At 47.5% G+C, this 139186-nt stretch overlaps 4 protein-coding genes and 2 pseudogenes across 18 annotated transcripts; 3 read left to right on the top strand and 3 right to left on the bottom strand.

Annotated features, from left to right (window-relative positions):
* Positions 1-20215: 20215 nt before the first annotated feature.
* Positions 20216-40986, bottom strand: CYP4F2 (cytochrome P450 family 4 subfamily F member 2). 5 transcript variants are annotated; one of them, XM_065534691.2, is made up of 13 exons: positions 40548-40986; positions 39460-39658; positions 37700-37844; positions 34714-34767; positions 34495-34622; positions 32516-32637; positions 31619-31889; positions 29101-29167; positions 28770-28899; positions 21961-22094; positions 21801-21865; positions 21536-21618; positions 20216-21128 (listed from the first exon to the last, which is right to left on the bottom strand). In XM_065534691.2, the coding sequence occupies exons 2-13, from the start codon at positions 39655-39657 to the stop codon at positions 20963-20965; spliced, it is 1563 nt and encodes a 520-aa protein (XP_065390763.1). In that variant the 5' UTR covers position 39658; positions 40548-40986; the 3' UTR covers positions 20216-20962. The 5 variants fall into 5 exon arrangements, with proteins under 5 accessions (XP_065390763.1, XP_015296299.3, XP_065390762.1 ...); XM_015440813.4 differs by lacking the exon at positions 40548-40986 and adding an exon at positions 40074-40122; XM_065534690.2 differs by lacking the exon at positions 40548-40986 and adding an exon at positions 39958-40122.
* A 9761-nt stretch (positions 40987-50747) lies between these two features.
* On the bottom strand, positions 50748-52301 carry LOC102134667 (inositol polyphosphate multikinase pseudogene; annotated as a pseudogene).
* A 1454-nt stretch (positions 52302-53755) lies between these two features.
* Positions 53756-83149, bottom strand: CYP4F11 (cytochrome P450 family 4 subfamily F member 11). 11 transcript variants are annotated; one of them, XM_065534754.1, is made up of 13 exons: positions 83124-83149; positions 82541-82739; positions 70179-70323; positions 68163-68216; positions 67944-68071; positions 65488-65609; positions 64460-64730; positions 62804-62870; positions 62477-62606; positions 54867-55000; positions 54708-54772; positions 54411-54493; positions 53756-53989 (listed from the first exon to the last, which is right to left on the bottom strand). In XM_065534754.1, the coding sequence occupies exons 2-13, from the start codon at positions 82736-82738 to the stop codon at positions 53812-53814; spliced, it is 1575 nt and encodes a 524-aa protein (XP_065390826.1). In that variant the 5' UTR covers position 82739; positions 83124-83149; the 3' UTR covers positions 53756-53811. The 11 variants fall into 11 exon arrangements, with proteins under 11 accessions (XP_065390826.1, XP_065390825.1, XP_005588363.3 ...); XM_065534753.1 differs by having other exon boundaries at positions 83079-83149; XM_005588306.4 differs by lacking the exons at positions 82541-82739; positions 83124-83149 and adding exons at positions 74469-74667; positions 75052-75077.
* Positions 83150-88078: 4929 nt separating this feature from the next.
* On the top strand, positions 88079-89819 carry LOC102135904 (olfactory receptor 10H3). The gene has a single exon (XM_015440224.3). The coding sequence runs from the start codon at positions 88090-88092 to the stop codon at positions 89038-89040; it is 951 nt and encodes a 316-aa protein (XP_015295710.3). The 5' UTR covers positions 88079-88089; the 3' UTR covers positions 89041-89819.
* A 10410-nt stretch (positions 89820-100229) lies between these two features.
* LOC102121338 (uncharacterized) lies at positions 100230-103040 on the top strand (annotated as a pseudogene).
* A 14315-nt stretch (positions 103041-117355) lies between these two features.
* LOC102121729 (uncharacterized) lies at positions 117356-119165 on the top strand. The gene is made up of 5 exons (XM_065536243.1): positions 117356-117431; positions 117518-117602; positions 117957-118263; positions 118724-118975; positions 119121-119165. Exons 1-5 carry the CDS (start codon positions 117356-117358, stop codon positions 119163-119165), a joined length of 765 nt encoding a protein of 254 aa, XP_065392315.1.
* The last annotated feature ends 20021 nt before the right edge of the window (positions 119166-139186 follow it).

Genomic DNA, 139186 nt, shown 5'->3' on the forward strand with positions numbered 1-139186 from the left:
TGCACCTTGTGACCCTTCCTCTGCTGACAATAGATAACCACCTTTAACTGTAACTTTCCACGGCCTACCCCAGCACTATACAGCTGCCCCTCTCCTATCTCCCTTCGCTGACTCTGTTTTCGGACTCAGCCCACTCGCACCCAAGTGAATAAACAGCCTTGTTGTTCACACAAAGCCTGATTAGGTGGTCTTCTATACGGACACGCGGGACAGGAACCTCAACGCAAAGGCAGTCTGATGAGGTGTCTAAGAAAAAAGGAGCGGCACTAAGGCTTTTTTAAGCAGAGGCGTTTCATGTGGTTTTCCTCTCCTTTCCTTGTATGTGAAAAGGTCGCAGATAGAAAACAAATCTTCCTAAAAGAATCAGCCACTGCTCTGTGGAAAAAACGATCATTTAAATGCCAAGGTGGTTTGAAACGCACAACAAAGGGACTAACAGTTGAGAAGCATGTGGATTGCAGTGGAGGCGCTGGCGTTAGGGAATGTGGGGAGGGAAACGTTTCTTACAAGATTTACCGCCAGCCCAAGGGGGAGCGAGGCTGGGGGACCGGGTCGCTGAGACCCGGCTTTGCACACCTTTTGGAAGACTCGGGGAGAAGCGGGGGCCGCCTACGGGAGAAAGGCGGGACTGGGGAGCCCACAGGCCACGGCTCCTCCCACAAGAATCCCACGCCAGAGGCGGGATCCCCTCATGACCCTCCCGTGGTCTCCGCGCAATCTGGGGAGACACGGGGCTGCGGGCGCGGGGCTGCCCAGAGAGGGCTCCGGGGCGACAGTCACCGCGCAGGGACGGAACAGGACGCCCGGAGTCCCAGCTGCCCGCCCAGCCCTACCCTGCGGCCGAGGAGACCGAGGGCCGAGCTGCTCCAGGGGGACTCGGGTCCCAGACCCCGGAGTCACAGCGGACAGGTCCGGGTCCCGCCACAGCCAGATCCGGCGGGTTCCACCAGCCCCTCCTCAGGTCTCGGGACGTCCGGCCCCCGCACACTCAGCATTTCCGGCTTCCGGGTGTCCCGGCGTCCTCCCCCGGGGCTGCTCTCTTCACAGAGGGGCGGCGACGGGGATTGCCGGGGGGCCTGTGCGAGCAGCAAAGACGCCAAACCCAGCGTGGCGGGAGCGAAAAAACAAAGAAACCGCCAGAAGCTGAAGCACCCACCGCCCGCCACGTCCCCCGCCGGCTACGGCTAGGCTCCTGATTGTACAGTTAGCACGGCCCCCCCAGTGCCCCTGATTGGATACCGCATCGGGTCCCCCTCCCGCGCCCCCGGGGTTAGAATGACAGGAGACAGGAGAAAACACTTGGCTGCGCGGAGCCCAAATGGGCGGTTCTTGGTCCCTGGGCCTGTGCCTTCCTCGTGTCCGGATGTAAAAAGAAAAGTAGAGGTTCTTCTTCAAAGACTTCCTTCTTCATCTAATTAAGAATAAATAGTGTTTGAAATGCTTGTTTTCTGGTGCCCTAAAGAAATAGCAACTTGAACAATTTATTTAGCAAGGCCATTTTTACTTCCTGCAGAAAGGGTACGCTCGCCAGCAGTTTTGCCACGAGAGTATACCGAACAAAGGAGACGGTCATTTATAACCTGAGGCGTCCACCCTACTACTGTGTCCAGTTTCCACAGGCAGGCAGATCACTTGAGGCCAGGAGCTCAAGATCAGCCTGGGCACCATGGCGAAACCCCATCTCTACTAAAAATACAAAACTTAGGCAGGCATGGTGGTGCACGCCTCCCAGCTACTTGGGAGGCTTAGGCACGAGAATCGCTTGCGTCCAGGAGGCTGAGGTTGCAATGAGCCAAGATCACGCCACTGCACTCCAGCCTGGGTGACAGAGCAAGACTCTGTCTCTAAATGAATGAATGAATGAATGAATGAATGAATGAATGAATGAATGAATGAATGAATAAATAAATAAATAAAATATCCACGTGGCTAGCCAGTTAACCCAGTGCCATTTATCGAATATGCCAACTTAAAAAAGAGTATCTGCCAGATTTCATGTGTTTGGGATCAGATACATGAAATAAGTGTATTTTATTGGAAATAAATATATATATTTATTTATTTGTACATATTTATGCTGCACATCACAGCATTTGGATATATGTATACATAGTGGAATGGCTCCATCAAGCCAGTTAATATATGCATACCTCACACATTTATCATTTCTTTTTGTGATGAGAATGCTTAAAATCTACTCTCAATAATTTTCAAATATACAATAGATTGTTATAACTATAGTCACCATGATGTACAGTAGATCTCTTGGTCCTCGTGCCTAACTGAATTTGTGTGTACTTGGATCAACATCAAAAAGATGAAAGATAACAAGTGTTGGCAAAGTGAAGAGATCATGTTAAAACCCTCAACAAATAAGGCATTAAAGGAATATACCTGGAAATAATAAGAGCCATCTATGGTCAACCCACAGCCAACATCATACTGAATGAGCAAAAGCTGGAAGTATTCCCTTTGAGAACCAGAATAAGACAAGGAAACCCACTCTTATCACTCCTATTCAACATAGTACTAAAAGTCATAGCCAGAGGAATCAGGCAAGAAAAAGAAATGAAAGACATCCAAATAGGAAGAGAGGAAGTCAAACTATCTCTGTTTGCAGATGATATGATTTTATACTTAGAAAACTCCATAGTCTTTGCCCAAAAGCTCCTCAATCTGATAAACAACTTCAGCAGAGTTTCAGAATAAAAACCAATGTGCAAAAAATCAATAGGATTTCTACACACCAACAATATCCGAGCTGAGTGCCAAATCAAGAACACCATCTCATTCACAATAGCCACACAAAAATAAAATACCGAGAAACACAGCTAACAAGGAAGGTGAAATATCTGCCTGTTGTCCCAGCTACTTGGGAGGCTGAGGCAGGAGGATCACTTGAGCTTGGGAAGTCAAGGCTGCAATAAGCTGTGATTGTGCCACCGCACTCCAGGCTGGGAACGGACTGAGAGCTTGTCTCTAATCTTTTCTTTTTTTGAGATGGAGTTTCTCTCTTGTTGCCCAGGCTGGAGTACAATGGCTCAATCTCGATTCACTGCAACCCCCACCTCCCGAGTTCAAGTGATTCTCCTGCCTCAGCCTCTCAAGTAGCTGGGATTACAGTCGCACATGACCATGCCCGGCTAATTTTTTGTATTTTTAGTAGAAACGGAGTCTCACCATGTTGGCCAGGCTGGTCTCGAACTCCTGACCTCAGGTGATACACCCGCTTCAGCCTCCCAAAGTGCTAGGATTACAGGCATAAGGCATGAGCCATTGTGCCCGGCCTCTAAATTTTTTTTTTTAAGTTATAAAAAGTCCTGGCATGGCGGTTCACACCCATAATCCCAGCACTTTGAGAGGCCAAGATGGGAGGATTACTTAAGTTCAGGAGTTCGAGACCCACCTGGGCAACATGATGAGACCTCATCTTTACAAAAATTTTTTTTCAATTAAAAAAATGAAAACATCTTGCTCAAGAGGTCTACTCTTTCTGAGATAAACGGCTGCTTGACAGTAAATAGAGGCAGGAAACCTCATGTTTGATCTGCTGCTTGATAACAAGAAGACATCAAAACCACCACACTAGCTGCTTAAGATGATAAAAATGACCATCCTCAGTACATAAAGACTGTGTATGAGGTAACTTATCTCTAGGTCAGAGGAAGTTCAGCCCCAGCTACCACACATGTAACAGATCTGCCCAGAACATCTGAGCTCATCACCAAGCCAGGAGCTGGGGTGACTGCAGTGGCCAGGGCAGACATGATGCCTGCTCTTGTGAATTTTACAGTGGAGGGAGAAGGCAGAGGATGAATTATTGGCTGAGTTTTAGAAAAGAGCATGAGGAGTGTGAGGAAGAGATGGCAGTGGCTATGGGAGCTGAACAATCTCATCCTTAGAAACCAGGACAGGTGGTTGGGGCTTCACGGAGGAGGTGGCATTTCAGCCAAGACATTCTGCTCCAGGAGCAGAAGGAGAGGAAAGGGTGCACCAGGCAAAAGGAAGAGCATATTCCAAGGACCCGAGGTGGGAAGATGATTGCCCATCCAAGGAAAAGAAGAAAGACAATAAGGGCTGGGTGTGATGACTCATGCCTGTAATCCCAGCACTTTGGGAGGCTGAAGTGGGTGGATCACTTGAGGTCAGGAGTTCGAGACCAGCCTGACCAACATGGTGAAACTCTGTCTCTACTAAAAATAGGAAAATTAGCTAGGCATGGTGATGCACGCATATAATCCCAGCTACTCAGGAGGCTGAGGCAGGATAATTGCTTAAACCCAGGAGGCAGAGGTTGCAGTGAGCTGAGATTGTGTCACTGCACTCCAGGCTGGGTGAGAGAGTGAGACTCCATCTCAAGAAGAAGAGGGAGAAGGAGAGGCAGAGGCAGAAGGAAAAGAAGAGGAAGAAGAAGAAGAAGGGAGAAAGAGGAGGAGGAAGAGAAGAAGGAGAAAGAGAAGAAAGCCAATATGGGCCAGGTATGGTGGCTCACACCTGTAATCCCAGCACTTTGGGAGGCTGAGGCGGGTGGAACACTTGAGGCCAGGAGTTCGAGACCAGCCTAGCCAACATGGTGAAACTCTGTCTCCACTAAAAGTAGGAATATTAGCCGAGCATGGTGATGTGTGCCTATAATCCCAGCTACTCAGGAGGCTGAGGCAAGAGAATCACTTGAACCCAGGAGGTGGAGTTTGCAGTGAGCTGAGATCATGCCACTGCACTCCAGCCTGGGTGACAGAGCAAGACTCCATCTCAAAAAAAAACAAAAAAGAGAAGAAGAAGAAGAAGAAGAAGAAGAAGAAGAAGAAGAAGAAGAAGAAGAAGAAGAAGAAGAAGAAGAAGAAGAAGGAGAAGGAGAAGGAGAAGGAGAAGGAGAAGGAAGAAAGAAGAAAGAAGAAAGAAGAAAGAAGAAAGAAGGAAGAAGGAAGAAGGAGAAGAAGGAAGAAGGAAGAAGGAGAAGAAGAAGAAGAAGAACAAGAAGAAGAAGAAGAAGAAGAAGAAGAAGAGGAAGAGGAAGAGGAAGAAGAAGAAGGAGGAGGACAATATGACAGGGACCTTGGGCAGCAAGGAGTGTGGAGTGGCTCACGGAGCCAAAAAGACAGTCAGGAGTCTGATTTCAAGGAGTCCCAACAGCACCAAGATTATATTCATCTACATGGGCGATACTGTCTGTCTATGATAAACACAGAAGGAACAGTGGGTCCAAATGAGGTCAATCACACCTGGAAAATGAATTTCAGATAAACTCAGGAATAGCCATTCACATGTCAGAAGGATTTTGCAACTCACACACTCTCCATAGCGCTGGAATGAGACAGTCATTTGCTTTTTTCTCAGCAAGTATTTGTTGAGCACCTATTAGGTGCTGGGTGGTGGGACACAATGATGAGTGAGTCCAAAGTGGTCCTACCTTCTCAGGCGGCCAGTCTAGTGGAAGGAACAAGGGATATGTCTATTAAGCAACTTATATGACATAGTGCAGTTAGCATTACAATAGAAGTAGAAGCCTCGGCCCCTCTCAGAGCTCTGGAGACCTTCCCCTCCATTTACTCCAGCAGCATGGAAAGTCCACAGGGCCACACTTGGCACCAAGTGTTTTCTACGCTTTGCTTCTGAGGGCCAGGATGCCGTGGTGCTTTCTGTAGCATTTAACTGCGTGAAGCTCTGGGACTCTTGTGTCTTGGGGGAAGAAAGGGTCACCTTTTTTTTTTCTTTTTGAGGCAGAGTCTTGCTCTGTCTTGCCTAGGCTGGAGTGCAGTGGCACGATCTCGGCTCACTGCACCCTCCACCTCGCAGCCTCCACCTCCCAGGTGCAAGTGATTCTCCTGCCTCAGCCTCCTGAGTAGCTGGGATTACAGGCACCCACCACCACACCCAACTAATTTTTGTATTTTTAGTAGAGATGGGATTTCACCATGTTGGCCAGGCTGGTCTCGAACTCCTGACTTCAGGTGATCCACCCGCCTCGGCCTCCCAGTGTGCTGGGATTTCAGGCGTGAGCCACCGGGCCCGGCCGAAGGACCACTTCTAATTCCTACCTATGTCTCTTGCTGCTAATTAAACATCTAAGTTTAGGGGATAATGGGGATACTATCTGGGGACCATTCCTCCGGACTGGAGTGAGCCTGTGTGTCTGCCTTCACCTTAGCCCCGAGCTATAGATCAAACCTCATCTGCCTGCAGCTCTGTGGTTGATAATGAGGGACTCCTTATTTGCCCAAGTGAAGTGCAGATAGGAATTGTGTGTCAACTTTTAATGAGCCCCCAAGGGTCATTGAAAAATCCCATGGCTTGTTCACTGATGAAACTTAGAACTGGCTTCCCGGGGATTGTTAAGACAGTAGAGTTTGGTGGATTCTGCCAGCAGGTGTTTCACTGGGCTGTTTGATGCCAGTCAAGGCTCTAACGGAGCGCATCTCTGATGTATCCTCTAGAAGGGATGTCCCGGGGCTTTGACAGATGAGCATGGGGAGTTTTGGAGGAGGGCTGGAGGTGGCGGGTTCAGGTGAATTCTACTAATTGCTTGGTATGTGGACCCCATGACATCACTTCAACTGAATTCTCTGGGAGTTCGTTGTTTTCTTTTTTTGAGATGGAGTCTCGCTCTGTTGCCCAGGCTGGAATGCAGTAGCACAATCTCGGTTCACCACAACCACTGCCTCCAGGGTTCAAGCGATTCTCCTGCCTCAGCCTCCCAAATAGCTGGGATTACAGGTGCCTGACAACACACCCAGCTAATTTTTGTGTTTTTAGTAGAGATGGGGTTTCGCCATGTTGGCCAGGCTGGTCTTGAATTCCTGAACTCAAGTGATCCTCCCACCTCAGCCTCCCAAAGTGCTGGGATTTCAGGCATGAGCCACCACGCCCAGCTGTTGTTTTCTTTGTTTAAGCAGAGATCCAATGGCAGTGTGAATTGTTGATTTCTCTTTGGGTTCTTAAACACAGATTAACAGGCAGAAGGAGACTTGTATAATAGCCTAAGTGGCTTCATGCCTCAAGACTCTGGCTCACATCGGATAAACTTGACTCACGTCCTGGTCCACCCATTTCCTGGCTGTGTGACCTCAGTGAAGTGAATTGACCTCTCTGGACCTCTGTCTGCAAATGGGGAGGCCAATAATAATAGCACCTGACCCACAGCATGGTGCCTGTAAATGTATTGGTATTTCATAAATGCTCAATACGTGCTAGATAGTATGATTGTGTCACTCAGTAGAGTCCTGTAGGGATCTGGGTACAATCAATGGAGCCAGCTCATGACTTTACTTACTTCACCCCCATGCCTTCAAAACTCATCTATTCAATGCCTGTATTAAGCATTTATTGAACACTTTTTGTGTTCCAGGCTCTAGGAACCAAACCTCGTCTGCCTGCAGCTCAAACAAGAGAGCAAGCAAGATTAGATCCTCTGACCTCCTGGTGTTTTTCACATTCTCGTGGGAAGAAAATGGATGAGAATGTGGGTTAATGCGTCAGACATATAAAATAATAATTTCAAGAAAATGGATCTGTGATTGTAAATATTGGATCAAATTTAACACCAGAGTAAACGAATAAATGGATATTTTATCACAATCAGAGTGGACTGTAATTAAATGACTTTCTAGGGTGTGGCCGCATCCTCATGAAGCTCAGACCCCATTGTTGTCTTTTTATTTTATTTATTTATTTGTTTGTTTATTTATTTATTTATTTATTTATTTTTGAGACACAGCCTGTTGCCCAGGCTGGAGTGCAATGGCGTGATCTCGGCTCACTGCAGCCTCTGCCTCCTGGGTTCAAGTGATTCTCCTGCCTCAGCCTCCTAAGTAGCTGGGATTACAGGTGCCTGCCACCACGCCTGGCTAATTTTTTGTATGTTTAGTAGAGATGGGGTTTTGCCGTGTTGGTCAGGCTGGTCTCAAACTCTTGGCCTCAGCCTCCCAAAGAGATGGGATTACAGGTGTGAGCCGCCACGCCTAGCCTGGTCTTGATTTCTTTTCTTATAAGGACACTAGCCCCATTGGAGGACCCTACTTTCATGGCTTAATCTTCACCTAATTACATTCCGAAGGCCCCACTTCCAAGTATTATCATATGGGGGGTTAGGGCTTCAACATACGAATTTTCGGGGAGACATACATTCAGCTCATAACCCTGATCTGAAGCTAAGTTTCTGAACCAGGAGCAAGAAACTGCTCTTAGTTTGCTGATAGCTTGTCTCCATGACCCTGGAAGAAAAATCAAACATTATGCTTCTCTTCTCTGCAGCAAGGATGCAGGCATCTACCTCATTCCCATGCAGTTCCAGGTCCTAAAGTTCAGGGCAGTGAGAACAAGAAACAGACCAGGTTCCTATTTGACCTAATTCCTCTTTATTAATCATCAGAGAAATGCAAGTCAGAACCACAGTAAGATACCTGTAATCCCACCCTCCAGGAACATTTATTGAACAGGGAAGCAGCCAACAAACAAATGAAAAAATGTTCCTGTAATCCCAGCACTTTGGGAGGCCAAGGTGGACAGATCACAAGGTCAGGAGATCGAGACCATACTGGCCAACATGGTGAAACCCCATCTCTACTAAAAATACAAAAATCAGCTGAGTGTGATGGTGGGCGCCTGGAATCCCAGCTACTCGGGAGGCTGGGGCAGGAGAATTGCTTGAACCTGGGAGGCAGAGATTGCAGTGAGCCGAGATCGCGCCACTGCATTCCAGCCTGGTGACAGAGCAAGACTCCACCCTCTCCCCTCAAAAAAAGAATCAGCAATGAAGAGTATGAGATAGGTACATAGGTATGAAGGTAGATAGATAGATAGATAGATAGATAGATAGATAGATAGATACCTCAATAATACAAATGTGGCAGAGCGTTAGAAAAGAGTGAATCTAGTTGAAGGACGTATGTACGATTTCATAGGTCTCAATTTTTTTTATAGTTTCAACCTTTATTTTAGATTCAGGAGGTACAAGTGCAGGTTTGGGGTATGGATGCCATCACTCAGGGAGTTAGCATAATACTCAATAGGTAGTTTTTCGAGCTATGTCCCTCCTCTCCCTCCCTGCTTTAGTAGTCCCCAGGGTCTACTGTTCCCATCTTTATGTCCATGTGTACCCAATGTTTAGGTCCCACTTTTAGGTAAGAACATGTGGTATTTGGTTTTCTGTTCCTGCATTAATTTGCTTAGGATAATGGTTTCCAGCTCCATCTACATTGCTGCAAAGGACATAATTTCATTCCTTTTCATGGCTGCATAGTATTCCATGATGTATATGTACCACATTTAAACAAGTGGCATGCACCTGTAGTCCCAGCTACTCAGGAGGCTGAGACAGGAGAATCGTTTGAACCCGGGAGGCAGAGGTTGCAGTGAGCCAAAATCGCACCATTGTACTCTAGCCTGGGTGACAGAGCCAGACTCCATCTCGAAAAAAAAAAAAAAAAATTCCAATCCACTGTTGGGCACCTAGACTGATTCCGTGTCTTTGCTATTGTGAATAGTGCTGCAATAAACATACAAGTGCATGTGTCTATCTAGTAGAGCAACATATTTTCTTTTGGGTAGATACCCAGTAATGGAATTGCTGGGTCAAATGGTAGCTCTGTTTTAAGTTCTTTGAGAAATCTCCAAACTGCTTTCCACGGTGGCTGGACCAATCTACATTCCCACCAGCAGTGTTCCCTTTTCTCTGCAGTTTTACCAGTATCTTTTTTTTTTTTTTTTTTACTTTTTAGTAACAGCCATTCTGACGGGTGTGAGATGGTATCTTACTGTGGTTCTGACTTGCATTTCTCTGATGATTAATAAAGAGGAACATTTTTTCATTTGTTTGTTGGCTGCTTCCCTGTTCAATAAATGTTCCTGGGAACAGAAAAAAGAAAGAGGAAAAAAGAGAAAGACAGAAAGATGAAAGTGAGAAAGAGAAAGAAAAAGAGAGAGGGAGGGAGGGAGGGAGGGAAGGAAGGAAGGAAGGAAGGAAGGAAGGAAGGAAGGAAGGAAGGAAGGAAGGAAGGAAGGAAGGAAGGAAGGAAGGAAGGAAGGAAGGAAGGAAGGAAGGAAGGGCAAAAACAAAAAGAGGGGAGGGGAGGGGGATCACGCCACTGCACTCCAACCTGAAGACAAAAAAAAAAAAAAAATACTCTTTTATATTTTATTTTTTGAGACAGTCTCACTCTGTTGTCAGGCTGGAGTGTAGTGGTGCAATCTTGGCTCACTGCAACCTCCACTACCCAGGTTCAAGTGATTGTCCTGCCTCAGCCTCCCAAGTAGCTGAGACTACAGGTGCCTGTCACCACGCCTGGCTACATGTTTTTATTTTTATTAGCGACGGGGTTTCACCCATGTTGACCAGGCTGGCCTGGAACTCATGGCCTCAAGTGATCCACCTGCCTCGGCTTCCCAAAGTGCTGGGATTACAGGTGTGAGCTACTGCGTGCAGCCTAAAAATGCTGTTTTAAACACTGGGAAGCACAGGAAAAGATGCTCAATATTATTGGTCATGGGGGGGCGGGGAAGGGAAGGGGAAATGTTTACTGAATTATGTCTAGGCTGTGTTCGAGCAGGCGTCTTAGACGGGTCACCAGAAGCAGATTAAGATAAAGAGCCTGGTGTTGGGCCTATTGTAAGTGTGAACCTTAAACAGAGATTAAAGTGTGAGCAGTGCACTGGGGTCCTCTAGAGGACAATGTAGGAAATGCACTGAGTTATTCCAGGAAAAGGGCTGGGGGTTGGGGGGTTGAAGGATTCATCTGCCAGTTCCCATCAGTCCTTGGTTAAGAACCAATCTATGAGAGGTTAATTTCCCAACACTTTCAGGCTTATCTGAAAGGCAGAGTGAGATCCAGCTACAGGAAGCCCTGCAGCAAAGAGACTTTGGCAGTTGGAAGGATAGTAAATATTGCAACAGCAATATGCAAAGAGTTACAGGCAGAGCTCTAATATAATCTACTGTAATTGAATAAACAGCACAAGAACAGACAGGAAAAAACAGATCTCTGCCTTATGGAGCTTGCAGCTCAATGAAGAGGACAAACCAAAAAGGATTGCAAACCTTATCTGCTTTCAATAAACTAGGAAACAAACACGATCTCAGAGCAATAAAATGCTACGACAAAAAGGGATCATGGGATAAAAATTATCTGGGATGGGGGGCTGTTTAGACAGAGGAGGAAGAGCCTGGATGAGAAGGTGCCATTTCAGCCAATCCTGGAATCAGATGAGACTCAGTCACGAAAGAGCTGGGAGAAAAGCATTCCAAGCACAGGGAACTGCAAATCCAAAGACTCTGGGACAAGAACAGACTGAGTCTATTAGGGAATCAGAATTGAGCCCAGGGTGGCCAAGTGCAGCGAGGGAGGGAGAGTAGCTGGGAAGGAGGTTTGAGGGATCTGCAGGGATCAGTGGTGCCGAGTCCCTTACGCTATGAAAAGAGATAAATGTTTGTGGCAGGATCTTATTGGGAGACATTAACTGAGGTTTCCTTCATTTCCCACCCCCTTGAATGTCCAGGTGCCCCCATTGCTCTCAGAAAAAAAAAGTGCCTGCTATATGCATGGCAGAGAGGGCAGGCAGAGCTCATTCAAATAGCACACATGTTAGAATCCTTGGCCAGGCGCAGTGGCTCTCTGCTGTAATCCCAGGACTTCCGGAGCCCAAGGCAGGCAGATCATGAGGTCAGAAGTTCGAAACCAGCCTGACCAATATGGTGAAACCCCGTCTCTACTAAAAATACAAAAATCATTCAGGCGTGGTGGTGCGTGCCCGTAATCCCAGCTACTCTGGAGGCTAAGGCAGGAGAATCGCTTGAACCCGGGAGGTGGAGGTTGCAGTGAGCCAAGATTGCACCACTGCACTCCAGCCTAGATGACAAAGTGAGACTCCGTCTCAAAAAATAAAAAAAAATTTTAAAAAGTAGAATTCTTGCCGGACTGGTGCAGTGTCTCATGCCTGTAATCCCAACACTTTGGGATGCTAAGGCAGGCAGATCACTTGAGGCCAGGAGGTCAAGACCAGCCTGGCCAACACAGTGAAACCCCACCTCTACTGAAAATACACAAATCAGCCATGCGTGGTGGCGTGCACCTGTAATCTCAACTACTCGGGAGGCTGAGGCGGGAGGCTGAGGCAGGTGACTCGTTTGAACCTGGGAGGCGGAGGTCGCAGGGAACCGAGGTCACACCACTGCTCTCTAGCCTGGCAGACAGAGTGAGACTCTGTCTTAAAAAATAAAATAAAATACTTGCCATTGAATTCCAGGTGACACAAATAACAGTCTCAAAAGACCTGCTTTTGCTCTGCAAGAGCCAGGCTTTCTGAGGCAGGAAGTAATAATGGCCACATTTAGAGTGCATTTTCTATAAAGTGGCACAGCTCTGAGCCCCTTATATTTAGTCCCTGGGATGAGTCTGATGTAGGTGTTGTCTCCATTATATGGTTGGGAAACTGAAGCACAGAGAAGGGAATTAACTTTCCCAAGTCACAGAGCAGAGCTGAGGCTTGTGTCCTAGCAGTCCGGCTCCAGATCCCGTGCCTTTGGTTGGTGTTTGCATCCAGTGATCTGGCTTTGACTCTCGAGAGCCAAAAGGGATGACCCTGACCCTGACCCCACCCCAAAATGGGCCAGGGAGGCCTGTGCTGGGAATGGAGGAGGAACTTAGAGGTGAAAGGATAGGGATGCACCTTCCCCCCGGACACTCTTATGAGAGCACCTGGCACACAGTTGGGAGGGAGAGGGGCTCAGGTAGCATCTGTTGGCCAGGCTGCCTGGGCAGCATCAGGGACCCAGAAGACAAAGGGAGGGGGCTCCCTGAAGGTAAGAGAAGGGGTTCACAGAGGGAACCAACTGGCAGGGTGTTCCACTGCTATTTAGTGGAACATTGGCAAGGAGGGGAATGAAGAATTCCACAGAACCAGCCAGGATCCACGCTGCACCCCTCTTTCCCTATGTTCTGGGCTGGCCAAGGGCCTTGGTCCTGCAGGCCAAGAGGAAGGGATCTGCCTCTATGGATTCATCTCTCTGACTCAGAGCCTCAGTATTGCCCCTTAAATCCATCCTAAAGCCCGGTCCCTCTCCTGCTCAAACACCTCCCATAGCTCCCTATTGCCCACACGATAAAGTCCATAGTTGGGCTCTGAACCTGTGATCCACGTGGTCAGCCAGAGAGGCAGTCAGGGTCTTGGCCTCAGAGACACTGCCCTGCTTCCACCCACCCACACCCTGGATCCTTGCAGTCCCCAAGCAGCCCCTGCTGGCTTTAGATGAGACTCAGGCAGAGGTGACAAACATTTTATTCCTGGGAATCTGCAAGGTTGGGTGGGTGGGGTTAGGGTGGATCCCTGCAGGCCTCAGCTCAATGGCTCCACCAGCAGCTAAAGTCGGCCCTCCGCGCCCATGATCAGCTGTCACTTTCTGCTGGGCTCCATGTGGTCCTGCAGGAAGCGGAAGAAGCCCAGCAGCGTGAGCACCAGGACCACCTTCATCTCGGCCATGGCGAACACCAGCCCAATACAGATCCTGCGGGCAGATGAGAGGACTCTGACTGTGCCCAAGACCCGCATCCTGGCCCCATCCTGGCACCATCCTCCGAACCGGGCACAGCTCTGAGAGGATTACTGGCTGCAAAATAGAAAAGCAGTGTTACAAAATGAAATAAATATACATTAGATATATAGCCTAAGTTATGTCACATTTGTTTCTCTTTGCCTTTAGAGTTCATATTTAAATCTTTTATTCCAAAACGATGAATATTCCCATAAAAAATAAAAGCAAAAGTAAGAAATGGAAGTTATCCACAATCCTATGTCAAAATAATCACTGGAAATATTCTCTCACATGTCCAGGTTTTTTTATTTATATGTAATCTTTTTATCTGGGAAAATGTTTATTAATATCTAAATGTATTACATTTACATGCAATATTTTTGTTTAAAAGTGCTATTTTAGTCCTGGTGTGGTGACTCATGCCTGTAATCCCAGCACTTTGGGAGGCCAAGGCAGGTGGATCACGAGGTCAAGAGATGGAGACCATCCTGGTCAACATGGTGAAACCCTGACTCTACTAAAAATACAAAAATTAGCTGGGTGGGGTGGCGCATGCCTGTAGTCCCAGCTACTCGGAAGGCTGAGGCAGGAGAATCGCTTGCACCCAGGAGGCAGAGGTTGCAGTGAGCTGAGATCACGCCAGTGTACTCCAGCCTGGTGACACAGCAAGACTCCATCTAAAACAAAAATTGTTATTTTATATTTTATTTTATTGTTTGAGACAGTCTCACTCTGTTGTCCAGGCTAGAGTGCAGTGACACAATCTTGGCTCACTGCAACCTCCACCACCCAGGTTGAAGTGATTCTCCTGCCTCAGCCTCCCATGTAGCTGAGACTACAGGCATGCACCACCACGCCAGGCTACATGTTTTGTATTTTTAGTAGAGACGGGGGTTTCGCCATGTTGGCCAGGCTGGTCTCGAACTCGTGGCCTCAAGTGATCCACCTGCCTCAGCTTCCCAAAGTGCTGGGATTACAGGTGTGAGCCACTGCATTCAGCCTAAAAATGCTGTTTTAAACACTGGGAAGCACAGGAAAAGATGCTCAACATTTTTGGTTATTAGAGAGAAGCAAATCAAAACCACAATGTGATGCCTCTTCACAGCCCCTAGGATGGCTGGAATCTAAACATGGGAAAATAGCAAACATCAGCTAGTATGAAAGTGAGGCTAAGAGAAGAACTGTTTTAAGACTGAGGAAATATAGCATTATATGTATTCCAACAGGAATGATCAAATGGAGTGCAGAATACACGGTCAACAAACAAAACTCAGTTATATTTCTACATCCCACGTATTTACACTGTTACATATAAGAACTCTTTGATCGGGCACAGTGGCTCATGCCTGTAATCCCAGCACTTTGGGAAGCCGAGGCTGGCAGATCACTTGAGCCCAGGAGTTCAAGACCAGCCTGGCCAACATGATGAAACCCTGTCTCTACTAAAAACACAAAAATTAGCTGGGCAAGGTGGCACACTCCTATAATCCCAGCTACTCTGGAGGCTGAGGCATGGGAATCGCTTGAACCTGGGAGGTAGAGGTTGCAGTGAGCTGAGATTGCACCACTGCACTCCACCCTGGGTGACAGAGTGAGAATCTGTCTAAAACAAAACAAAACAAACAAAACAAAACAAAACAAAACAAACAAACAAACAAAAAACCTCTTTGCCTAACCCCTATATCCCAGGGATATAGCAATATTTCAACCCTTGGGACATAGGAATTAGGCAAATAGTTCTTATATATAATGGTGTAAAAGTAATCATGAAAATCAAACTTGATAAAGGGTACTTCATAAACATTAAAACTTTTTGCTCTATAAAAGAAACTTTAGGGCTGGGCTTGGTGGCTCACACCTGTAATCCCAGCACTTTGGGAGACTGAGGCAAGTGTGTTAGATAGAAGTTCTAAATTTCTTTTCAAAGAATCAATATGCCAGGATGTTCAACTCTTTGCCTTCTACTTTTAAACTTAACTTCCTCATAAAGCAATCTTTTCAGATTACCTGCTCCACCCTTACTCATTCCGATTACCTGCTCCCTCTTGACTCATTCCGATTACCTGCTCCACCGTGACTCATTCCGATTACCGGCTCTGTCATAACCATCTTTCCCGCCAAACCACTCATCCCGCCACTCTCTTTAAGTTAGCCAATTGGAATTAGTTTAGCCTGTGCAGTCTAACCCCAGCCAATAGGGGAACGACACAGCAGCAGGGGCCACGTGCATTAGCGATAAGAACCGCTTCCCCTCCCTTGTTTGGGTGTATGCTCACCATTGCTCCATCTGTAAGAGTGCACCCTTTTATAGAAGTACCTTTCCTTGCTGAGAATTAATTTTCTATAAAAAGAAAATTTTATATTCGAGTGCTATTTCTTTTGTGGCACTGAAACTTTACTTATAACAGGTGGATCACCTGAGGTCAGGAGTTCGAGACCAACCTGGTCAATAAGGTGAAACCCTGTCTCTACTAAAAATACAAAAATTAGCCGGGTGTGGTGGCAGGTGCCTGTAGTCCTAAGGCTGAGACAGGAGGATTGCTTGAACCCAGGAGGCGGAGGTTGCAGTGAGCCAAGATGGTGCCGCTGCACGCCAACTGGGGTGACAGAGTGAGATTCGGTCTCAAAAAGAAAAAAAAAATGAAACTTCAGATAATGAAAAGGCCAGCTGCAGACTAGGGGAAGATACTTGCAAATCACACATCTGACGAAAGACTTGTCTGCAAAATATAATCTGTAAAGAACTCTCAAAATCCAACAATAAGAAAGCAAACCACCCAAGAAAAGTTAATGGACAAAAGATTAGAACAGACACTTTACCAAAGAAAATACAGGAGTGGGCCAGTAGGCAAATGAAAAGATGGAGAAATGCAGATTAAAAGCTCTGTGACCTGTAATTCCAGCACTTTGGGAGGCGGAGACGGGCAGATCATGAGGTCAGGAGATCGAGACCATCCTGGCTAACATGGTGAAACCCTATCTCTACTAAAAAAATACAGAAAAACTAGCCAGGTGAGGTAGCGGGTGCCTGTAGTCCCAGCTACTCGGGAGGCTGAGGTAAGAGAATGGCGTGAACCCGGGAGGCAGAGCTTGCAGTGAGCCAAGATTTGGCCACTGCACTCCAGCCTGGGCAACAGAGCGAGACTCTGTCTCAAGAAAAAAAAAAAAAAATACCCACAAGGAAGACTGAAAAAAAAAAAAAAACTGACATCATCATGTTCTGGTGAATATTTGGAGGAACTAGAATTCTCATACTGATACAGGAACTAGAAAGAAATTATTTTGGCAGATAGTGAGGTTAAGAGAGTTATCAGGAAGGTTTCCTTTTCATAAAAAGCAGCCCCCAAGTCATTTCTTTTCTAACAAAAAGCAGCCTGAAAAATCAAGCTGCAAGCATAGATTAGCAAGCTGGAAGTTTGCATGGGTAAATGCTGGCAACTGTGCCAATAGAAAAGGGATATCTGGAAGCCAGGTGTATTCAACATGGAGGTCCCCTCTTCCCTTTTCTTTGTTGCCATGTGTGCAGTGAAAAAGCAGGCAACATGGCACCGGCCAGGTAGAGACCCTATCTGCATAATAAAAGATTAGGGTGGGATGGCCAACTTCTTCCCACACTATGCAAACAGCACAGCAAGTCTGACCGATCTTTCATGCCCTCTGTAAAGCAGGCACTGCCTCCTCAAGCTTGTCTATAAAACCCTGTGCATTTCACCACAAAACCAGAAGACCCACTCAGGAGCTCCTCTTTCTCTGTAGGAGAGAGAGCTTTTCTCTTTTTCTCTCGCCTATTAAACCTCTACTTTTTTTTTTTTTTTTTTTTTTGAGACAGAATTTTGCTCTTGTTGCCCAGGCTAGAGTGCAATGGCACGATCTCAGCTCACTGCAACATTTGCCTCCTGGGTTCAAGCGATTCTCCTGCCTCAGCCTCCCAAGTAGCTGGGACTACAGGTGTGCACCACCACACCTGGCTAATTTTTTGTATTTTTAATGGAGACAGTGTTTCACTATCTTGGTCAGGCTGGTCTCAAACTCCTGACCTCAGGTAATCCACCTGCCCCAGCCTCCCAAAGTGCTGGATTACAGGCGTGAGCCACTGTGCCCAGCCTAAACCTCAACTCTTAAACTTACTTCTTGTGTGTCTGTGTCCTTGATTTCCTTGATGTGAGATGATGAACCTTGGGTATTTACCCCAGACAATGATGCCACTTCAATACATTCCTGATAGGAATTAAAAATGACATGGACCTTTTGGAAACAGTTTGATAGTTTCTCATCATGGTAAACATACACTGATACTATGACTCAGTCATCCCATTCTAACAGCAATGGGAACTTAGTTTCCCCCAAGAACATGTATGCAAATATCCATAGCAATTTTATTCATAATATCCAAAAACCAGAAACAATCCATTTGTCTTTTAGCCAACAAAAAAAGAGTGTCCCATCCATGTCCGGAAATTCTACCCGGCCATAAGAGGAAACAGGGTCTCGATACAGACAACATGGGAGACCCTCAGATCCTTTACACTAAGCGATAGCAGCGAGACTCCAAGGCTCCCTATGGTATAACCCCATTCACACAACAGGAAGAAAGCAATTCTATAGAAAGACAGAAGACAGCAGTGGTTTTCAGGGGTCAGGGTGGAAGGAGGTTTTTGACTACCAAGGGTGGCTATGGTAGTGGTAGTTACATGACTCTAGCCATTTGTCAAAACTCTGAACTATCTCATGCCTGTAATCCCAGCACTTTGGGAGGCTGAGACGGGCAGATCACATGAGGTGAGGAGTTTGAGACCAGCCTGGTCAACATGGTGAAACCCTGTCTCTGCTAAAGATACAAAAATTAGCCAGGTGTGGGGGCTGAGGAAGGAGAACTGCTTGAACCCAGGAGGTGGAGGTTGCAGTGAGCCGAGATTGCACCACTGCACTCCAGCCTGGGTGACAGAGTGAGACTCCATCTCAAAAACCAAACTGAACTATGCACCAAAGAGAACAAATTCTGAAAATTTAATGTGATTTTAAGATGAGCCATGAAAATATAGGAGTGGGCCAGGCGTGGTGGCTCAAGCCTGTAATCCCAGCACTTTGGGAGGCCGAGACGGGCGGATCACGAGGTCAGGAGATCGAGACCATCCTGGCTAACACGGTGAAACCCCGTCTCTACTAAAAACTACAAAAAACTAGCCGGGCGAGGTGGCGGGCGCCTGTAGTCCCAGCTACTTGGGAGGCTGAGGCAGGAGAATGGCGTGAACCCGGGAGGCGGAGCTTGCAGTGAGCTGAGATCCAGCCACTGCACTCCAGCCTGGGCGACAGAGTGAGACTCCGTCTCAAAAAAAAAAAAAAAAAAAGAAAATATAGGAGTAGCAAGTAAGCACACTCATTGTAGTGTAGGCATACTAATATGTAATTAGGGTGACTAATTATATATAGTTTGGCTAAATATACTATGAAAGGATGGACAAGGTATGAAAGTATTTATCTTTATACACGTGAAGAAACTGGGCAGAGGAAGAGCATAGGTAGCACCATCATTTCTCACTGGGCAACTGGGCATTTTATTTTTTACATGAATGAACGTATTTCTGGTCAACAACATTATATTTAAAAACTTGGGGCTGGGCGCAGTGGCTCACGCCTGTAACCCCAACACTTTGGGAGGCCGGGGCGGGTGGATCATCTGAGGTCAGGAGTTCAAGACCAGCCTGGCCAACGTGGCGAAACCCCGTCTCTACTAAAAACACAAAAAAATTAGCTGGGTGTGGTAGTGCATGCCTGTAATTTCAACTACTCAGGAGGCTGAGGCAGGAGAATCGCTGGAACCCGGCAGGCAGAGGTTTCAGTGCGCCAAGATGGCACCACTGCACTCCAGGCTTGGCGACATAGTGAGAATCCGTCTCAAAAAAAAAAAAAAAAAAAAAAAGGGACTGGGAGGAGTGGCTCACACCTTTAATGCCAACACTTTGGCCAGGAGTTTGAGGTTGCAGTGAGCTATGGTTGTACCGCTGCACTCCAGCCTGAGAGACTGAGGGAGACTCTGTCTCAAAAAGACAAAATGAATTCACAACAACAACAAAAAGAAACAAAAAGCAAAACAAACCAAATGTAGGCACCACCTGTGAAAGAGTCTCATCTACTCAGTCTGGAATCTGTAGGGGTTCCCAGGTGATCTGATGGGCCTAGGGCTGAGACCCACTTTGAAAATCATGTCCTTGATACGATAAGGCATGACCTCTGGTGCCAAACTGCTCAGATTCACCCCCAACTCCACCCTTCAGTGGTTGACCTTGAACAAGCGAGTTCATCTACAACCCGTAAGATCAGTGTGAGGATGAAATCAGCATCTACCTGAGGGAGCTGAAAAGTCACCTTCTCCCTTCTCAGTGATCTACTTCTGTTAATACGACCAAAACATTCAGTGTCTGTGTAATTTCCAAACCATACCAGTTCTATGAAAGGTGTCTAACCACACCTGTATCTTACATGAATATTTGTGCATCTGTTGCTATGAAAATGAGATCTCTACCCTAAATGTTACTTGATGAAGAATAATTCAATTTGTTACTAACAGTCAATGTGTAGAAGATAATTCTTACAAAGTGAGACAAAACACTTTTATTTTCTAACATAATGTCTTTTTTTTAAATTAAGACTGATTTGAACACTTAACACACACATGTTGAAGACCACAAAATGTTTCGTAAGATGATTTAATGTCATGGAAAGATGCTCACAGCATATTATTATATGAACAATCGCACAGAAAAAAAATATTATGTGTGAGATAAAATAGCATTTTTTTTTTTATTGAAGTAGAATTCACCTACCACAAAATTCACCCATTCAAAGTGTCCAATTCAATAGCGTTTAGTGCACTCACAATGTCGTGCTACCTTCGTCACTATCTAGGTCCAGAACATTTTCACCATCCCAGGAGGAAATCCCATCTGGATTAGCAGTCGCTCCTCAGTCCCACCTCCCCACAGCTGCTGAAAGCCACCAATCTGTTATACATCTCTTCAGATTGGCCTGTTCTGGAAATTTCATATAAAAGGACCGCACACTGTGTGACCTTTTGCATCTGATGTCTTTCATTCAGTATCATGTATTCAAGGTTCATCCACAGTGTAGTAGGGATCACTGCTTCATTCCTTTTTGTGGCTGTGTAATATTCCATTGTATGGATGGACCACATTTTGTTTTATCCTTTCATCTGGTAATATACACCTTGGGGTTGTTTTCATTGTTTGGCCACTGTGAATAGGGCTGCCATGAACATTCATGCACAAGCGTCTTTTTGTTTGAACACCTGTCTCAATTATTTTGAGTAGGTATCTAGGATGCAATACAGGAGTGTGGAATAGGGTCATAGGGTAATTCTGTGCTTCACTTTTGATGAATCAGGGGTCATTTTAATGGGGTCAGAGTGGGTCTCTGCAGAACTCAGCTCAGGGGCTCCACCCGCAGCCAAAGTCCGCCCTCTGCGCGCAGGACCAGCTCCGGCTTCCTGCGGGGCTCGGTGTGGTCCGGCAGGACGCGGAAGCGCAGCAGCGTGAGCGCCAGGACCACCTTCATCTCGGCCATCGCGAAGGTCTGCCCAATGCAGTTCCTGGGGGACGGGGGTGGGAACTCTGACTGCAACCAAGAACCCCATCCTGGCCCCCTCAAGCCGGGAACCTGGCCTGGGACAGCCAACCCCACCTAGAGTAGCTTGAGGATAGAGAAGGGGGTATCTGTGCCTGGATCCCCATGTGGGCTTGCATATCCTGCAAGCCTAGCCCAGCTCCAGCCCCCAGCCTAGACCAAGGTGGGGTGGGAGGGGGCTCTGAGCACACCACAGACCCTTTTGGACCAACCCAACCCTACTTTATGGACCTTTTCCCATAAACTCCAGAGGAGGTGAGGGAAGGAGAGCTGGAACTTGGACCATCTACAATGTCCCCTTTTACCCCACTGTCATGCCCAGACCCCTGCACCCATCAACCCGTCCCCAACTCAGACACAGGCCCCCCTTACCTGGGCCCTGCGGAGAAGGGAATAAAAGCCAGAGGTGACCTCTCCTTGATGTTCTCTGGGTCAAAGCGAAAGGGGTCATAGACCTGGAGGTGAGACCAAGAAGCGTTACTGGGTAGGATCTCCCAGGTCTACCAGCCTTGGAGAAACAGACAGTTGTGTGTGTCTTGGAGGGAAGTGATGTTGGATTCTCCTGATCAAAACCCTGCCCCCTCCTCTAGGAGCCTTGGAATGGACAAAAGAAGAGGGAGGGAGGGGGGCCCCGCACCTCAGGGTCTGGCCACACAGTTGGGTTGTGATGAGTTCCAAAAACACTGAGGAGGCAGGTAATGCCTGTGGGAGAGAAGGGGGCAGTCAGGAGAAGACCTCCTTCCCTGAGGGGACCCTCTTCCTACCCAGGAGGCTCCTTCCCGTGAGACTGTGAGCACCTTTGGGGATGACCCGGCCGTCTGGGAGCACAATGTCCTGGGTGACACGGCGGGAGATGACCGGGACTGGGGGATGCAGCCGCAGGCTCTCCTTAATGCACATGGTCAGGAAGGGCAGCTGGGCCAAGTCGTCCCTAAGGAAACACCCAGCCCCAATCATTATCAAGGGAGCAAAGACATAACTATCAGCTTCTCTGTTTGCAAGTGAGACCTTTTCTTCCTATAAGGAAATAAACTTTTAAAAAGAATTGTTACAAAGTTGCAGTAATAAAAACAGTGTGGCACTGTGGCAAAAACAAGAAAACAGACCCATGGAGAAGAACAGAGAGCTCAGAAAAAGACATAAGTGAAAACTTCACATTTGATAAAGAGAGCCCCTGTCCAAAACAAAATCCGGGGAAACTGATGGATTTTACAGTTATGAAAGAAAAATGTGGACCAATTTAACTTCACAGAAGTTGAATATGCTCAAGGTAGTAGTTTTTGCAAGTAAAGGATATTAATCAAAAGTACCCTCCAAAAGTTAAAAGGCAATATTTTGCAACCCAAGACAGAAAAAAAAAAAAATCAATTTTGACCGGGTGTGGTGGCTCATGGCTGTAATCCCAGCACTCTGGGAGGCTAAGGTGGGTGGATCACAAGGTCAGGAGATCAAGACCATCCTGGCTAACATGGTGAAACCCCGTCTCTAGTAAAAATACAAAAACTTAGCCGGGAGAGGTGGTGCACGCCTGTAATCCCAGCTACTCGGGAGGCTGAGGCAGGAGAATCGCTTGAACCCGGGAGGTGGAGGTTGCAGTGAGCTGAGATCGCACCACTGCACTCCAGCCTGGGCAACAGAGATTCTGTCTCAAAAAAAAAAATCAATTTTAATACACATTCTTAAAAGTAAATATTTTTGAAGAATCCAAAGAAAAAGAGTAAAAAAGTAAAGGACCAATTTCCACAAAAAGAAAACGTCCAAGAGATGTTTAACCTCACTCTTATTTAAAACAACGTCCATCAAAAGAAGAAAGGTGAAGATTGGCATAGATTTTAACATTTAATAATACATTAGTAGTATTGGTAAAGTTATGGGAAAGCTTGTGCCATCAAACTCAGCTAATAGGAAAGGATTTGCAATAATTAAAATTGTACCATGCAAATGTTCTTTGATTCAGCAATTGCACTTGAGGAAATTTGTCCTGCAGACATGCTTATACGTGTAAGGAATGGTCAGTGTGCACACATGCTGACTGCCTCATGTCCACTTTTAGCAAAAGGTTAGGAACAAGCCACATATACATTGATGGGAAGATGTTTAGATAAATAGCCATACAAGAGAATACTATACAGCTACCCAAAAGGAGGAAATAGGGATCACTAGTCTCATCACATACTATAGGCTAGAAGGTAAATCAGTACAGACAATCTGGAAGGCAAACTGGAAATATCTACTATCATTGAAAATGTTTATGTGTCTTCAACATAGGAATGAGATTAATAAATAAGGAATAAAATATTTACCACTCAGAAAAAAATAGCATTAAGACACACTGTCTAATGAAAAAGTTACAAATATATACATATATGCATGTAAAAAGGGCAAAAAGTATATGAATATATATTTATGGAAATGAATGATTCAGAGGTAGGTGATAGATTGATAGATGATGATAGATAATAGATAGATGACAGATATAGAAAGATAGATAATAGATACATACATAGATGATAGAAACAGAGACACATAGATGATAGATAATAGGTAGATAGATACATAGATGATAGATAATAGAGATAAATAGATGATAGATAGATAATACAGATAGATAGATGATAGATAATAGAGATAGGTGATAGATAGATAGATAGATAGATAGATAATGGAGATATAGATAGATAGATAGATAGATAGATAGATAGATAGATAGATGAGATAGAGAGATGATAGATAGATAGATGAGATAGATGATAGATAGCTAGATAGATAATAGAGATAGATAGGTGATAGATAGGTAATATAGATAGATGATAGATAGATAGATGATAGATAGATAGATGAGATAGAGAGATGATAGATAGCTAGATAGATAATAGAGATAGATAGGTGATAGATAGATAGGTAATATAGATAGATGACAGATAGATAGATAGATGATAGATAGATGGATAGATAGATAGATAGATAGATAGATAGATAGATAGATAACAAATCTACAGCTCTGGAGACACCTTTAGAGAATGAGAAAGGATTAGGTGGGGTGGCAGAATTGTCAAGGAAAACCCTAGTCTTATCTGTAATATCTCATTTGGTGCAAGAAGAACCTGTCCTTCTCATTGGTTTTGTAATTTAATGCTCATTTTCAATGTATATTTTCCATATACAACGGAACACCATTCAGCCTTAAAAAAAAAAAAAAAAAAAAAAAAAAAACTTATCTCATTTGCTACAACATGGAAGAACCTGGAGGAACTTATGCTAAGTGAAGTAAGCCAGGTGCAGAAACACAAACACACATGATCTTACTTATCCTGGGACCTGAAATAGTCAAGCTCATAGAAATAGGAGTGGAGGCCGGGCGTGGTGGTTCACGCCTGTAATCCCAGCACTTTGGGAGGCCAAGGGGAGCAGATCACAAGGTCAGGAGTTCAAGACCAGCCTGGCCAATATGGTGAAACCCCATCTGTAATAAAAATACAAAAAAAAATTAACTGGCCGTGGTGGCAGGAGCCTGTAATCCCAGTTACTCAGGAGGCTGAGGCAGGAGAATCGCTTGAACCTGGGAGGCAGAGGTCGCAGTGAGTTGAGATCGTGCCACTGCACTCCAGCCTGGGTGACAGAGCAAGACTCTGTCTCAAAAAACAACAACAACAAAAAAGAAATAGAAGTAGAATGATGGTTACCAGAGGCCAGGGCTGAGGGAGGGACAGAGAAGGATGAGATGTTGGTCAAAGGATAGAAGCTTCAGTTATGCAAGAGGAATAAGTTTTTGAGATCTACTGCACAGCATGGTGATTTAGTGAACAATGTATTAATTGAAATTGCTAAGAGAGTACATTTCAAATGTTCTCAACACAAAAATGATAAATACATGAAGTGCTGGATTTGTTCATCACCTTGATTTAATAATTTCAGGTTGTACACCTACGTCATAACATCACATTGTACCTCTAATATGTATAATTAAAATTTATCAATGAAATAACAAATTTAAAAACAAACTCATTTTTGAAAACTCATATTTTGAGAAAAATATAAGATCTCAGAGATAAAGTGCAGAACTGTGTCTATTTTTATAGTTTTATTTACAAAGAAAAAAACAGTACATGTTCATGTAAATAAAAATCACAGCAGGAGTTCATATAAACGTGGGCATTGGGATAGCCATTTTCTGGAAAAATACACAGAAAACTGCTGACCGTAGTCACTGCTAAGGTGGAGCTTAATAAGGAAGCTCATCTTTATCATAAATTGTTTGGACCCTTTCTTTTAACCACATGCACAATTTTTGCTTGAATCTGGATTTTATACTCCAGGACGTGGGTCTGGGCAAAGATTCTCTGCGTAAGACCTCAAAAGCACAGGCAATAGACCAATGAGATTACAACAAGGTAAAAAGCTTCTGCACAGCAAAGGAAACAATCAACAAAGTGAAGAATCAATCCACAGAATGGCAGAACATATTTGCAAACTACCCACCTGACAAGTGATTAGTAACCAGAATATATCATATAAGGAGCTCAAACAACTCAATAGGAAAAAAAAAAAAAATCAAATCATCTTATTTAACACTGGTCAAAAGCTCTGAATAGACATTTCTTAAAAGAAGACATACAGATGGCCAATAGGTAGATGGAAAAATGCTCAATGTCACTAATCGTCAGAGAAATGCAAATCAAAACCACAATGAGATATCGTCTCATCCCAGTTAAAATGGCTTTTATCAAAAAGACAGGCAACGATAGATGCTGGTGAGGACATGGAGAAAGGGGAACTCTCACACACTGTGGGTGGGAATATAAATTAGTGTAGCCACTGCAGAGAACAGCACAGAGATTCCTCAAGAAACTAAAACTAGAACTACCGTATAACCCAGAAATTCCACTACTGAAAAGAAAGACAAGAAATTTCTATCCCAAAGAAAGGAAATAAATCTGTTGAAGAGATACCTATACTTCCGTGTTTATTGCAGCACTATTCACAACAGCCAAAATATGGATTCAACCTAAGTGCCCATCAACTGAATGGATAAAGAAAATGTGGCTGCCGGGCGTGGTGGCTCACGCCTGTAATCCCAGCACTTTGGGAGGCCGAGGCAGGCAGATCATGAGGTCAGGAGTTCGAGACTAGCCTGGCCAATATGGTGAAACCCCATCCCTATTAAAAATACAAATATTAGCCAGGCGTGGTTGGTGCACACCTGTAGTCCCAACTACTTGGGAGGCTGAGGCAGAAGAATAGCTTGAACCCAGGAGGCAGAGGTTGCAGTGAGCCAAGATCGTGCCACTGCACTCCAGCCTGGGCGACAGAGCGAGACTCTGTCTCAAAAAAAGAAAGAAGGAAAGAAAGAGAGACAGAGAGAGGGAGGGAGGAAGGAAAGGGAGAAAGAGAGAGAGGAAGGAAAGGAGGGAGGGAGGAAGGCAGGAAGAAAGGAAGTCAGGAAGGGAGGAAGGAAGGAAGGAAGGAAGGAAGGAAGGAAGGAAGGAAGAAGGAAGGAAGGAAGAAAGGAAATGTGGCGTGTATACACAATGGAATACTATGCCACCATTAAAAAGACTGGAATTTTGTCATTTGCGGCAACATGGATGGAACTGGAGGTCACTGTGGTAAGTAAATAAACCCAGCACAGAAAGACACATATTACATACTCTCACTCACATGTGGGAACTGAAAAAGCAGATCTCGTGAAAATAGAAGGTAGATTGGTAGAAGGGAGGGAGGGGTGAGGAGAAGTTGATTAACGGGCACAAATGAGAGGTTTGATAGGAGAAATAAAACCTAGCACTCGATAGATCAGTGGGCTCACTGCAGTTTACGATGTGTACTGTATATACCAAAATAGTTAGCTTATGTTAGTTATGTTTCTAGCATAAAGAAAAGACAAATATTTCAGGCGACAGATATCCCAGGTACACTGATTTGATCTTTGCCAATTATATGAATGTATCAGATTATCACGTGCATTTCAAATCTATGTGCATCTATTATGCAGCAATAAAAAATTGTTTGTTAAAAATGCAGAAAAGGTATTGGGTTTTTTTTTGTTTTTTTTTTTTTTTTTTTTTTTTGAGACGGAGTCTCGCTCTGTCGCCCAGGCTGGAGTGCAGTGGCGCGATCTCGGCTCACTGCAAGCTCCGCCTCCCGGGTTCCCGCCATTCTCCTGCCTCAGCCTCCTGAGTAGCTGGGACTACAGGCGCCCGCCACCGCGCCCGGCTAATTTTTTGTATTTTTAGTAGAGACGGGGTTTCACTGTGGTCTCGATCTCCTGACCTTGTGATCCGCCCGCCTCGGCCTCCCAAAGTGCTGGGATTACAGGCTTGAGCCACCGCGCCCGGCAGGTATTGGTTTTAAAAACAGAAAAATATTTCTCCTCCTCACAGGGCTGCTGTGCTGAGCAAAGGCATGGACAGGAGGACACTGAATCCAAGACACCCATCCACTCCAATGCTTCCTCTCCTCTCCTTCCTCCAGCCCCTGGCCTGGCTCAGGCCTCAGAATGTCCCCACTGTGCCCTCATTCTACAGCTGGTCCTCTCCAGAACGCCCTCCACACTAGCCCTAGAAAGATCTTCCTGGTACCCAGATGTGACCTGTCCCTCCCCTACTCAAACACTTCCCATGGCTCCCTATTGCCCTTGGGCTTAAACTGAAGCCATTAACATTTTCGCCAAGGTTACCACAGCCAGCCCCAGTTTTATCATCTCACCATGACTGAGTTTCTCCCTCTCTCTCCCCTTCTCCTTCTCCTTTCTGCCCCCTACCCTGCTCTCTCTCTCTCTCTCTCTCTCTCTCTCTCTCTCTTCCCCCCTCCGCCCTTTCTCCTGTGAAGATCCCAGGCAGTCTTCTTGACCTAGAGCACTGTTCCCCAGCTGTACCCAATTATCTACTAATCATTATTCAGATCATTATTCAGGCTCTCAACTGAGACACTTTCTATATCCCCCTAGTCCTGCTTCTCTGACTGCAAACCCCACCCCTGCCCACGTGGGCTGGGAGAGTCCTGCCCAGGGACAGTTCCCCCACCAGGCTGGGAGCACCTGGAAAACAGATCTCTGGGCTGGGTCCTTCCCAGGTCTCCAGAGCACAGAAAGATGCTGTGTACAGATGTGGGGGTGGGAATGCAGTGTGGGAGCGTTTGCTGAATGAGGACGGGATGGATGAACGATGCAGGTGTTCTGGACTAGAATGGATGACTTTTACCCCCAGGTCTCCCTTATAAATCCCTGGACTGGACAGAAGGGTAGGAATTAGGGAACAGAAGAGCAAACATTCAACAAGTGAAGATGTTTGGAAAAAAATGATATTTCTGGGAGAAAAGGAAGAGAGTGGAGGGGAAGTTCATTTGCTGAACATGTGCTAAGTGGCGTGATCCGTCCTCACATATCATCACCAATTCTCTCAGAAGCCCGGGTCTTTCTGTAACCTAACGGCCTGTAACCTTTCCCCAGACAGTCAGGCTGGGTATTAAGTCCTGCCTGTGGTCCTCTGCTCCTATTCCCACTAAGCAACAGTGGAAGCATCAACAAAAACAACCCCTCTCCCCTTCCCACCTGGGGAACAGAGTCAACGAGAGAGGCTCAGGAACAGCCACCAGCGCCTGCACTCACCATTCAATCTCTTTAGGCTCACGGTCCTTCAGAAGCTCTTGCACCTCCTGCCGGCAACGTTCCTGATATTCCGGGTGCTTTGCAAGGTGGTAGAGGACCCAGGAGAGACCACTGGCCGTGGTGTCATGGCCTGGGAGGCAGCAAGGCAGGCTTGGGTTTCTGGGCTGTTTCAGCACTCGAGGGTGGACAGCACCCATACATTGAGGACTTCAGGGAGGATGGGGGAAGGGGGACAGGAAGGCTGGGGGGTTTGGACCAACAGGTCCAACCACCCTGTTTGTGGAATGGAGAGATCCCAGTCCCCACTGTAGCCCCACACTGGGGCCCTCACCCTCAAACATAAAGGTGTCAGCTTCTGCTCTTATGTCCTCATCGGACAACTCCTTCCCGTCTTCATCCTGGAGAGAAGGCAAGAACCCCAAACCCCGCCCCCAACAAAAAGTCACACTAGCTCTGAGGGCTCTTGAGTCTAATCTGAGACAAGCTCTGAAGATTCATCCTCCTTCCAGAAATCCAAGTCCATCTTGCACTCCTAGACCCCTCTTGGTCACCACGGCCAGAGCCCCCACCTCATGACCTTCCTCTCTGGCTTCCTTGCCTCCTCTTGGTCCCTGTTGGGAAGACTCAATGACCCATGAACATTTTAATGAAAAATTTCTGAGAAAAAGTTACTGGCAACCTGAGTTACAGGAGAATTAAATGGCAATTTCCCTTGGAAATTAGAGATTAAGTATGGCTCCAAAGATACTGGCCCACATTCTAGAGTGATACATTTGAGAATCTTATCTCCCTGGAGACATTTGGGTTGTAAGCCTACAGATGATGGCATCTCACTGAAGAGGATTTGTTTATGCTACAGAGCAAAAAACACACACCGTCTCACAAAGCTAGCAAACATTCTCACTCGATCTCTCTCTCTCTGCCTCCGTGTGTGTGTGTGTGTGCGTGTGTGTGTGTGTGTGTGTGTGTGTGTGTGTATCTCTCATTCTCTTTCTTGGGAAGAAATAGAAAATGTGCCAAGACTCATAATGTAGGGCCCCTTTCCTAGGGTGCAAACTCTTCTGGACATACAGGTGAAAACATTGCCCTTGGAGAAATTTGACTTGAGGCTGAAGAGCCAGTGCCACAATCCTGCTCTGGCTGGTAGTATTGCTGTGAACGAGACATGGGCTGCTCTGATTCAGAGGTTTAATGCATCCGTCACAACAGACATACACATAGACAAAGACATAGGCACAGATGCAGACACAAACACACATAGACAAAGTCATAGACTTAGACACAAACACAGACACACAAACACACATAAACATAGACATACACACAGATATAGACACAGACACACACACACAGACGAAATCATAGACTTAGAAACGCAGACACACAAATACACATAGACATACACACAGATATAGACACACACACACACATAGACGAAGTCACACTTAGAAACACAGACACACAAATGCAAATACACATACACATAAACATAGACACACACACAGACACACACAGATGAAGTCACAGACTTAGAAACACAGACACACAAATATACATAAACATAGACATAGACACAGATATAGACACAAACACAAACACACACACACATAGATGAAGTCACAGGCTTAGACACACAGACACACAAATACACATACACATAAACATAGACATAGACACAGATATAGACACAAACACACACAAATGAAGTCACAGACTTAGAAACACAGACACACAAATACACATAAACATAAACATAGACAAAAATATAGACACACACACACACAGAGATGAAGTCACAGACTTAGAAACACAGACACACAAATACAAATACACATAAACGTAGACATAGACACAGATATAGACACACACACACACATATAGATGAAGTCTTAGACTTACAAACACAGACACACAAATACACATAAACATAGACAAAGATATAGACACAGACACACACACATAGACGAAGTCACAGACTTAGAAACACAAACACACAAATACAAATACACATAAATGTAGACATAGACATAGACAGATACAGACACAGATGCACACATAGATGAAGTCACGGACTTAGAAACACAGACACACAAATACACATAAACATAGACACACTCAGACACAAATACTCATAGACGTAAACATAGACATAGACAAAAACAGACACAAGCACAGGCACAGACAAAGATATAGACACAGCATTGACATAGACACAGCCATAGACGAACACACAGTCACAGGCACAGACAAAAAACACGGACATAGACAGACACTGAGACAACGACACAAACACGGAGAAAAGACAAAGACATAAACACAGACACAGATACACACAAAGACATAGACATGGATGAAAATATAGACAGAGACAAAGACATACACATAGACATAGAAAAGACAGGACAAAGGCGTAGACATGGACAAAGATGAGGACACAGATACAAAGACGAACGGATATGGCCAATGACAAAGACAAAGACTCACAGTCATAGTCATAGACAGAGACACAAACTCAAACAGAGACAAAGATCTAGAAAGACATAGGCAAAAACATAAACATAGATCCAGACATAGATGTAGATGTAAATGTACCTATTTAAATGTGGCCAATTAACTCATTAGCTTGTAAATAGAGCAAACTCTCAGACTTGTCAGTTTCAAACCTAGCAGCTCCCTGCTACGTGCACTCCACAGAGTCATCTCTAAAACCTATCTCTGCCTGTCCCTCCCTTCCTCAATCACCTTCCATGGCTCCCTAGTGCCCTCTGGATCAAGTTCAACTTCTTTCATCTGACATTTCACATGAAGCTCCCTTCTACTTCTTGAATTCAGATCCCAGAGAAGCCCACCTTGCTCAGCAGGAGCACATCAATGAAGTCCAAAGTCTTGGATTTGGCCTTGGCTTGGAGGAAGTCCTCAACACCCTGGCTAGGGAGGGTGCGGCGCCGCTCCTGGATGACGGCATCTGTGAAGTCGTGCACCAGGCGGCAGGCCCTGCGGAAACGCTGCCCATCAGGGGTGAGATAATACAGGAAGTCTATGTGCAGGAGGAACTGCTGGTGTCTTTTTGATACAAGGGCACTGAGCTCCAAGATGGCGGCAATATATTCACTGGGCTTCCTGCAGGATAAGGGCAGAAAGGGAGGCAACAATTTAATACACCTGAAGCCCCAGGAGCACCTCCCACCAGCAGCCAGAAGCTACCTCCTAACAGTAAACGGAGTATCCAGGAACAGATGACCCCACAGAGACAGGGGTGGGGATCAGCATGAGATTGATTCTCCAAGCTCTCTTCTCCCCCTGCATCCAATCTCTATGAGATGTGTCCATGCCACTAGGCATCCAGAGTATAACTTGCACATTTTTCTCCTATTCTCTCTTTCCCTCCCCGTATACAGTCCTGACCCTTCTCCTTGAAACTGTCCACAAAGTTCAGACTTCATCCTCCTCCAACCGGTCCATGGTCCAGCTTCCACCCTAGCCTCTTTGCATCAGTGTTAACTCCATTTAGTGCTACATTACAGTCAATCCCCTATAGAGCTCAGCTCTGACCACACCCACCAGTTCAAACCTCTTCGATGGCTCCCTGGAAGCCTCAAGATAGAGTTCACACCAGTCCTTCAATGATCAGGTATAACGAAACTCCTCCAGGAAGGTTTGTCTGATTTCCCCGCTCAGTCCTCCCTCCCCCACCTACCCACTTTGGGTCCATGGCCCAAGATCCCAGACCCTGGGCAAGAACTTACTCCTGACAATGGCTGTCAAAGCTGAAGACACATTTCTGCAGACTGTCCAAGGTCATGAGGCTGATGTGCTCAAACATGTCCAGACGGGCACTGCCCTCTGAGGCCAGGAGCTGCCACTTGGCCTAGCCAGAGAAGGGGATGGAGCTGGGGCAGGCTCCTTGCTCCCTTGAGCACCTCTCCAACCCCAACCGTCAAGACGCACTCCCCAGAATAAGCCTCTTCATCTTCTCCCCTGGGACCCCTCCCCAGGGAGGACCAGGTTATGGTTCAAGCAAAAGCTGTTACTACTAAGAGATGAAGACCCAAGATTGGGAGTTAGGAGACCTAGGTTCAAGTTCCAGCTCTGGCTCCTGTGCTCTGTGTGCCATTAGTCAATTCACTACCCTCCCCTATATCGCACCTGTCAAATCTTCAGGAACAGTTAAGATGATGTGCTTTGGAGCCGTATAATCCACGTTAGAAACTGCTCCACCACGCCAAGCTCACTCATTAGCTGGGTGAACTTGGGTTAGCTCCCTAATCTCTCAGACCTGCAGTTTCATCATCTGCCATAGGGCAGAAATACATCATCTCTCCTTCACAGAGTTCTTAAAATTAAATTAGACAATATGTACTCGTGTCATGGAATGGGCACATGGCATTGTTTCTGGCATATGGTTCATGCTCAATAAATGATGGATTTCCCCATCTGCATTGTAATAAATTGATTTCAACAATCTCCCTGTTTTGGGGAGGTAGTCCTTCGTGAGTCCTGAGCATCCTTTCTGGGAATGTCATGAATGTTCTTGACATGGAAAATTTATCAGAGTTGTGTTTGCAAAGAATAACTTTGAGGGATAAGGTAAAGACTCCCCCTAGACATGTTGCTTTTGCTTGCTATAAAAGCAGATTCCCTAAGCTTAATTCTCCTTTTCTGTAATGCAATATACTATGTCAGCAGGCATTTATAGAAGCCCACCTGTGTCAGCCCATGGGATTTGGAAAGCTTGGAGAAAAAAAAAAATGCAATCTAACAAGAAACACATGCTGCTCTCTGTGTCATGAGTAGTAAACTATCCTTTGTCTCTGACCCAGGAGTCTCTTGTCCTTCTGGAAGAATTTATGAAACAGTAACAAACTAACTTATCAATTTGTAAGTTAAAATAAATCCTAGACACTTCACAAAACCTTGCCACAATTCTTCCCTTCCTCCCATATCCACACCCTTTACAATGTGATTTTTCAGCAACTCCCATTAACAGACAGAGCCTATTTTACCCCCTGCCTTTGATTCCGTGTTGGACTTCTGGCTTTCAAAGTCAAAATACAATGTGGTGAAAATGATGAGGTAATAACGAATGAAGTTAAACCTCGTCTCACTCCACTCCCTGGAGCCCTGCCTGCATTGTGAACCACGGGTGCCTTCTGGAAGGAGACAATCATAGGGAGGAACATCCAGGGGTCCCAGCTGAGGCCAAACCCAGACATGTGGGGGAACCCAAACATGTCCCAGCCAAAACGCAAACATGTAACAGAATTCAACCAACACCTGCAAGGCTGCTGACCTGACCCCCAGCTACTCATGTACCACGAATGATCCCTTCCACATCCAGAAGAACCCGCCAACTGTCCCACAGACTTATTAGCAATCATAAGTCCTTATTGTTTTAAACCAATCAGTTTTCAAGTTTCTTACCAGCAACAGCTACTATGCAATTGTCGTCGTGACCCTCTTGAGTTTACAGGGCTTGGGTGATGGAAACATAGAAACAGACACCTTCTGGGCACCTACTATGCACCAGGGACATGACTCCATTACATCACCTTGACCATCTTTTAAGTAGGGATTATTAGCCCCATTTTACAGATAAGGAAACCAAGGCTCAGAGAAGAAGAGCAATGGCCCAATGGCACAAGCAGAGCCAAAATTCCAGACCAGATCTGTCTGTGGTCCCTCCACCCCAAGGCTGCAGTTGGGACCTTGGCTTCAAATAACTCACATGCATGATGTTCACACTCTCATTGAAAATCTTCATATAGGGCTTCAGGATGTTGAAATGGAAGGCAGGTGTCAGCATCCGACGGTGGCGGCTCCACTTGTCACCAGCACTCAGCAGGAGCCCATCCCCTAACAGGGCAGCCAAGGGCCATGGGCAAGGGCATCTCCCTTCCCTGGCCCTCCAGGTTGTTCCCAACCCTGTTCACCTGCAGATACTCACCCAGCCAGGGCTCCAGGAATCTGTAGAAGACCTTATCCTTTGGTACAATGGCGGCTGACATAAATGAGGACAATCAGGGGCCATGGAGGCAGGTGAAGGAGGAACTTTGGGGGTGGGGGGGAGGCTCCCAGCAAGAGGTTTGCATTTCTCCCCTCCAAGCCCCACATAGCAGGAAGGGGGCCAAGGGCAGAGGAAGAAGGGAGGATGGGGGAGGGGAGGGAAGACCAGACCAGGCTACAGCAGCACAGTACAACAATGACACTGCCTAACCTGGCACGGAGCAGCTATGTTGGGGCTCGAGTATGCCTTGACACGCCTCCTACATGACCCAACATTTTCCTCAACCCCTGAGCACAGCTCGGCACTCTACAGAATGCCTTCACGAGGACCTAGGACACCCTGTCTGCCCCAGCACTCTCTGACATCTCCTGGCATGGCATCTTCTGACATGGACCTGGACATGAGACACGACCCTGACATGTGTTCACATGTCCTGACATGGCCACAAAATACATGACAATTCCTAACACAAGACAGTATGCTCTAACATGCACATGAGATGGTCTAACATGACCTTAGAAGCGTGTTCCACATACAAGCTCTGGGTTGAATATAAATATGGTATCTTTAACGTCCCAGACATAGCCCACATGTGATCCAGACTGTTCCTTAGGCATGACCCAAACATACTATAACACAGCCTCAGACAAGACTCAAATAATGTCTCAGACAGCTCACGCAGGGACTCTGGGTCCCAGACCTCACACAAGCCCCAAACATGGCCCAGATGTGACCAGCAGGAGAAAACGACAATGTCAAACAGCACCTGAGACAAGAACCAAACAGGCCCTCACATGCCCCACATGTCCTTGGCCACAGATAAACCCCACACGTGACCAGCTCTACATGACCGCAGTTGGAATGGCATCCCAGATGTAACCAGGTATAACACATTTCAGGTGTAACCAGGACCCATGTGTAAATATACATGTGACAAGACATAGCCGTACAGCAGACCTGGCCTTATAACAGCCATCATAGAGACACGTCCCAGACATGAGCAAGCAGGAACAGAGGTCAGACAGGTGGAAGTCCAGGGGCGATGGAGGCAATGGCGTCTCCACCACAGCCCCACCTGGCTATACATGGGTCACGTGATCAGCTGGAGCCAGCTGTGGGCAAGGCGTGGCCAGTGCAGTGTCTACCTGGAGCAAAGGGCACAGGCTTGATGCAGGTGGGGTGGAAGATGCGGACAATTGCCTGCCAGGGCCCCACCCACCAGCAGCACACATCACCAAAGGTGCCCACCAGGCTTTGTGTGTATAGGAGACCTTCCTCCGAGCTGTGAATATGGAGAAAAACAAACAGGACCCAATTCATGCTCTCCTAGGCTGTGAGAGAGAAGGATCTGCAGAGAAGAGGTCGAAGCCCTCGCCCTGAGGATTTCAAGCAGCATCTCATCCTCCTCTCAGCGCTGAGCCCCACCTGGGCTTCCTCCTCACATCCTCCAGGCAGGACTCTCCAGTCCTTCAGTTACACAGACAGAAAAGGTCTTTCCCCATGTGGATCCACACACCGTGTTTCCTGAGCTCTCATTCATCCCATTTTCCAGATGAAGAGCCTGAGACTCTGAACAATAAAGTCACTTGCCCACAGTCCCAGACCATGGCAAGCCTGAGGCCTAAGACTGGGTCTGGCTGCACCCATGGCCTGAATCCTTAACCAACAAACTTCTTTGTGCCCCCAAAACAGTAGCTCCGGAAGACCCAGGCCTGCCAAGACTGGCCAATCAGTCACAGGGATTTGGGGAAAAATTGGTCCTATGACTCAGGCAAGGAGAAGTAAATCATGGGCCATTTCTGGGAACTCTGAGGGAAAGGTGGGGTTTCCAATGGGAACTGAGCTTCTGGGACTCATCTTCGACATCATGAGGAAAAGACCGCTTTGAAAGGAAAAGCAGCCTGGAGAAAGCTAAAGCAAAGAGAGAAAGACAGATTCCCAGTGACATTGTGTGAGACCCAGATCCAGCCATGCCTGAAGGCCATCCTCCCTGGACTTTAAAGTCAACAGATTATCTTTCTTTGCTTAGACCACACCAGGTTGGGTTTCCACCACTCACAATGGAAAGAGACCTCAATAACCAGAGACAGCTGGGAACCAGCCCAGAGTCACTCAGCATTTTAATGTCAGAGCCATGGTCTCTGTAGGATGCTGCCCATTTCCCCTGCTCAGCCTGGCCTGTCCAACGATGGGAAGCACAGGGGTCAAGGAAAGGGTCCCAAGCTGGGGTGGAGTCTCCTTTTGGAGATCTCCAGGGCCTGCACCAGGAGAGCAATGAACTTAGGTTAGACAAGCTATAGGATGGGGTAAAAGGAATTGACCCACTAGAGGTGGACATCATGGAAATAGCAGCCCAGACCTCCCACCAGCCACAAGTCCTCCTTATTGTTCTAGGCTTTGGGACAGGCAAGGTGATGCTAGGCCTGGCAAGGGGCCTTGAATACTAACGATGTCCAATTGCATCACCCTGCACTCTCCTTTCAAACATTCCTACTCATTGTTCCAGACATAACTCCAGCAACTCCTCCTCCAGGAAGTCTTCCAGCCTGCCCCAGCAGAGTCCTTGTTCTTCCCTGGACTGTCATCCATCTCCCTCTGGTCCTTTCCTGATGCCATGAAGTTGGGGATATCTCTATCCAGGTCCATCTCCTTAAGGTTGGGGTTTCCTCCAAGACAGAGCCTTGAGTTGAGGTCTCTCGGGGTGTTCCAGGGCAGCCCAGACACCAGAACAGGGGTTCAGATGGCAGTGGAGAGAGGAGACACTGAGATGGGAATTGATGAATACATGAAAGAAAGACGAAGATGGCTGAGAGAGAAGGAAAGGAGAGGCCAGAGTACTGCAGGGGCCAAACAGGAGCTTGGGGACAGAGGAAGTGCAGGCCTCAAATGCACCACAGCACCCACCACCAGGTGTTCCAGATGGTACCTGAGGCGTTGATGACAGACCGGATGATGTCGGGGTGGCACAAACTGAGGAGGGGGAAGACGGGACCCATCCAGACCCTAAAGCCCTGGGGATAGGTGGCCACCAGCTGAGTCAGAACTCTCATGCCCTCCTCTGTGGATTTGACCTGCAAGCAAGGCAGGGGTCGTTACCTTCTGTGACGGTTAATTCCAGGTGTCCACTTGACTAGGCTAAGGGATGCCCAGGTAGTTGGTCAAACATTTCTGGGTGTGTCTAATCTATTCGTCCTATCTATCTAATTTTTCTATCTATATATCTATCTGCCTACCCATCTATCCATCAATCCATCTTATCTGTACTTTCATCCATCCATATATTCATCCTATTATCTGTCTACTTATCATCTGTTAATAACTACCTATCCATCTGTCTAATGTATCCATCATATATACCTACTCTATCTGTATACCTAATCTATCCATCCTATCTACTCTATCTACCCATCCATCCATCATCCATCTATCCATCCTATCTGTGCAACCATGTGTCCATGCATCCATCTATCCTTTTATCTATCTATCTACGTACCTGTCCACCCATCCATCCATCCATCTATCCATCCTATCTATGCATCCATCTATCTATCTATCTATCTATCTATCTATCTATCCACATTCCTCCTGCTCTCTCTCTTGGGACCATCTCCAAGTCCCAAGGGCACGTCCCAGGGCAGAGGGAGAAGACACACTGTCCGCTCACAGAGGTCCGCTTAGCTTGAGAGGAAAGATTTTCTTGTTCTGGGAGTCATTTCAGCCCAGAGGCGGCCACATGGGGAGGTCCTCACAGGGGAGATTCGTAGGGACCAGTATGGCCTCAGGACATGTCCCTAAGGCTGGTCCCCACACCCCTTCATGTCCTGACTGGTTCACAGAGGTTCCGGTTCCTCCCATGGAGAAGGTTCTGCACACAGGGGACCCTCCCTTCTCAGCAGCCACTAGGGGAGCAGAGGTGACTCTGACCGTCCATCAGGACAGTGTCTCCCACCTGGGAGCAGCTTCTGCACCAGGCTCTGTGCTAGTGCGTCCTGTGCACCCTCCCACTTCACCTGTGGACACACCCATCAATCCTGCCATTTGCAAATGAGCAGACTAAGACCACGTCCCCCAAAGAGGAGAGCGGGTCTAAGTCAGAGGGCAAGGTCTCGGGGAAGGGAAAGGCCAAGGAAAGCTTCTGAAAGGGGAAGTGAGTGACCAACTTTTATCTGGGTTTGGTAACAGGTCTCATTGGTAAGAGGGAGATAAGAGGAAGAGGAAGGTAAGAGGAAGGTGCCTTCAGATATGGTGGAAGTGGGAGAGGGCCCACGCCTCTCCTCTAGCCCAGCTGTACCCTCACAACAGGAAATAGTCCAGGCAGGGAGAGGACCCTGGACAGTGGGTGCAGGAGGCCTCGAGTCCAGCCATGGAGAATGTGGGAATGCCAGGGACTCGCCTCTGTGCAGCCAACCCTCTGCCCAGAAGCCCCGCAGAGGTGCATTAATGTGGGAAGATAGACAGGAAAAGGACTCGATGCAGGCCAGGAGTGGGAGGATGAGGAGGTGAGAAGGGCTTGGGTTGGCACAGCACAGAAATAAGTGAATAAACAGAGCAATGAGTAAGATGCCTCCCCTGCTTTTCTGCCACCCCAGATCTGAGCTCACCCCTTCACCCCCACTCCGTCAGCCTCATACCCCTCAGGAAGTCCATCCACCCTGAGACCTAGACCTGTCCTGCTGCCACACTCACCATGCCCTGGTGTCCCCAAAACCAGTTCCGTTTTGGGGGTTGTGGGAAACCCTGGAGGCGGCGGCTGTTGTCATAGAAGGTGTAGGTCCAGGCCAGGACACGGGCCAGGAGCCAGGAGGTCCCGACTAGCAGCAGGAGCAGCCACGGGGATACTGCCACCGGCCCGAGGCCCAGCCAGGACAGGCTCAGCTGGGACATCCTGCAGGGCAGATGGGATGGAGGGTGAGATCCTGAGGCCCAGGGAAGGGCCCAGGGAGCTCCAGGGATAGTGAAGAGGCAGGGACGGGCAGTGCTGGAGGTAGAGCAGGGAGGGCTCAGCAATGGGTAAAAAGGGACTGAGAGGTAAAGTCCAGAAAGGCCCAGCTAAAACCAGCAGCCAAGTGGCCTCCAGTTCCCTAGTAAACACTCAGAATGGGAAAGAGAGAGAGAGACTGATTAAAGTCCAGAAAGACCCAGCCTGAATCATTGGGAGGTTGCCAGGGGCTTGGTTTCAGTTACCAGGAAATCTCCCATCCTCCAGGCCAGCACCCGGGAGCTGCATGGGCCTTGGGCAGTACCCGTCTCCATCCCAGGCCAGGACCCCTGCCCCGGGCCTGCCACTCCCAGCCTGGTACCTTCTGTCAGGAGCAGTTTGTCCCACACAACCTCCTCTCCCTGTCTGATGGGAGGCCTTTGACCCTGGCCCTTGATGTAGGAAAGGCTGTGGCAGGGCTGGCTGGGTTGGGCTGGGCCAACCAATCCCTGCAGCCTGGGTGCATCTCCTGAGCCTGGGCAGCCAACCAACACCTGGCCTCAGGCCAGCTGAGTGCAGAGGAATCAGCTCAAGGTCCGGATGGATGGGTAGATAGATAATAGAGTAGATAGGCTGGATAGTTTAGGTAGATAGACAAAGTAGATAGAGATGATAGATGTATTAGACAGATGGATAGATAGCTATTAATAGATGATAGATAGATACATAGATAATAGGATAAATAGATGAATGGATGAACCTACAGCTAAGATGGATTGATGGATGGATGGGTAAGCAGAAATATATATAGATAGAGAAATTAGATAGATGGGATGAGTAGATTAGATAGACAAACCCAGAAACAATGTTCCATCGCTGCCCCGGATATGTGGGATCCTCATTTGTGACGTGGGAACTGGGGATCCTGGGTCACTCCAATCACTCCAGATGCTGCACGGCCGGTGACTTACTCAGTACGATGCTGAGGAACCATCAGAAACAGGATCAGAGTCACTCTCAAGCAAACTAAAAATAAAAATAAAATCAAAAATAAAAACCTCCAAGGACTAAATGATTTTTCCCATTGTCCTGGGGAGAAATTAATCCAAGGGAGGTCACAGGGCAAAGAATTCCCCATCACCACCACCACCACCAGGGGCATTCCATCACCCCTGGAGTTTTCTGATTTACTCTTTGGCCCATTAAGCATGAAATTTCTTTTGCTAGGTTTCTTTCTGATAAGGGAGAAGAGCTTAATATCTCTACCTTTCCTCTCCTCCTCCTGCCTGGTCTCTGTATTCTGGGTTAAACTTTAATTTATGTTGGGGATTTGCAATGTCTGACACATCTAGCTGAGCCTTCTGCACACAGATACATTGGGAGTGGAGGCTAATAATTGGGTCAAAGGAGAAAAGCCACAAGCCCACACTCCAGCCTATCAGGGCGGATTAAAGGTCTGACTTGTGGCCGGGCGCGGTGGCTCAAGCCTGTAATCCCAGCACTTTGGGAGGCCGAGACGGGCGGATCATGAGGTCAGGAGATCGAGACCACCCTTAGCCGGGCGAGGTGGCGGGCGCCTGTAGTCCCAGCTACTCGGGAGGCTGAGGCAGGAGAATGGCGTAAACCCGGGAGGTGGAGCTTGCAGTGAGCTGAGATCCGGCCACTGCACTCCAGCCTGGGTGACAGAGCGAGACTCCGTCTCAAAAAAAAAAAAAAAAAAAAAAAAAAGGTCTGACTTGCCCGACTCTTGTCTCACCTGCTCCCATGGTCTGAGTAAAAGTTTGGGTCCCAGGACTATGAGGTTGTGTGAAGCCTTCCAGCCCCATACCTGCAGAACAGTTTGCAGCTCACTCTGCTCTGAACTGCCCCAAGTTTGCACAGATATTCTTCATTCCTCGAAAGAAACTGCACCCTTCAAAGCTCACACATTTCCCTTCTTGGCTCAGCACAGGGAGCAAGTTCTCTAGATAGCTTATTATCAAATAAAATGGTGGTGAAGGGAACTCAGGCAGCTGGGCACAAAAGGCAATGAGCAACAAGCTTCCTCTCCAAACGCGATTTTCTGTGTAAGATCCTGGACACTCCCTGGACTGCTCCCAGCCATCTGCCTCATGCTAGGTTTCTAGTTAACGTACAATAAAAAATCTCACATCTTCCTTCTAGATGTAGCTGTGGTCATTGCAACTTAGGCAGTTGTGCTTGAGACTCTTCTCCTTAATACCACACGACAAGGTCATTCCCCACTGCTTTTATTTACCTTCACTTAAATTTTTGTACTTAACATTGGATTGGACAAGAACAGAGAAGAGAATCACAATTATTGTGTAGATGCTACATCGAAGTTACATTTTATCTTGTAATTATTACAGTGCTGGGACTATTCGAGCTTTAAAATCCTTTCTTGAGATCCCGAAGCTAGTCAGTGGTTCTGCTGGCATTAGGGGTTGATATGGTTTGGGTCTGTGTCCCTACCCAAATCTCATGTTGAATTGTAATCCCCAATGCTGGATGTGGTGCCCGGTGAGAGGTGTTTGGATCGTGGGGGCAGATCCCTCATGGTTTGGTGCAGTCTTCCTGTTAGCGATTTCTTGCAAGATCTGGTTATTTAAAACTGTGTAGCACCTGCCCCGCTCTCTCTTGCTCCTGCTTTTGCCAAGTGATGTGCCTGCTCCTACTTTGCCTCCTAACATGGGTAAAATCTCCCTGAGGCCTCCGCAGAACCAGATGCCACTATGCTTCCTGTACAGCCTACAGAATCATGATCCGGTTAAACCTATTTTGTTTATAAATTATCCAGTCTCAAGTATTTCTTTTTTTTTGGCGGGGGGATCTTAAACTCTAGGCCTCAAGCTATTCTCCCACCTTGGCCTCCCAAAACGCTGGGATTACAGGCATGAGCCACCATACCCAGCCAGGTATTTCTTTATAGCAACACAAGAGTGGCCGAATACAGAAGGATATTGCCACTGATTTACTACTAGTCTTCTTTCCTGTATGTCACTCTGCTTGACTAACCTTAAACAGTCACTTTAAAGAACTTGTAAGATTCATCTAACTACACACTTTTCACATTGTCCTTCAATCCTTGTACTTACAGCATAAACATGTTTTATGTTTATTATATAGGTATTTAAATAATGCATATAGGCCCTATGTTTCTCTATCAGTGTTATAATTTTTATCAGCCACATAATTTTGAATCACATTTATATACCATCATTCACCTTCCATCTATCCAAAGGATATAGGAAGGGGAAATAAAAGAATAAAAGGTAAGTGCTAATAGATCATCTGAATAGGCCTATGTCCATTAAAGCAATTGAAACAATAATTAATAACCTTCCAAAACAGAAAGCCAAGACGCCAATTGGCTCACTGATGAATCCTACCAAACATTTAAGGAAGAAATTATACCAATTTTCTTCTACGTCTTTTGAAAGACAGAAGCAGGGGGACTATTCCGTAACTCATTTTATGAGGCCAGCATTACCCTAATGCCAAATACAGAGACATTACAAGAAATCAAATAAAAGAGAAAGAAGGAAAAAAAAGAAATAAACAAATTATGCAGATTAATATTGCTCACAAACCTAGATGCAAAATTCTCAGGAAAATGTCAAATCAAATCCAGCAAAGTAGAAAAATAATCACACACATTAACAGGGGTGAGATGACGTCTTATCATGGTCTTGACTTGCATTTCCCGGATGATTAGTGATGTTGACCATTTTTTAATGTATGTGTTTGCCATTTGTATCACCTCTTTTGAGAAATGTCTATTCAGATAGTTTGCCTATTTTTTAAAAGGATTATTTTGAGGTAATTTTTTTTTTTTTTTTTTTTTGCTATTGAGTTAAGTTCCCTATGTATTCTAATTACTAATCCCTTGTCAGATGGATAATTTGCAAATATTTTTTCTCATTCTGTAGGTTATCTCTTCACTTTATTGATTTGTTTCTTTGCTGTGCAAAAGCTTTTTGGTTTCGTGTGACCCCATTTGTCTATTTGCTTTTGTTGCCGGTGCTTTTGAAGTCTTACCCAAAAAATCCTTGCCCAGACCAATGTCCTGAAGTGTCTTCCAAATATTTTCTTCTACTAGTTCGAAGTGTCATGTCTTGCATTTAAGCTTTTAATCTCTTGTGATGGTTAATTTTGAGTGTCAACTTGCTTGAATTGAAGGATGCAAAGTATCGTTCCTGGGTGTGTCTGTGAGGGTGTTGTCAAAGGAGATTCACATTTGAGTCAGTGGACTGGGAAAGGCAGACCCACCCTCAATCTGGGTGGGCACAATCTAATCAGCTGCCAGCACAGCCAGAATAAAGGCAGGCAGAACAACATGAAGAGACTAGACTGGCTTAGCCTCCCAGCCTACATCTTTCTCCCTCACTAGATGCTTTTTGCCCTTGAACATCAAAATACAAGTTCTTCGGCTTTGGGACTCAGACTGGGTTTCCTTGCTCCTCAGCTGGCAGATGGCCTACTGTGGGACCTCATCTTGAGATCGTGTGAGTCAATATTCCTTAATAAACCCCCCTTTATAGATACATCTATCCTACTAGTTCTGTCCCTCTAAAGAGAAGTGACTAATACAGATTTTGGCACCAGGAGTGGGATTCATACATCTATTCTATTAGTTTGGTCCCTCTAGAGAACCCTGACTAATACAGATTTTGGAAGCAGGAGTGGGGTTCCTACATCTATTCTATTAGCTCTGTCCCTCTAGAGAACCCTAACTAATATATCTATCTTGATTTTATTTTTGAATAGGGTGAGAGATAGGGGTCTAGTTTCATTCTTCTAAATATAAAGACCCAGTTTTTTTCAACACCATTTATTGAAGAGACTGTTTTTTTCTAACTGAATGGTCTTTGCACCTTTGTCAAAAATTAGTTGGCTCTAAATTCATGAATTTATTTCTGGGTTCTCTGTTCTGTTCCATTGGTCTATGCAACTCTTTTTATACCAGTACTATATGGTTTTGGCTGTAGCATTGTAGTATAATTTGAAGTTGGCAGTATAATATTTCCATCTAAGTTCTTTTTTCTCAGGACAGCTTTGGCTATTTGGGGTCTTCTGTGATACCACATGAATTTTAGAATTTTTTGTATTTTTGTGAAGAATCTCATTGATATTTTCACAGGAATTGCATTCTATCTCTGTATGCTTTTAGTAGTGGGCTCGTTTTCGCAATATTATTCCTTCCAATCCATGAACATGGGATGATGTTCCATTTTTGAGTGACCTTTTCCATTTCTTTCATCACTGTTTTATAGTATTTCTTGCAGAGATCTTTCAACTACTTGGTTAAATTTATTCCTAAATATTATATATAAAATATATATAATTTATAATTATATTATATATTATTATAATTTATAATATATTATATATTATATATAATTTATAATATATTATATATTATATATAATTTATATTATTTATTATATATTGTATTATATATTATACATTATATATTATATTTTATATTACATATTTATATATTATAGTATATATTATATACATTATACATTATATATTATATATATACCTATTTAATATATATTTAATATTATAAATATGTAATATTTATATATCATATATATTTATATAATATATTTATATTATATATTATATATAGTATATAATAAATAATATATTATATATATATGCACCTATTATAAATGGCATTACTTTCTTTTTCTGCTAGCTCATCTTTTGTGTATGGAAACACCAGTGATTTTTGTATGTTGATTTTGAATCCTGCTGCTTTATTGAATTTGTTTACCAGTTCTAAGAGAGTTTTGGTGAAGATTTTAGGGTTTTCCATGCACGTATTATGTCCTCTTCCAACAGGGAAAATTTGACCTCCTTGTCCTTTATTTCTTTCTCTTGCCCGATTTCTCTGGCCAAGACTTCCAGCACTATGTAGAATAAAAGTGGTGAAGGTGGGCATACTTGTCTTGTTCCAGTTCTTAGAGGAAAAGCTTTCCGTGTTTCCCCATGTGGTATGATGGTGGCTGTGGATTTGTCATGCCTATCCTTTATTTTGTTATGTATAATTGTTCTATACCTACTTTGTTTAGTGTTTTTTATCGTGAAGAAATGTTGAATTTTATCAAATGCTTTTCCTGCATTTACTGAGACGATTATATGGCTTTTGCTATTCACTCTGTTGCTCTTTAATAAATATGATGTGATGTCATTTTTTAATTTGAATATGTCAAAACATCATTGCATCCCTGGGATAAATTTCACTTGATCATAGTAAATTATCTTTATAGTGTGCTGCTGGATTTGATTTGCTAGTATGTTATTGAGAATTTTTGCACTTGTATTCATCAGATATATTGTTCTGTTGCTTTCATTTCTTCTTGTGTCCCATTCTGGTTTTGGTATAAGGGTAATGCTGGCTTCATAGAATGAGTTAAGAAGAATTCCCTCTTCTTTGATTTTTGGAATAGTCTGAGAAGAATGGGTATTAAGTATTTTTTTTAAATGTTTGATAGGATTCAGTATGGAAGCCATCAGGTCCTGGGCTTTTGGGCTTTTATTTGATGAAGGAGTTTTTATTGCTGATTATATTTCATTCATTATATTTCATTAGTCTGTTTAGACTTTCTATTTCTTTTTGGTTCAATCTTAATAGGTTGTATGTGCCCGAGAAATTATACATTTTTGCTAGGTTTTCCAATTTGTTGGTTTATGGTTGATTGTAATAGGCTCTAATGATTATATTTCTGCGGTATCACTTGTCATGTCTCCTTTTTCACTTCTGATTTCATTTATTTTAGTCTTTCTTTTTTCTTACTTGGTTTAGCTAAACATTTGTTCATTTTATTTTTTTGCAAACCAAACTCTTTGTGTTATTGATCTTTTTTTTATTTTTACTTTCAGTTTCGTTTATTTTTGCTCTAATCTTCATTAGTTCATTGTTTCTACAAATTTTGAGTTTGGTTTGCTTTTGCTTTTCTAGTGCCTTGAGGTGCATCGTTTGATTATTTGAAATATTTCTACTTTTTTTTGATGCTTTAAACTTCCTTCTTAATACTGCTTTTGCTGTATCCCATAGCTTTTGATATATTGGGTTTATATTGTCATTTAATTCAATAAGTTTTAAATGTTCTTCCTAATTTTTTATTAATTCATTAGTTGTTCAAGAGCATGTTGTTAATTTTCATGTATTTGTACAGTTTTGAAAGTTATTTCCATTATTGATTTCTAGCTTTATTTCCTTGCCATCAGAAAGTATACTTGATGTGATATCAGTACTTTTAAATTTGTTAAGACTTGCTTTGTAGCCCAGTGTGTGGTCTCTCCAGATTTTTCCATGTGCTAATAGAAAAAAATGTGTATTCCTCAGCTCTTGCACGAACTATTCTGTCAATGTCTGTTAAGTCTCTTTGGTCTAAAGTGAAATTTAAATACAATGTATCTTTGTTGACTTTCTGTCTAGATGACCTGTCCAGTGTTGAGAGTGGGTTACTGAAGTCCACAACTATTATTGTATGGGAGTTTATCTCTCCTTTTAGATCTAATAATAATTGTTTTGTCTATCTAGGTGCTCCAGTGTTGGATGCATATATATTTACTATTGTTATATGTTCTTGCTGAATTTATCCCTTGTCTGTTTTATTTTTGTCTGATATAAACATAGCTACTCCTGTTTGCTTTCGGTTTCCACTTAGGTGGAATGTCTTTTTCCATCACTTCACTTTCAGTCTATATGTTTCTTGATAGGTAAAGTGAGTTTCTTGTAGGAAGCACATAGTTGGGTCATTTAAAAAAATCCATTCAGCCAGTCTATATATTTTAAGTGGGGGATTTAATCTATTTACATTCAAAGTTATTATAGGTAAGAACCTTCTTCTATCATTTTATTAATTGTTTGCTAGTTGTTTTGTATATCTTCTATTCCTCTCTTCCTTTCTTATTGTTTATGATTGTGGTTTTGGTAGTTTTCCATAGTAATAAGGTTTGATTCTTTTCTCTTAAGTGTATCTGCTTTGCCAGTGGATTTTATACTTTTGAATGTTGTCATGATGATAATCATCCTCTTTTCACTTCCAGATGCAGGACTCCCTTGAGCATTTCTTGTAAGACAAAAAACTCAATATTGTCAGGATGTCAGTTCTTCCCAACTAAATGTATAGATTCAATGAAATCACAATGAAAATATCAGAAAGTTTTTGGGCTTTTTTTTACAATTTAAATTTTTATTAGAGAAAGATATTATTCATATCCACGATCTCTTAAAGTCCTTTTTAAATGAGTGTATTCCATAAGAAATACACTAAAATCATTACTTATGTTTCACAGGGGGAAGAAACTATGAGAATCCTATTAACCCAAACTATATCCATATTATGCTTATTTCTTAAGCATTTACATATTCAAATATGCTTGGTGGATAGTGATCATTCATCCCCACAGTGGTAAATTTCATATAATATTAAGTGACTGAGAGAGACTAAAATAGTCACATGTAGATTAGATAAACAGATGTTTATTCTGTTATACCTAAGCTTACTTATAAAGCAACATAAAATGAGCATTGGATAACAATGATAACAAATGTAAACAAACAGAATTAAATGCTAATCCCTTCCATGAAAAACAACAGATAAAAGGGCTTCTTGCTTTGTTAAAAACAAATCATGATCTATTGTATCAAAAAGGTAAGACATTTATTTTATAAAATTATATTTCCAAATACAGATAAAAAAGTCTTGAACAGTTAATTCAGATTTTATTGATCTAAAATGTGCAAAAAATATGATAATACTTAAGTTTATTAAATTCATTGTACACAGGCCAATATCATCCCATACAAAAAAAGTCTCAGTATCTTGTTAAGATTCAAAATAGTGTTTAATTATCTGAGCTTAAGATTTATTGAACCACTATCCAAATAAAAACAAAAGTCCATATTGTAAAAGAAAAAAGTAAAACTAAAAATATTCTGATTATTAATTATGATTTGAAATTCATTCCCATGAAAACATAAAACTATAGCCAATATCCATTTGAAAAGTGAAGAAAAATTGGAAGTCCCTATGATAAATACACCAATTATAAATAAAAATTAAAATCAAATGTTACTATTACAAAATGCACATGTTCTTTTAAGTTATTCAGGTTTAATAGATTTACTAAGGACAGAGTTCACGCAGCATGTATTTGGTACTTCTGTTTAGTACCCAGAGGGGGTAATTTGCAAAGTACCCCCAGAGAAGGTTGAGAAGGTAAAATAAACATAAAATTGTGATACTTTTCTCCACACCACAACAAAGGTGCTTGGATTTAAAAATTCAACATGCAACTCTAGAAGAAAAAGAGAAGAAACAATTTATAACCCCAAAATATTTTCCAGAAAAATGACAAAACTGGTAACTACCTAGAAATGTTATTAGTGAATCAAAGTGCAGGTAATGACAGCATTAACATCAAATGTATTTGAAGACTCAAAGTTTTACATGTTGTTGATGACAAATAACTAGTTGATTTTTTTAAGGTGGTAGGTGTGAAATAAAGATAATACAAATCTAATTTTTCCAGGAACTATAGCACTCCCCTGTCCCCATGAAATTAAATTATGATTTCACTGTTCAACATAATATAAAACTGTTTTGAGTAAGAGTGAAATAGAAGCATGAATTTAGATATGCACCAAACCCTATATGATGGACTAATTCACATGTAGTATTTTTTATAACAACCTAATTAGATATTGTCTTTCATTGCTTGCTATAATTCTGAGAAACTGCTTTTAACAACATACCTTTACACTACCGCTTAACTAAATGGGGACATATAAATACATAAATTTTTGAAGAAAAAAATTCAAGTTATTTAGAGGAGAAATAAAACTTCAATTATTTCCTTTTTTTATTATTATACTTTACGTTCCAGGATACATGTGCACAACATGCAGGTTTGTAACACATTGAAGCTGTGTTTAGATAAAAAGGTATATGGCTTATGATACTTTTCACAATGTAATGAATTTATATTCCAATTTTCTCATAAATGAAAGATTGTAAAGCAAAATATTTTGTTCCTTGAAAATAGTCTCTCTTTTCTCCTAACCCTGGTAAGAACAATTAGTGAGCCCTTGATTTCAAGACTGTTGCTGTCATCCATGTCAATTGTCTTTTTCATTAAGTATAATATTTTAAGAGAGAGAGAGAGATGTAAAAATTAAAGAGAAAAACCTGCTTTTGGAATGCAACAATTCTAAATCATTTCACTAAGAAGCACCCTTTGATATGCTGGTCTGAACTTTTAATATAAAACCTAAACAGTACTTATTTCGGTAGAATTTTCTCCAGTTTTAATAACTTCATACATAGCAATACTAAGGACATCAACCCATGCTTTCGAGATTTTGGTAGGTGTTCTAATAATGTAATATTTTAGATATGGCTCATTGTCAAGGTTGGGTGGACAGAGATTTCATGAACTGGCTACAGAAAGCTAACTAAACTCTTAATGACTGAATAATGGTTTGCATTTTGCTTGAGCCAAAAAAGATGTTTAAGCCATGTACCACCACATTCCCTGCTTCACATTCCTAAGTTTCTGTATTCTTCATAGTTTTCTAATGAACATATAGTTTTTCTGAGTAAGATTATTAAAAAGTTAACCTTTCTTCCAAAAGTATAAAGATAAAATACAATTTTTTTTTTACATAGCATTAAAGGCACAGAGATATTGACCGCTCCTCTTCATTATGATTGGCCCACTCCTTTAAAAAGACTGCAAGAGGCCGGGCGCGGTGGCTCACGCCTGTAATCCCAGCACTTTGGGAGGCCGAGGCGGGCGAATCACAAAGTCAGGAGATCCAGACCATCCTGGCTAACACGGTGAAACCCCATCTCCACTAAAAATACAAAAAATTAGCCGGGCGCGGTGGCGGGCACCTGTAGTCCCAGCTACTCCGGAGGCTGAGGCAGGAGAATGGCGTAGACCCGGGAGGCGGAGCTTGCAGTGAGCTGAGATGTGGCCACTGCACTCCAGCCCGGGCTACAGAGCAAGACTCCGTCTCAAAAAAAAAAAAAAAAAAAGACTGCAACAGACGATTCAATTGTATAAAATACTTCGAAGTACAGAAATTAAATGCTTTAGTCCATAAGTATATCCCTCATCTACTGTGTTGCTAGGGAACATATGTGAGCAAAATCTATCATGCACACTTCAGCAATCTCTTGGCAACCAGTGGGAAGGTGGTAGAAAACTTTTTCCAGTTAGAAAAGTACATTTCCATTTAAATGTTCTTGTGACTTGCTTTTCCACCCATTGTCTTGCTGCAGATTTTCAACTTTCAATAAAGTCTGACTGTGATGTTTTTTTGTATACATTTTCCTGTGACGAGCATACCTCTCGAACAAGCTTTTGCCTACTGAAGCCTCTATTTTTCCATTCGCTGTGGAACTGAACACATGAAAGTTACTGTAGTACTCTAGAACTTCTGTGTCTGACAGTTGTCCTTTGGACAAAAACTTTTCTGCCAAATTTCTGTCGTTCAGTTTTGTGGTGGTTGGCTGAGACGAACCTTCACAAACAAAGTAATGAACTTGTGTAGAAGTTAAGCTGCTTCTGGTTTTCAAACCACTGCGGAGTTTTCTCAATCTTCTGAATACTGGCAGCCAACAGCATCTTTTCTTAAGCAGTACCCATCATGGAAAAATCTGGAGACTCCATCTTTTACAGTTTCTTTTGTTAAGCTTCTTCCACAGTGTTGGTTTGTGTCTCATAGCTATCAGAATGAGCACGATAAACCCCCATGCCAAGCACCAAGAACCCAATCTCTTCCATTATTTTCCATTAATAAGTAACAGGTACTTACTGACCTGTTGCTGAATCTTCTTAGATAAAGCAAAAGGATCATAGCTTTTTGGCCCTATCTTTACATCCATTGTACAGGGCTAATTAAATTTACGGGTCATGTCTTCCATTTGTAGGTATAAATCGTTTGGTGCAGTGGGAGGTGGCCAGATGCCATAATATTTTGGCAAAGATTTTCGTAGCTCTAGAAGAACACCATCGGTACAGTTAGCGGAACAAACAATATCATAGAATTCCAGCTCTCTTGGCCTCTTGGAGGTGGTTGTAACTGTTTCAAAACTGTGCCATCTGGATATTGCAGTATACCCACTTTGCCCTTCCCGTACATGTGCCCGGCCACCTGATGCGAGAGGGGCACGCAGCCGTTGAGGAAGCGGAGTCTGCCGCCCGCCCGCCAGCTGCGGGGTACCCTCATGGGTGGCCTCGATCGCCGGTGGGGTCCGCATTTCTGGGGTGCTCGGCGCCTCGACCCGGATGGGGGATGGTGGCTCTGCTGCCATAACCGAGAACAGAAGCGGTAGGGGCAGCGAGAGCAGGAAAAAGAATAGGGCAAGGGAAGGGGCGCCAGAGAACCGGGGATCATTCAGGCTCGGGCGCGAGGAGGCCCGGGGGTTCCCGCGGCTGGTGCCCGCTAAGACCTGGGGACGGGGCCCATGACGCTCGGGGGCGCGGACGCTCCTCTGCCCGACTCTCGGTGGAGCGCGGCTCCGGGTTCCCGCCCCTCTGCCGCCGCAGCCGCCGGCCCCGGCGCTGCCCAGTAGACAGAATCGAGCCGAGGAGCGTCAGCAGCGGCGCTCCGCGCTCTCTGGGGCCCTCCAGAAAGTTTTTTTTATGGATATCAGCAATCTAATTCTAAAATTTATATGGAGACACAAAAGACACAGAATAACCAACACAATATTGAAGGAGTAGAACATAGTTCGAGGACTGACAATATCCAACTTCAAGATTTGCTATGAAGCTACATTAACCCAGGTGTTGTGGTATTGGTCAAAGAAAAGACAAATAGGTCAATGGAACAGAATATTAAAAGCCCCAAAAATAGATCAATATAAACATAGGCAACTTATCTTTGATAAAGGTGTAAAGGCAATACAATGACCCCAGATAAAAATATAATGTATTTAGAGATCAGAATCAAGGCCAGAGTAACTGACTGTAGCAAGGGAAGGAGGTCAGCTAGAGAAGAGATTAGAGAAGTCAACAGGAGTTAGTGATGCCATATCCCTTAGGCTATGAAAAGAGATCAATATTTGTAGCAGGATTTTATTTTGAGACACTGGCTGAGGTTTCTCTCATTCTCCTACCACCTCACACAGTCAGGTGCCTTCACCACCCTCAGGAAAAAATATATATATGCCTCTTATATGCACAGCCCTCTAGGAAGACGAGATTGTTCAAAGAGCACAGATGTTAGAATTTTTGCCTTTGAGTTCCAAAATACAGCCTTTAAAGTCATGGTAGAAATAACGATCTTGAAAGACAGCATTCTTTAACAGCCAGACTTTCTGAGAGCGGAAATAACAATGGCCCCACATATTTAGCATTCATTGTGTGCTAGGCACAGTTCTGAGTCCCTTATATTGAGAGCTCAGGAAAACCCTAATATAGGCAATGCTGTTGTCTCCATTACGTGGTTGAAGGAACCGAGGCACAGAGAGGAATTAACTTGCTTAAGTCACACAGCAGAGCCAGGACTTGAGCCCAAGCAGCCTGGCTCCAGATCCTATGCCTCTGAAGGTTTGGGAAGAGAGTCACAGAGGGAACCAACTGGGAGAGGGAGAAACAGAGGTGGGATGTTGGTGGGAAAAGGAACTAAAAAGTTCTGAGAGCTTGCCAGGGTGGAAGCTGCACCCCTTTCCCTTTGTTCTGAGCTGGGGACTCCAGTCTTGAGGGGACATTCCCAGGACAGATGAAGTGATCTGCCTCTAAGGTTGCTTCTCGCTGAATCAGAGTCTCAGTCTTGCTCCTTAAATCTGTTCTTAATCCTCTTCCCTCTCCTGCTCAAACACCTCCCAGGGCTCCCTACTTCCCACAGGATAAAGTTTTTACTTGGGCTCTGGGAAAACCCACTAAGGGCCTAGGTGCCCTGTGCTTAGAGAGGCAGTCAGAGTTTTGAGTTAGAGACATCACCCTGCCTCCACCCACTCACTCCTCTTTCTTAGATCCCACCAGTCCCCAAGAGCCCCTTGCTGGTTGTCAATGAGGCTAACGCAGAGGTGTCAGCATAGTTTTATTCCTGGGAATCTACAAAGGTGGGTGGGTGGGTAGGACAGTCACTGTGAGTTCACACCCAGGGGCTCCACCCACAGCCAAAGTCCACCCTCTGTACGCAATACCAGCTCCGGCTTCCTGCAGGGCTCAGGGTGGGTCGGCAGGATGCGGAAGCGCAGCAGCGTGAGTGCCAGGACCACCTTCATCTCAGCCATGGCGAACACCTGCCCAATGCAGTTTCTGGGGGCGAAAGTGAGGGAATCTGACTGTGCCCATGACCCCCATCCCGGCCCCATCATGCTTAGAACCTGGCCTGGGACCCCGAATCACACCCAGATCGGCTTGAGGGGCAGAAAGAGGGACTAAGTGTCCACAGGACTCCCATGTGTGCTTGCATATCCCCCAAACCTGGCCCAGGTTCCTACCTCCACTTCGGATCAGCAGATAAAGGAGGGGACTCTGCAGACCCCTCTAGGGGCACACTGCAGACCCCTCTAGGACCTACCCAACCCCATTCTGTGAACTGTTGCCCATTAACTCCTGAGGAAGGGAGGGAAGGAGAGCTGGAACTGGGACCGTCTGTAACTTCCCCCTTTTGTGACCCCTGCACCCATCTCCGCCTCATCAGGCCATCTCTGCCTCAGCCTCAGGCCATCCTTACCTGGGCCCTGCCGAGAAGGGAATAAAAGCCAGAGGTGACCTCTCCTTGATGTTCTCTTGGTAGAAGCGGAAGGGGTCGTAGACCTGCAGGTGAGACCAAGAAGGCTTGCTGGTTGGGGTCTCCCCGCTGGGTGGGGTCTCCCAGTTTTCTCCAAGACCACCAGCCTTGGAGAAACATTTTGGCAGATGTGTCTCCATTGAGTGGAAGTCACGTTGGATTTGCCTGGTCAAAACCCTGTCACCTCCTCTAGGAACCTTGGAACGGATCCCTAAAAGGGTGGGGTGAGGGAGGCAGTACCTCAGGGTCTGGCCACACAGTTGGGTTGTGATGGATCCCAAAAATACTGATGATGCAGATAATGCCTGTGTGAGAGAAGAGGGCAGTCAGGACAAGGCCCCCCTGCCTGAAGGCCTCTCTTCCTACCCAGAAGGCTCCTCTCCATGAGGCTGTGAGCACCTTTGGGGATGATCCGGCCATCCGGGAGCACAATGTCTTGGGTGCAGCATCGGGAGACAGCAGGAACTGGGGGATGCAGCCGCAGGCTCTCCTTAATGCACATGGTCAGGAAGGGCAGCTGGGCCAAGTCATCCCTAAGAAAACACCCCAGCCCCAATGGTTATCAAGTGAGCAAAGACACAATTCTCCAGCTTCTCTGTTTCTAAGCGAGACCTTTTTATCCCTATCACAAAATAAATTCCCCACGAATGAAATACTGGATAATTTAAAAAGCAGAGCAAAATTAGAAAAGCAGAGAATTAGAAAAGTACCGGAAAAAAATGGTGCCGATTTCTTGAAGATTATTCTGAGGAAAACACAACACCCTGAAGCCAGCTATAAAAAAAAAAGTTTGGGCTGGGCGCAGTGGCTCATGCCTGTAATCCCAGCACTTTGGGAGGCCGAGGTGGGTGGATCATGAGGTCAGGAGATCGAGACCATCCTGGCTAACATGGTGAAATCCCATCTCTACTAAAAATACAAAAAACTAGCCGGGCGTGGTGGCGGGCGCCTATAGTCCCAGCTACTCGGGAGGCTGAGGCAGGAGAACGGTGTGAACCCGGGAGGCAGAGCTTACAGTGAGCTGAGATCATACCACTGCACTCCAGCCTGGGCGACAGAGCAAGACTCCATCTCAAAAAAAAAAAAAAAAGTTAACATATTTGCATAAAAGTAAATATCCTTTATGGCAAGAAAGCAAACACAAAATGCAAGTGAATAAGAAACAAAATACCCAGATCCAGTGTTTTGGTCTTATTCATCATTGTACTAGAGATAGTAGCAAATGCAATTAGACAAGGAAAAAAAAAAAAGAGAGAGGATAGCAATTTGAAATGTGGCAGTAAATGTATCATTTTGGCAGATGGTGATTTTATACTTAGAAAAACAGAACACTTCACTGGAAAGCATTTACAAACATTTAAGATCCAGTAAGAGAGCTGAATTCTTTGCTTAATCTTTCTTCTTTTTCTGTGGCTGTTTAAAATTTTAATACATTGTACACTTAAGTGGTTCAAAATTTGAAAACTATAAATCATCATCTACCCCTATGGCCCAATGTCATCTGCTTCTTCTCCTCACAGGTTGCCTAAGTTATTATTATTTTTATGCATCTTTCTAGAGCTAATTTTTGGCATCCTAAAAACATGAGTACATCATATACTATACACATATTCCATATCTTTTCTCATTTAACAGTATGTCAGTTTTCTTGTCTAGCTCCTGGGACTTGTATCAAAATAGGGTTATCTCTACTCTGAAGCTATAAAATACTTTTCCAATGGTTTCTTCTAGAGCTTTTAACAGCCTTTAAAAAAACTATATACTTGAGTAATCTGAACATTTTCTTATTATAAGACATGGCAACCAGATTGAGTTGATTTTTTTCCAGGAAACTTCCCAGTTGTCCTAAGAGCTTTTACCTAATGATCTATATTTTTTTCTCTTGATACAAAATATCACATTTATCATGTACTATGTTCATTGGGAACTAAATTTAAATGTACAAATTATTAGTTTTCCCATGTAGAAATAACAAGCAGCTGGAAAAAGATAAAAGATAAGCTATTAATAATAATATAAAATATCTGAATAAAATTTAACAAGAGACACAAAGTCTCTGTATTTCAAATGAATTTATACATTTCCCTCAATCTGAATAAAAGGTACACTTCACGATAGCAACAAAATATGTAAGGATTGATCTAGCAAAACTTGCATATGATATCTAAGCAAGTATTTTAATATCTATTAAAAGCTTAAATATTATTTGAATACATTAATAACCATTTTACTATGACAAACCATGTGTCAATATTATGATGTTACCTGAAGTTACTTGATATGATATATCAAGTCAAACGAGAGAATATATTCAGTGCAAATGATAATCTAATTTTTAGGAACTTGATGAACTTACTCTAAACTTTTTTGGGAAGAAAAAATCATGAACAGCTAAGTCGATCTGAAAATAAAATATTAGAGAAGAGAAAGTTGGCTTAGGCAAAGAATGCATGACTAAGACCTCAAAAGCAAATGCCACAAAAACAAAAATAAAGAAATCAGTCCTAATTAAACTAAAAAGCTTCTGCACAACAAAAGAAACAATCAGCAGAGTAAACAGACAACCCACATAGTGGAAGAAAATATGTGCAAATTATGCATCTGACAAGGGACTAGTATCAACAATCTACAAGGAACTCAAACAAATCAGCAAGCAAAAAACCAAATAACCCCATCAAAAAGTAGGCAAAGACATGAATAGGCATTTCTCAAAAGAAAATGTACAGTGAACAAACATATTTAAAAATGCTCATCACTAATCATCAGGGAAATACAAATTAATACCACAATGAGATACCCCCTACTTCTGCAAGAATAACCATAATTAAAAAGTCAAAAAACAATAGATGTTGGTGTGGATGTGGTGAAAAGGGAACACTTTTACATTGCTGGTGCAAATGTAAATTAGTACGACATCTGTGGAAAGCAGTAAGGAGATTCCTTAGAGAACTAAATGTAGATCTACCATTCCATCCAACAATCTCACTACTAGGTATCTACCCAAAGGAAAAGAAGGCATTATATGAAAAAGATGCATACGCATGTATGCTTATAGTAGCACCATTCACAATTGCAAGGATATGGAGCCAATCTAAGTGCCCACTGACAAACGAGTGGATGAAGAAATTGTGGCATATATACACCATCACTCAACCATAAAAAGGAATGTAACCATGTCTTTTGCAACAACTTGAATGGAACTGGAGACCATTATTCTAAGTGAAATAACTCAGGAATGAAAAAACAAATATCATACAGTCTCACTTACAAGTGGAAGCTATGCTATGAGGATGCAAAAAGATACAGAGTGACATGATGGACTTTGGGGACTCAGGGAGGGAGGTTGAGAGGGAGGCAAGGGATAAAAGGTTCCATATTGGGTACACTGTACACTGCTTAGGAGACAGGCGCACTAGAATCTCAGAGCTCACCACTAAAGAACTCATCCATGTAACCAAAAACCACCTGTACACCCCCCCCCAAAATTATTGAAATAAAAACAGAAGAGAAAGTCATTCTACCAGATATTAAGACCTATTACTGAGGTACAGTAATAAATGTATCATGGCAAAGCTGCAAGAACAGGAAAACAGACCAAAGAACAGAATAGGGAGCTCAGAGACAGATATGTGAATAAGTGAAACTTCACATCTGGTAAAGGAAGCCCCACAAAACCCTGGGAAATGGCTGGATAGTACAGTTACAAAAGAGAATGTGGACAAAATTGGCTTCATATAAACTACCCAAAACTGTCCCCAAGAAGTCAAAAGGCAAAAAGTGACAGAAAAAAAGATTAACTTTAATACATATTCTCATAAGTAAATATGAGAAAATAACCCAAAAGAAAACAGCAAACAATGTAAGATGATTTCTTCCATAAAAAGAAAAAAGAAATGGCAAAAGACGTCCTATCCCACTCTTATTTAAGGAAATGTTCACTAAAAGAAGAAATAGGCAGACTGACAAAAATTTAGTGTGGTGAGTCCTCAAAGATCTAGGGGCAGAAATACCATTTGACCCAGAAATCCCATTACTGGGTATATATCCAAAGAAATATAAATCATTCTGTTATAAAGATACATGCATGCATATGTTCACTGCAGCACTATTCAGAATAGTGAAGACATGAATCAACCCAAATGCCCATCAATGATAATTGAGATAAAGAAAATGCAGTTCATATACACCATGGAATACTAGGCAACTGTAAAAATGAACAAGATCACGTCCTTTGCAGGAACATGGATGGAGCTGGAAGCCATTATTCTCAGCAAACTAATGTAGGAACAGAAAACCAAACACCACATGTCCTCACTTATAAGTGGGAGCTGAACAAGGAAAATGCATGGCCAGATGGTGGGGAACAACACACACTGGGGCCTGTCAGGGGGAGGGGCTGGGGAAGGGATAGCATCAGGAAGAAAAGCTAAAGGATGCTGGGCTTAATACCAAGGTGATGGGTTGATAGGTGCAGCAAATCACCATGGCACACATTTACCTATGTAACCAACCTGCGTAGCCAGAAACTTAAAAATTGAAAAAAAATTAATAATAATGTAATACTCCTGGTGAAGTTATGGGAAAGCTGGTGCCATCATACTCAGTTAGTAGGAATGGATTTTTTATCATTATTAAAATTGTAGAATGAAATGGTCTTTGATTCTGCAATTGCACTTTTGGGAATTTGTCCTGCAGAGATATTCACACAAATAAGCAATGGTCACTGTACACACATGCTGACTGCAACAGGTTTAATTTAGCAAAAGTCTGAAACAAGCTAAATATACATTGGTGGGAAGATGTTTAGATAAACATCCACACAGCAGAACACTAGTATACAATGCAACTACAAAAAAGGAGGAAATAGGTCACGAGCTGTGTCACACAATGCAAGCTGGAAGGTAAACCAGTACAGAGATTCTGGAAGGCAAATTGGCCATATCTACAATAATTGGAAAGATTCACACAAGCGCTTTCAACAAAGATGTGAAACAAATAAAATATGGAATGTTATGCCATACTAAAAAAAACAGCTGTAAGACACACTGTTGAGAGGCAAAAACAAGCCACAAAATGCATATAAGTAAACAGCAAAGGGCAAAATACATAGTGTATATATATGGAAATATATATTTCTATGTATATGGAAATATATACATTTTATTGACTCCTAATTATTAAATTAAATAAATATATTAATAAATTTAATATATATTAAAATATATCAATATGTATATATTTAATTGACTCCTATTTATATCAATAAAATACATAACATATATATGGAAATACATGATAGAGATAGATCAATGGATGGATGGATAGATAGGAAGGATGAATAGATAGGATAAATGGATGGATGGATGGATGGATGGATGGATGGATGGATGGATGGATGAACATATAGACAGATGTATAGATAGATAGATAGATAGATAGATAGATAGATAGATAGATAGATAGATAGATAGATAGATAGATAAAGCAGACAGTTAGATGACAAATTGATGTCTCAAGAGACCCCTTTAGGGAAAGGAAGGATATTAGGTGGGGTGGCATGAATGTCAAGGATAAACCCTGTCTTATCTGTAATGTCTCATTGAGTCTAAGAAGAATCTGTTCTCATCATTGTTTTTGTAAGTCAACGCTCATTTTCCATGTATAAATGCAAAGTAGAATGGTATTCAGCCTTTAAAAAGAAAAGAATCCTTTCGTTGGTGACAACATGGATGATTCTGGAGGACATTATGCTAAGTGAAATAAGCCAGGCACAAGAAGACAAATAGCAAATGATCTCAATTATCTGTGAGAGCTAAAACAGGTAACATAGGAATCATATAAACAGAGAAGAAAATGGTGGTTGCCAGAGGAGAGAGGAAGAAAGAACAGGAAGATGTTGGTCAAAGGGTACAAGTTTCCATTAGACAAGACGAATAAGTTTTCAGATCTATTATATGCATGGTGACTACAGTTAATAATAATACAATATGTTTTTCAAAATGGCCAAAAGAGAAAATTTCTAATATTCTCACTGCTAAAATAATAAGTATATGAGGTAATGGATATGACCATTAAGTTGATTTAATCATTCTGCATTGTGTACATCATAACATCACAGTGTGCCCCATAAATATATATAATCAAAATTTGTCAATTAAAAATAAAGACAAATTGAAAAACAAACTCATTTTCCAAAACTCATATTTTGAGAAAAACAGAAGATCTTAAAGATACATAGTGTGCAGACCTGTGTCTATTTTATGTACTCCTACACATATAGAAAAAGAGAATGTGTGTTCATATACAGTGGGCATCAGAATAGCCATTTTCTAGAAGGACACAGAGAAAACCATTGATGATGGAAACTGCCAGGGCAGGCTTAAGAAGGTAGTTCATTTTTCATCAAAATTTTTGGACACTTTTTTTTTAACAATGTGTAATTTTGCTTGAAATCTTGGTTTTAAAAGCATAAAAATGTTTCTCCACCTCACAGGACTGCTGTGATGAGTAAAGGCTTGGAGGTGAGGACGCTCCCTTCAAACGGCCTGTCCAGTTCAATGTCTCCTCTCCATCCCCAGCTCCTGGCCTGGTTCAGACCTCAGAATGTCCTCCCTGGGACTTCATTCTACAACTGGTCCTCTCCAGTATGCCCTCTACACTAGCCCTAAAAAGATTGTTCTACTACCTGTCCCTTCCCATGGACCTTGAGTTAAAATTGAAGTTCTTCACATTTTTCACATGTATTCCACACCCAGGCTCTGCTCCCATCTCCAGGTTCATCATCTCATCATGACTCAGTTTCTCCCTCTCTATCTATCTCTCTGTTTCTTTCTGTCTTCCCTCTCTTTCTCTCTCACTTTCCTTCTGTCTCCATTCTCTCTTTATGACCTTCTCCCCCCCCCTGCACACAAGCCACTTCTCTTTTTCCCTCTTTTCTTTCTCTTCTTTCCCTTCTCTCCCTCTTTCTCTTGGTCTCTCTCTCTCTCTATCTATCTTTCTCTTTTTCTCTCTCTCCTGCTCTCCTTCCCTCCCTCTCTCTTCCCTCGACCGTGGCCCAGGCTCTCTTCTTGACCTAGGGCACTACTGCCTCCCTCCCTCTCTCCTCCCTCGACCTTGGCCCAGGCTGCCTTCTTGACCTAGGGCACTGCTGCATCCAAATATCAACTGATCATTATTAAGGGTCTCAACCAAGACACCTCACTTTTATTTTCATGTCTTCATATTTTTTAGAGAAAGATTCTTTCTATATGGTCCAGGCTCATCTTGAAGTACTGACCTCAAGTGATCCTCCCACCTCAGCCTCCTGAGTGGCTGGGATTACAGGTTCAGCCACTGTGCCTGGTTGAGACACTTTCTGTACCGCCAGTCATGCTTCTCTTGCTCTCAACCTCATCCCTGCCCATCTGTGCTGGGAGTTTCCTGTCCTGGGGCTGTTCCCCCACCAGGCTGGGAGCACTGGGAAAACAGATCACAGGGTTGGATCCTTTCAAGGTCTCCAGAGTACTGAAAGGTGCTAGAAACAAAACTGGGAATGGGAATGCAGTGTGGGAGCGTTTGCTGAATGAAGACTGGATACATGAACGATGCAGGTGTTCTGGACAGGAATGAATGACTTCTACCCTCAGGTCTCCCTTAGAAATCCTTGGACGGCACAACAGGATTGAAATAGGGTACGGAAGAGCAAACATTCAGAAAGTGAAGATATTTGAAAAAATATGATAATTCAGTGAAAAGAGGAGGTGGCGGAGAAATTCATTTGTTGAATACATGCTAAGTGGCATCATCTGCCTTTACATACTGTCACCAATTCTCCCAGCAGCCCGGGTCCCAAAAGCCTGCAAACCATCCCCTGCTGGCCTGGCTGGGTATTAAGCCCTGCCTCTGAGATTTGCACCGATTCCCACTAAGAGATAATGGAAGAAGTGACAGAAAGCAACTCCCTCTCCCCACCCACCTGAGGAGCAGAACCAATGAGAAAAGATCAAGAATAGGCCAGCACCTGCACTCACCATTCAATCTCAACAGGCTCACAGTCCTTCAGAAGCTCTCGCGCTTCTTGCCGGCAGCGTTCCTGGTATTCTGGGTGCTGTGCGAGGTGGTATAGGACCCAGGAGAGACCACTGGCTGTGGTGTCATGGCCTGAGGGGCAGCCAAGCAAAACGGGATTTCTGGGCTGCTTCAGCACCAGAGGGTGGACAGCACCCATACACTGAGGCTCTCGGGAGAACGTAGGGAGCGGGAGGATGGGCAGAATGGAGTGATCCAGGGTCCACCCACCATGTCCCTGGGATGGAGAGGCCCCTGTCCCCACTGCAGTCCCACACTGAGACCCTCACCCCCAAACATGAAGGTGTCAGCTTCTGCTCTTATGTCCTCATCAGACAACTCCTTCCCGTCTTCATCCTGGAAAGAAGGCAAGACAATACCCCTGCCCAAATCACACCAGCTCTGGGGGCTCTTGAGTCAAACCTAAAACAATTTCTGAAGATCCATCCTCCTTCCAGAAAACCAAGCCCATCGTGCACTCCTAGATGTCTCTTGGTAACCACCATCAGAGCCCACCAACCACGGGCTTTCCCGCTGCCTTCTTTGCCTCCTATTTGGCCCTGCTGGGAAGAGTCAATGACCTATGAATATTATCTTGTCTCTGAATAATGAGGACTTTTGGAGTAAAGTATTACTGGCAACCTGGGTTACAGCATATTTCAATGGCAATTTGGCTTGGAGGTTAGAAATTAAGTATTGTCCAGATGCAGTGGCTCACACCTGTAATCCCAACACTTTGGAAGGCCAAGGTAGGTGGATCACCTGAGGTCGGGAGTTCACGATCAGCCTGACCAACATGGAGAAACCCTGTCTCTACCATAAAAAAAAAAAAAAAAAAAAAAAAAAAAAGCTTGGCATGGTGGTGCATGCCTGTAATCCCTGCTACTTGGGAGGCTGAGGCAGGAGAATCGCTTGAACCCAGGAGGCAGAGGTTGCAGTGAGCAGAGATCGCACCATTGCACTCCAGCCTGGGCAACAACAGCAAAACGCCATCTCAAAAAAAGAAAGAAAGGAAGAAAGGAAGAAAGACAGGAAAGAAAGGAAAAAAGAAAGAAAGAAGAAAGAAAGAAAGAAAGAAAGAAAGAAAGAAAGAAAGAAAGAAAGAAAGAAAGAAAGAAAGAAAGGAAGGAATTAAGTATTGCTGTATAGATATTTGCTCACATTCTAGAGTGATAAACTCAGAGAATCCTTCCTATCTTTCCAGAAGTCATCTGGGTTATAAACCTATAAACCTACAGGGATGGCAATCTCCCTGGAAAGTAGTAGTTTTTATTCCAGAACAAAAGAAACACTCTTCTCTTCTCTTCTCTTCTCTTCTCTTCTCTTCTCTTCTCTTCTCTTCTCTTCTCTTCTCTTCTCTTCCTCTCTCTCTCTCTCTCTCTCTCTCTCTCTCTCTCTCTCTCTCTCTCTCTGCCATTCTCACACTCACCCTGGAAGGAAGAAGGGGCAGATGTGCTAGCTATCCTATATAAGTTCCAAGATGTATAATGTATAATGTGGGGCCCCCTCTCTGCAGTGCATTCTGGTGTATTTACAGGTAAAAACATTGTGCTACCCTAGGAGGAATATGGGAATGGAGGGTCAGCTCTACAATCCTACTCTGGTGGCTGCTATTGCTGCGAATGATTAAAACAGGCTGCTGTGATCCAGGGGTTTGGTGCATCTGTCATCATAGATATAGACATAGACACATAGATATGCATTAAAATGTGTCAGACTGACTTACTAACATGTAAGTAAAATCTCAGGCTCCTCACTATTTCAAACTGAGCGGTCCCCTGCCAGCTGAATTCCACAGAGTCATCTCTCAAACCTATCTCTGACCTGTTCTTTTCAAGCATGTTCCATGGCTCCCACTGCCCTCTGGATCAAGTCCAAGTTCTTTCATTTGACATTGGCATAAATCTCCACTCTGTGACTTGAATTCACATCCCAGAGAAGCCCACCTTGCTCAGCAGAAGCACATCAATGAAGTCCAAAGTCTTGGACTTTGCCTTGTTCTTGAGGAAATTATCAATACCCTGAGTGCGGAGGGTTCGGCGCCGCTCCTGGATGACGGCATCTGTGAAGTCGTGCACCAGGCGGCAGGCCCTGCGGAAGCGCTGCCCATCAGGAGTGAGATGATACAGGAAGTCTGGGTACACGAGAACATGCTGGTTTCTTTTTTCTATAAGTGCACTGAGCTCCAAGATGGCGGCAATATATTCACTGGGCTTCCTGCATGAGGGAGGTAACAACTTAACATATGCAAAGTCCCAGGAGCACCTCTCACCAGCAGCTAGAAGTTACTGCCCATCAGGAAATTGAGTATCCGGAAACAGCCAGGAGACTTGACTCCCCAAACTCCCTTCTCTCCAGGCGTCCCATCTCTGAGAGCTGCTTCCATGCACCTAGGTACCCAGAGCATAGCTTGGACACCATGCTTCTCTCCTGTCTCTGCCACCCAGTATCCAGCCTAGACTCTTTTCCTTCCAAAAACTGTTCACAAAACTCAGACCTCACTGTCTTCCAGCTCTTTCTGGCCCAGCCCCCACCATCACCGACTTGCATCCAATGTCAGCTCTGTGTAGTGTCTACATGACAGGCAGACCTCCACAAAGCTCATCTGTGACTGCACCTGTCATCGGTCCAACCCCCTTGAAAAGATTCCTGGGAACCACCTGATAAAGTTCATGCCATTTTTCCTGATTTTCAGTGTCCTGGTATCTAGCCCCTATCTACTTCCACAAACTCATCTCTACTGTCTGCTGCACACGCTTGCCTCATCCTAGTCTTCTTGCCTATACTCAAATATTTCTACCTACTTGAAAGGACCGTACTTTCTCTCTTCCCTTCCCCATCCTTCAAAGCCCTGCTATGACACACAGAAAGTGCCTTCAGAAAGACACTTCTGGTTACCCCAGTCAGTCATCCTTTTCCAACCTGCTCCCTTGGGTTCGTGGCCCAAGTTCTCAGGCCATAGGAAAGGACTCACTCCTGACAATTGCTTTCAAAGTTGAAGACGCATTTCTGCACACTGTCCAAGGTCATAAGGCTGAGGTGCTCAAACATGTCCAGTCGGGCGCTGCCCTCTGAGGCCAGGCGCTGCCACTTGTCCTAGCCAGAGAAAAAACAGAGTTGAAGCTGGGAACTGCCTCCTGTGAGCACCTTCCCAGACCCAAACACCAAGATGGACCCCCCGCAATTATCCTCCTGGTCCTCTGCCCCAGGCACCCATCCCTAGGAAGGACCAGCCTTGGATAGGACCAGAAACTATTACTACTAGGAGATAAAGACTCATGGCTGGAAGTCGAGAGACCTGGGTTCAAGTCCCAGCTCAGCCTCCTATGGTCTGTGTGCTCTTGGTCAACCTCCTGCACTCCTGTAGGTCCCATCTATCAAATCTTTGGTAACAGTTAGGACAACATGCTTTGGGGCCAGATAAACCAGGATAGAATCACTACCTCAGCACTCCTAGCTCACTTACTATCTGGTTGAACTTTGGCAAGCTCCCTAATCTCTCTGGACCTCAGTTTCATAGTCCGAAATAGGGCAAAACCAACCAAAACCTCACAGGGTTATTAAAATTAGATTACAAAATATATATCATGGAGTTGGCAAATGGTACTGTTTCTAAGATATGGTGAGTGCTCGGTAAATGTTGGTTTTACTCATCTCCATTGCTATAAATTCATTTCAAAAATATCCCTGTTGTGGTAGGGGAATATTACACACTGGGGCCTATCAGGGGGTTGGGGACAAAGGGAGGGAGAGCATAAAGACAAATACCTAGTGCATGTGGGGCTTAAAACCTGGATTACGGTTTGGTGGGTGCATGTATACCTATGGCACATATATACCTATGTAACAAACCTGCACATTCTGCACATGTATCCCAGAACTTAAAGCAAGTGTGTGTGTGTGTGTGTGTGTGTGTGTGTGTGTGTGTGTGTGTGTGTGTGTGTGTATATATACCGTGTTGTTCTTGCTTGGGCCATTTCTCAGGCTTGTGTTTGCAGGGAACAACATTGAGAGATAAGGCAATGACTGCCCCTGGACCAATATCAGGCTTGCTTCTGCTTGCTAAAAAAAGCAGATTCCCGGCCAGGCATGGTGGTTCACGCCTGAAATTCCAGCACTTTAGGAGGCTGATCCAGGCGGATCACGAGGTCAGGAGATCGAGACCATCCTGACTAACGTGGTGAAACCCCATCTGTACTAAAAACACAAAAAATTAGCTGGACATGGTGGCAGGTGCCTGGAGTTCCAACTACTCGGGAGGCTGAGGCAGGAGAACGGTGTGAACCCGGGAGGCAGAGTTTGCAGTGAGCAGAGATCACGCCACTGCACTCCAGCCTGGGCAAGAGAGTCCATCTCAAAAAAAAAAAAAAAAAAGCAGATTCCCTAAGTCTAGTGCTTGTTTCCTTCCATGCAATGTACTGCATGAGCAGGCAACTATTGAAACCTCTCTGTGGCACCCCGTGGGATTTGGGTGGTTTGGAGAAATGATGCAAACCAAGAACATACTGCTTGCTATGCCATGAGTAATAAATAGTCATTTGTCTCTGACCCAGGACTCTCGTATCTCCTTGCAAAATCACTGAAGTATTAACAAAGCTAGCTTATCAGCTTGCAAGTAAGAAAACCATCCTAAGCACTTCGCAAAATCCCAACTGCCAATTCTTCACTTCTCCCTGAATTCATACACTTTGCACTATGATTTTCCAGCAACTTCTATTAAGAAATGGAGCCTCTTTTATGCCACTTTGAGTCTGTGCTGACCTAAGCCTGGTTGAACTTTGAAACATTGCAGAGAGAAAATCCAGAGACATTGCAGTCTCCTCGTAGTCTCTCAGAACCCAGTCTATGCCATGTGAACAGCAGGGTGCATACTGGAGGCAGAGAAACACATGGGGAAAAGTCCAGGTGTCACAGCTGAGGCCATCCTAGATCAACCTGAAGTTGGTGAAGCCCCAAACAAACATGTGAATAAACTGAGCCAGGATCAGCAAAACTGTTCATCTGACCCACAGCTGCACATGTACCAAGAGTGATCCCACCCACATGCAGAAGAAACAGCCAACTGTCTCACACATTTGTTAGGTATCATAAACCCTTATTGCTCTGAACCAGTGAGTTTTGAGGCAGTTTGTACTCAGCAATTGCTACTATGCAATCTTCATCTTTACTCTCTTGAGTTTGAAGGGTTTCTGTGAGAGAAACATGGAATCTCACACCTTCTGAGAGCTACTATGTGCCGGGGACATGAATCCACTACATCATGTTACCACCATTTAAGTAGAGATTAATATTCCCATTTTACAGATAGGGAAACCAAGGCTCAGAGAGGAAGAGCATTGGCCCCAAAGCACAACTAAAATTGCAGACCAGATATGCCTGTGGTCCTTCCACCCCGAGGCTCCACTGGAACTCATAGTTCAAGGGACTCACATGCATGATGTTCACACTCTTGTTGAAAATCTTCATATAAGGCTTCAGGATGTTGAAATGGAAGGCAGGAGTCAGCATGCGACGGTGGCGGCTCCACTTGTCACCACCACTCAGCAGGAGCCCATCCCCTAGCAGGGCAATCAAGAACAGTGGTCAAGGGCAGCACCCTCCCTTATCCCTAAATGACATCCCCAACCCCAATTCACCTCAATTACTCACCCAACCAGGGCTTCAGGAAGCCATAGAAAATCATATCCTTGGGTGCAACAGCAGCTGACATCATTGAGGACCATCAGGGGCCATGGGGTAAGAGAAGGACTTTGAGTATGGAGGAATGCTCCCAGTCAGGGGTGTGCACTTTTCACTTTTCCCACCCAGCATAGCAGGAAAAAGGTCAAGGATAGAGGAAGAAGGGAGGATGGTGGAGGAAGGAGAGACCAGACCAGGCTGCAGTAGCACAGCAATAAAACAGTATGCTCCAGCACACAATGACATATCTCCTACATGGTCCAACATGTTCTGCAACACCTGAGCATAGCTCAACACTCTACAGAATGCCTTTACAGGGATCTAGGACACCTTGTATGTCCCCAGCACTCTCTGCTATCTTCTGACATGGATCTGGGACCTGGGATATTGCCCTGACATGTGTTAACATTTCCTGACATGGCCAAAACACACGTGACAAACCCTAAATCACACAACATGCTCTCCCATGCGCCTGAGATGGTGTAACATGACCTCTGTGTACTACAATGACGGGTTCAGATGACATTTAAATATGATGCCAATAATGTCTTAAACATGGCCCAGGCGTAACCAAGCCTATTCTTCAGGCATAATTCAAATCTACCCTAAGACCTAACTCGACTAAGACTCAAATAATACCTCACACAGTTCTCAAAGAGACCCTGGGTCCTACACCTTGGACAAGCACCAAACATGGCCAAGACATGTGAAGCAGGATAAAAAGACAACCTCACACTACATCTCAGACAAGAACCAAAAAGACTCTGACATGCCCCAAATGTCCTCAGCCACAGCTGAGCCCCACACATGATGACTTCTCTGTGTGATCCCAGGTGGAAGCATATACCAGATACAATCAAATATAATGTAGAAAACACAGGCTATCTATGGGACCCTTGGGAGAAAGGTGGGCTTTCTGGTTGGAACTGGGCTTCTGAGACTCATCGTTGACACCATATGAAAAGGCAAACTGACACAGAGAATGGTAAAACCGAGAGGAGACTGATTCCCAGTGATGTGGATTAATTGACACCTGGATCCAACTATGCCTGAAGACCACTCTTCCTGGACTTACAGCACATTGATTCTCTTTATTTGCTTAGACCACATGGGCTTGAGTTTCCATCACTCGCAACTAAAAGAGACTTCAGCAGTCAGAGAGAGTTGAGGACCTGCCCAGAGTCACTCACCATCTTCAGGTTACAGCCATAGTTTCTGTGGGATGCTGCCCCTGCCCCTGCTTGGCTTGGCCTGTTCAAGGATAGGATGAGCAGAGGGAAAGAAAGGGCCCCAGACTGGAATGGGATCTCCTACTGGAGATTCTTGGGGCCTGGAGCAGGAGAGTCATGAATAGGGTGGATGAGTGACAGGATTAGGTAGAAGGAATAAACTCACCAGAGGTGAACATCACATAAATAGCAGCCCAGATTCTCCACCAGCCTCAAATCCCCCTAGTGCTGTAGACTTAGGGACAGACAAGGTTGATGCCAGGCCTGGCAGGGGGACCTGGATACTAATGATGTCCACTGCATCACCCCCCCTTGCTTTAACGTCTTTTTACTCATTTTTCCAGCAACCCCTCCTCCAGGAAGCCTTCCAACCTGCCCCCAGGAAAGATCTTATTCTCCCGGTTTCACACCCATCTCCTTCTTGCCAATTCCTGACTCCACGAAGTTTGAGCTGTCTCTGTCCAGATCCATTTCCTCAAGCATGGGGCTTCCTTGAGGATAGGGCCTTAAATTGAGGCTTCTTGGGGCCACAGTGGTGCCCAGAACACAAAAGCAGAGACAGATGGCAGTGGAGGGAGGAGGTGCTGAGATGGGGGTTGGTGAATACATGAAGGAAAGAGGAACATGGCTGAGAGAGAAGCAGGAGGAGGGCGCTGGGTCCTGCAGGGGCCACATAGAAGCTTGAGGAGGGGAGAGGCTAGAAGGCCTTTGATGTTTCCCAGCTCCCCCTGCCCCAACACAAGTTCTGCTTGGGTACCTGAGGCACTGGTGATAGGCCGGATGGTGTCAGGGTGGCATAAAGTGAGGAGGGGAAAGGTAGGACCCATCCAAAACTTAAAACCCTGGGGATAGGTGGCCACCAGCTGGGTGACCTTCTTCATGCCCTCTTCCGTGGGAGTGACCTGAAAGCAAGGCAGACGCCATCAGCCCTTGTGACGGTTAATTCTAGGTGTCCTGAATTAACCACGAATTCCATGTGACTGAGCCAAGAGATGCCCAGATAACATATGCTGATAAAACATTATTTCTGGATGTGTCCATCGGTGTATTTCCAGAAGAGATTCGCATTTGAATAGGTAAACTGAGGAAGGATGATCCACCTCCCCAGTGGGAGTGGGTGTCATCCAACCCTTTGATGGTGCAGATAGAACAAAGAGGCAGAGGAAAGGGTGGATGTGAGCTGTCTTCTGGAGCTGGCTCATCCATCCACTCTTGTCCTTGGACATGAGAACTCCAGGTTCTCAGGTCTTTTGGGACTCCCACTGAATTTACACCACCAGTGTCCCTGGATTCTGGCTTGCAGATGCTATATCATGGGACTTCTTGGCCTCCATCATCACATTTTCCAATTCCTATAATAAACTCTCTCTCTCTCTCTCTCTCACTCTCTCTCTCTGTCTCATACATGCATAAGATATAAGAGGGAAGATATCCTGTCAATTCAGTTTCTAAAGAGAACCCTGAGTAATGCAACTCCCCACCGGGAGCCACAGCAAGTTCCCCCCGCAGCCTCCAGATGTGGTGCAGCCTCTGTCCTGAGCAGCGTGTCTGGATTCTGAACGGCTGCAGAGAATCTCTGCTGACCCCTGCTCCTTCTCTCTTGGGGCTGTCCCCAAGATCCAAAGATAATGGCCGGGCATGGTGGCTCACACCTGTAATCCCAGCCCTTTGGGAGGCCATGGTGGACGGATCACCTGAGATCAGGAATTTGAGACTAGCCTGGCCAACATGGTGAAACCCCGTCTCTACTAAAAATACAAAAATTAGCAGACCGTGGTGGTGGGCACCTGTCATCGTAGCTACTCAGGAGGCTGAGGCAGGAGAATCACTTGAACCTGGGAGGCGGAGGTTGCAGGCAGCTGAGGTTGCAGGGAGCTGAGATCGCACCACTGCACTCTAGCCTCGGCAACAGGGCGAGACTCTGCCTCAATAAATAAATAAATAAATATAAAGATCCAAGAGTAAATACCAAGGCAGAGGGAGAAGGCAAGCTGTCTGCTCAAGAGGATGTGTTTTCTCATCTTAGAAATGATTTCAACCTGGGGACGGCCACATGGAAAAGTCCCCACGGAAGGAGGTTTGTAGACAGCAGTGTGGCCTCAGGACGTGTCCCTGTGGCTGGTTCCCATATCCCTCTCACATCCCAGCTGGTCTGCATGGGCTGCTGTTGCTTCCACACTGGGGACCTTCCGTTCTCAGCAGCCCCCAGGGGCACAGGAGTGCCTCTAACTGTCCACAATCAGCCCCTCCCGCAGGCCAGGCTCTGTGCTAGTGCGTCCTGTGCACCCTCCACTGCGCCCGTGGACATGCCCATCAATCATGCCATTTACAAGTGAGCAGACAAAGGCCATGTCCCCCAACTGGAAGAGCAGGTCTAAGTCAGAGGCCAAGGTCTGCAGAGTCAAGGGCAGCTTCTGAAAAGAGAAGGGAGTGACCAGCTTTTATTCAGGCAGGCAACAAGGCTGACTGGGACATGTTAGTGAGGAAGAGCAAGATAGGAGGAAGGCATCTCCAGGAAAGAGGCAGCGGGAGACTGCCCACACTTCTCTTCTGGCCCCGCTGCATAGGGAAATGGGCTCAGAGCTAATTCCTGTGGGAAAGCAGCAGCCCAGAGATGGACAGACACAAGCAAATGGGCCAGGCAGGAAGCAGCCCCTGGACAGTGGGCTCAGGAGGCCTCAAGTCCAGCAGTACAGGAGGCGTAAATGCCAGATCTTTGCTCTGCGCACCCATACCACGCCCACAGGAGCCCCTGAGAGGTGCAGTAACACAGGGAAGACAGGCAGGAAAAAGATCCAAGCAGGCTGGAGTGGGAGGAAAGTGAGGAGAGAAAAGACTTGGGATGGCACAGCAGAGGAATGAGTGAGTGAGGAGAGGAGTGAGTGAGTGAAGAGAGGAGTGGGCGAGTGAGGACAGGAATGGGCGAGTGAGGAGGAATGAGCGAGTGAGGAGGAATGAGTGAGTGATGAGAGGAGTGAGCGAGTGATGAGAGGAATGATGAGTGAGCAGAGGAGTGAGCGGGTGAGGAGAGGAGTGAGTGGGTGAGGAGAGGAGTGAGCGGGTGAGGAGAAGAATGAGCGAGTGAGGAGAGGAGTGAGCGAGTGAAGTGAGGAGAGGAATGAGTGAGTGAGGAGAGGAGTGAGCGAGTGAGGAGAGGAGTGAGCGAGTGAGGAGAGGAGTGATGAGTGAAGAGAGGAGTGATGAGTGAGGAGAGGAGTGAGCGAGTGAGGACAGGAATGGGCAAGTGAGGAGGAATGAGCGAGTGAGGAGAAATGAGCGAGTGATGAGAGAAATGATGAGTGAGCAGAGGAGTGAGTGAGGAGAGGAGTGAGTGAGGACAGGAGTGAGTGAGGAGAGGAGTGAGTGAGGACAGGAGTGAGTGAGGAGAGGAGTGAGTGAATGAGGAGAGGAATGGGCGAGTGAGGAGAGGAATGAGCAAGGAGTGAGGAGGAATGAGCCAGTGAGGAGAGGAATGAGTGAGTGAGCAGAGGAATGAGCGAGTGAGCAGAGGAATGAGCGAGTGACGACAGGAATGAGCGAGTGAGCAGAGGAATGAGCGAGTGAGGAGAGGAATGAGCGAGTGAGGAGAGGAATGAGCCAGTGAGGACAGGAATGAGCGAGTGAGGAGAGGAATGAGCGAGTGAGGACAGGAATGAGCCAGTGAGGACAGGAATGAGCGAGTGAGGAGAGGAATGAGCGAGTGAGCAGAGGAATGAGCGAGTGAGCAGAGAAATGAGCGAGTGAGGACAGGAATGAGCGAGTGAGGAGAGGAATGAGCGAGTGAGGAGAGGAATGAGCGAGTGAGGACAGGAATGAGCGAGTGAGGACAGGAATGAGCGAGTGAGGAGAGGAACGAGCGAGTGAGGAGAGGAACGAGCGAGTGAGGACAGGAATGAGCGAGTGAGGACAGGAACGAGCGAGTGAGGAGAGGAACGAGCGAGTGAGGAGAGGAATGAGTGAGTGAGGAGAGGAATGAGTGAGTGGATAGAGGAACGAGTGAGTGAGGAGAGGAACGAGTGAGTGAGGAGAGGAACGAGTGAGTGGATAGAGGAACGAGTGAGTGAGCAGAGGAATGAGCGAGTGAGCAGAGGAATGAGCGAGTGAGCAGAGGAATGAGCGAGTGAGCAGAGGAATGAGCGAGTGAGGACAGGAATGAGCGAGTGAGGACAGGAATGAGCGAGTGAGGACAGGAATGAGCGAGTGAGGAGAGGAATGAGCGAGTGAGGAGAGGAATGAGTGAGTGGATAGAGGAACGAGCGAGTGAGGAGAGGAACGAGCGAGTGAGGACAGGAACGAGCGAGTGAGCAGAGGAATGAGCGAGTGAGCAGAGGAACGAGCGAGTGAGCAGAGGAACGAGCGAGGAGAGGAATGAGCGAGTGAGGACAGGAATGAGCGAGTGAGGAGAGGAATGAGCAAGTGAGGAGAGGAATGAGTGAGTGGATAGAGGAACGAGCGAGTGAGCAGAGGAACGAGCGAGTGAGCAGAGGAACGAGCGAGTGAGGAGAGGAACGAGCGAGTGAGGACAGGAATGAGCGAGTGAGGAGAGGAACGAGCGAGTGAGGAGAGGAACGAGTGAGTGGATAGAGGAATGAGCGAGTGAGGAGAGGAACGAGCGAGTGAGGACAGGAACGAGCGAGTGAGGAGAGGAACGAGCGAGTGAGGACAGGAATGAGCGAGTGAGGACAGGAACGAGCGAGTGAGGACAGGAACGAGCGAGTGAGGACAGGAACGAGCGAGTGAGGAGAGGAATGAGTGAGTGAGGACAGGAACGAGTGAGTGGATAGAGGAACGAGTGAGTGAGGAGAGGAATGAGCGAGTGAGGACAGGAATGAGCGAGTGAGGACAGGAATGAGCGAGTGAGGAGAGGAATGAGTGAGTGAGGAGAGGAATGAGTGAGTGAGGAGAGGAATAAGCGAGCTGCCTCCCTCTCTTCTCTGTGTTCCCACACCCCAGCCACCCTCAAAACCCAGCTCCCTGAGCCGCATTCCTGCCCCTTGGGAACTCCATCCGTTCTGAGATCCCAGACCTGTCCTGCTACCAAACTCACCAGGCCCTGGTGTCCCCAAAACCAGTTCTGTTTTGGGGGTTGCGGAAAACACTGGAGGTGGCGGCAGTTGTCATAGAAGGTGTAGGTCCAGGCCAGGACACGGGCCAGGAGCCAGGAGCCCCCGACCAGCAGCAGGAGCAGCCACGGAGATGCTGCCACGGGCCCGAGGCCCAGCCAGGACAGGCTCAACTGTAGCATCCTGAAGGGCAGACGGGATGGAGGGTGAGACACTGAGGCCCAGGGAAGGGCCCAGGAAGCTCCAGGGACAGTGGAGAGGGGCAAGGAAGGGCAGTGCTGGAGGCAGATCAGGAAAGGCTCTGACATGAGTAAACAAAAGCTGAGATCTAAAGTCCAGAAACACCCAACGGAAACCAGCAGCCAAGTGACCTCCAGTTACACAGAAAGGGAGAGATTGAGGCTGATTAGAATCCCGAAAGGCCCAGCCTGAATCACTGGGAGGCTGCCAGGGGTCTGGTTACCAGGAAATCACCAGTCTCCCGGGTCAGTAGCCTGGACCCACCCCAGCCTTAGGCAGTACCTCTCCCCATCCCAGACCAGGACCCGGCCACCCCCAGCCTGGCACCTTCTGTCAGGAGCAGCTAGTCGCACACACCCTCCTCTCTCGCTCTGCAATTTAAGGAAGGTTGTGGGAGGCTGGGTTAGGCTGGGCTGGGCTCGGCGAGCCAATCCCTACAGCCTGGGGGGTGTGTCTTCCGTGCCTGGGCAGCCAACCAAAACCTGGTGTTGGGCCAACTGGGTGTACAGGATCCAGCTGACAGTGACACAGCATGAACTCTGGATTCTCAGGTCTCCACATCTCATACTTGAGTGGGAGGGGATCTTAAGGAACAGTCAAAGGTGACTCTGAGTCCCAAAGTTTACAGCCACCCTGCCCTTCCAAGGCAAGGGTGTGGCAGATAAAGGCATGAACTTGAGAGTTCAGGCAGCAGGTGAGCAGGGCCAGGCCAACCCTCGTCCCAGATCATTTTCTGAGCTCCTCTTCACGTGTGAAGGAGTTCGCTATGCACCATTTCTCAGTGCAGACTTAGGAGATTCAGAGACAGAAGCTCCTGGCCTCTGGCTTCACAGCCTGGCAGGAGTTCAAGTCCTGCCTCCAGGTAACCCAGGGCCTGGGTCGAGACATGACTGACAGGAGCAGGAACAAACTACCTAACTGTGCTGGGGATTACCCGGTCTGATTCCAGAGATAAAGAGCTCTGCTGGAGGAGAACACCTGGAGGCTGGGCTCAGAATAGAAGGACAGAGATGGGGCATGGGAGGTAAGGCTGAGAGGGGCCATGAGTGGATGGGGCCAGGGAGGGCAGAGACAGGAGACCCTGAGTGGAGTCCTTATTCTGCCTTCTCCTTGCTCTAACTGTGGGCAGTGAGCCCCTCCTGGACTCAGGCTTCCCATCTGGGAAATGGGACGTCAGATGAGGCCTTAGAGGGGGACAGAGGAGGGATCACAGGAAAATGGGCCTTAGACGGGGACAGATGAAAGATTCTGAGGAGGGAGCCTGAAAAACAGGGAGTGACTGTAACTGCTGTGTGTCGGTCTCTGCTCTTTGCAAAAGACAATATGCAATATTGCAATATCCTGTGGGCTGGACTCTACATAAAGCACGCCTACCCTGTGCCAGGTACTCTGTATACATGTCGTGTACTGTGTGCCAAGTGTTCTATGTAAAGTGTGCCCAATGTGTGCTGGGTGCTCTACAGAAAATCTTGCTTCTGTGTTCTCGGTCCTCTACATAAAATGAAATTTGTGCAGAGTAACTTATGTAAAGTGTACCTACTCCGCACCTGCCACTCTACATAAAGCACACCTACTGTGTGTCAGATGCTCTACGTAGAGCATGTTTACTACGTGCCTAGTGATCTATGTAAAGTGCACCTACTGTGTGCCAACTGCTCCACACAGTGTGCCTACTCTGGGTGCTGGGTACACTTCATAAACTCTGACTCCGTGTGTCCCATCCTCTACATAAAGCACACCTACTGTGTGCCAGATACTCTACATAAAGCACACCTACTGTGTGTCAGATACTCTACATAAAGTGTTCTTTCTGTGTATCGAGTGCTCTACATAAAGTAAAATTACTCTGTGCAAAGTTCTTGACATAAAGAATGCCTACTGTGTGCAGGGCACTCTCCACAAAGCACTCCTACTGTGTGGCAGGGGCTCTAGGTAAAGCATGCCTACTGCGCTCCACCTACTCTAGGTCAAGTGCACCTGCTCATGTCAGATGCTCACCTGCATCACCGTGCCCAACGCCTTCACACCAACCTCCCCTCGGTTCTCTGAGCCAGAGCCCTGGGATTGTTGGAGAGACCCGAGTGATGGCATCCAGAGAAGGGAATGCGTCCATCTAACACAAGAGCAAACTGAGTCTCAGAAAGGGCAGGCCTCTAGCCCAAGTTACAGAGATCACAGGAAGCCAGGTTTGTGAGACCCTCAAGCCCAAACCTTTTTCCTCTGCCATGCTGTTCTGCACCCATTCGTTAGGGTCAATGTCATAGTGATACAGGGACATTAATAACGAAGGAATCTCAGGCTACGTAGTGGCCCCAGAGGGGAATATCTAGAGGCTCTTGGATGAGCACCTGGCTCCTCCTCCCACACGCAGGATGCTCCACCCACAGACCCAGGGCTCCCCTCCTGGCTCTCCCTGGATCCTGTCCAGAACTGCCCTGCAGGGTGGACTCGGGTGAAGGGGTGCTTGAAGGAGGGGGCTTCTAGCAGAGCTGCTGAGCAGGAGGGCAGGGAAGACAGCGCTCCTGACACTGGCTGGGTGCTGGGGAGCCCCCAAACCTCCTCCACCCCACCACCACTGCCAGCCCAATCAGCCAGGGGATTCAGGCAGCTGGCCCTACAGCGTCAGTGGGGTAGGGTGCATCCCCCAAAATCCCCACTCCCTCTGCAAGGACGGACCTCACCTGCTGGCGGTTCCATCCCTGTTAGGCTCAGGGAGCAAAGCCAGAGTTTGATGAACGAGGCGGGGTTCTAGGGATGCAGAAGAAAGCACCATCAGTGGCTAGAGGGGCTCCACTCACTGCAGACCTCCTGTGTGCCTGGGATGAGCAGGCAGCCTAGAGCCGGAATGGTGACCACCACCATTTGCCCACATAACTCACACAGCCTGTTTTAAGCCCTTTAAGTATATCAGCCACTTTGTTTTTCATTTTACAAATGAAACATTAAGCCTGGAAGATATTTAAGTGACCACCCACAATCACACAGCTGGTGGAGCTGGGCTGTACACCCAGACCACCCACTCAGCCTCACATTGTGCCACCTCCACCACCGGGCTGTGCTCCTTCACATCTGTAAATGGGCGTTTCAGTAGCACCCGCCTCACATGGCTGTCGTAATACTTAAAACAGACAATGCAGGCAAAATGCACAAGGCAGACTAAAGGCTCAGCAAGTGCAACTCACTGTTCCTGCTGTTGCTGTGGGTGCTGTGTAAGCTGGATATGGGGTCTGACCCGGATCCCGCAGCGGGCAGAGACATGGCCTTGCGCTGTATTGGAGAAGGGCCCCAAAGGTCTAGCCTGCCCTCACCACCTGCTCTCTTTGGCTGTAGATTATGGCTAGGGGAGCAACCTCCCAGAAACAGGAGCCTTGGCCTGAATCCAGAAGAGTTATCTGTGGTGAAGCAGCAACAGAGAATTTGAACACCTGGTAGGTGTTAAGGCAGACTCACAGGTGGATTCTTCCCGGGGAGACATCAGCTGTTCTGTGTCTGGGAACTGAACATCCAGGGAGTTCAGCCTCCCATCCAATGAACACGTGAGCTCTGCACAGTCCAGCTGCTGCATCCCTGATAGTCTTTGCTTGAATGCTCCGCAGCATGGAGACCTCAGCATGGGCGCGCGCGCGCGCACACACACACACACACACACACACACACACACACACACACAGAGCCTATGCCTTTACAGCAGTGGTCCCCAACCTTTTTGGCACCAGGGACCAGTTTCGTGGACGACAACTTTTCCACAGGCTGCAGCAGGGGGAGGAGAGGCAAAGATGGTTTCAGGGTGATTCATGCACATGACATTTATTGTGCACTTTATTTCTATTATTATTACATTGTAATATATAATGAGGTAATTTTACAACTCTCCATCATGTAGAATCAGTGGGAGCCCTGAACTTGTTTTCCTGCAACTAGATGATCCCATGTGGGGGTGATGGGAGACAGTGACAGATCATCAGGCATTAGATTTTCATAAGGTGCATGCAATCTTGATCCCCTGCACGTGCAGTTCACATTAGGGTTTGCACTGCTATGAGAATCTGATGCTGCCACTGATGTGACAGGAGGTGGAGCTCAGGCAGTAATGCAAGTGATGGTGAGCCATTGTAAATACAGATGAAGTTTCACTCACTCACCCACCGCTCACCTTCTGCTGTGCAGTACAGTCCCTAACAGGCCACAGACCAGTACCTGTCTGCTGCACGGGGTTGGGGGCCCCTGCTTTACAGAATATTAGAGGGTAGATACTCTACAGAAATGAGCTTTAAACTCAACCAGTTCTAAATCAACGAGAAAGAGGATCATTTAAAATGCATCTTCCTCTATGTGCACACACGTCAAGGGAGGCAAGATATGAGGCTAAGAGAGTGAGGTACAGAACAGCAGGTATGTCTGCTAGATATTCACAGAAATGAGGTGAACATTGCATAAGTGCATACACTTCCATCTGTCATATTTGTATAAATAAACTCTAGCATGAATAATTTTTAAGCTTAGAATATAAATGTTTATGGGCCAAGTACAGTGTCTCATGCCTGTAATCCCAGCACTTTGAGAGGTTGAGGTGGGTGGATCACCTAAGGTCAGGAGTTCAAGAACAGCCTGGCCAACATGGTGAAACCCCGTCTCTACTAAAAATACAAAAATTACTAAAAATACAAAAATTAGCTGGGCGTGGTGGTGGGCACCTGCAATCCCAGCTACTTGGGAGGCTGAGGCAGGAGTATCCCTTGAACCTGGGAGGCAGGGTTTGCAGTGAGACAAAATCTCACCATTGCATTCCTGCCTGGGCAACAGGAGTGGAACTCTATCCAAAAAATAATAAAAATAAATAAATGCTTATGTACATACAACTATTTATATGTTTATATATTTCACTTGTGGGGTTTGTTTTTTCCTCTGTGTGTACAACCAGTAATCCTCCCAGGTGTCCACTCTGTGGGTCCCCACAAAGCTCCCACTTCTTGGACTCTGTGCTCTGGGAGTGTGTGGGATGCACCTGAGCCACAGCTCCCTGAAGGCTCAGAGGCCAAGGAGTCCCTCGGTGGTTGCTGTCTCTGGTCCTAAGCCCTTTATGGAATAGGGTCTCTACCGGAACAGGGAGCTGGGACCAGAACAGCAGGTCTGCCACCTGGCTGTGGGTCTGTCTGCCTTCTCAAAGCAACCCTTCTAGGTCTTGGGTTTCACAAATGCCTACCTGAATCCCAAGACACTCCGAAAGTCACTTTTTCCCATGGATGGCTGTGAAATTATTGTTGTTGTAGGGGGATCCAACTAGGGGGCCCTCCTATCCCACCATCTTGCTGATTTCACTCTTACAGAAGTCTTGAAGCCAGACAGTGTACGTATTCCAACTTTATTCTCCTTTATATAATTAACTTTTTCTATTCTAGATCGTTTGCATTTTCATATAAATGTTAGAATCAGCTTATCAATATCTACTAAAGCTTTCTGGCAGGTTCTCGCATGACTCAGCTTTCAGTTTAATTCTTTCTTTTTGGTAGAGTGAATTGGGGTCCCGAGATTTTATTTTCCTTTTATATTATACATCAATGTTCATAGCAGAACTATTCATAATAGCAAAAGAGTGGGGGCAACCCAAATGTCTAACAATGGATGGACAGATAAACAAAATATGGTGTTATCTATCCAGTGGAATATCGTTTGGCTATAAAAAGGAATGCAGTACTAATACTGTAACATAGATACTAATGCTGCAACATAGATACTAATGCTGCAACATAGATACTAATGCTGTAACATAGACACTAATGCTGTAACATAGAAAACATTTGAAAACATGATGCCGAGTGAAAGAAGCCAGTCACAAAAGGCCACATAGTGTGTGATTCCATTTATATAAAATGTTCAGAACAGCCAAATCCATAAAGACAGAAAGAGAAAACAGATCCGTGGTTGTCTAAGTCTGGGTGGAAGCAGGCAATGGGGAGTGACTGTTAATGGGCATGGCATTTATTTTACAAATAATGAAAATGTTCTAAAATGAATTGTCATGATGTGATGATGGTTGCATAATTCTGTGACTATACAAAAAAGCATTGAATTATACACTTTACATGGATGAATTTTTGGCTTCTGAATTATGTCTAAATAAAGATTTTTTTTTTTTTTTTTTTGAGACAGAGTCTCACTCAGTTGCCCAGGCTGGAGTGCTGTGGTGCAATCTTGACTTACTGCAACCTCCCTAGCCCAGGTTCAAACGATTTTTGTGTCTCAGCCTCCCGAGTTGCTGGGATTACAAGCCCACACCACCATGCCCAGCTAATTTTTCCATTTTTAGTAGAGACAGGGTTTTGCCATGTTGGCCAGGCTGGTCTCGAACTCCTGACCTCAAGTGATCCACCTGCCTCGGCCTCTGAAAATGCTAGGATTACAGGCATGAGCCACCGTGCCCCAGCTAAGACTTTTTTTAAGATGGGATCTCACTTTGTTGGCCAGGCTGATCCCAACTCCTAGGCTCAGATCTGTGTCTGTTCCACGTTTCATAATTTTAAAAATGACTATGTCTCTATTGTGTGTCTCAGCATGTGGGAAGGAACAGCTCTTCTCTTGATTCCACTTTTATAATATTAGTATGGTTTTGTGCTAACATTTATGTATGTATATATTTATTTGAGACAGAGTCTTACTCTGTCACCCAGGCTGGGGTGCAGTGGCGCCATCTCCACTGACTGCAACCTCCACCTCTTGGGTTCAAGCAGTTCTCCTGCCTCAGCCTCCCAAGTAGCTGGGATTACAGGCGCCCAACACAACACCCGGCTAATTTTTGTATTTTCGGTAGAGACTGGCTGTCCTCATGTTGGCCAGTCTGGTCTCAAACTCCTGACCTCAAGCAATCCATCCTCCTCAACCTCCCAAAGTGCTGAGATTACAGGCATAAGCCTCCACGCCAGCCTGACATTTATTTTTCTGAAGGAATTTTCAAATAGTTTCATCAAATGTATGGTTGATTGACTGGAACAGTAAACACGATTGTATTGAGGTTATAATTTGAGGATGAATTGACATCATTAGCACATCAAGCCATCCCACCCAAGACTGTAAACTGCTCCCCATATCTTCAGATAATCTTCTACATGTTTATTAGTATGGATTTAACATTTTTCTCTTTGAAGTTATGGGATGTTTTGGGTTAATTCCTAGATATTTCATAGTAGAATTTTTCAAAGTATGACATGAGGACCTCTGCAAGATGGTCCCTGAAGTCTTTATTTTTCTAATTATATGTAAGAATATCTTTTCCTCATATGCCTCAACTAAGACATCATATTGCCACAGACTGAATGAAGAAGCAAATGTGAGCCTCAAGCTGTTTCCCGCCAAGCCAGGACATACAACGTTTTTGCTAAAATGTCAAACAAGGCTACTCTTCTCACAAAATGCTTTTTCTTAATGTGGTTATTTGCCTGAAAATGTTACTATATTTGTAAGAGTTAAAGAAAGAGGAAAGAAACAGGAAACATGGCTTGGCAGTTAAAGACAGGTTTACTTTAGATAAAACCTGAGAGGGGCTTCTGGCCAATTTCAGTCAGGAGTTTTCTCTTACAAACTAACAGTATGTATTGGTTTTAGGGTGAGGGGCTTATTACAAGCTTGGAATGTTTCTGTATGGGGGAGAAGTGTTATGGTGGGGTTGGAATGTCTCTGGGAGGAGGGGAGATTATCTTGGGGCTACATCTTTCTGACCAGGTGGGGTTTATCTTGAGGCTGGCATCTTCCCAGCCAGAGGAAGCTTATCTCGGGGCTAGCAAGTCTTTGGTTGGGGAGGAGTTTGGAATACCAAACTCACCAGGCCCTGGTGTCCCCAAAACCAGTTCTGTTTCGGGGGTTGCGGAAAACACTGGAGGTGGCGGCAGTTGTCATAGAAGGTGTAGGTCCAGGCCAGGACACGGGCCAGGAGCCAGGAGCCCCCGACCAGCAGCAGGAGCAGCCACGGAGATGCTGCCACGGGCCCGAGGCCCAGCCAGGACAGGCTCAACTGTAGCATCCTGAAGGGCAGACGGGATGGAGGGTGAGACACTGAGGCCCAGGGAAGGGCCCAGGAAGCTCCAGGGACAGTGGAGAGGGGCAAGGAAGGGCAGTGCTGGAGGCAGATCAGGGAAGGCTCTGACGTGAGTAAACAAAAGCTGAGATCTAAAGTCCAGAAACACCCAACGGAAACCAGCAGCCAAGTGACCTCCAGTTACACAGAAAGGGAGAGATTGAGGCTGATTAGAATCCCGAAAGGCCCAGCCTGAATCACTGGGAGGCTGCCAGGGGTCTGGTTACCAGGAAATCACCAGTCTCCCGGGTCAGTAGCCTGGACCCACCCCAGCCTTAGGCAGTACCTCTCCCCATCCCAGACCAGGACCCGGCCACCCCCAGCCTGGCACCTTCTGTCAGGAGCAGCTAGTCGCACACACCCTCCTCTCTCGCTCTGCAATTTAAGGAAGGTTGTGGGAGGCTGGGTTAGGCTGGGCTGGGCTGGACGAGCCAATCCCTACAGCCTGGGGGGTGTGTCTTCCGTGCCTGGGCAGCCAACCAAAACCTGGTGTTGGGCCAACTGGGTGTACAGGATCCAGCTGACAGTGACACAGCATGAACTCTGGAATATTTCTGGCTAGAGATATCTGTGGTTTATGGCCGTGCTGACCTTAGCCATTAGCCTGACACTCTTTGGATTTAGGTGGTGACACTCTTTGGATTGAGGTGAATTTTAGAATGAGGGGCTTGTCCAAGATACTGATACTCCTGCTTGGTCAATATTAGCATGCAATAGGTTCATTATTGCTCTTTTAAGTGTACTAATAACTAATATGTTAAATGATTTTCAATTTTCATTTCCAATATGGTAAAAAATTATAGTTCTAAACCACATAAACAAAAGCCCTTTAGAGTACTCAGTAGTTTTGGGGTGTAAAGGAATCCTGAGACATGTTTCTTTGTATTTGTTGTTATATTGTGTGCATTTGAAATTGTGCTTAGGAAGTCTTTCCTCATGCCTAGATTATGAAGTTATTATCCTACACTTTATTCTATTAAATGTAAAAATAATGGCAAAGACTGCAATTACTTTTGCACCAACCTAATAGTTTGTGTTGCTATTGGGAATGTTCTTTTTCTCTGTATTCAACTTCTGTTTCTTGCATGCTTGTTACTGTTGTGATACTAGGAGGATCATCAGGATTTTTGCCAACTGACCTTGCCTTCTGCGTCACTGGGCTCTGTTATTGTTCTAATAGATGGTGTCATCATTCTTTTATCTTTTCTAGGTAGATGATCTCGTCTCTTCCCTTCCAGTCCTTAGATACCTTGTTTCTTTTTCTTGCCTTATACCATCACTCACGACTTTCAGCTCCATGTTAAAGAACAGCAGAGATAGTGAGTATCCTTGGCTTTTCCTTGATCCTGAAGTAATGCATCAAAAAGTTTCTTCATTTAGTGTAGTATTTGCTAATTTTGTGCTATATATTCTGTATCTAGCTAAGAAAGTCTCCTTGAATTTTGTATTGTGAAGTGTTCTTTAAAAATCATAAATAGGAGTCGAGTTTAAGAAAAATATATTTATATCTTGATTGAAATAATCATTATTTTTTAAATAAATTCCTATGATAAATCATATGATAGGTTTTCTGATATTAGCCATCCTTGTCATTTATGAAATAAACTTATACCACTTTGTTATGGTAAACCATTTTTAATACACCACTAAATTTGACTAGGTTATGGTTTTATTCTGGAATTTAAAATCTGCATGGATAGATGAAGCAGACCTGTAATTGTCTCTTTTTCTTTTTTTTTTTCTATTCTTTTTTTTTTTTGGAGATGGAGTTTCGCTCTTGCTGCCCAGGCTGGAGTGCAATGGCACAATCTCAGCTCACCACAACCTCCGCCTCCCAGGTTGAAGTGATTCTCCTGCTTCAGCCTGCTGAGTAGCTGGGATTACAGGCATGTGCCACCACGCCTGGCTAATTGTGTTTTTTAGTACAGATGGGATTTCTCCATGTTGTTCAGGCTGGTCACTAACTCCCGACCTCAGGTGATCCACCCACCTTGACCTTCCAAAGTGTTGGGATTACAGGCGTGAGCCACCACACCTGGCTAATTGTCTCTTTTTTCAGAAAATATTCTTACCTGATTTTAGGCCAAGATTGCATTAACCTGATGAGATGTGCTGGTGAGATTTCTTAACACTTTTCTGCTTTTGAAGTGCATGTATAAGATACTAATCATTTCTTAACAGTTTAATAATAATTACTACACTTTAATAAAACCCACTGAGGCAAAGATTTTAGAGAGAGACAATCTTTGACTACCATTTCAATTTCTTTAAAGCTTATTTGAGCATACGAGGTCCCCATTTTTCTTGAACCAGTTTTAGAATTTTATATTTTTCTAATATTTGATCATTTCATCTACAATGCAAATGTGTTATTTTTTAAAACTTTTTATTAATTTAAACATATCCATTGTCTCTGTAATTATTTACCATTTTTAATTTTGGGTTTTGTTATTGGCACCTTCTCCTTGTTTCCCTATATTTTCTCAATCTTTTCTAATGCTTGATTTTGGTTTTATTAAGCATGAACTTTTCTTGAGGAACTTTCTTGATAAATCTATTTAGTGCTGTATATTTCCCTCAAAGTACTATTTTAGGTTAAAATGTTGACACTCAATATATGAATAATTACTTAATTCTAAAGATTTCTTAATTTTCATAATTTACTGTTGAACCCAAAGATTATTTAATTATGTAGTTAGCTTCCAAACATGTGAAATTTGAAAAGCTAATTCTTCTCTATTAATTTTTAATGTTAATGCATTATAATCTATATAACATTTATACTTTGGAATTAAATACATTTTTATATGTTAATGAAATGTCAGTTTTTATAAAAGTATGTGCTTGAAAAAATATTTATTCTCTGTTTGGTGAAGGGTCTAATATATAATAGCTAATGTCTGAATATTATTAATTGTATTGTAATTAATCATTAATAAATTACATTTCTGAGCTCTGTTAAACTTTCTAACTACAGTATCTATCTATTGGTCATTGATTTAGTTATTTATGTCTATCTCACTGAAGTTGTATTATTTATTACTTAATATTCCAGGATATATAGTAATGTAGACTTATTATATTAATGCTGGTGGCTACAAAGTTCTTTTTATTTTTATTTATTTATTTTTTTTTGAGACAGAGTCTCGCTCTGTCTCCCGGGCTGGAGTGCAGTGGCCGGATCTCAGCTCACTGCAAGCTCCGCCTCCCAGGTTCATGCCATTCTCCTGCCTCAGCCTCCCGAGTAGCTGGGACTACAGGCGCCCGCCACCTCGCCCGGCTAGTTTTTTGTATTTTTTAGTAAAGACGGGGTTTCACCCTGTTAGCCAGGATGGTCTCGATCTCCTGACCTCGTGATCCGCCCATTTCGGCCTCCCAAAGTGCTGGGATTACAGGCTTGAGCCACCGCGCCTGGCCTACAATGTTCTTTTAAATGCTATAAATATTATTCTCTGTCCTTTAGTGTGTGTGGTTTAAACATTTTAGCATGCATCAAGAAACTAAACAATTTTCTTCATAACTGAAATAACCAGATTGCACTCTTAAAAAACAATTAGTTGGGCATGGTGGCTCATGCCTATAATCCCAGCACTTTGGGAGGATGAGATAAGAAGATCACTTGAGGTCAGGAGTTCGAGACTAGTTTGGGCAAGAATGTGAGGCCCTGTTTCTATGGGAAAAGAAAATTTAATTAGACAGGTGAGGTGACACACACCTGTAGTCCCAGCTATTTAGGAGGCTGAGGCAGAGGATTGCTTGAGCCCAGGAGTTCCAGGATGCAGTGAATCATGATCCTACTCTAACCTGGCGGACAGAGTAAGACCTGTCTCTAAATAATTAGTAATTAGATCAATAATAATGCTTTGATATTACTCATACCTAATCATTCATTCATACTATAATCAAAATGTTCTCTATTGCCTTAAAAATACTTACAACTGGTTATGTAAATCAATATTCAACTAGTCCCCTATTTTGCATCCAGTTTGTTATGTCCTCGAATCTCTCCTTTGAATGAGGCTTTATCCATGAGGGCAGACAAATTGTTCTATGGAATTATCCACCTTACGAATTTTTCTGAAAGCTTCCTCACAGTGTCATTTAGCTTATTCCTCCATCTTCTGTGCCATGATTATTCTTTTTGACTAGTGGGCATCTTTTCAATCTGGTACCTGCAGGCTTTTAATATTATCCCATTACTTAGTGAAGGTTTCATTTCACACTGGTACAAGATGTCCAAGGCTTTCTTCCATGTCCAGACCACAGATCTGCCGTGTCTCAAGGAACTCTGGCTCCCTGGAGTAGCATATGGTATTAGAGACATTATGATCACTGTTTCCTTAAATTCCACCTTTCATTATTATTAAGATTGCAACCCGAGCTTTCATTTGGTGCATATTTGTCTGATATGTATGTATCCAGCCTTTTCTTTTCAAATTTTCTGTTCAATTTTTTTAGAATAGCAAATGTACCATTTGAAACATGATGGCATAAACAAGTACCAATAAAACAGTATTAAAATAAATGTGGCCGGGCGCGGTGGCTCAAGCCTGTAATCCCAGCACTTTGGGAGGCCGAGACGGGTGGATCACGAGGTCAGGAGATCGAGACCATCCTGGATAACACGGTGAAACCCCGTCTCTACTAAGAAATACAAAAAACTAGCCGGGCGAGGTGGCGGGCGCCTGTAGTCCCAGCTACTCGGGAGGCTGAGGCCGGAGAATGGCGTGAACCCGGGAGGCGGAGCTTGCAGTGAGCTGAGATCTGGCCACTGCACTCCAGCCTGGGCTACAGAGCGAGACTCCGTCTCAAAAAATAAATAAATAAATAAATAAATAAATAAATAAATAAATAAATAAATGTAAATAGGTTAAATAAACAATTAAAAGACAAATATTCCCAGGGAAAAAAATTTAAACCTCAAGATCAAAATACATGTCTTCTAGAACTGGCACATTATCAATAGAATCTGACCTTGATCATCTATGCGTGTCTCTAATGGCTCCAAGTATTGAACCTTTTCTTTATGTTAGTCAGTGTTAATAGAAACCCAATTAGTATCCAAAATCTGACTTGATCATCTAATATATTGATCTCATTTGATCTTTGTCATATTGCTGAATGTTAAGAACTATTATTATTTATTCCATTTTACAGATGAGGAAAGTGAGATGCAGAAAATTCTGCCAGTTGTTGAATAGCATAGAGCTGTTGAGCTGCCATTTGGTCTGTGCTAGAGTCTATGTTTTAACCACTGTCACTTAATTTTGTTTCTGATCTCACCAGATACAGTATCCATGCCTGGTCAGAACTACAGCACCATGTCTGAATTTATCCTCTTTGGCTTCCCAGCCTTCCCCCAGCAGCTACTGCCTGTCTTGTTCCTGCTGTACCTCCTGATGTTCCTGTTCACATTGCTGGGCAACCTTCTCATCATGGCCACAATCTGGATTGAACACAGACTCCACACACCCATGTACCTCTTCTTGTGTGCCCTCTCCATCTCTGAGATTCTGTTCACTGTCGCCATCACCCCTCGCATGCTGGCTGATCTGCTCTCCACCCATCGTTCCATCACCTTTGTGTCTTGTGCCGGTCAGATGTTCTTCTCCTTCATGTTTGGCTTCACTCACTCCTTCCTTCTCATGGTCATGGGCTATGATCGCTACGTGGCCATCTGCCACCCACTGCATTACAACGTGCTCATGAGCCCCCATGACTGTGCCCGTCTTGTGGCCTGGACCTGGGCTGGTGGCTCAGTCATGGGGATGATGGTGACAATGATAGTTTTCCACCTCACTTTCTGTGGGTCTAACGTGATCCACCATTTTGTCTGTCATGTGCTTTCCCTCTTGAAGTTGGCCTGTGGGAACAAGACATCATCTGTCATCATGGGTGTGATGCTGGTGTGTGTCACAGCCCTGATAGGCTGTTTATTCCTCATCATCCTCTCCTATGTCTTCATTGTGGCTGCCATCTTGAGGATTCCCTCTGCTGAGGGCCGGCACAAGACTTTCTCCACATGTGTATCCCACCTCACTGTGGTGGTCGTGCACTATAGTTTTGCCTCCCTTATCTACCTCAAGCCCAAGGGCCTCCATTCTATGTACAGTGACGCCTTGATGGCCACCACCTATACTGTCTTCACCCCCTTCCTTAGCCCAATCATTTTTAGCCTAAGGAACAAGGAGCTGAAGAATGCCATAAATAAAAACTTTTACAGAAAATTCTGTACTCTAAGCTCCTGAGCGCCAGTTTGGTGGTGATAAAATATAACCGAAGGGTTGAGGATAATAATGTATATTTCCATAGGGCTGTTGTAAGGGTTCAGGTATGTGAAAATATGTGTTTGATACATACTAGCTATTGTTTTCCCTTCCCTTTTTGCGTAGGCTTGTGTGATCATAATCTCTTGTTTATGAGCCACTGTGATTATCTTTATCCCATTATCTGTGCCTAGTAATGTATATTCTGTCCATGGACAGGTGGGGATCATCACGTGGATGTGTCTGGGCACTTGTGAACATAGTTCTTCTTGAATGGACAGGCAAAAAAGATTTTATTTTCCCCTAGTGTAAGAAAAAGCAAGAATAACATGATAGTCATAAATGCCAGCCAGCACTGAGCTTTTTCTATGCATTGGCACTCTGTCCAGTGTTTTATAAATATTATCCTTTTAATTAGAAGAAATGTACAAAGGAAAATAAACTATTTGCCTCAGATAAACTGATTTCTTATTTAAAGTTCCTCACTGTCTTTGGGAGAGATATACCCTAAGTTTGCGTGTGGATATTAGTATGTTGAGTTGAGTGAAGGATGTCAGAATGCAATAGTATAGAGAGGGCAAGGAGAGAGAGAGAGAGAGAGAGAGAGAGAGAGAGAGAGATACAGAGATAGAGACAGAGACAGAAGAAAGAAAGAGAGATACACAGACAGAAGAAAGAGCAAAAGACAGAGAGAGAGAGGGAGAGAGAGAAAGCAGGTGTCAAGTAAAAAGGGAGTTCTTTAAATTTTTTTATCTGTCCAGAAAATGTAATAACTAAGAATATGGGGCAAAATAGAAAAAAGGAGGTTGGAAATAGGGCTTTAATATGTCCAAATAATAGGGCTGTAATATATCCTAATAAGATAGCCACGTGTATCTTCCAAGCATTTTTGACACAGTTGCTCCGCAATCTCAATGGGTCATTCTAGGATATGTACTCCCTTGCCTCCAATGGATGCATCAGTTTTCTGGTTTTCTGATTCTGGCCATTGGTTCCACCAGCTGAGGAATGAATATTATTTTTACAGTGTGACTGCTCTTCTAATGCTACTCATAGTGTCCTCACCTGTGCTTCCTGCTGGTGCTGGAATGTGAAGGTCAACACTGAAAGAGATTTCATTCTAGAAAAGCAGAGATTATGGCCTTAAAAAGTCAAAGGGTGACATGGTTGGGAGAATTTTTATCCTGTTTGTGCTATAAAATTCCTAACAAAAACACACTACCCTTTGCCTTATCCTGCATACTCTGGACAACACTTGCATGTGTGGTTATCATCAATGAAGCACCATGGCAACCAGTGACAGACCCTCTGGGAATATGGTCACAGATGATGAAGTGACAGAGTTGATGATGGAAATGGCATTAAATGCGTCCTATGAAACTGCTACAGAAGCAGAACTTTCTCTACAAATAAATCAAAATTTTTTCCAAGAGCCAAGGTGTTGTGAGTGTTAACCAATTTGTTACCTTTTTCTTCTGCTTTCTTTTGACTAGTGTTGCTATGGTATATCTTTCTCCATCCATTTACTTTTCACTTTATATATGCCTTTATATTTACAGTGATTTTCTTGTTCAAAAAAAAAAAACACTTACATCTGAGTCTTATTTTTTTACCCACTCTGACAATCTCTGTATTTTATTTGATGTATTTTAATTAATAATTAATTAAATCATTTCTTACTATTTCTTACTATAGTCACTCTGTTATGCTAGCAACTACTAGGTCTTATTCATTCATTCCTACTATATTTTAGTACCCATTAACCATTCCCACTCCCCACCGGAAGCCCCAACTACCCTTAACAGCCTCTGGTAACGATTCTTCTACTTTCCATCTTTGTGAGTTCAATTGTTTTAATTCTTAGCTTCCACAAATAAGTGAAAACATGCAAAGTTTGTCTTTCTGTGTGTGGCTTATTTTATTTAATATATTGTCCTCAAGTTCCATCCATGTGGTTACAAATGACAGAATCTCATTCTTTTTATCACTGAATAGTACTCCATCATGTATACGTACCACATCTTCTTTATCCATTCAACTGTTGATGGACACTTTGATTGCTTCCAAATCTTGGCTATTGTGAATAGTCCTGGAATAAACATAGGATGGCAGGTATCTCTTTGATATACTGATATCTTTTCTTTGGGGTAGATACCTAGCAGTGGGATTACCAGATGGTATGGTAGCTGTATTCTTCGTTTTTTGAGGAATCTCCAAACTGTTCTCCATGGTGATGGTACTAACTTACATCCCCAACAACAGTGTACCGGGGTTTCCTTTTCTCCTCATCCTCACCAGCATGTGTTATTTCCTATCTTTTGGATAGAAGCCATTTTTAATGGGGTGAGATGATTTCTAATTGTAGTTTTGATTTTCATTTATCTGCTAAATCAGTGATGTTCAGGATATTTTAATATGTTTATTTGCTTTTTCTGTGTCATCTTCTGACTAATGACTGTTTGTATCTTTCGCCACTTTAAAAAATGTATTTTTTGTGTGTGTGTGTATGGTATGTGTATATATTTATGGGGCACTTGAGAAATTTGATACAGGAATGCAATAAATAATAATCATACCATGCAAAATGGGGTACCCACCCCCTCAAGTTTGTATCCTTTGCGTTAAAATCAATCCTGTTACACTCTTTTAGTTATTTTAAAATGTACAATTAAATTATTATTGAATATAGTCACCCTGTTGTGCTATCAAACACCAAATGTTATTCATTCTAACTACTTTTTGTACTCATTAACCATCCCTCTTGCTTCCCCCAATCACCCATCACTACCCTTCCCAACCTCTGGCAACCTCATGAGTTCAACTATTTTGATTTTTAGATCCCACAAATATTTGAGAACATGCGATGTTTGCCTTTCTGTGCCTGGCTTGCCAAAACCAACGGGATACAGTGAGAGCAGCAATAAGAGGAATGTTTATAGCTCTCACTGTATCCCATAGGTTTTGGTATATTGGGATTCCATTATCATTTGCTTAATAAAATTTTTCAATTTCCTTCTCAGTTTCTTTGTGGACCAACTGGTCATTCTGGAGCATTTTGTTTAATTCCCATGTGTTTGTAGAGTTTCCAAATTTTCTCTTATTATTGCTTAGGCCACTGTGATCGGAGAAGATACTTGATTTTATTTCAGGTTTTTGAATGTTTTCAGACATGTTTTGTGATCAAGCATCTGGTGTTTCCTTGAGAATGATCTATGTGCTAAGGAAAAGAATGTATATTCTGCAGCCATTGGAGGAAATGTCCTGTAAATATCAGTTAGGTCCAAAAGACAATAACCTTCTTGTCTCTTTTTTGTCTTGGCATCTATATTGTATGATATAAATACAGCCACTCCTGTGCTTTTTAAACTTCTATTGACATGAAGTGTCTTTTTCTATCCCATCATTTTTGGACTATGTATGTTTTTACAGGTGAAATGTGCTTCTTGAAGGTAGCAAATCATTGGGTCTTTTTTTTTTTTTTTTTTTTTTTGTAATCCACGGAGCCACTCTACGTCTTTTGATTGAAGAGTCTAGTTTATTTACATTCCATGCTATGATTGATAAGTAAGGACTATCTTGGAAAGGCTTTATTTCTCCTTCATCTTCGAAGAACATTTTCACTGAATTTACTATTCTAGGATAAAAGATTCAGCACTTTAAATATGTTGTGTCTCTCTCTTCTGGCCTGTAAAGTTTCCACTGAAAAGTCCACTGGCCAGATGTGTTGAAGCTCTATTTTATGTTGTTTCTTTTCCCTTGCAGCTTTCAGGATCCTTTCTTCATCCTTAACCTTTTAGAGTTTGCTTATTAAATGCCTTGTGGTAGTCTACTTTGGGTTAAATGTGCTGGGTGTTCTGTTACCTTGTTGTACTTGGATATTGATATCTTTCTTTAGGTCTGGGAAGTTCTGTGTTATTACCCCTTTGAGTAAACATTCTACCTCGCTCTCTCTACCTTCTCTCTCTCTCTCCCTCTACCTTCTCTTTAAGATCAATAACTCTTAGATTTGCCCTTTTGAGGCTGTTTTCTAGATCCTGTAGGCATGCTTCATTTTTTAATTTTTTTGTGTGTGTCCTCTGGCTGTGCATTTTCAAACAGTCTTTCTTCAAGCTCACTAATTCTTTCTTGTCCTTGATCAATTCTTCTACTAAAAGACTCGTGTATTCTTCAGTGTGTCAATTGCATTTTTCAATGCCAGAATTTCTGCTTGATTCTTTTCAATTATTTCAGTCTCTTTGTTAAATTTATCTAATAGAAATGTGAATTCTTTTTCTGTGTTATCTTGAATTTCTTTGAGTTTTCTGAAAACAGCTATTTTGAATTCTCTGCTGAAAGGTCACGTATCTCTGTATCTCCAGGATTGGTGCCTGGTGACTTATTTCATTCCTTTGGTGAGGTCACGTTTTCCTGGATGGTCTTGATGCTTCTGGATATTCATCTGTGTCTGGTCATTGAAGAGTTAGGTGTTTGTTGTAATCTTCTCAGTCTGGGTTTGTTTGTACCCACCTTTCTTAGGAAGGCTTCCAGATATTCAGAGACTTAGGTGTTGTAAAATACGCTGTATCTGCATTGGGGGCACCCCAAGCTCAATAACACTGTGGTTCTTGCAGACTCATAAAGGTACCACCTTGATGGTCTCGGATAACATTTGAAGGAATCCTCTGGATTACCAGACAGAGGATTTTTTCCCCTTACTTTCTCAGAAACAAACATAGCTGCTCTCTCTCTGTTCTAAGCCTCCAGGAGTTGGGGATGCACTGACATAAGCACCTCTGTGCTTGACCTGGTCAATGGGGATGTGTTCTGTGGGGACTATGTCAGCAGAGGCCTGGTTGTCAGGGTGTGGTCAGCTAATGCGGGGCCACTGAAAGATTTCCCAATGGGGCCTACTCAGTGGGGCCCTGGTCACTGGAGGCCTGGTTGTAAGGGGCACTGTTGGCAGTGACCTTGTCATTGAGCTCCTGGCCAGTTGGGACCAGTCAGCAGGGTTTGGGTCAGTGGGGCCTGGTCAGTGGGCCTGTGGTACTGCAGGCCTGGTCTGTGGGGCCATGTCATTGTGGCCTGGTCAGTGGGGCCCTGGCAGTGTGGGCCTGGTCATCAGAAGCCTAGTCAGTGGGGGCCTACGCACGGGGGTGTTGGTCAATGAGGGCGTGGTCATTGTGGTCAGCTTAATGGGATCCATTCAATGAGGGTCAGGTCATGGAAGATCTGGTCAGTGGAGTTTGGTTAGCAGGGGACTGTTCAGTGGAGATCGGACCAGTGGGGCCTGGTCAGCAGGGGGCCGGCAGTTCCTGGCGCCTGGTCAGTGGGGTCCAGCAGTTGGGGCCTGGTCAATTGTAGGGTCCAGCCCTACGGGGCTTAGTGGGTGTTCTCCCCGTGTGCGGAGACGAAAGATTGTTAAGAAATAAAGACACAAGACAAAGGGATAAAGAGAAAACAGCTGGGCCCAGGGGACCACTATCACCAAGACGCAGAGACCAGTAGTGGCCCCGAACGGCTGGGCACGCTGATATTTATTGCAGACAAGACAAGGGGGGCAGGGTAAGGAGGGTGAATCTTCTAAGTGATTGACAAGGTGAAGCGAGTCACGTGATCACAGGACAGGGGGCTCTTCCCTCTTAGGCAGCCGAATCAGAGAGAGAGAAGGCAGCATACATAAGCGTTTTCTTCTACACACTTATAAGAAAGATCAAAGACTTTAAGATTTTCACTATTCCTTCTACCGCTGTCTACTACAAACTTCAAAGAGGAACCAGGAGTACGGGAGGAACATGAAAGTGGACAAGGAGCGTGACCGCTGAAGCACAGCGCCACGGGGAGGGGTTTAGGCCTCCGGATGACTGCGGGCGGGCCTGGATAATATCCAGCCTCCCACAAGAAGCTGGTGGAGCAGAGTGTTCCCTGACTACTCCAAGGAAAGGAGACTCCCTTTCCCGGTCTGCTAAGTAACGGGTGTCTTCCCAGACACTGGCATTACCACTTGACCAAGGAGCCCTCAAGCAGCCCTTATGCAGGCGTGACAGACGGCTCACCTCTTGCCTTCTAGGTCACTTCTCACAATGTCCCTTCAGCACCTGACCCTCTACCCACCGGTTATTCGTAGGTTATATTATTAATGCAACAGAGTCATATTAAAAACTAATGATTAATAATATTTATAATAATAATTGATAGGCCGGGTGCGGTGGCTCATGCCTGTAATCCCAGCACTTTGGGAAGCCGAGGCAGGCGGATCACGAGGTCAGGAGATCCAGACCATCCTGGCTAACACAGTGAAACCCCGTCTCTACTAAAAAAAAAATACAAAAAATTAGCCGGGCGAGGTGGCGGGCGCCTGTAGTCCCAGCTACTCGGAGGCTGAGGCAGGAGAATGGTGTGAACCTGGGAGGCGGAGCTTGCAGTGAGCCCAGATTGTGCCACTGCAGTCCAGCCTGGGCGACAGAGCGAGACTCCGTCTCAAAAAATAATACTAATAATAATGATTGATAATTGTCCATGATTATCTGTATATCTAATTTGTATTATGACTATTCTTATTCTAACTATTTTCTTTGTTATATTGAAACAGTTTGTGCCTTCAGTCTCTTGCCTCAGCACCTGGGTAATCCTCCGTCCAGTCGACAGGGGTCTGCAGCTGGGGCAAGGTCAGTGGGGATCTGATCAGTGAGACCCAGTGAGATTTCACTGACTGACTAGGTCCCAGTAGTTGGGGCCTGTTTGGCGGGGGTCTGGCAGTTGGGGCCTCGTTGGTGGGGATCTCATAGTTGGGGTCTGGCCCACGGCTGGTCCCATAGTTGGGGCCTGGTGAGCAGAGATCTGGCAGTTGCAGCCTCATCCATGGGGGTCTGGCAGTTGGGGCCTGGTCAGTGGGGTCTCACAGCTGGGGCCTGGTTGGAGGGGGTCCAGCAGTTGGGGCCCAGGGATATGACAGCTGGGGGCTATTTAGCAGGGATGCAGCAGTTGGGGCCTGGTCGGTGGGGTCTGGCGGTTGGGGCCTGGTCAGTGAGGATCATGATCAGTGTGGTCTAGTCAGTGAGGTCTGGACGCTGGGCCTTAATTAGCGTGGGTCTCACAGTTGGGGCCTGGTCAGCAGGAGTCTACTAGTTGGGGCCTGGTTGGTGGAATCCGGCAGTTGGGACGTGGTTGGCGGGGGTTCAACAGTTGGGGCCTGGTCAAAGGGGATCCAGCAGTTGGAACCTGGTCAGCAGGGCTCCGGCAGTTGGGGCCTGGTCATTGGGGTCTGGCATTTGGGGCCTGGTCAGCGGGGGTCCAGAAGCTGGGGCCTAGTCAGTGAGGTGTGGAAGTTGGGGTCTGGTAAGTGGGAACCCAGCAGTTGGGGCCTAGACAGAGGGGATCCAGCAGTGGGGGACTGGTCAGCAGGGATCTCATAAGAAGAGGCCCGGTTAGCAAGGGTCTGGCAGTTGGGGCTCAGTCAGGAGGGGTCCAGGAGTTGAGGCCCAGTCAGTGGGGTCTGGCAGTTTGGGCTTGATGAGTACAGTCCAGCAGTTGTTAGGGCCTGGTCAGTGGGGGTCCAGTAGTTGGGACCTGGTCAGTGGGGTCCACCATTTGGGGCCTGGTTGGCAGGGGTCCCATAGTTGGGGACTGGTCAGCAGGGGTCCAGCCTTTGGGGCCCAGTCAGTGGGGTTCAGCTTTTGGGGCCTGGCCAGCAGGGGTCCAGCAGTTGGGACCCAGTCAGTGGGGTCTGGCAGTTGGCGCCCGGTCAATGTAGTCCAGCAGTTGTTAGGGCCTGGTCAGTGGGGGTCTGATAGCTGGGGCCTGTTCAGCTGGGATCTGATTAGTGAGATTTATTTGGTAGGGTCCATCAGTTGGGGCCTAGTCAGTGAGGGCCTTGTCATTTTGTGGCCTTGTCATTGTGGCCTTTGTCAGTGGTGTCTGGTGAGCCAGGGCCTGGTCTGTGGGGCCCAGTCAGCAGGACCTGGTCAGTCCACAGCTGGTCAGTGGGACCTGGTCATTGTAGGGGTGGTCAGCTAGGACCTGTTCAGTGGGAGCTTAACCATTGGAGGCCTGGTCAGTAGGCCCTGGCCAGTGGGATCCTGGGTGATCTCAGGCCAGGGGTTTGTCCTTGAAGCCTCCTTGATTGCCTCCATCTGTGGGGTGGGGAATGAGTCACAGCACCCCAGTGGGCTTCTGGGAGGAGGAGGTGAGAGGTGCATTGGATCTAGCCCTGCCACACAGACCTGGCACTTTACACACTACCCAAGTCACCCCGAGGGGGGAGCCTGCCTTCTGCCCTCGGCCCTATGCCCCTGCCCCATCTGCATCCCGAGGACCACCCAGCATGGAAAAGGCAGAGGCTGGGGAGCACCTGTGGGTGCTCTGATGCTGGCCACAGGCCCAGGGGTGACAATGACAGGGATCCAGGAGCACATGTGACTGGAGCAGCCAGGCCGAGCTGAAGGAGAGACACACGTGCACCCTCACCTACACAGACAAACAGCACGCATACATGCTAACCACTCAGGGGGCGGAGGACGCTGACTCTGGGCCCTGCTGAGCCAGGCAGGGCCCCGTCTGATAGGAGCTGTGAACCCATGATGCTGTCGCTGTGCCAAGGGCCGCCAACCTACCTCCGTGCCATGGAGCAGTTGGAGACACAGTGGTGCTGTAAGTGGTTGTGCACCTAGAACTCTTTTCTGGGTGAGAGGCACATCTCAGCACCGCTGCTTGATCAGACTCAGGAAAGTGTGACCTGCTCTCTTCTCCCCTGCTGACTTGGGGACAGTCACAACCAGGTGGGTGGCAGCTACCCGAGGAGGGTCGTCCCTGAGCACTCACCGGGTGCCCGTTCTATGCTGACCATGTAGACAGTTGTCCCCTTCATCCTCACGGCAACTCCACGGGGGGTGGAGAGGTGCTATCCCCAAATGTACCCGCTGAACAGGTGAGATGCCAGAGGTCAGAGGGGCAGTAACTGGCTCAGAGACCCAGAAGTGGCCCTGGGCCATGCTCTCAGCCCTGCCCTGTGCCATGCTAAACTCAAGCCTTGACCTCTGTGACCTCCCTGTTCTGGACTGCACGTCTGCCTGGGGTTTCTGACCCCAGTGGGGCTGAGCCTCGCCCTGGAAGAGCCCTCATGACGGAGCCCCTGTGGGTGGGGTGGAGGGTGGTCCTCCGTCCAAGTCTGCGCTCTAAGGTAGGTCTGAGATCGCCGGGTCTGGGGCTCTTCCCCACGTGGCCTTTTCTCTCTCTGGTCCCCTAGAGGCCTCACCCTTTCTTTGCCCTGACTGTTCATGGGAGGGGTCCCTCTGGGGTTCTCCAGAACCAAGTCCCCAGAGTTCTCTCATTCTTTCTTGGTGACCCGGAAACACAAGGCCCCTTCCTGTAATGACAGCTGAGAATTGTGGGATCCACGATCCCTCCAGCTGAGGCATCTCCGTGAGCACATAGGCTGCTTTGGCCCAAACCAAGCACCCTCCTGTTTGGCTGGTATTACTCTTGACGCAGCTTCACTGACCAGAGGGAGTGGAGATGGGGGTGACATGGAGCAGTCACAAGGTGTCTTGTTCCCTATAGGAAAGTGGGCCTCTTGGTGGTCCCTGAGTGATCTGGGAGGGGGAGCATATGGAGCTCTCTGGTCCCTGACCCCAGTCTGCCTCCAGGTGTCCAGGATAGCACATCAGGGGCCCCTCACCCTCGGCAGGTGGATGCAGTTCATTCTGTGTGTGCCTGTCTCGGGGCGATTGGCGACAGCAGGCCCTTGTGTCCAGGTCCCCCTGTTCTCAAGTCCTCAGGAAGGAGTCCACCTCTGTTCAGGGGCAGAGACTCCAGAGACCCCAGCAGGCGTGGGGCCACTGGGTCTGGCCCCTTTTCACCCAGGGCAGTGGTGGCATGGGGCTCAGCCGGCCGGCAGGGTCTCAGAGCCCCCAGGAGCGGTCCAGGTGTTCTCTGAAGCGGTCAGGTGCAGCGTAGCCTTTGGGCGATGTTGTCTCGCAGGATGGACATGGAGGAAGACGCAGCTACTCTACTTGCGCAGGAGCAGCGGCATCATCGCCCAGCGTGAGCAGGTACAGGTCGGGCTGCTCCCTTGAGGGAGGCGGGGCCTCGTCTCTCCCACTGTGCCCTGGTAGGAGGGTCCTGGGCTCCCCTGGGAAGCAGGGCGGGAGCGGGTTGCCCATGCGTTTGCACCTCCACAGCCCTTCACCTCAACCCCCTCACTCTGGACCCCTCTGGGTCCCAGGGACGCTGACAGGGCCCAAGGATGTGGAAAGCTTACAAAGTGACCGATTGCCTCAGGATTATGCAGTGAGTCCTCTGTCCCTGCTGCCCGACCACCACCAAACTCACCTCAGGGGATAAATGTTGTTTTTAGAAAAGTCTCTCGAGGCAGGACACATCTTCCCGGCTTGGTCCAGCCTCCTTCCCGGTGTAGGAACTCCAGCTGGCTACCCTGCCGGTGGTGGGCGGCAGGCCAGAGCTGCGAGGCTCATCTAGGGATCTTGGGGGAGCAGGTGGGGATGGAAACGTTCTCAGCAGAACGGTCTCAAAGACAGTATGAGAGTAGAGGGCAACCTGAGGGTCTGGCCCTGTCCCCTTGGGCTCTGCCCCAGGGAGACCCACAGGTGTGGCCACAGGGCATGGGGGTGCCTGGCCCAGCCTGTGGGCAGTTGTCCAGCAGGTCTCTGAGGACTCAGGGGGCCCAACTGAGCCACCCTATGGGGAGGGGCATGGGGAACAGTGAGGGCTGTGGCCCTGGGAGGGCGGAGGGGAAGACGGGCAGGGTGTCAGCCAGGGCATGTCAGGGTGAGGCTAGGGATGAGCTTGCAGCTGAAGGCAACCTGCCTTGGTGCTGAGAGGGGGCCTGGGTCCTGGGAAGGGGAGCCCAGCCTGGAGCCTGCCCCTCAGGGGTCACAGGATAGAGAGAGGGAGGAGCCTGGGGGAGGCTGGGTGGGGACGATCCCACGGGAAGTGCCACTTCTGGGACGCACCTGAATGGAGCCAGCCTAGGATGGAGCTGATGGCCTGGGGTGAACAACACATGGTGGGGCCGGGGGTAGCGGCTCACCTGGGACTCCTTAGCAGAGGGGGCTCGGTCAGTCCCCAGGGCTCTGCATGGCCCTCCGGAGACCCTGGCTCCCCGCTGGATCCATCAGCACAAAGGCTGAGGGAGGATCAGGAAGGCCGAGTCGGGGCAGGCAGGACGGCGGGGGAACAGCCAGGGGCCTAGTGTGTGGCTGCCACAGTGGCTCAGAGGAGGGCAAGGACCGATGGATGGATGATAGCCCCAAGAGCCAGCTGAGGCTGGAGACGGGGCTGTGGGGCCATCCCGGCCGCCTGTGGAGCCCTCACTCACCCTCGTCACCTCTGGCATCTCCCCCACGGCACTTAGCAGCCCAGTGAGAGAGCGGTCGAGGCGGGCGTGTGGATGGATCCAGGGCCCTCGCTCAAGGGTTCTGACAAATGAGGGTGGAAGAAGGGCCAGGCTGTCCACAAAGACAGTCTCTGGGCTGGACAGGACGGGCAAAGTCAAGGAACAGGCAGAGTCTGCAGCCGGGGTGCAGGGAGAGGCAGGTGTACACTGGAAAGTCAGGCCCCACAAGAGCCCTTGCGGGCGTCAAGTGGGACAGGGCCCAGGTGCACCCTCCGTGCCCTGAGCAGGCCTCGGACCAGTGATGTGGTCACTCCTTCGGGAACTGCTGTTGGGGCCTGACCACCCACCCTGGGTCACACCCATCCCGCCTCAGGCCTGGACTTTCTCAGCTCCTGCAGAGGATGCTGCCTAGCCCAGGAGGGGCAGCCCCGTCGTGCAACCCAAGCCTCGCCCTCCACAAGCCCCAAGCAGCCCCCATTGGGTGGGCCCTACGTTCCCTCTTCTCCCAGGCCCCAACCCCTCCCAGGCACCAGCTGGCAGGGAAGCACCCGTCCTCCCTTCCCTGTGCGTCCCCTGGACTGAGACCTGGGGCGGGGGTGGGGGACACGGCTGGTTCTTCCCTGGGGCCCACGAGGGGAGGAGGAGGACAGCTCCCAGCCCGGCAGAGGTCCTCAGCTCTGCCTGGATTGCCTTACAGTGAGACGTAGCTGCTACCCATCAGTGCCCTGGAAGTAAAGGTAAGAGCCTGACCCTGCCGTGTGAGAGGCTGGTCCAGGGACAGGGAGACTCGGTGGGTGGTCAGCAGCCCGTGGACCCAGGCGGTGATGAGTGGGAGTGACAGGCTGTCCCTGGGAGGGGTGGCAGTTCCTGCGGGACCTGACTTCAAGACTCTGTCCCCGTGGTGGTTTGACCAAACCCCAAACTGAGAACCACAGTCGTGGCTGAGCAGTCACTGCCCACTTGTGCCAAGACCCCACCTGGATGTTGGAACCCCACCAACGCCCGGGGTGCCTGTGGCCTGAGGACGGCATGTCCCAAGTCATGAGGCCAGGACACCGGGGCCCATTCAGTCAGAGGGTCTCAGTTCCCCAGGGCGGGCCCTTTCCTGGCTCCTTCCAGTTTGATCCTGTCGGGGCCCTGGAGCCCAGGACCCAGCATCCAAGGGGCATCCCGGCAGCTCCGCTAACTTCATCTTGTTTGACAGAGAAGACGTCAGGAGATGAGAGACAGAGAAAAATGGTTCCAGGTGCTTCTCGACTGGCAGTGATATAGGAGTGGCAAGGAGGTGACATGGGGAGGGAAGGGCCCCGTGACCACTTTCTACAGAGTCAGGGGGACGGGCTCCCATGACTGTGTCCTGGCACTGCCAGCCTCTCAGAGGATGGACACCACACTGGGACACCAGCTTTCCTGTTCTTCCCTGCAAACCTCATCTTGCCAGGAGAGAGTCTGATGCCAGGGCCTGGGTCAGTCCTAGCTCAGGGGTAGGGACACCCCCTGGTGACCCGAAGGAAGGAATAGGTCAAGATCAGAGTTCATGACCAGGCGTAGTAGCTCACGCCTGTAATCCCAGCACTTTGGGAGGCCAAGACGGGCGGATCCCCCGAGGTCAGGGGTTCAAGACCAGCCTGGCCAACATGGTGAAACCCCGTCTATACTAAAAATACAAAACTAAGCCGGCTGTGGTAGCAGGCTCCTGTAATCCCAGCTACTCAAAAGGCTGAGGTAGGAGACCCACTTAAACTCAGGAGGCGGAGGTTGCAGTGAGCCGAGATCGTGCCACCGCACTCCAGCCTGGGTGAAAAGTGAGACTTGATCTCAAAAAAATAAATAAATAAAAATAAAAAGATCAGAGTTCATGACCCTGAGTGCTTCTTCATTCTTTGAATCATGGGAGGAGAGACCCAGTCCTAGGTAGACCCCACCTCTCCCAAGGAACTGAGGAGCCAAAGGCTGGAGATATCCGGAATCCTCAGGGTCCTGTCCTCCCCAGGGTCACCCCATGTCTCACTGGAGCGTTCCTCTGTCCATAGCTGTCTGTCGGGGTCTACAAGGGAATCCGTCTGCAGATGTGGGGCCAAGTGTGGTCACTCTTGCTGAATGTCGAGAAAGTGAAGGCTGAGAACCTGGGAAAATGCCAGGTACCACACTTCCACACTCAGCCAGAGCCGGACAAACAGGCCAGGCCATGTCGGGAGCCCAGGCCTCCAGATGGAGGATCAGATGCACGTCCTGGGCACAGACGGTGACGCCGGCACCGCAGGTGAGCTGGGCTCCAGCGACCCTCCTGGTGACCCTTTGGCTTGTTGGAAAACAGGCCAAAGAAGGAGCTTTCTGCAGAAGGAAGCCTGCCTTCCCACCTGCCTGCCTTCCTTCCTTCCTTTCTTCCTTCTTTCCTTCCTTCCTTTCTTCCTTCCTTCCTTCCAGAAGCATGGACTGTGGATGACAGCCGTGTGGGGCAGCGCGTCTTCAGTCTGTCTGGAGGCTGCTTCCTCCTCTTGACCCTGCCCTGCAGGTCATGAAGAACAAGGGCAAGAGGTCCCCTGGGAACTTCCACCAGATGTGGAGGTTGGAGGGTCCCTGGGAAGATGGGGTGATCCAGAGGCATGGGGGCTTCCCCAGAGCAGAGGCAGGAGTCACCCTGGAAGAGTGACAGACTGGCCAAGCGCTCTCCTGGCCCAGGAGGCATGCAGCACCGTGGACTCAGTGCCTCTTGGGCTCCAAGCCCTGTGCCTGGCTGGGACACATGGGGCCAGAATCCAGGCGGCTCCCAAGGAGATGGACAGCAGCAAACAAAATCATGCGGAATGGTGGAAAGTGCTCTGTGTGCCTCTGGGGACCAGGGTAGGGACCCACAAGAGGACAGCAGGATGAGGGGGCTCAGGAGCCTTCCCAAGCAACACTGGCAACACCGAGCACCGGGAGGATGTGGAGCCCCAGGGACCCTCGTCCCTGCCAGGTGGGAATGGGACAGGGCACAGCCACTTTGGAAGCCCGTTGGGCGGCTGCTCATGAAGCTCAGTGGACTCGTACCACACATCCCAGAAGAGTCTCGGAGATTGACCCCAGTGATTTGAAAACTGGCATCCACGTAAAACCCGCGTGCCACGTTCACAGCTTGATTCATCATCACTCGTAGCCGGGGGCCACCAAGAAAACCTTCGACGTGGGATTAGGGGAGGAAGGGGGCATCCGCCCTTCGAACAAAACACCACTCAGTGAGAAAAGGGAGCAAAACCCTGACGCCCGTAGCAATGTGGGTGAATCTTAGACGCATTTCGCTGAGGGAAAGAAGCCAGGCCTAACAGTCGACCACTGTAGGATTCCAACTCACGGGCCATTCTGGAAAAGGCTAAACCATAGGGATGGATAACAGATCAGGATGGCCAAGGGCTGATGGAGTGGGAGAGATCGGCTGCAGAGGGGACACCCTGGGGACTTGGAGGACGAAGGAGCTGCTCTGGGAGGTGCTGGAGTGGTGGGTGGGAGACTCGGCACCCTGGTTCAGAAACTTGGGACTGCGTATCCCAAAGACTGAGCTTTCACTCTGTGCTAAAAAGGGGAGAAAAATAATCAACCAGAGTGATTGCACACCTGAGATATTTGCATTTCACTGAAAGAGGATTTGACCCAGAAATTTCCCAAAATAATCAGATGCCCTGAAAAGGTCACTGCTTATTCGGTGGATCATCTCAACCTTGAGTTGGATTTGTCATCGGGGCTTGTAGACAAAATGAAACAGCATCTGCCTGAAGCAAAACAGTCTTTTCTCTCTTTCCTAAGCAGCAGGATTTCTTTCAGGTCCCGGTGGCATATTCTGCATCTAACTCCGTGAGTATTCCCAGGCAACGAGATTCCCGGGCCACACTCCCATATTCACAGGCATAGGCATCTCGGGTGGGGCGTGTCATTGTTTCTTTAAAATTCAGCATTTGCGGCCAGGCACGGTGGCTCATGCCTGTAATCCCAGCACTTTGAGAGGCCAAGGCACGCAGATCACCTGAGGTCAGAATTTCGAGGCCAGCCTGGCCACCATGGTGAAACCCCATCTCTACTAAAAATACAAAAATTAGCTGGGCGTAGTGGTGCGTACCTGTATTCCCAGCTACTCGGGAGGCTGAGGCAGGAGAATTGCTTGAACCCGGGAGGCAGAGATTGCAGTGAGCCGAGATCACGCCACTGCAATCCAGCCTGGGCGACAGAGCAAGACTCTGTCTCAAAAAAAAAAAAAAATCAGCATTTGCGACCCACCAAGACACAGTAGTTGGGACTCAAGCTCGCTACTGGCTTGGACATCCAAGCAGGAGGAGAAGGGTCTCAAAGGTGTCAAAGTAAGATGGAAAGAGGTCAAGGCCCAGACCCCTGGTCTGACCTGAGCCTGACCACCATTTCACAGAGCAAGTAATGACGCCCTCCTCCCAGACTTGCCCCAAAGCCCCCCAGAGCTTGGCGGTGTCCCCGGACGGTCGTCCCAGGAAACATTTTGAACAAGTTGCTGAAGTGCCTGATGGACGCGGCTCTTGTCATGAAATGAGTTTGGATCCGAGAAGCCCTCTTCTCATCAAAAAATGGGCCGGGGCCCAATTTCCCCTCCACCCGAACCCCGTCAGAGCCCTTCCAGGCGGCGGACAGCTCCGCGTGTTGGGAGGATCTCTGATTTCGAGATGGGTCGGGGGCTTCTCAGGATTCTGCAGCCCAAATTGTGCCAGCCCACGAGGAGCACGTGTTATGAACGTCATTCCCAAAGATCCTCGGCACTTGGTGAACGGACAGTCCCCTCGGCTCCTTCCCAGAGGCCCTGGGTCCCATGGGCCAGGGGTAGAGAGGCAGCTCGAGCCCCTGGTGGGGCTGGCAAGAGGCTGAGTCCCAGCCAGGGACATGGAGCTCTCCATGGCTCCGGAGCTGAGTTTCCTTCTCCTGCCCTGGAGCAGGCAGAGGCACTCTACCCGGGCTGAGCTTCGGCTGAGCAAGGCTAAGGGAAGTGTGTCCTGGGGGTCCGTGCAGGGGGCAGGTGTCAGGGGTGCCCCAGCCACCACCTGGTATTCTGTCTCTCAGGGAAGGGTCTGCAGAGGGGCCTGGAATAGGGAGGTTTGGGGGCAGGCCCAGGGGCCCCAAGGACCTCTGTTGCTCCCATTAGGACAAGGATGAGCTGTGTACCCAGAATTCCACGTTTACGCTGACTCCTCCAGTGCCTCATCAATGAAGTAAGCAGGTACATTCATACATCAATGAAGTAAGCAGGGAGCCCCCAGCCCAGGGACCCTCCTGCCCCACACTGCCTGGATCCCCCAGCCCAGGGATCTGCCTCCCCAGGAGGAACGGGCTCACCCCGATCTGGCAGGAGGCACAGGCATGTCCCTGCGGGGCACACGAGCCAGGCAATGCCCCAGAGGGAGCATCCCACAGCAGAGGCCGGGGCTCAGCCCAGCCTCATGGGCAGACAGGGCCAGGACTCAACTTGGGAGAGCCCAGGGAAGCCCCAAGCCCGTGGGGAGCCTCTCCTTCCAGGAGCCACATCCCCACTGAAATGAGTCTCCCACATGAGGAGCTACAGGACCTCTTCTGATCCAGCCTCACAGGGGAGTGGGGTGGGGGATCTCATCCCATGGGGAGGGGTCCCTGGTGCTCCAGGGCACTGAAACCCCAATGGGCCCTGCCCAAGCCACCAGCCCCCAGCTAAGAAGGGCCAGGTCCTCCCACGCCTGTTGTCTCCAAAGACTCCCTTTGGGCTTGCCAGGCAGCTACATTCTGGAGGGCTAGCGTGTCCTAACGGCACACAACTTCCAAAGTTGACAGAGTCAAGTCCTGGCGTGCCCAAGGCTATCCAGGGGAATACGTGGGACAGACAGAACCCTCAGACCGTCCCCATGACCCTCTGCTCCAGTCTGAGGGACAGGACACCATGAGACCTCTCAGACACAGAGCCCACCCTCGACATGACCCGGATGAAAGGCAGGAGTGTGGTGAGCCCCTCCCTGCCCGCGCCTCCCCCTGGCCGTGGCCTCCTATGCACAGCTGGACCCCAGGGGTGGCCTGAAAAGGACCCAGCACTGCCCAGTGGGAGGGGGCCATGGTGGAAACAGCGTGTGAACACCAACCTCTCCCAGGGACCCCTCCCGGCCTGATGCCCACCCTGCCCCTAAAGCATCTCATGAAGCTGTCCCAGTCCACCCTCAGGGAGCTCACCCAGGACCAGTTCTTCTGGGCCTGGGCCCTGGAGGATGCCATGGCGTTCAGGTGCCTTCGTGTCTCCATGGGGTTACTGACGAGGAGGTGGTGGGTCCTGCTACCTCCAGGTGGGCCCCAGTAGCAGGTCCCCTCCCAAGTCACCCTCTGGGGCAGTCAATCGTGGAGAGGGCCTGGGCCCCTACAGCCTCACTACCTGGGCCTTCCTCCTGCACTTCTGAAGGCTTCTGGAGGCCAGGCAGGGTGGTTCACGCCTGTAATCCCAACACTTTGGGAGGCCGAGATGGGCGGATCACTTGAGGTCAGGAGTTCGAGACCAGCCTGGCCAACATGGTAAAATCCCATTTCTACTAAAAATACAAAAAAAGGCTGGGCGCGGTGGCTCATGCCTGTAATCCCAGCACTTTGGGAGGCCGAGATGGGCGGATCACGAGGTCAGGAGATTGAGACCATCCTGGCTAACACGGTGAAACCCCGTCTCTACTAAAAAATACAAAAAACTAGCTGGGCGAGGTGGTGGGCGCCTGTAGTCCCGGCTACTCGGGAGGCTGAGGCAGGAGAATGGCGGGAACCCGGGAGGCAGAGCTTGCAGTCAGCTGAGATCCGGCCACTGCACTCCAGCCTGGGCGACAGAGCGAGACTCCGTCTCAAAAAAAAAAAAATTAAAAAAAAAATACAAAAAAAAATTAGCTGGACGTGGTGGCGGGCACCTGCTATCCAAGCTACTTGGAAGGCTGAGGCAGGAGAATCTCTTGAACCCGGGAGGCGGAGGTTGCAGTGAGCCGAGATCACACCATTGCACCCCAGCCTGGGCAACAAGAGTGAAACTCCGTCCAAAAAAAAAAAAAGAAGCTTCCAGAAATGAGCCCGCAGGTCCTCAGGGCAGGTGCTGAGCGCGTGTGTGCTGGACGTGCTGCAGATCAGGCGGGGGGACCAGGCGAAAGACTCTTCCGAGCCCCACCATTGCCACCTTCCACAGTGTCCTGCTTTGCCCTCGAAGGTCCCTGCAGAGGACCCATCTGTGCGAGCCCACAGCCCTACCTGCAGCATCCACAGCCTCAGAGCAGCAGGGGCTGCTTACCCCTGAACCCCCGCCAAGAGCATCAGGACAACAAACCTTGAGCCTTGGAGACAAGAGAATCAGTATGCCTGGCCCAGGAAGGATTCGAGGAGAGGACACGCGCAAGAGCCCTGGCCCAGAGCCAGAACCAAGAGTCCAGCCAGGTGTGGAAATGGTCCAGTCCTGGCATGGAGTGGATGGCCCCGGAGGGCAGAGGGGACCCCATGCCTGGGGCCATCCATCTCACCCACTATAGAGACAGGCCCCCGAGTGAGGTGGCAAGGGGGCCAGGTGACAGCAAAGGCCCCTCCCATCTAAGTTCTGAATCAGGGCTGCATCCCAGCCAGCACAGCCCTGGGGTGAGAGAGAGAGGCAGGAAGACTTGAGCCAGCCCAAACCCTCGGGGGCCGGCCTAGGAGCAACCTGAGGTGCCCCGACGGCTCCCCCGCCACAGCCCACACACAACTGTCACTCCAGGATCGGATACCTGCAGGAGTGTCCGCAGCATCAGACTCAAGGAGCCACACAGGGACCCCAGGGACTCCAAAGACCCAGGTCTGGGGGGGCCCGGCCCTGTGAGGACCTAATGGGCTCGGTGGAGAAGCGGACCACACATGTCTGCTTTCCTTTCGGCGAAACTGGAGCTAGAGTCCCTGACACCCAGGCCTCTGCAAGCATCTCCCAATGTCAAGTCCTTCTGCAAGGGAGATGAGCTGGCCTACCCCAGGCTGTCCAGCTCCAGCAGGCTTGCAGGCGGCCCCTCCAGAACAAAAGCCTGGTCCTCCACCACCCTGCCCCCGTCCCCCAGGCTGTCCCTGAGCCCGAGGCCCAGAGACACAAGAGGACATCTGTAGAGCCCAAGGGAGCAGATTGTTCTCTTGGGACCCCGGGGGGATCAGGGTGTGGCCAGGCTGTCCCCAACTCAGGACAGACCATGGGCTGCCCCAGGGTACCTCCTCTGGAACTTCCTGCCCAAGCTTCGCCATGGACCTGGACGTCAGGGGCCTGTGGTTCAACTTTGAATAGGGATTCTGGACCTTGCGCGGGTGCCCAAGACAACCCTAGAATCGTGGGTGGGACCCAGTGGGACACGCCCAGCAAGCCCATCAGGGCCCTGAAACCCGGCCTTGCCGGGCACTGTGATAATAACCAAGAGGCAAGTCCAGAGACATCCACTTTGCCCAATGGCACCTGCATCCGACTTCTCAGTAGGCAGTGACTGGCATGGTGTGGGGGCAGCTGGGGCAGCACCTGGCCAGCTGCCCCGTAACCCCAGATGGTTCCAGTGCCTCTGGACCTCTTTTTCTACTTTCTACGGGGAAACCTGCTCCCTCAGAGGCTGCCAGAGGGAAGAGTGGGCAAGGCATTCCTGCAGCTCAGACCAGCCAGCGGCATGTCCTGTGGCCTCTGACTCAACCTATGAGACAGAGCTCTGATCCCAGGGCACATTTCCCAGGACATGGGGCCCAGCCTCAACCGGAGCCCTGTGAAGGGAGGGGCACCAGGATGACCATATGGGGGACCGTGGCACTGCACACCTGGGCACTGTACTTTTCATTGGAGAATCCAGGCAAGATCTTGAAGCAGGTGCATGAGGTCCTGAGCCTGTGCAGCAAACAGCACTCATCTGGGGCTGGCACGAAGGGGTCTACAGAGCCACGGCCACTGCTGCCTCCTCCCAGCCCCATCTGTGCAGTGCAAGTGATCCACATCCGCTCCTAAGCCCAGTCCAGCAAGCAGCAGCCCGGGCCCCCCAGCCCGCCAGGCCGATGTGCTGCCCAGAGGCTTCGAGGCCCTGCCCGCTGTGCCTCCCACCACCTGGAAGCTGCCTCCTGACACCTGCCAGCCACTGCCACAGCCGCAACAGGTGCCACGGCCAGTGCAGGCTTTCCAGACAGTGGGGGCGCCCAGCAGCGGTCGCCTCAGCAGCTCTTTGGTGGCAGCCAGGCCAACCAGGGCAGCAACTATGACTAGGATGATGCGTGAGCAAACAGCTCCACACTGGTGGACAGGCTGGGTGCGCGCCCGGCCCTCAAAGGCTCGCTGGGCCTGTACCATCATTGTAAATTTGAGATCATGAGATTATACCATTTGCCTTCTTGCTTTTTGAAGTACGAATATTTTTATGCACACTTGGTAGACCTAAAAATCCATGAAGGGTCTCAAAGAAGCTGGCTGGATGGAGCCTGCTGTGGATGCCTTTTTACTTTCATAGACGAGGGTGATTTACATTCCACCTGTAGCCTGTTTGCAAACTCTCACAGAGCAGCCTTGCAGCTTTGTGCCTTTAGACTCTTGGTTTTGCGTTTCTCCCCGCTCCCTTCTTCCAGTAAGCCGCAACTTTTCTGATTGAAAGGATGCAAGGCTAACATACGGAATGACTAACTCAGGATCACATACTGGCAGTGAGAGGGGCGGGAGGAGCAGCTGCCATCAATTGGCACGGCCAAGTGGATGATAGGATGGATGCTGGCGCATGCGGAAGAGGCAGACGCAATGCTCATCTCTGATACGATGTCTATTCCCTTAGAGGCAGCTGTAGCATCGCCTCGTCAAGCAAGTGTCTTGAAACTCAGTTTGAAGATTTCAGCAAACGTATCTTACAGCGAGGAGAAGAGGGAGTCAGTCCATCAGGATTTAAAATATTGAGGCAGTGACAACACACACCCGGCTTCAGTTCTTAGGAGAGTTTTGGTTTTTTTTTTTTTTTTTTTTTTTTGGAGACGATTTTTTTAATGGATCTACACTGCTAACTGAGACTCGGATGAGATTCACTGGTTTACTTAAAAACTTCTCAGGGACATCTATAAATTTCAGTGTCATATGTCATGAAAACAGGTGTGGGTGGATCTGTTGGTTGCAATAATTTCTACTATTTCAAATACTGAAGGCAAGCATAATTGGTTTATACTGTATTTCAAATAAAAGTATGACTGATAAGTCCCCCAGGACATTAAACCTTAAAAGTCATTTTTAAGCTCTTATTATTGTAAGAGAAATACAAATGACTGGAAAATGCCACAGAGATTCGAAAGCTGCTTAATTGAAAGAGCAGGAAGGGATTCTGGCTTGTAATGCCAAATTTTCCACGTTTTTATAGTTACTGAGCTAAACCATATGGTTATTGACACTTTCTAAATCTGTCACTGAAAGGTTAAAGTATCTGCTGTTTTTGTGAAGTCGAACTTAACGCTGCCTCAGAAATCCCTGGGTACCGAAATGTTCACACAGAGCTAAGGAAGTCAGTTTGAAATGCCAGTGAGTCAAAATGATTAAAGAGGCCAGGCGCGGTGGCTCATGCTTGTAATCCCAGGACTTTGGGAGGCTGAGATAGCGGACTGCTTGAGTCCAGGAGTTTGAGACCAACCAGTGCGACATGGCAAAACTCTGTCGCTACAAAAAAAAATACAAAACAAATTTATCCAGACCTAGTGGCACGCGCCTGTATAGTTCCAGCTAGGGGGCTGAGGTTGGGGGATGGCCTGAGCCTGGGAAGTCAGGGCTGCAGTGAGCCGAGATGGCACCACTGCACTCCAGCCTGGGCACCTGGGCGCCTGGGCGACACAGCCAGACCCTGCCTCAAAAAAAAAAAAAAAAAAAAAAAAAGATTTAAAAAATGGGTCTGTTTATTTAAAAAGAAAAGTGAAATAATGCCCAACAGCACATTTACTCTCTTAAAAGTAATTTCAGGCTGGGTGCGCTGGCTCACGCCTGTAATCCCAACACTTTGGGAGGCCGAGGGGTGGGTGGGGTGGATCACCTGAGGTCAGGAGTTCGAGACCAGCCTGGCCAACATGGCAAAACCCCGTCTCTACTAAAAATACAAAAATTAGCCAGGCATGGTGGCGCAAGCCTATAATCCCAGCTACTTTGGACGCTGAACCAAGAGATCACTTGAACCCAGGAGGTGGAGGTTGCAGTGAGCCGAGATTGCGCCACTGCACTCCACCTGGGCAACAGAGTGAGACTGTGTCTCAAAAAAAAAAAAAAAAAAAAAAATTCATATGGGCTGAATTTTTAAGGTCAGATGATCACAATTTTGATATTTTGTCTGTATTTTATCCCTAGGTGACTTAGAGCCTGATTTTTAACGTGGCTTTGTCTTGACTACAGATACGTGGAACTGTAGCCAAATATATTGTTCTGTTTTTTAAAAAAAAAAAAAAAAAAAAAAAAAAAAAAACCTGATTCAGTTACTAGGACTGAAGAAAATTGGGCAAAGGAGGGCCCAGGAGCCTAGGTCCCTACAGCTGCCATCCTTGGCAGCTGCATTTCATGGTTAGAAAAACTCAGGAAACAGTACAGCTCATGCCTGTAATCCCAGCACTTTGGGAGGCCAAGGCGGGTGGATCACCTGAGGTCTGGAGTTTGAGACCAGCCTGGCCAACATGGGGAAACCCTGTCTCTACTAAAAATGCAAAAATTAGCTGGGCATGGTGATGCATGCCTGTAATCCCAGCTACTCGGGAGGCTGAGGCAGGAGAATCGTTTGAACCCAGGAGGCGGAGGTTGCAGTGAGCCGAGATCATGCTACTGCACTCCAGCCTGGGCGACAGAGCAAGACTCCATCAAAAAAAAAAAAAAGAAGAAGAAAAGAAAAACTCAGGAAAGGAGGTCTCACACACTGCAGGGAGGCTCCAAGCTCCAAAGTAGGGGGTGGTGGGGGGACCAGGGCTGCCAGTACCAATGCCTTCACCCCTTTGAAGGCCTCCCTCTCAGAAGCAAGGTTCCCCTCCTTGGCCTCAAGTCCCCACCCTCATTGGTTAAAACACAGTCACTTCTCCGTCGCTATGACCTGCCTGTTTTTGACTGAAATGGTCATACAGAAGGAAGTCAGTCTGAAATATTGGTGAGTCAAAACGATTAAAGAGGCCGAGCGCAGTGGCTCACGCTTGTAATCCCAGCATTTTGGGAGGCTAAGGTGGGTGGATCACTTAAACCCAGAGCTCTCTGCAGGAAGCCCCGGACACCCTGGGGCAGGCAGGGGGAGAGGGCAGCACAACCCAGGCTCCACCCGACCTCTCTCAGCTTCCACCTCCCACAGGCCACAGGGGAGCCTGGGACAGGAGCAGAGGGCCGGGGTTCCGGTGACATCTGGAACATTCACGATAGTCCGTGCAACGCATTCCTGGGAGGGTCCATGGTCACCTCTGTCCCAGGGTGGCTTGACTCCAGCAGCCCTTCATTCCTTCTGTCCGTCCTTCCTTCGGCCTGCACCTCCTCTCAGCATGTGGCACTCCCACGTCCTAAGCCTGTGTCACTTTCTTTCCATGGATTCTTTGACCGTCTTCCTTTTCTCACTGACTTGGCATCTAGGAGGTTCTTGGTGGAGGAAGGTAACTGGTAAGAAATGACATACTGAGGCGAGGCATGGTGGCGCACTCCTGTAATCCCAGCACTTTGGGAGACCAAGGCGGGTGGATCGCTTGAGTCCAGAAGTGCAAGACCAGCAACATAGTGAGGAAAAAAAAAGGAAGGAAGGAAGGAAGGAAGGAAGGAGGGAAGGAAGGAAGGAAAGAAGGAAGGAAGGAAGGAAGGAAGGAAGGAAGGAAGGAAGGAAGGAAGGAAGGAAGGAAGGAAGGAAGGAAGGAAGGAAGGAAGGAAGGATTGACTAAGAAACTAGCAGTCTTCTGGCTGTCTGGATGTAGGGTCCAGCCCTACCGGGCTTAGCGGGTGTTCTCCCCACGTGCGGAGACAAGAGATCATAAGAAATAAAGACACAAGACAAAGAGATAAAGAGAAAACAGCTGGGCCCGGGGAACCACTACCACCAAGATGCGGAGACCAGTAGTGGCCCCGAATGGCTGGGCACACTCATGTTTATTGCATACAAGACAAAGAGGGGCAGGGTAAAGAGGGTAAATCTGCTAAGTGATTGACAAGGTGAAGCGAGTCACGTGATCACAGGACAGGGGGCTCTTCCCTCTTAGGTAGCCGAAGCAGAGACAGAAGGCAGCATACGTTTTCTTCTATGCACTTGTAGGAAAGATCAAAGACTTTAAGACTTTCACTATTTCTTCTACCGCTGTCTACTACAAACTTCAAAGAGGAACCAGGAGTACGGGAGGAACATGAAAGCGGACAAGGAGCGTGACCGCTGAAGCACAGCGCCACGGGGAGGGGTTTAGGCCTCCAGATGACTGCGGGCGGGCCTGGATAATATCCAGCCTCCCACAAGAAGCTGGTGGAGCAGAGTGTTCCCTGACTCCTCTAAGGAAAGGAGACTCCCTTTCCCGGTCTGCTAAGTAACGGGTGTCTTCCCAGACACTGGCATTACCGCTTGACCAAGGAGCCCTCAAGCAGCCCTTATGCGGGCGTGACAGACGGCTCACCTCTTGCCTTCTAGGTCACTTCTCACAATGTCCCTTCAGCACCTGACCCTCTACCCACCGGTTATTCCTAGGTTATATTTTTAATGCAACAAAGAGTAATATTAAAAGCTAATGATTAATAATCTTTATAATAACGATTGATAATGGTCCATGATCATCTCTATATCTAATTTGTATTTTGACTATTCTATTTTCTTTATTATGCTGAAACAGTTTGTGCCTTCAGTCTCTTGCCTCGGCACCTAGGCAATCCTTCGTCCACATCTGGGGACAGTCCTCATGTGTTCCTCAGCTCAGCCTCGAGGGTCCTGGGCTGGTCACCTCACCACCTCCTCACTGTGTCTCTAGATCCAGACTCCACAGGCAGGGCTTGGGAGGCCTGGCACAAAAGGTTCCTGGTGTGACAAACGTCCCTCTGTTCCCTGGACTGCAGCTCAGCAAAAGGTCCAGGTGGTGCTTTGCCTATTCACTGTCCCCTTTGAGATGAGCCCAGAGGGCCTTGTAGGGGGCGAGTGTGAAGCTGGGCGCCTGGAGCCTGAGGCCAACTGTCCCTCCCTGTGTCCTGGAGGAGGGGCCCCATCCCAAAAAGACCCCCAGGGGCCTGGCCTGTGGCTGCAGATGTGGGGAGGGGAGAGTCTGTGGGCTGAGTGAGAGCCATAGGTAGGGGACATTGAGCACCACGGCTGAGGGGCCTAGTCAGTGGGAACCTGGACATTGTGCCTTAGTCAGCGGAGGCCTGGTCAGTGGGACCTGGACATTGTGGCCTGGTCAGCGGGGGTCTGGTCAGTGGGAGCTGGACACTGTGGCCTGGTCATTGGGGGCCTGGTCAGTGGGACCTAAACACTGTGTCCTAGTCAGTGGGGGACCCGGTCAATGGAGGCCTTGTGAACGGGGACACATTGGGGACATAGTCAGAAAACACCTAGTGATTGGGGATGTTGTCAGTGGGGGTCTGCTCAGTGAGAATCTGGTCTGTGGGAGGCCTGGTCAGCTGTGGCCTGGTCAGAGGGGACTGGTCACGGGTCCTCGAGTTCAGGACCTAGTCACTTGGCACCAGTGGGGACCTGGTCAGTGGGATCCTGGTCAGCGGGAGCTGGGTCAGTGGGAGATGATTATTGGGGCTCTGGTCTGTGGGGACCTAGTCAGGGGAAACCTGGTCACTGGGGCCTGTTCAATAGAAACATGGTCGGTGGAAGCCTAGCAGTGGGGGCCTGGTCACTGGGCTCTTGGCTAGTGGGGCCTAGTGAGTAAAGGTCTGTTCAGTAAGGACTTGGTCAGTTGGAATTTTGTCAGTTGGGGCCCAGTGAGTGGGGACCTGGGCAGCCAGGGCCTGGTCAGTGGGACTTGGTCTGCAGGGACCTGGTCACTGGAGTCCTGGGTAGTGGGGTCTAGTCAGTAAAGGTCTGGTCATTAAGGACCTGGTCAGTTGAAACCTTGTCACTTTGGGCCCAGTCAGTGGGACCTGATCTGAGAGGGTCTTGTCAGTTGGACCCAGTCAGAGGGAGTCTCATCAGTGGGGCCTGGCTAGTGAGGCCTGGTCAGTGGAGGTTTGGTCAGTGGGGTCCTGGTAAGTTGGGGCCTCATCAGTGGGGACCTGGTCAGTGGGGACTTGTCAATGGGACCTGGTCGGGGGCCCTTGTTAGAAGGAGCCTGGTCAGTGGGGCCTAGGTAGTGAAACCTGGCCACTGGGGGCCTGGAGACCTGGGGCCTGGCCAGTGGGACCTGGTTAATGGGATCTTGGTCACTGAGGTCCTGGTTTGTGGGGTCTAGTCAGTAAGGGTCTATTCAGAGAGACCTGGTCAGTAGGGGCCTGGTCATTGAGGCCCTGGAGAGTGGGGCCTATTCAGTAAAGGCCTGGGTCACTGGGGTCCTGGTTAGTGAGACCTATTCATTAAAAGTCTGGGTCATTGGGGTCCTAGGTAGTGGGGCCTGGTCAGTAAAGGTCTGGTCACTGAGGACCTGGCCAGTCAGAACCTTGTCAGTTAAGGACCTGGCCAGTCAGAATCTTGTCAGTTAAGGACCTAGCCAGTCAGAACCTTGTCAGTTAGGACCCAGTCAGTGGGCACCTCATCAGTGGGGGCCTCATCAATTGGGCCCAGTCAGTGGGGGGCCTGGACAGTGGAGACCTCATCAGTGGGTCCTGGATAGTGAGGCCTGGCCGCTGGAAGTCTGGTCAGTGGGGGCCTGGTCACTGGGATCCTGGTTAGTGGGGTCCGGTCATTAAAGGTCTGTTCAGTAAGGACCTGGTCAGTCGGAACCTCGTCAGCTGGGGCCTGGTCAGTGGGGGACTGCTGAGTGGGGGCCTTGTCAGTTGAGCCTGATCAGTGGAGGTCTGGTCAGTGGTGTCCTAGTAAGCTGGGGCCTTGTCAGCTGGGGGCTAGTCAGTGGGGACCTGGTCAAGATGTGCTTGTCAGTGGAAGCCTGGTCAGTGGGGCCTACTTTGTGAAACCTGGCCACTGGGGTCCTGGAGAGATGGGGCCTGTCAGTGGGGAACTGGTCAGTGGGAGGTCTGGTCACTGGATTCCTGGGTAGCGGGGCCTGGTCAGTAAAGGTCTACTCATTGAGGACCTGGTCAGTCAGAACCTTGTCAGTTAAGGACCTAGTCAGTTGGAACCTTGTCAGTTGGGCCCAGTCAGTGGGGGCCTGGTCAGTAGGGACATGGTCTGTAGGGACATGGTTAGTAGGGACCAGGTCAGTGGGGGCCTGGTCTGTGGGGGCCTTGTCAGTTGGGTCCGGTCAAAGGGGGCCTGGTCAGTAGGGACATGGTTAGTGGGGACCTGGTCTGTGGGGGCCTTGTGAGTTGGACCTAGTCAGTGGGATTCCTGGGTAGTGGGGCTTAATAAAGTTCTGATCATTAAGGACCTGGCCAGTCAGAACCTTGTCAGTTAAGGACCTGGCCAGTCAGAACCTTGTCAGTTAAGGACCTGGCCAGTCAGAACCTTGTCAGTTAAGGACCTGGCCAGTCAGAATCTTGTCAGTTAAGGACCTGGCCAGTCAGAACCTTGTCAGTTAAGGACCTGGTCAGTTGGGCCCAGTCAGTGAGAGTTTGGTCAGTGGAGGCCTAGGCCATCAGTGGGTCCTGGATAGTGAGGCCTGGTCACTGGGGTCCTGGGTAGTGGGGTCTGGTCTGTGAAAGTCTCATTGATGAGGCCTAGTTAGTGGGGTCCAGACGGTGAAGGCCTCATCGGGGGACTTAGTCAGCGAGTCAGTGAGGGCTTGGTGAGTGGGGGCCTAGTCAGTGGGGCCTTGTACCTGGTGAGTGTGAACCTGGTCTTCAGGGGCCTGGTCAGCAGGTGATTGATCAGTAGGAACCTGGTCAGTGCAACCCTGGCCAGTGGCTGCCTGATCATTGGACCTAATCCATGGGGGCTTGGCAGAGGTGGGGGAGGGATGGGGGGCGGCTGTCAGTGGGGTCTGGGCAATGATATCCTGGTCAGCAGGCTCCTAGTCAGGAGGAGCCCAATCAGTAAGGCCTGGTCATCGGGGGCCTGGTCAATGAAAACTTAGTTAGCAGTGTTGGTCAGTGTGGCCTGGATACTGGGGATTGGTCAGTGGGAGACCGGGCCAGTGGAGACCTGGTCATCGGGGCCCATTCAGTGAAGGCCAGGTCGTGGAAGGCCCAGTGGATGGGGCCCTGGTCAGGAGGGGCCTGGTCAGTTAGACCCGGTCATCCCAGGACTGGTCCTCAGGGGCCACTCTGACTTCACCAGGCTCCCCTGATCGTGCCAGTCCCTGGACCGCAGCCAACTGTGTCCTTTGTGTCTCTCCCAGCACAGGCCCAGGACGTGGGGATGCCCGAAGCTGGGAGGAGGCTCAGACAGCAGGAAGGAGAGAAGGAAGGAAGGAACTTCCACAGCACCGACGCCTACGAAATTACAACACATGGTGCTGTTTCTACTCCATCGCCGTGTTCGCTCTTTGTTTCCTACGTAATTCTCTATTCGACTGGCCTCAGTTGAGCACAAAACCATCCTTGTACCACCACGAATAGCTGGCCATGGCTCTTTGATAGGCATTTTTATTCTGCCGTAGAAACTATCCTTGAATCAGAAAAAAAATCCCCAACCCAGCGTCCAGTCACTCAACACTCTCATCTTTGTGAAGAGCTGGTTCCGAATTCTGGGTCGCTTTTTGGAAAAAATATCTGTTGTGGTAAAACGTGCTGCATCTGTGGTCTCAAGTCTCTACTGGAATTGGATAGAGATGGTGAATTTCAGTCAGAGCGCTCTCCTAAAAGCCATCAGCCCCGCACCTCCATCTTCCCTCCTCCCATGAGTCGCCTGCTCCCCGTGACACTGGTAAGAGCTCCTCTGTGAACGTGGAGGATGTCTGGGAAGTTGGCCCCGTGCCCCTGGGACTGGCACTAACAGGTGCAAGATGGGGTCCAGGTCCTGCCTGGGCCAATCCGGAAGAGCTTACCAGTGGCATCACAGGCACCTCAGGGAAGGGGGGATGGCTTGGTTCAGGACCACCCAGAGGCCCACTGGGCCCACTCCAAGGCCTGGCTGAGGTCACAGAAGGGCTGGCCACCAGCTGATGCTCCTTCTTGAAGCCCCTCACCTCCTGGCCATGGGCTCCATGCCCTGTGGCTGAGCAGCAGCGCTGTGGTCCACCTTCTTGGGGAAGCGTCTCCAGCCATCCATCTTGCGCTCCACCTCCTGCAGGTCGAGGGCAGTGGTGGGGGTAGTGCTCAGGGTCAGGAAGGAGCTGACACCCACCACACCACCCTTCTCAGCCTTCCTCTTGCCCTGTTTCCAGGCCTCCTCGCAGTGCTGCTGGGGCACGTCAGGAAGTGCTGGAGGACATGGCACTGCGCCAGCACCAGGCGGCCGGCCGTGTGGCTCATCCCGCAGATCAGGCTCTTCCTGTGCATGGAGATGGAGTCCTCCTGGAGGCAGCCCATGGCCCGATTCTCAGGCAGGTGGAGCATGGAGACGACTGGGAATTTCACTAGACATGCATCCAGCCAGTCCAAGGACTTGTCGAGCCATGCACCAGCTTGGAGGAGAGGTAGCTCTTTATGCCCTTGAACTTGTTCTACTGAGTGGTGTCGCCAATGGTGCACGGGCAGGGGTAGGGCTACTCCTGCCACTTGGGGCCATGGAGCCACAGCAGCCACAGCACCATGCACACAGCATGTCCCTGTCCTTCACAGAGCCCAATGCCTCGCCAAGCACAAAGGCCTCCCTTCCCGACTTGAAAAGGCAGAGTAGTGGTTGAGGTTGTGGCTCACAGTGACCGAGCTCCTGCCCACGTGGGGACACAGGCAGCTGTCGAGTTCCAGGAATGCACCTCTGCCCAATGCACCTGGCTCGTCCACCATCATGGAGCTGCCATCCCACTTGTCGTTCCCGTCATCATCACTGCCCTGGCTGGCCTAGTTGCCACCGAGGAGCTGCTGAGGCCACGGCTGCAGGGCACCCCTACCGCCTGGAAAGCCTGCATCGGCTGCTGGAAGGCACTCTGTGGTGGCATCAGTTGCAGCTGCAGTAGCAGCTGGAAAGCGCTAAGAGGCAACTTCAAGGAGGCGGGCAGTGCACCTGGGCAGGGCCTCAAAGCCTCTGAGTGGTACGATGGCCATGGCACAGTGGGTCAAGGCACAGGGGCAGCCATGGTGCGCTGGGCCAGTCCAGGGGTGCAGACCACTTGCACCACAGATATAAGGCCAGAGTTGCTGCGGCCATGAGCCCCTGCGAGTCAGCCCTTGATGTCCTGCTCGCTATACGGGCTCAGTACTTCATGTTCTCATAGATCACTCTCAAATTCTGCACCATCAAGTGGTACAGCAACTGAATCCACAGTGCCATGGGTCCCCTGCATGGTCATCCTGGCCACTGTGGAGGCACGTGACACCTCTAGCCCCCCTCCCCTCCCAGGGCTCAGGTTGAGGCCAGGCCCCTCTGGTCCTGGGAACTGTGCCTTGAGGGCGGGGCTCTGTCCTGCAGGTTGAGTCAGAGGCCGCAAGGCACGCTACTGACGGCTGGGGCTGCAGGGGTGCCACACTCACCCCTCTGGGGAAGTCTTAGAGTGAACAGCGTTCTTATTGAAGATGACTTCCCAAGGCCCAAGAGCCATCTAGGGCTGTGGAGCAGCTAGCCGGGTGCTGCCTTAACTCCTTCCACACCGGGCTGGTCACTGCCCGCCCAGAGGAGTCAGATGCAGGTGCCATTGTGTAGAGAAATGTCTCTGGACCTGCCTCTTGGTTATCACGGGGCACAGTAGTTTCTGGTGTCAGGGCCCTGATGAAGCTGTTGAGCCTATCCGGGGCAGATGTGGAAGTGACAGGAGCTCAGCATCCCTGTTCAAGGTCATACCACAGGAACCACAAGCCCCCAACGCCATCCGGCTCCATTGGAAGCTTTGGCATGGAATTCCACCAGAGGTACGGCCAGTTAACCCAAGGTCTGCCCTGAGCTGGGGACGGCATGGCCACACCCTGAGCCCTGGAGATTCCCAGAGAGCAACCTTCTGCCTTGGGCGCTGCAGAAGCCCCCTTTACATGTCACTGGGCCTCGGCCTCGGGGACAGCCTGGCCAGGCCAGGGTAGGGGAGGATCAGGCTCCCATTCCAGAGGAGTCGCCTACATGGGCTGCTGGAGCTGGGCTGGTGGGCCAGGGAGGGTCAGCCCATCCCCGTTGTAGAGAGGTTCAATGCCAGGAAATACCCGAAGAGTTCGGGGTGCTGGGGTCCCTCCCTCAGGTTTGGCTGAAGAGAATGCAGACGAACCCAGCTTCTCCACCAAGCCCATCAGATGTCCTCGCAGGGCCGGGTTCTGCACATTTGGGTCTCTGGAGTCCTTGGGGTCCCTCTGTCCTCCACCCTAGCCTGACACTGAGGACACCCCTGCAGGTCGCAGATCCCAGAGCAAGGGGTGTGTGCAGCCGCCTGGGTATCCCCCATGGGACAGGTAACACAGGGTTCGGGCTGGCTTGGGGCTTCCTGCCTCATGTCCTCATCCCAGGGCTGGGCGGCCTGGGATGCAGCCCTGATTCGGAGCTCGGGTGGGAAGAAGCTCTCACTGTCACCTGGCCATCTTGCCACCTCACACGGGGGCCTGTCTCCACAGTGGGTGAGACGGCCCCGGACATCCGCTCTCTGGAGTCGTCCACTCCATGCCAGGACTGGACCATTCCCACGCCTGGCTGAACTCTTGGTTCTGGCCCTGGGCCAGGGCTCCTGCCCGTGTCCTCTCCCCAGATCCTCTGGGCCAGAAACACTGATTCTCCTGTTCACCTGGCATCCCTGAAGGGGCACTCTGGAGTGAGGGGACCCTGATCCTCCTGGCGTCTGTTGATGCTCACAGGCAGGGCAGGGAGCTGGCACAGACCGGAGACAGTGTAAAAGGTGCAGGGGGCACCCCCGCCTGTCTTGAGCAGCATGTCCAGTACATGTGCACTCAGCACATCCCCTTAAAACCGGCAGGTCTGTCTGTGGGAGTTTCTCTGTAGAGGAGGAAGAGGTCTGGGAGGAAGGTCCAGGTAGTGGGGTTGCAGGGACCCAGGCTCCCTCCACTATCGACTGCCCCAGAGGGTGACTCAGACAGAGACCTGATGCTGGAGCCTCCCTAGGGGTGGCAGGTCCCAGTGTCTCCTCATAGTTCCCTCATGCAGACCCGAAAGTGCATGAGAACTGCATTGTCCTCCAGGGCCCAGGCCTGGGAGAACGGCTCCTGAACCAATCCTTATAGGCCAGACTGGGACAGGTTCATGAGGCACTCTAGGGACAGGGGGGCAGCATGGAAGGGGTCGGTGCCCACACCCAGTTTCCCCCACGGCTACCTCCCACTGGGAGGTGCTGAGTCCTTTTGCAGCCACCCCTGGCTTCCAGCTGTCCACAGGAGGCCATGGCCGGGGGGAGGCCTGGGTGGGGAGGTGCCCACCACACTCCTGCCTTTGATCTGGGTCTTGTCAAGGTGGGCTCCATGTCTGGGAGGACTCAGTGTCCTGCTCAGCACAACAGGCCCAGCCTGGCCCTCCAGACTGAAGCAGAGGGTCGTGGGAACAGTGTGAGGGTGCTGTCCTTGGGCCAGTCCGGGTCTGTCCCGGGGAGCGGGACTGGAGATCTTCCTGGCATGTTCCTGGAACGGAGTCACCGTGAGGATGAACAGGATGACCGTCTGCCCGGTCAGCACAGAACGGGCACCCAGTGAGCACTCGAGGATGACCCTCCTCGGGCAGCTGCCACCCACCCAGTAGCGACTGTGCCCGAGTCAGCAGGGAGGGAAGAGAGCATGTCACGCTCTCCTAAGTCTGATCAAGCAACGGCGCAGAGATGTGCCTCTCACCTAGAAAGCGTCCTGTGGGCAGAACCACTCACGCTGTGTCTCCAACTGCTCTACGACACAGAGTCGGGCGGGTACCTGGGCACTGGGTAATGGTGCATTGTGGGCTCATGGCACCCATCACCATGGGGCCCTGCACGGGTCAGCAGGGCCCAGAGACGGCATCCTCTGCCCCCTGAACTGTCGACATGTGTGCGTGCAATGCGTCTGTGCACTTGAGTGCAGGTGGATATGGGCAGGCACGTGTGTGCGTGTGTCTCTCCTCCGGCCGGCCCTGGCTTCCCCAATCACGTGTGCCCCCATGTCCTCATCTCTGTCACCCCAGGGCCTGTGGTCAGCATCAGAGCATCCGCGGGTGCACCCCAGCCTCTGCCTTCAGGCAGGGTGGTCCTGGGGATGCAGGCAGGGCAGGGCAGTGGGTGAAACCTCCTCCCTTGCGGGGAACTCAGTATGTACAGTGCTAAATCTGCATAGCAGGGCCATATTCAATGCACTTCTCCTCCTCCCAGTAGCTCTCTGGGGTGCAGTTGATTTCATCTTCCCTGCAAATGGAGGAAAGGAGGCTTCTAGGACAAGCCCCCTGCCTGAGGTCACCCAGCAGCCAACTGACCTGGTCCTTACTGACTAGGTCCCCACTAACCAGGCCCCCACTGCCAGGCCCCCACTCACCAGGTCCCCACTCACCAGGTCCTGTTGACTAAGCCAGATCGTGTTCTGCTGACCAAGCCCTGTAGACTGGGTCCCACTGATCAGGCCCCGCAGTGACCAAGCCACCACTGACCTGGTCCCCCGTGACCATCGACCCACAGACCAGGCCTCATCTTAAGTTAACCCATCTAAGAAAATGGGTTTGGCCCCAGACCAAACCCATTTTCTTAAGTTCCATGGAGCTCACTAGGGTATAAAGCCAAGTAGGGATAGGCTAAGCTTCAGAATCTGGACGTTTGCAACATTTCCAGGTATTTCCACATTCTTCACAGTGATTTTACCAATGTGTCTCCCACCACTGAGGGTTTCTACCTACCTCCAAAACTGTTGGTGTTGCCAGACTTTTTTCACTTACCTTGGGTGTTGGGTTTGAAATCCCTCCCTGTGGCTTCTTGTTCCTCATGACTGGTGACGTTGGGTGCCCTTGTATTTTAATTCTGTGCCACCTGGGTCCCCCCCAACTCCCACCCCCCCACCACTTGCTCTCTCTGCTTCGTAAGGAGATATTGTTGCCCGGTCAACTCCGAGTGATCACAGGTTCAGGGGTGTCCCCAAAATGAGATGCTTAGTGTTTGATGAATGATGACACTGAGGCCAGGAGTGAGAGGAGGCAGACAGGGCCCATGTGGACAGAAAGGGTTTATTCCAAGTCCAGACATGACCAACAGAGATAAAAAGGGGGGGAAATTGGGACTAATCTGTGGGAGAAAGAGTGAGCCTGAATTTGAAAAATGGAGAGAATTAGACATGGAGGAGGAGAGGGAGGAAGGGAGAACAAAGGAAATAAGCAGTTGATGACCAAAACACGTAGTGATTCTATGCACATGATCAAAACGTGATCGTGTAATCATGTACATTTCTTAAATTCAAATGGACAAAGAACACGTAATTTTCCCCATTCCTCCCATGAAGCACAACTAAAACCCTGGACTAGACATCATACATAAAAACATGAGACTCTGAATATGATTCAGACTTTAAAAACAAGAAAGCTTGTGTTTACAACGTGGATGAACTTGGAAGACATGTTCAGTGAAATAAGTCAGGCACAGAAAGACAAATACTTCCTATCTCACTTGTGGAATCTAAAAAGCTGAACTCCCATGTAGAATGGTGGCTCTAGGGGCTGAGGGAGGGAGGAGGAACTGAACAGATGTTGGTCAAAGGGCACAAGAGGAATTGTTCAACATGGTGACTCAACATGGTCAATGTATTTTATTCTTGAAAAATGCTGAGTAGGCTGGGCACAGTGGCTCACACCTGTAATCCTAGCATGCTGGGAGACCGAGGGGGATCACCTGAGGCCAGGAGTTTGAGACCAGCCTGGGCGACATGACAGTTCATCTCTTTTTTTTTAATATAAAAAACTTAATTGCTGAGCAGATTTTAAGTGTTCTTATCACAGAAAAAGAGATAAGCATGGATGTATGGTCACGGGTATGTCAAAGATATGTTAAATTAGCTTGATTTAGATATTTTACACTGTATACCTATGTCAAAACATGTTCTATGCATCATATTTACAATTTTGTCAATTAAAATTAATAAAAAGTGATTGGGAAATTGCATCATAACAGAAAAATACAAGACTCTGAATGGTGGAGAGAAGGCAGACAAGCTGGGGATTTCAGGACTCAAGGAATGACACAAAAGTGAATTCTTTGGTGGTTTGTTTTGTTTTTAGCTGTACAGCCCAGACTTGGACCTGAAGAAGCTGGCAACCTGCAAGCGCCAACGGGCACAGTCAAAAAAAGCAAAAGAAAAAGCCCAAACAAAATCCTGTTCTCCCTAGCCAAACGACCAGGAGAGGGGGCAGCCCAGCAAGACAAAACACACTTAAACAATTACTGCTAACTAAGCCAGTCCTTGGCCATGGGTTCGTTTTTCTGCCACCTCACTTTGGGGCTGGGCTGGTTCTCCATCTTCACAGGGTGCGTTTCTCAATCCAGACGCTAGGGGGCGCGAGTACCTCGCGAGCCCCGCGAGGGTCATTCCCCGGACACCGCGGAATGACCCCAGGAGGGGAGCTCCTAGGGACCCAGAGCCTCCCAGGGCCGTGCCTGTAGGTTTTCCAGAGGCCGCTGAAAACATTCAAGACCTGGAAGGAAAAAAAAAAACTGTAAAATCACACACTTTGATATTTGACAATGTAAAAGCAAGGCTACAAAATCAAAAACGCTTGAAGGAAATGTCTACTTAGCTAGACATAGTGTCACGTGGATTCACGGTTGGTTCCAGAATTTCCCCCACGGTGTCATCACGTTGGAAAGTTACTTGTGGGTTAGCTGTTCTCTGTTGGCAAAACTGCCTGTACATGCACAAGAAGCATATGAGTTTAATGGGACCCCAATAATTTGAAAAGCAAAAAGATAACGATCCTTTCTACTTTTTTAACTTTTTTTATGTGTGTAACAGCGTCTTGGTCTGTTGCCCAGGCTGGAGCGCAGTGGCGCAATCACAGCTCACTGCAGCCTCAAACTCCTGGACTCAAGCAATCCTCCCACTTCAGCCTCCAAAGTAGCTAGGAGGGTGCACACCACCAGGCCTGGCTAATTTTTTTATTTTTTTTAGAGTTGGAGTCTCACTATGTTGCTAGGGCTGGTCTCGAACTCCTGGGCTCAAGTGATCCTCCTGCCTCAACCTTCCAAAGTGCTGGGATCATAGGTGTTAGCCACCGCACCCAGCTTCTTCTTGTTTTAAACACAAAGAAATGCATTCAATGTGAGTGCCTTTTAATGTTTGATATTAAACAAGTCCCCCACGAGTGCAGGTACCCAGGGATGTGCCACACAGCCCTCTGCCCTCACCTACGCTGTTCCCTTTGGCCTCCATCACCCTTCCCTTCCCACATCAGCCAATTCACTTCCCATTCATCCTTCATATTTTAGCTCAGTGTTACCACCTCAGGGAAACCTTCCCTGGTCCCAAGGGACAAGATAGTTTGTCTTCACCTGGAATATCCTAAGTGCTCAATAACGAATGAATGAATGAATGAATGAATGAATGAATGAATGAATGAACACAGGTGCGTAAGCATGAAAGGTTTGTCCTTGTAAGGTCTTCCCATGCAACTCAAAATACATATGACCTCACTGAAAAAATATGAATACTGGCTCAAAAAGTCATCCTGCAAACTCAGGCACATTCAACAAGCGCTCCTCTCTTCCTGCTGGCCCTCTGTGCCAGCGCTGTGCTGAGCCATGTCGGGGCAGCAGAGAAAGCTCAACCCAAAACCCTGCTCTTGAGAAGCTCCTCTCTGGGGGTTGGAGCACAGAGCCAGACACAGACGTCCCTCTCCTGTGTGTTCAATGAAGGGAGGAAGGGAAGGAGTGTGGTGGGGATAAATGGGTGGATGGGTGGATGGATGAAGGGATGGAGGGATGGATGGATGAATGGGTAGATGGATGAATGGATGGAGGGAGGGATGGAGGGATGGATGGGTGGATGTATGGAGGGATGGATGAGTGGATATATGAAGGGATGGATGGGTGGATGTATGGAGGGATGGATAAGTGGATATATGAAGGGATGGAGGGATGAATGGATGGAGGATGGATGAATAAACAAATGAATGGAGGGATGAAGGGATGATGGGTAGATGGATGAATGGAGGGAGGGAGGAATGGAGGGGGTGGATGGGCGGATGGATGGATGGATGGATGAATGGGTGGAGGATGGATGAATAAACAAATGGATGGAGGGATGGAAGGATGAATAGGTCGATGGATGAATGGAGGGAAGGAGGACTGGAGGGGTGGATGGGAGGACGGATGGATGGAGGAATGGAGAGATGGAGAGATGGATGGACGGATGAATGAGTAGATGGATGAATGGATGGAGGGAGGGATGGATGGGTGGATGGATGAAGGGATGGATGGAGGGATGAATGGGTGGAGGATAGATGAATAAACGAATGGATGGAGGGATGGATGATGAATGGGTAGGTGGATGAATGGATGAAGAGATGAAGGGAGGGATAGAGGGATAAATGAGTGGCTGCAGGGGTGGATGGTTGGATGGATGAATGAAGGGATGGAGGGATGGGTGGATGAATGAGTAGATGGATGAAGGGATGAAAGGAGGGATGAAGGGATGAATGGGTGAATAGATGTTTAGGAATGGGCCAGAGCAAGGGCCCGGATATGGGGAGTAGTGACAGGAATATGTCCCATAGAAGGCGCTTGGACTTGGTGTGGAGAGCAGGGTATGAGAAATCGTCTGTAGGAACAGGGACATTCCAAGCAGAGTAAACTGCAGAGGCAAAGGCCCTGCAGCTTGAGAAAACCTGGTTTCAGGATAAAGTAGGGAGTGGGAAATGGCTACAGAGGAGACTGGCAAGGACAACTGGAGCCAGGTTGTGAGGGACCCATCTACAACCCTTAACCACGAACTTTGCTCCAAGAGATACCTTGAAGTATTGGCTATTCTTAGTAGCAGTATTAGGGTGGTTTGACACACTCAAGAGTTTATTGCATGCAAATAGCTTCCCCTTTTAATTTCAGTTTGGAAAACATGTTTTATAGTGTTCACAACACTACTACAGTGGTGCAATATTTAGTTTTTAAATCAAGATGCCTGTTCAAAACTGTTACGCAATGGCCCACACCTGTAACCCCAGTGCTTTAGGAGGCCAAGGCAGGAGGATCCATTGAGACCAGGAGTTTGAGACCAGCCTGAGCAACATACATAGTGAGACCCCATCTCTACAAAAAAAAGAAGAAAACATTTTTTTAAATGTTGGAACATGAAAAGATGTTCGGATCACGAGGTCAGGAGATCGAAACCATCCTGGCTAACACGGTGAAACCCCGTCTCTATTAAGAAATACAAAAAACTAGCCGGGCGAGGTGGCGGGCGCCTGTAGTCCCAGCTACTCGGGAGGCTGAGGCTGGAGAATGGCGTGAACCCGGGAGGCGAAGCTTGCAGTGAGCTGAGATCCGGCCACTGCACTCCAGCCTGGGCGACAGAGCGAGACTCCGTCTCAAAAAAAAAAAAAAAAAGAAAAAAAAAAGAAAAGATGTTCAACATGATTAGCCATCAGATAATGCAAATCAAAACCAAAATGAGGCCAGGCATGGTGGCTCACACCTGTAATCCCAGCACTTTGGGAGGCCAAGGCAGGAGGATCACTTGAGGCCAGGAGTTTGAGACCAGCCTGACCAACATGGCAAAACCCCGTCTCTACTAAAAATACAAAAATTAGTGGGGAGTGGTGGCTCATGCCTATAATCCCAGCTACCCAGAAGGCTGAGGCAGGAGAATCCCTCGAACCCAGGAGGCAGAGGTTGCAGTGGACTGAGATCGCGCCACTGCACTCCAGCCTGAACAACAAAGCGAGACTCTATCTCAAAAAAAAAAAAAAGAGAGAGAGAGAGAGAAAGAAGAAAGAGAGACTTCTCACTTCACACTCACTGAGGTGGCTATAAGCAAAAATATAACTACAGATGTCAGCAAGTATGTGGAGAAACTGGAATCCTTGTACATTGCTGGTGGGAATGCAAAACGGTGCAGCCACTATGGAAAATAATCTGGCAGTTTCTCAAAAATCTAAATATAGAAATCCCTCATACCTCCTCAATTCCGCTCCTAGAGATATACCCAAAAGAACTGAAGGACTGCAAATAGATATTTGTACACCAGCATCATAGCAGCTCTATTCACAATAGTCAAAAGGTAGTAACAACCAAATGTCCATCTGGGACAATGGAATATTACTCAGCAATATACAGAAATAAAGTTCTGGCCAGACACAGTAGCTCATGCCTGTCATCCCAGCACTTTGAGAGGCCAAGGTGGGCAGATCGCTTGAGCCCAGGGGTTCGAGACCAGCCTGGGCAACACGGCGAAACCTTATCTCTACAAAAAATACAAAAATTAGCCAGGCATGGAGGTGCACACCTGTAATCCCAGCTACTCAGGAGGGTGAGGTGGGAGGATTGCTTGAGCCCAAAAGGCAGAGGTTGCAGTGAGCCAAGATCAAGCCACTGCACTCCAGCCTGACGGACAGAGCGAGAGACTCTGTCTAAAGCAAACAAACAAATAAAACCTCAGACAGTATTATGAGAACCAGGACTTTGCTTTTAATTATAATTCTCTTAGTTCAATAGAAGTTGAGAGAAGACTCAACACTTATAGAAATACTTAAATAGAAAAATATAAGTCTCGGCCAGACGTGGTGGTTCATGCATGTAATCCCAACTCTTTGGGAGGCCAAGGTGGGCAGATTACGAGGTCAGGAGATTAAGGCCATCCTGGCTATCACGGTGAAACCCCATCTCTACTAAAAATACAAAAAATTAGCCGGGCGTGGTGGTGGGCTAGTCCCAGCTACTCGGGAGGCTGAGGCAGGAGAATGGTGTGAACCCGGGAGGCGGAGCTTGCAGTGAGCTGAGATTGCACCACTGCATTCCAGCCTGGGCGACAGAGCAAGACTCCTTTTCAAAAAGAAAAGAAAAATATAAGTCTCAACAGGATTTGATGAAGGCTCAGGTGTGAGTGTGAGAGAAAAGCAGTCAAGGGTGACTTCAAGGTTTCGGATGAGAATGACCAGAAGAATGAAGCTGCTATTTACTGAGATCATTACCAGGTCTCTTGCAGCCTCAAAAAAAAAAAGGATATTTTCTTTTTCCTTTTTTTTTTTCCTTTTTTTTTTTTTTTTTTTTGGAGACGGGGTCTTATTCTGTCACCCAGGCTGGAGTTCAGTGGCCTGATCATAGCTCACTGCAGGAGCCAATGGTTTCAGCGACCTCGCAGCACTTACGATGTTCTAGGTGAAGACAAACGTATCGTGTTCTTTCAAAAACAAAGAAAGTTCTAATCCATGCTGCAACGTGAAAGAACCTCAAAAACAAGCTGAGTGCTTTGGGAGGCCGAGGTGGGCAGATCTCGAGGTCAGGAGATCCAGACCATCCTGGCTAACACGGTGAAACCCTGCCTCTACTAAAAATAAAAAAAATAAAAAAATTAGCTGGGTGTGTTGGCGGACGCCTATAGTCCCAGCTACTTGGGAGGCTGAGGCAGGAGAATGGCGTGAACCTGGGAAGCGGAGCTTGCAGTGAGCAGAGATCGCGCCACTGCACTCCAGCCTGGGCGACAGAGCGAGACTCCGTCTCAAAAAAAAGAAAAAAGAAAAAAGAAAAAAAAAAGGTAAGTGAAAGAAGCCAGACACAAAAGGTCACATAGTGTATGATCTTCATTTTCTTTCTTTCATTGCTACAAAAGCTCCAGAACAGGCAAATCCAGAGAGACAGGAAGTAGATTGGTGGCTGTCAGGAGCTAGGGAAGGGGAACCAAAAGTGATGACAGTGGCTGCTGACGAGGACAGGGTTTCCTTTAGGCATGATGGGATGTTCTGGAATTGGAGAGAGGCGACAGCTGCGCAACAATAGAAATGTACTAAACACCACTGAACTGTTGACTTAAAAATGGACAAATTGCCCTGGCACGGTGGCTCACACCTGTAATCCCAGTACTTTGGGAGGCCGAGGAGGGCGAATCACTTGAGGTCAGGAGTTCGAGACCGGCCTGGTCAACATGGCAAAACCCTGTCTCTACTGAAAATACAAAAATTAGCCGGGTGTGGTGTCGCATGCCTATAATCCCAGCTACTAGTGAGCCGAGATCACGTCACTGCACTCCAGCCTGGGCAACAGAGCAAGGCTCCCATCTCCAAAAAATAAATAAAAATAAAAAATAAAACAAAATGGTTAACTTTACGTTATGTGAATATTACCTCACTTAGAAAATAAATGTCGGCCGGGCACGGTGGCTCACGCCTGTAATCCCAGCTCTTTGGGAGGCCAAGGCTGGTGGATCACCTGAGATCAGGAGTTCGAGACCAGCCTGGCCAACATGGTGAATCCCCATCTCTGCTAAAAATACAAAAAATTAGCTGAGCGGGCCGGGCGTGGTGGCTCAAGCCTGTAATCCCAGCACTTTGGGGGGCCATGGCAGGCGGATCACGAGGTCAGGAGATTGAGACCATCCTGGCTAACACGGTGAAACTCCGTCTCTACTAAAAAATACAAAAAACTAGCTGGGCGAGGTGGCGGGCGCCTGTAGTCCCAGCTACTGGGGAGGCTGAGGCAAGAGAATGGCGTAAACCCGGGAGGCGGAGCTTGCAGTGAGCTGAGATCCGGCCACTGCATTGCAGCCCGGGTGACAGAGTGAGACTCCATCTCAAAAAAAAAAAAAAAAAAAAAAATTAGCTGGGCATAGTGGCAGGTGCCTGTCATCCCAGCTACTCGGGAGGCTGAGGCAGAAGAATCGCTCGAACCTGGGAAGCAGAAGTTGCAATAAGCAGAGATCATGCCTCTGTGCTCCAGCCTGGAGGATACAGCAAGACTCCATCTCACAAAAAAAAAAAAGAACTGGGGATGGGGATAGATGCTGAACTGCTTTTGATTTGACATAGAGTCTGTGGGCTCAAAAGCAAGACCAACCAGGAAACAAGGGCACCCAGGAGGTGTCCAAACTCTCAGGACGGGAGCTCGAAGGACACAGTGACCTTGACATGAGAATGGTGATGGAATCTGCAGTTTACTTACCCACCCATACAGTCCTCTCCTAGTAGTTCCTTGAGGGTGGGAGCCACATTGTGTGTGTGTGTGTGTGTGTGTGCCTTTGTACATGTGTGCACATGCATGTAATATTTCAGGCAAAAAAAAAAAGCATAGACAGACTGGGCATGGTAGCACACACCTGTAATCCCAGCACTTTGGGAGGCCAAGGTGGGAGGATCACTTGAGCCTAGGAGTTTGAGAACTGCCTGGACAAGATGGTGAGACCTTGTCTCTATATATTAAAAAATAAAAGTAGGCCAGGCTCAGTGGCCCATGTCTGTAATCCCAGCGCTTTGGGAGGCTGAGGAGGACGGATCGCCTGAGGCCAGGAGTTCCAGACCAGCCTGGCCAACGTGGTGAAACCCCATCTCTACTAAAACTACAAAAATTAGCCAGGTGTGGTGTGCATACCTGTAATCCCAGCTACTTGGGAGGCTGAGGCAGGAGAATTGCTTGAACCCAGGAGATGGAGGTTGCAGTGAGCCAATTGCACCATTGCACATCAGCCTGGGCAACAGAGCAAGACACTGTATCATAAATAAATAAATAAATAGCATAGATAGGGGCCAGGTATTGTGGCTCATGCCTGTAACCCCAGCACTTTGGGAGGCCAAGGCAGGAGGATCACTTGAGCCCAGGAGTTGGAGACCAGTCTGGGCAACATAGAGAGACCTCATCTCTACAAAAATAAATAAATAAATAAAAATAAAATTAAAAATTAAAAAGCATAGATAATAAATCAAGCTGGAACACAGCTTGTATTCATTACCAAATTTAAGAAGAAAAAAAAAAATCACATGGCCGGGCGCGGTGGCTCAAGCCTATAATCCCAGCACTTTGGGAGGCCGAGACGGGCGGATCACGAGGTCAGGAGATGGAGACCATCCTAGCTAACACGGCGAAACCCCATCTCTACTAAAAAAAATACAAAAAACTAGCCAGGCGAGGTGGCGGGCGCCTGTAGTCCCAGCTTCTAGGGAGGCTGAGGCAGGAGAATGGCGGGAACTCGGGAGGCGGAGCTTGCAGTGAGCTGAGATCTGGCCACTGCACTCCAGCCTGGGCGACAGAGCGAGACTCTGTCTCAAAAAAAAAAAAAGAAAAAAAAAATCACAGATAAAACTGATGCTGCGAGGGACTCAGTGGGAGGTAGTTGAAGTGCCCCACTCAAGAGTGAGGAAGCCAGGGACTCACCCAACAAGCCCTGTCACTCAACAGCCGAGAGTCACCCCTAGGAGTGGGAACTCCCAGTACATCCACGTTACCCCCATGTGCAGGCTGAGCCTGCTCCTGTGGTCAGATGAAGCCCTCAGGCATAGAGACACCTGGTGGTAGAGGTGAAGGGTCAGTGTGTCTGGGTGCCATCCACCCAGATGACACCCTGCACATGGGCTGGGGGAACAGTGTTGCTTCAGCATGTTTGCTGATAAAAATGAAGGAGCAAGCCAGGTGTGGTGATTCACACCTGTAATCCCAGCATTTTGGGAGGCCAAGGCGAGAGGATTGCTCAAGCCCAGGAGTTCGAGACCAGCTTGGGCAACACAGCAAGACCCCATCTCTAAAAAATTTTCAAAATTAGCTGGGTGTGCTGACCTGCATCTGTTGTCCCAGCTCCTCCTGAGGCAGGAGGATCACCCAAGCCCAGGAGGTCAAGGCTGCTGCAGTGAGCTATGATCTCACCACTGCACTCCAGCCTGGGGGACACAGCAAGATCCTGTCTCTACAAATAAAAATTTTAAGGCCGAGCGCGGTGGCTCACGCCTGTAATCCCAGCACTTTGGGAGGCCGAGGCGGGCGGATCACAAGATCAGGAGATCGAGACCATCCTGGCTAACACGGTGAAACCCCGTCTCTACTAAAAATACAAAAAAAATTAGCCAGGCGTGGTGGCGGCGCCTGTAGTCCCAGCTACTCGGGAGGCTGAGGCAGGAGAATCGCGTGAACCCGGAAGGCAGAGGTTGCAGTGAGCCGAGATCGTGCCACTGCACTCCAGCCTGGGCGACACAGTGAGACTCCGTCTGAAAAAAAAAAACAAAAACAAAAACAAAAAAAATTTTAAAAAGGAATAAGTGAGCCAATAGGAAGGAGGTAATCCTATTGCAGGAAAGAGTTGGGAGAATTGCTGAATGTCTGAACCCAAAAGAGGGGATGAGATGGGGATGCAGTGGGGTCGGGGGCTGGCCTCAGCCAGAACCGTGGACAGCTCCTCCGTTTCGTTTCTAATTGACCCAGGTTAGCTGCGGAAGGGATGAACGTCTGAGGCAGAATAGGGAATTAGGATAACCAAGAGTTAAGGCACAAGCATAAGAACAGCAGGTGCGGCCGGGCACGGTGGCTCATGCCTATAATCCCAGCACTTTGGGAGGCCGAGGCGGGCGGATCACGAGGTCAGGAGATCGAGACCATCCTTAACACGGTGAAACCCCGTCTCTACTAAAAACACACACACACCAAAAAAAAAAAAAAAATTAGCCGGGCGCGGTGGCGGGAGCCTGTAGTCCCAGCTACTCAGGAGGCTGAGGCAGGAGAATGGCGTAAACCCGGGAGGCAGAGCTTGCAGGGAGCCAAGATCGCTCCACTGCACTCCAGCCTGGGCAACAGAGCGAGACTCTGTCTCCAAAAAAAAAAAAAAAAAAAAAAAGCAGCAGGTGCAGCCACTTCTACAAAACATTAGGCAGCATCCAGGCCACATCCTCCCTCCTATAATAACAAGACAGAGGTTTCCACTTCAGCCTCTGATTGGTCGTGGGCTGTCTCCACTTCAGCCTCTGATTGGTCACAGGGCCACCCTTCATAGGATGTAACCAATTAGAAGCCTCTAAAGGGCACCTGGGGTGTTGCCAAATTCTTCTAGCTTAATAAAAACCTCAGTTGGGGGTGCTCTTGAGCCACTTGCTCGAGCCCACTTCCACTCTATGGAATGTACTTTTGCTTCGATAAATCTGTGCTTTCATGACTGTTCTTCTGTTGCTTGTCTGTCTTTCGTTGCTTCTTTCTTTTGTTGCTTTGCTTTGTTCAACATGCCAAGAACTTGGACAACTCACAGTCAAGACCTTCCACCTGGTAACACCTTGCCTGGGTCTTTGAGTTTCTGCTCTTTGGCCTCTTGGAGGAACTCACACTCATCCTCTTCCTGAGCATGTTCCTTGTCACGGGGCTGAAGAACCTGCTCATCAACGAATTGCTTGAGCCCAGGAGGCGGAGGTTGCAGTGAGCCAAGATCACACCACTGCACTCCAGCCTGGGTGACAGAGCGAGACTCTGGCTCAAAAATAGAAAGAAACTGCTCATCATCCCGGCCATTGCCACTGACACCCAGCTCTCCATGCTCATGCACTTTTTCCTTGCCAACCTGGCCTTCGTGGTCACTTGCTTCACTTCCACCACCATCGCCACGATGCTGGGCATGCAGAGAGATCCCTTATGTCATGCCAGTATGCAAAGGGATTCCTTATGCTGGTTGCCTGGCCCAGCATAGCACTTTGTAATAACAATCACTTTTCCTCCCATTTTTTGTGGTGGTTGTTGTTATTGTTCAGGCAAGGTCTCACTCTGTCACCCTGGCTGGACTGCAGTGGCATGATCATAGTTCACTGCAGCCTCAACCCCCCAGGCTCAAACAATTCTCCCACCTCAGCCTCCCGCATAGCTGGGACCACAGGCATGTGCCACCATGCCCAGCTAATTTTTTGGTATTTTTTGTAGAGATGAGGTTTCTCCATATTGCCCAGGCTGGTCTCAAACTCTGGGGCTCAAGTGTGCCTGCCTAAGACTTCCAAAATGCTGGGATTACAGGTGTGAGCCATCACATCTGGCCTCCTCCAGTTTTCAACAACATGATCCTCATTTCCATCTGGGACCTCCTCAGAATGACCTTTGCCATTCATATTGCTACAATATTCTCATCACTGCCACTTAGGTAAACTTCAAAAAGATTGAGGCTTTCGCTCCTTTTCTTTTGAGCCTTTCTCTCCTTTTCTTTTGAGCCTTTCTCTCCTTTTGAGCCTTCGCCAGAATCACTTTTAAGGCTTTGTTCACAATAACGTAGTCTTTCTTTAGCATGCACCTGCACCCTCTTCCAGCCTCTACCCATTACCCAGTTCCAAAGCTGCTTCCACATTTCTGAGTATTTCTTACAATTTAACACTCCACTTCTGGGTACCAATGTCTTAGTTTGTTTTAGCTGCTAGAACAACATACTTTAGACTGAATAATTTATAAACAGCAGAGGTTTATTACTCACAGTTCTGGAGGCTGGGAAGTCCAAGATCAAGGTGCCAGCAGATTCAGTGTCTGATGAGAGCCCATAGATGATGCCTTTGAATGGTGGAAGGGGCAAACAAGCTCCTCCAGGGCTTTTTGAGGGGGGCGGGGGTGGGGGAAGGTGAAGTCTCACTCTTTCACCCAGGCTGGAGTGCAGTGGGGTGATCTCGGCTCACTACAAGCTTCACCTCCTGTGTTCAAGAGATTCTCCTGCCTCAGTCTCCCAAGTAGCTGGGACTACAGGCACACACCACTATGCCCAGCTAAATTTTTTTGTATTTTTAGTAGAAATGGGGTTTCACCAGGTTGTCCAGGCTGGTCTTGGACTCCTGACTTCAAATGATCAGCCCACTTTTGCCTCCCAAAGTGCTGGGATTACAGGCATGAGCCACCATGCCCGGCCTGTTGGAAAAATTACTTGAACTTCACAATTTATTACTGGTAATATAAAAATAAATGTTCAGGATGACTGTCTAATTGGGGGAAAATTCTATCAAGTTTATATAATTTTGAGCTGTAAGGTTTGGAAAACAAGTTTCTGTATATGACGTACATTAGAGCTGTGCACCATTGGACACTATAGTGTCCAGTTCAATGGAAGGAACCTGTTGCATTGCACCCTGACCCCTGACTTTACACCTCTGTGTCACAATGTCTTTGCTATTGTGAATAGTGCTGCAATGAACACATGCATGCATGTGTCTTTTTGATAGACTGATTTTTGTTTTCTTTGGAGTATATACCCAGTAACAGGACTGCTGGGTCAAATGGTAGCTCTGCTTTTTTGCATTGTTTTTTGTTGTTGTTGTTGTTGTTTCTTTGTTTTTGAGATGGAATTTCACTCTTGTCACCCAGGCTGGAGTGCAGGCGCAATCTTGGCTCACTGCAACCTCCGCCTCCTGGGTTCAAGTGATTCTCCTGCCTCAGCCTCCCAAGTAGCTGGGATTATAGGCATCCACCACCATGCCTGGCTGATTTTTGCATTTTTAGTAGAGACAGGGTTTCACCATGTTGGCCCATCTGGTCTCAAACTCCTGACCTCAGGCAATCCACCCACGTCGGCCTCCCAAAGTACTGGGATTACAGGTGTGAGCCCCCACGCCCAGCCAGGTAGCTGTAAGTTCTTTGAGTAGTCTCCAAATTGCTTTCCACAGTGGCTGAACTAATTTACATTTTCATCAGTACAGGATAAATATTCCATTTTTTCTGCAGTCTCTTTTTTTTTTTTTTTTCACTTTTTCAGAATAGCCATTCCGATTGGTGTGAGATGGTATCTCATTGTGGTTGTGATTTGCATTTCTCTGATGACTAGTGATGGTGATCATTCTTTTATATGTTTGCTAGTCACTTGTATGTCTTCTTTTAAGAAGCGTCTGTTAATGTCCTTTACCCACTTTTTAATGGGGTTATTTGTTTTTTGCTTGTTCAATTGTTTAAGTTCCTTGTAGATTCTGGGTATTAGACATTTGTCAGATGCACAGTTTGCAAATATTTTCTCCCATTCTTAGGTTGTCTGTTTACTCTGTTGGTAGTTTCTTTTGCTGTGCAGAAACTCTTTAATTTGATTAGATCTCATTTGTCAATTTTTGTTTTCATAGCAATTGCTTTTGAGGACTTAGTCATAAATTCATGTTTCCTAGGTTTTCTTCTAGGATTCTTATGATTTGAGGTCTTACATTTAAAATTTTAATCTATCTTGAGTTAATGTTTGTATATGGTGAAAGGGAGGGGTCCAGTTTCATTCTTCTGCATATGACTTGCCAGCTATCCCAGCACCATTTATTGAATAGGAAGTATTTTCTACATTGCTTGTTATTGTCAACTTTGTTGAAGATCAGATGGTTGTAGGTGTGTGACTTTATTTCTGGGCTCTCTATTCTATTCTATTGGTCTGTGTGTCTGTTTTTGTATCTGTACCATGCTGTTTTGGTTACTGTAGCCCTATAGTATAGTTGGAAGTCAGATAATGTGATGCCTCCAGTTTTTTTCTTCTTTCTTAGGATTGCTTTGACTATTCAAGCTGTTTTGGGTTCCATATGAATTTTAATATAGTTTTTTCAATTTTGTGAAAAATGGTTTTGATAATTTGATAGGAATAGCATTGAATCTGCAGGTTGCTTTGGGCAGTATGGCCATTTGAATGCTATTGATTCTTCTTCTTCTTTTTTTTTTTTTTTTTGAGACGGAGTCTGGCTCTGCTGCCCAGGCTGGAGTGCAGTGGCCGGATCTCAGCTCACTGCAAGCTCCGCCTCCCGGGTTTACGCTATTCTCCTGCCTCAGCCTCCCAAGTAGCTGGGACTACAGGCGCCCGCCACCTCGCCCGGCTAGTTTTTTGTATTTTTTAGTAGAGACGGTGTTTCACTGTGTTAGCCAGGATGGTCTCGATCTCCTGATCTCGTGATCCGCCCGTCTCGGCCTCCCAAAGTGCTGGGATTACAGGCTTGAGCCACCACGCCTGGCCTATTGATTCTTCTAATCCATAAGCATGGAATGTTTTTCCATTTGTTTGTGTCATTTATTATTTCTTTGCAGTGTTTTGCAGTTCTCCTTGTAAAGATCTTTCACCTCCTTCGTTAGATGTATTCCTAGGTACTTTTTTGTGTGGTTACTGTAAATGGGATTGTGTTTTTGGTTTGGCTCTCAGCTTGGATGTGTTGGTGTAAAGACATGCTATGGAATTTTGTACACGGATTTTGTACCCTGAAGCTTGCTAAAATTGTTTATTAGTTCCAGTAGCTTGTTTGGTGGAGTCCTTGGGGTTTTCTAAGTATGGAATTGTATTGTCAGTAAAAAAAGATCGTTTGACTTCTTCTTTTCCTATTTAGATTACTTTTATTTGTTTCTCTTGCCTAATTGCTCTGACTAGCACTTCCAGTATTATGTTGAACAGTTGTAGTGAGAGTGGTCATCCTTGTCTTGGTCCAGTTCTCAAGGGGAATGCTTCAAGTTTTTTCATATTCAGTATGATGTTCTTCCCTAGCTTCTTGTGGTTTGCTGCCAATCTTCGATGTCCCTTGGCTTGTAGACCTCTGCATTCATCTTCACATGGCATTCTCCCTGTGTGCATATCTGTCTTTAAAGGTCACCTTTTTATAAGGACACTAGTTATACTGTATTAGGAGTCCACCATTCTCCAGTATGACTTCATCTTAGTTATTATATTTAATCCTATTTCTAAATAGGGTCGCATTCTGAGATACTGGGGATTAGGACTTCAACATATGAATTGGGAGAAGAGACATAATCCAACTCATAAGATTTGCTAAAAATAAAAAGAAGAAAAAGCCAGGTGCAGTGGCTCACACCTGTAATCCCAGCACTTTGGGAGGCCAAGGCAGGCGGATCTCCTGAGCTCAGGAGTTCAAGACCAGCCTGACCAACATGGTGAAACCCCATCTCTATTTAAAAAAA

This window comes from Macaca fascicularis, chromosome 19 (assembly GCF_037993035.2).
Source record: "Macaca fascicularis isolate 582-1 chromosome 19, T2T-MFA8v1.1".
Lineage (NCBI taxonomy): Eukaryota > Metazoa > Chordata > Mammalia > Primates > Cercopithecidae > Macaca > Macaca fascicularis.

Coding starts and splice junctions, on each gene's coding strand:
- LOC102121729 (XM_065536243.1), top strand. CDS start 117,356: ATGGGGGGCGGCTGTCAGTGGGGTCTGGGCAATGATATCCTGGTCAGC. Junction 117,603..117,956: donor GCCCAGTGGATGGGGCCCTG/GTCAGGAGGGGC, acceptor CACCACGAATAG/CTGGCCATGGCTCTTTGATA. Junction 118,976..119,120: donor TGCACCAGCTTGGAGGAGAG/GTAGCTCTTTAT, acceptor TGTCCTTCACAG/AGCCCAATGCCTCGCCAAGC.
- LOC102135904 (XM_015440224.3), top strand. CDS start 88,090: ATGCCTGGTCAGAACTACAGCACCATGTCTGAATTTATCCTCTTTGGC.
- CYP4F2 (XM_065534691.2), bottom strand. CDS start 39,657: ATGTCCCAGCTGAGCCTGTCCTGGCTGGGCCTCGGGCCGGTGGCAGTA. Junction 29,168..31,618: donor ATGTGCTCCTGCTGAGCAAG/GTGGGCTTCTCT, acceptor CCTTCTCTCCAG/GATGAAGACGGGAAGGAGTT. Junction 28,900..29,100: donor TGACACCTTTATGTTTGAGG/GTGAGGGCCCCA, acceptor GCTGCCTCCCAG/GCCATGACACCACGGCCAGT.
- CYP4F11 (XM_045379374.3), bottom strand. CDS start 74,792: ATGTCAGAGCCTTTCCTGATCTGCCTCCAGCACTGCCCTTCCTTGCCC. Junction 70,324..74,468: donor TTTGGGGACACCAGGGCCTG/GTGAGTTTGGTA, acceptor CCTTGCTTTCAG/GTCACTCCCACGGAAGAGGG. Junction 53,990..54,410: donor CCCTTCTCGGCAGGGCCCAG/GTAAGGATGGCC, acceptor TTTCGCCCCCAG/AAACTGCATTGGGCAGGTGT.